General features: G+C 40.3%; 1 protein-coding gene across 1 annotated transcript; it reads left to right on the top strand.

The window, feature by feature from the left end:
* The first annotated feature begins 18745 nt into the window (after positions 1-18745).
* Positions 18746-101905, top strand: FNDC1 (fibronectin type III domain containing 1). The gene is made up of 20 exons (XM_081944512.1): positions 18746-19044; positions 46322-46525; positions 47980-48078; positions 48848-48965; positions 50946-51133; positions 52302-52409; positions 55102-55290; positions 56968-59397; positions 60142-60260; positions 60350-60461; positions 61202-61567; positions 66889-66954; positions 69648-69815; positions 73855-74085; positions 76484-76592; positions 88700-88779; positions 92159-92188; positions 97324-97485; positions 98857-98979; positions 101033-101905. The coding sequence occupies exons 1-20, from the start codon at positions 18957-18959 to the stop codon at positions 101146-101148; spliced, it is 5106 nt and encodes a 1701-aa protein (XP_081800638.1). The 5' UTR covers positions 18746-18956; the 3' UTR covers positions 101149-101905.
* Positions 101906-144179: the final 42274 nt, after the last annotated feature.

Below are 144179 nucleotides of genomic sequence, written 5' to 3' on the forward strand. Positions count from 1 at the left end.
GTTTTTCCACTAGCTGTTGGCTGGATATTCTGATAGCCTCAAAATTAGTTTTTTAAATAAGCTATCCAAGCTTCAGCTGAAATCTGTGCTTGTGTTATTACTTTGATTTCTCTTTGGACTTGGGAAACTAGTTCTCAGAATTTTATATCATTATTTTGTAAACATGACAGTCTTAATTCTTGCCACTGGCTGTCATCTTGTTTGCCCCTCTTTAACGGTATGTAATCTTCCCAGCATTTATCCCATGTTGCCTCAACCCTGTCAAATCATTTATCCCTCTTAATTTGTCTAACTATTGTAGCCAGTTCCTTTCTTTCATGCCTAGATTTGTGGTTGAACCACAAAATTCTGGTTCCAGTAATTTTCACTTGCCATGGTTTACATAGTAGGAGTTTGACATTGCCAACCACTTCCTCACACTTGTTATGTGGATTTTTTTGGATTTTGAATGAGTGTATCCCTCCACTGTGGCATTGTTGGACTGTAGAATGTTGACCTAACATCTTTGGCCAAAGGGGCTCCCCACTTCAGTAACTTTGTGACTTTTTTATAATGCTTTTTATGTTAGCTCATTTTATATTATGCTACTTTATTTCCACATATCCACATTAAGTCCAAGTAAGGTGCTAAGTAATCACTCTCTGGACTCCTTTAATGCTAAAACATTGTACTAATGGGATCAATGAGAGTGAGATGAATCAACAACAGCTCTCCCTCTATGGCTGACTTATGTATAAGAACTCCTAGATTGATTTCCCTGTGATTGACGTAAACCAGACCTAGACATTTGATAGCCCCTGAGCCACATCCAGATCTTTGGCTGTCTCTGTCATGTCTGCGTGAGGTCAATCGTAAATTAGATATCAAATGCATTCTTACCAATAGTAGCCAATCAAAACCATATAATTCACCACTTTTTATGAAGCGCTAAAATTCATATTGGGCACAATTAAGTTCAGCCTATTGGTTTGACTCTCACAACAACAGTCCCAGTTTCTCATGTGGTCTCTTTGGAAAATTAATTGACGTCATCTGATCATTTCTAATTTATACATTACTTTGGGTAGTTCTAGTCCATGCTTATTCTGGGTCTTATCATGAGATACATGTCTAAGAGGGCAGATGGCTCCCAGTACAAAAAAGTATTTATCCTTTAATTTCAATATTTCTAAATCGAGGCCAATCTATATTTATAGTTTGATGTAACATATTAACTAAATATTGCCCCAGGTTATACAATACAATACAATAGCAGAGTTGGAAGGGACCTTGGAGGTCTTCTAGTCCAACCCCCTGCCTAGGCAGAAAACCCTATACCGTTTCAGACAAATGGCTATCCAACATCTTCTTAAAGACTTCCAATGTTGGGGCATTCACAACTTCTGGAGGCAAGCTGTTCCACTGATTAATTGTTCTAACTGTCAGGAAGTTTCTCCTCAGTTCTAAATTGCTCCTCTCCTTGATCAGTTTCCACCCATTGCTTTCTTGTTCTGCACTCAGGTGCCTTGGAGAATAGCTTGACTCCCTCTTCTTTGTGGCAACCCCTGAGATATTGGAACACGGCTATCATGTCTCCCCTAGTCCTTCTTTCTCTTAAGCTAATCATACCCAGTTCCTGCAACCGTTCTTCATATGTTTTAGTCTCCAGTCCCCTAATCATCTTTGTTGCTCTTCTCTGCACTCTTTCTAGAGTCTCCACATCTTTTTTACATCGTGGCGACCAGAACTGACATCATGGCGACCAGAACTGACATCGTGGCGAGCAGAACTGACATCGTGGCGAGCAGAACTGGTCACTAACCTGAACCAGGTTAGCCCAGTTTACCTATTGTCTAGGAGGCACATAAATGTTTACATAGATTAAGATTCTCCCTTTAGATTTCAGCCTCAGTATTTAAATTCCATCTATATAATTTCCCAGATTAATCTCTTCTATTCTCACATCAAGATGTACTGTGATTAGGCAGTACATTCTATAATTACATTGTAAAAATATTCACCCAGGCAAAGATTTAAGGAAATAAAAATAACCAAGATGCTTAGAACTGGGTTTCAAAACTCAGTTTTAGGGCATGGCTAAATCTTTCATAATCTTTTCATCCAGAATTTTACTTATGTGACGCAGCAGGTGGTAACATCTACGTAACTAACTTTGGCTGATCTTAAAAAGCTGGAGTGTTAGGCCTGAGAGGAAGACCACCAGAACTCCCCAAAACTGTAGACTACAATAAAAAATGCTTTAAAAATCATAGAAGAAAGCAGGGAAAACAATATGAAGACCTCACTGTACTTCATCAGAATCTGAATTTGATTCAAGAGATACAGTCCATTTTTTAATTTTATAATTAGATGTTTCTGGATAGAGCCCGGGGGGGGGGGATCTGCCCCTGCTTTAGTTAGAATCTCGAAAGCATTTACTTTCTTATTACCTTATAATCCCTTTCTTCTAGAAATGTCAGAGCCATTCATCTACTGAGGCTATTACTGTGGCCAAGAGCCTCAGGAATGCTGGAACATTTATAATGTAAACATACAAGTCCTGGACTATTGCATCAACTTACAGATCTAAAGGTTTTGCTTTAATAAACTGTATGAATGATAGATAAACCTTATGTCATATACTTTTACAGTAATATATCTGCGTAAGCAATAGCATTTTCAGGCAGGCATATAAAACCCTCGGCTCATGGAATTATTCCTTAAGTGATCAGTGTTGGACAGTGGGATTCCAGTGATGGGGAGCAGGACCCTATTCAGGATCTTGTATAGTAAGTAATAACTTTTTGTATGAGACAGAGGCCAACCCTTTATTTCTGCCCAGACTGGCACAATTTCTTTCAAGTATTTATTTGGTTTAAGAGCTTATGTGGAAAGAAGCAAGCAAGCAACCAAACTAGCCAGCCTGGGCATTTATTTCCAAAAGGTATGTCTAAGATGTGCAGTTCCCAAATGCACCAATTATTACAGTTGTGGTATTTTATCTTATTATTCTGTGAGGTAGAACTTCTCCTGAATCAGCAAGGGGCTGATAACACAAGGAACCCACAATAACACTGACTCCTTGCAAAATGTGTGCAAGGTGCTATGGGTATGTCTTTTAGTCTATGGAATTTATAAGAAAACATGTGCACCAGGCCATTTTAATTATCAGAAACAAGGAAAGAAGAAATAGGTCACATGGCTTGCTTACACCCACAGTCAAATGCCAATGCAAAACAAACAGAATTTATTTTGCTTCCTGAAGAGAGACGGCATCTTTCCATATGTTAATTCTGGTGCCTGATAGCCTTTTGATTTCTCACCTATAATAAATCTCAACCATTTGCTCGGACACAAATGGAAACCTAATAGAATTAATCTGGGCCTCACTGACTTCTATATCCTCCCTCCCTCCCTTCCTTGTCATAGCCTTTGGGGGCCAGTAATATATTTGGGATGCTGTGGCTCTGTGGCTAAGACGCTGAACTTGTCGATCAGAAGGTTGGCAGTTCGAATCCCTAGCGCCATGTAATGGAGTGAGCTCCCGTTACTTGTCCCAGCTTCTGCCAACCTAGCAGTTCGAAAGCGCATAAAAAATGCAAGTAGAAAAATAGGAACCACTTTGGTGGGAAGGTATCAGCGCTCCATGCACCCTCGGCGTTTAGTCATGCCAGCCACATGACCATGGAGACATCTTCAAACAATGCTGGCTCTTCGGCTTAGAAATGGAGATGAGCACCGCCCCCTAGAGCCGGAAACCATTATCACTCATGTGCGGGGAAACCTTTACATATCTAAAGCAAAAACACTGTTGTTATCCAGGTTTGGCCTCATTAACTCAGCAACTGCTGGAATTAGAACACAAAGAAAGGCACAGAAAATATCAAGTTAGTATCACAATATCTTTTAAAAAGAAGTAAGCAGAAGTGTGATCTTCTCCCATCCTCCTGCTGAAGGCCTTCTGCTAAATATGATTGCAGCTTTGCTCTGTAGCAAACTGTAGCAAAAAAAAAAAAAAAAGAAGCCAAAGCAGTTGCCTCAACAGAGCAGAAAAGCTGGCAAATGTAGGTGTCAAAAAGAGAAAAAGAGGGAGAGATGTAGATGGAGATGGTGAGACATGTTTAAAGGGGAGAGGAGGCAAGGAATGGTATATATAGTTTCCTTTAAGCTCTCAGAGATCTGTACAGATGTTACATTATGTAATGTCCCCATGTACAAAGTTTTACATGACTTACAATCCTCCCCCTTGTAGGGGATTTTGTTGTATTACAATTCATACCCTTGTAAATTGCAAAATTACACTGATCACCAGGAGGCAGTATGTGGCTGGTTTCATCCTATTTGGGACTCTTCAGATGTACTCTACGTAACCAGATGCTATTCTACGGGGTTGAAACCCTCTACTAGGAATCAGGTTCATGGATTTACACAAAGGCAATCTTGTCTGAGCCTCTTTGGGGGAAGAGAAGCTGGATGAGAGGTTCTCACCTGAGGTTAGAGATGCTATTCAGGACTCAGTACAGATTTATTCTTTGGAAATTGCAGGTTGGGTACCTGATCCTAAAGATACTTCATAACCCCTAAACTTATAAGGAAAGTTGTGGAACAACATAAACAAAGGTGCAATACACACAAATAGGTTGGAGGCCAGTTGCTTCAGAAAATGATTTATCTTGGACTCAGGAATTTCTCCTGAGGCTCTTGGGGAGATAAAGAGAATCTGGGAGTTGTGTGTAGTCCCTGTATGAAAGCCTTGTGCAGAAGACAATAAAATGATGGAACTTCTCTTTATATAGTTGGTTAGTTTTACTTAAAACATGTATCTCTCTACATCTCTGGGTGGCTTTACAACCAATTTGGAGTTAGCTCAATTCAGAAGGAGAATATGACATCCGATTTCACATTTCAGATCTATTTTTGTTCTCATTTTTTAAAATTCTAATCACAATTATTTCATTTCAGTAAAGTAATATTTGTAGAATATGATTAACATTATTAACACTTTATTTTAAAAGCTTAAAATACTGAAAATAAGAAGAGGAAAGTATAATTCCCATCGGTGCCTAACTGCCCCTAACTAATCTTCTTAACACATGGACTAGGAAATTTACAGAGTGGATAGAAAAGCATCAGATGAGGGTTTTGAAAAGCATGTGTTTTTTTTTTAAAAAGCAATTGCCATAAAATAATTATACTTTTTTTTCTTTTCAGTTCATTATCTGAATAATCATTATTATTGAAGCCATCCAGGTGTCTTGGATGATTTGATATGAATTAATATTTCCCCTTTTGCTTCTTATTATGCATTCCAGAACATCCAAGCAGGGAGCCAGCAGTCGATCACAGCTAATCTGAAACAGGGAATTACAACGATCAATTTCATCACACACAAATTGTAATCATTTTATAATAGTTGGCATATTTGAAATTCTAACAGCATGTTAATGGGCATACTTATAAAATGGCTACCCTGGTGAGCAAAGCAAGTCACATACAAAGTATGGGTGCTGCTCCCATCTCTCCTTCCAAGATAGCCTCGGTTTCTTCAACTTGCTCCTGTCATTGTTGTGGAAGCTTTCCAGCGCAGCCCTAAGCTGTCCTATATCATTTTAATTTGTTGTCAGTTCTCCTGGGTGTTGATAGCCTCCAAAAGTTTCCACTTGATTTATCTCAAAAAGCTTAGAAAAGTCCAAACTGGTTAATATTTGGATGGAAGACCATCAGGAAACACTTGAGGTTAGAGAAAGAACTTGAAAATATTCTGGATGCAGATAGTGGCAAAATCACTCACATATTGTTGTCATAAAAACTACAGGACCACGTCCAAAAAGTCACACAGAGCTGAGCTCATCTTGGAGGAGACTTTACTGCTACTATTTGAGGCTAGAACATTGCTTTGCAACATGCTAACTTTCCAATTTTTTTAATTAAAAGAAGCCTTCGATATTTCATGGCTGTTTCAATATTTTGAGAAGGGATGTTTTGCCAGGCTCCTCTGGATTCTTTGCATAACCTTAACAACCATAGTTTTCCAGTTAAAGCAAAGCCCATGGATAATCAGAAATTTCCTGGTTGACAATACTTAGGCAATGAATCTACTTCCTTTTGCCAATTCCACAGTGTTCTCCTTTTATTTTTGCAATTTCCCTTTCTCACCTTATCGTAGATGATTGACGGATACATTTATTTGGAATATTTTCTTTATACAGCAAGAAAAACCGTTCATTTCAATAGTTTACAGTATATGCTGTCAAACTTAATGAAGACACAAAGTCTGGTCTCAACATCATTTGAGCCTTCCATTGTTTCCTTTCTATCTGGATTATTCTGCTGATTCAGCTCCAGAACTGAGATTTGGCTGTTAGGTTTTCCTTTCAATGTAACAGCATCAGCCAATAGAAAATATAATTGATGGAATTTTCCCTGAACAGTTCTATGACCTTGAACTAATCCAAGCTGTTCATCTTGGATACTTGACTAGTTTAGGAACTGTATATCAATTCAAGGGCTTAACAGGAATGAAAGCAACATTAAACTTACTGACCCATCGATTTGGATCAGGCAGTCCAAATAAATTAAAAGATATTGCCAATTGCATGATGCAAGTCAGAAACAAAGGAAAAGTTTGGTTTGCATTCATCAAAGTCATAAGCAATGCCAGAAAATGAAATCTGTACTTCAAGAAATAAAATTAGGCTCTAGCTCAGTGCTTTGAACTTTCTGTTTGGTTCCCCAGTTTGAAGGCTGCAGAATGTTGGAATTTCAGTCTCTATGTACGCTTTTCTTCTTTTCCATTTACCTGCTAGTTATTACTATTGGCAATTGGATGTTGCTATATTCTTATAGAAGAGTGAAAATATATTTCCCTGCAGTTGTTTTATTTTTATTTTTATTTAAATGTATTGCTGAACACAAAGCTTTCAAATTACCAGATAGATATTCATTTTAAAGTTAAAGAAATAGTTAATCTTTGTCAGGATGAGGTTGTGATAACAAAGAGGCTTAATCAGACTGATCATTGTGACTAAGACACTGAGCTTGTCGATCAGAAGTTCAGCAGTTCAGCGTTCGAATCCCTAGTGCTGCATAATGGGATGAGCTCCCGTTTGTCCCAGCTTCTGCCAACCTAGCAGTTCAAAAGCATGCAAAAAATGTAAGTAGAAAAATAGGGACCACTTTGGTGGGAAGGTAGCAGCGTTCTGTGCAGCTTTGGCATTGAGTCATGCTGGCCACATGACCATGGAGACATCTTTGAACAGCACTGGCTCTTTGGCTTTGAAATGGGGATGAGCATACATATGTGGGGGAACCTTTACCTTATTAGGGAAAAAGACTAATGCTGGAAAAGACAGAATGAAGGAAAGGACAAGGTGAACCAGCAGCAAAGTGGATGGACTCACTTACAAATGCATTGGGGACACCATTAGAAGAAGGACCCAACTGGAGACAGTTTGTCATGGAGAAAAATCTATCTGTATGATTACTAAGAACAGACTCTGAGTTGAAGGCACATCACCATCATCACTGATGTTTAAAGCTGTCGATATTCTATAAACTGCTGAGACTTGACTTGGATTGAAACACTGTATAATATAAATGCATTCACTCAATCAATTAACCACCTACTCAGTTAAATAAAGCTGCCACAGGAGAACCCAAGTTTCTCGATCTGGATCTTGTCCTGTCCTGTTCCAAAGTGAATACTTGGATGAAGGCGGTGGGTAGGATTCAAATAATTTAACAACCGGTTCTTTGCCCTAATGATTTCTTCCAATAACTAGTTTACCAAACTGCTCAGAAAATTAACAACTGGCTCTCCGGAAGTGGTGCAAACTGGCTGAATCCCACTACTGGATGAAGGTTGTCTGTGTCCACACTGAGTGATATTGAGGGCAACCCTCCTTGAAATTTGCTTGCCACCTTCCAGAAGTCACAACCACAATTTGAGAAGTCGCCTTAACTACCAGACTACACTGGCTCTCTGCCTTCCCGTCCCTCTCACTTTTTGTTATTGAAAGTCCTGAATGTAATGTAAATTTTTGTAATGGAATTACAAAAGCAATATACAAGAAAACAAAATAAAGGATGAAATGTTGCTAAATATAAGTTCACTATGATACTAATAAAGAAGTTAAATAGTTCTCTCCCTTTTTTATTGGCAGTGGATTTGGGGAGGGGGGATAAACTTTTTATTGCTGGCTTGTATTTTTGTGCAATAAGAGTTCTGGACTTAACTTGCTGCTCGTTTTTTGCAGCAATCAGCAGGAATTCAGGAAATCTTTAACATAGATTGGTTTTTCCTTCTTTTAATAAGTGTCATGCCAAACTTAATGCCAAAAAATAAGAATAAATAAAGTTTTAAAAATTTATTTGGCTTCAACTGTACTTTACATTAATTGATATAATTTCAGTTGAATTGTTTATTATATTTATATACTGTTATAAACAGAACTCACTTCCAGTTAGTTTAACTGGGTACCCACCAATCTTGTATCCATTTGAAGAAACATCTTGTGATACTTCAGGAGCCAAAGACTGTTTCCCCAAATCTTTATGGTCTGATAAATGGCATCCAGTGCCAGCACTGTTCCTCCTTCTGTACTTTTTCATTCATTGGCCTATTAATTTTTGTGGGTTGGAGTGTCCCCTAGTGACAAAGATGTATGGTTGTTCTTTCTTTCTTTCTTTTAGATCTAAATACATTCAAAGTCATATCGGGGTATAGGTTGGAAAGGAACTTTGGAACAGAAAAAAAAATGAAAAATATTGGGAAACGCTTATAGGGCACTAAGTACAAATCTTTAATATCTACTCTGCCTATCTCTTGAGGTGTGTGCTGATATTGGCCAACTCTATTTCTTTCCAGATGAAACAGGTGAGTTTTCAGCATTGTTTCCTGAACATCCTCATAGGCTGGATAAGAGCGGTTAAATTAAGTGTGAATTCTATTCAGATGTTACTTCATTAATTCATTCATTCAAGTTAATACTGCCTGACTTCAAATGATTCTGGCCAGCTCACAAAACATCAAGACAATAAAAAAATATATAGTGAATAACAACAAAACTGTTTCTAGATTCACCATTACAAGTTTTGTCTATGGAGATTCTCAGTCATCCAGGTCATAGTTATCCCAAAAGCACTTTTTCAAGAGGCAACTGGACTTTCTGGTTTTTCTTTGAAGATGTTTCATTTTTCATCCAAGAAGCTTCTTCAGCTCTGACAGGATGGCTTTGACATTCCTCACTGCCCAGCAGGCACCGGTACCCCCGTACCGGGGCGTACAAGCTGGAACCCACCATTGGTTATCCAACATCTTCTTTAAAACTTCCAGTATTGGAGCATTCACAACATCTGGAGGCAAGTTGTTCCACTGATTAATTGTTCTAACTATCTGGAAATTTCTCCTTAGTTCTAAATTGCTTCTCTCCTTGATTAGTTTCCACCCATTGCTTCTTGTTCTACCCTCAGGTGCTTTGGACAACAGCTTGACTCCATTTTCTTTGTGGCATCCCTGAGATATTGGAACACGGCTATGATGTCTCCCCTAGTCCTTCTCTTCATTAAACTAGACATACCCAGTTCCTGCAACTGTTCTTCATATGTTTTAGCTTCCAGTCCCCTAATCATCTTTGTTGCTCTTCTCTGCACTCTTTTTAGTGTCTCCACATCTTTTTTACATCGTGGCGACCAGAACTGAATGCAGTATTCCAAGTGTGGCCTTACCAAGGCATTATAAAGTGGTATTAACACGCCACGTGATCTTGATTCTATCCCTCTGTTTATGCAGCCTAGAACTGTGTTGGCTTTTTTGGCAGCTGCTGCACACTGCTGGCTCATATTTAAATGGTTGTCCACTAGGACTCCAAGATCCCTCTCACAGTTACTACTATTGAGCAACTACTATTTTTTTTCCTGGTGTCTCTTGGTTACAGACTTTTTTGCTCATTTCTCATTTTTGGAGGTTGATGGCACCAGCATTGTGTTTTGATGATGGTCTTAGCTGATCTCAAGCTCTTATTTCTTGCTTTGCTGGCACCAGTTTTTCAATCTCCATTGAAATATTACAATGAGTTTTATATGGGGCTGCACACCAAGCAGTTCCAAACTTGAAATTTTACATCTTTTTCTCCTGCCTAGTCATTCTAACAAATGGAGAGCTGGTCACATTTCTCTAGAGGAAATGGTTAATATTGGGAAATTGTTAGCGTTTTATCCCTAGTTTTCTGATCCTGCTAGTTCCAGCTATCACATCTGCCCATCATTATAGTATTTGTTCAAGGAAGATTGCAAGTGTTATGATTGATGCTAAGAATGGGCTAAGCATTCGTGTTGTTAATATTTTCATATGAATTGGCTGGATTTGGGAGCTGGAATGCAGTTTTCCTATGTTTTTCACTTTTCTCTGATTTTGGCATATTAAAAATTGCAGGAAAAAGTCCATATTATTAGGGAGATTACAAAATACTAAGGAAAACAGGGAGCAGAAAGGACATGGCTCACCACATAATTAAAATGCATACAATTTTTCATGTAAATTTTCATAAACGAATCCCAAGCTATTTTTTAAAAAATGGCAGAAATAGAACTTGAGCTAAAATTACACAGATGGGCAAACAGTTATGGAAATGAAACAGATTTATTTACTTATTAAATAAATGAAACAGATTTATCTATTTGAAGCATGTGCACACCAACCATATTATACAAAGGGCACATGAACCTGTATTTTGTGTGTTTCATCTGTTCTTTTCCTATCACTGTGGCATCTGCCAGCCATTTCCACAGGTATTTATGTATGTGTTCTTTCTATTTTCCCCATCAGTCTTATTGCAAGGTTCAATAATCTCCTTTTATTTTCTGCCAACATTGTTAAGAGTGAAACATGGATTTATGTGCTTTGTGAAAACAATCGGGGGGAAAAATGGGTATTTTAAAATTCAGGCCACAATAGTAGCAGATTTCTTGTTAACACTGAGGCATTGGCAAAAGACTGGTATTTTCCTGATTATTCTCTAATGGATATAATTCCTTGGTCAGCTCCTTCAAGAATAGTTTAGCATGCAGTCATTTATCAATTTGCTTTGTGGACATCAGTAGAATTGCATGAGCCACAAGACATTTAGTTATTCTGAACTTTAAAGCTGGGCATTGTAACTTGCTAGATGTATTGCTCTTTTGACAGATTTCTTTTAAAAAGTCTGCCAATCATTTTTTTTAAAAAAAAATCTGCTATCTCAGTAGGTAAGAATGTTTTGAAGACCTTTTGTGGCAATCCTACTTATTTTTTAAATGGCAATTTGTTGAATTACTCTTTTGGCACTGAAGGGCAGATTTGCACATAGTTGTTTTCCACAAAACTTTCAGGAAACAACTGGTTTTTTTTTTATCATTCACTCAGAAATGTAATTTATGGGAGACTTGGCATCAAACAGCATTGTGTTGCTGTTTTTTGTGTTTGGTTGGCAATTGCTGCAAATATGAACCATGCCTTTGGCCACTTGATCTTCCAAGAATATTCTGTGGTGGAATTCATATAATACCAGACAAACCACTACTTTCCAATGCTGGAGTATTTAAACTGTTTTGTCAATATATTGAACTACTGTCACTATATATGTGAGTCGCATCTGAACAGATTCTAGCTCGGCAAAAGTACCAACATACTTTACAAGGAAACAATCCCATTTCAATCTCTGACATGATATCCAGATAAGAAAACAGTTATGTTCACCACAATGTAGAAAAGATGTTGAGACTCTAGAAAGAGTGCAGAGAAGAGCAACAAAGGTGATTAGGGAACTGGAGGCTAAAACATATGAAGAACGGTTGCAGGAACTGGGTATGTCTAATTTAATGAAAAGAAGGACTAGGGGAGACATGATAGCAGTGCTCCAAGGACCTAGTTACTTGCGGGATCGCATCCTACCCCATACATCCCTGCGACCAATTCGCTCTCACAGAGAGGGACTCCTCCGGGTGCCGTCTAGTAAGCAATGCCAGCGGGCGGCGCCCAGGAGTAGGGCCTTCTCTGTGATGGGCCCAACCCTCTGGAATGACCTCCCCGCCGATATTAGAACCACCACTGATCTCTGCTCCTTCCGCAAGAAACTTAAGACCCACCTGTTCCAATTAGCTGGCCTGGCCCAATTATAGTTTTATTCTTGATCCTCCTGGCAGTTATTTTAAATTTCTGGGGTAGATTTTAATGTTGTTTTAATTACATTATTATTGTACAGATTTTATGTGATTCGTTTTTACGGGTTTTGATGCCTCCTCTATGTATATGTATATGTATATGTATATGGTGCTTTTACTTTTAACTTTGACTGTACACCGCCCCGAGTCCCTTCGGGGAGAGGGAGCGGTTTATAAATTTAATAAATCAAATCAAATCAAATCAATATCTCAGGGGTTGCCACAAAGAAGAGGGAGTCAAGCTATTCTCCAAGGCACCTGAGTGCAGAACAAGAAAGCAATGGGTGGAAACTGATCAAGGAGAGGAGCAATTTAGAACTGAGGAGAAATTTCCTGACAGTTAGAACAATTAATCAGTGGAACAACTTGCCTCCAGAAGTTGTGAATGCTCCAACACTGGAAGTTTTTAAGAAGATGTTGGATAACCATTTGTCTGAAGTGATGTAGGGTTTCCTGCCTAAGCAGGGGGTTGGACTAGAAGACATCCAAGATCCCTTCCTATTCTATTCTATTCTATTCTATTCTATTCTATTCTATTCTATTCTATTCCATTCCATTCCATTCCATTCCATTCCATTCCATTCCGTTCTATTCATTTTCCACTGACCCAGCAATGATATCATTGCATCCTTACATTGCCTTTGTTTTTTTTTTAAAAAAACTTCTAGTTTAACTGTGGCACAGGAGAAATCCCTGTGAAAATAATTCTGCAATCATAAAATGGGAGCTTGGGGGCCAGTGATTTCCCCATTGGTGGGACTTCATTAGGCACAAAGAGTAAGGGTTATTCATAAAGTTGCAGCATAGAAGATTTATTCAAGCTTCTACACAAGAATCTGGTTAACGGATGGTCAGCACTACTTTGATGCTAAATAAAAGTCAATGAAATTCAGGGGGGTGGTGGACTTTGATCTCTTGTTGCAGTACAAGGACTCTAAAATGATGACATGTTTAACTCAACCACCCAACTCTGCCTCTCTTCTCATCCAGAATTTTACCTTTGTCCAACCTCCTTAAATACACTTTTGCTTACCTTTGGAGTAAGCTTCTCCATGCATTGAGCAGCTATGATCCATTGTGGACTTTTAACTAAGCTTACAATTCCCTGTCCAGACAGCCTGTCCATGCTTTGACCAGAATCAAGGCAATTTGCTCAAGAGTAGGTAGTGATGCAGAACAAAATATTTTACAAGAAACAGTGCCTTCATGATTAGATATGAAAAGAGAGAAAAAACCAGTAAACAAAGACAGATCCTTGTTGGGACCATGGCCAGAATAACATCCAGAAGGAAGCAGATGTGATGCAAAGATCAGTGCACCAGCCAAGTGTTACTGCCTAAGAGCATACTTGAATTTCTGTTGGGGGGAAAAAGTGGAACACAAACTCTAAAAAGGTATATGAGCAGCCACCTTAGCAGAACTGTGATAGTGTGCTACTTATATTGTAAAGATAAGTATAGTCATGTACAGAACAAATAAAGAGGGAGCTAGTGGAGCCAAAAAAATATAGTGCCAAAATGAGAATCCTCCTTGGAGGTGATGTCAGTTTTAGGTGAAACATTTAAATTATGCATATGATTTAATATTGTAACCTCCATCACTCCCCCCCCCTTCTTTTGGCAAAAGTTAATGTAACAGAACAAAACAGGTGACACATGGCCATGGATACAAGTTTGGGCTTATTGAAACATTGCACCCCATTTAATGTACTGTTTCCATTCTGTGAGGAATTCCATTTTTCATTTTTATTTCCCACTTAAATGTTCTCTGAAGGTGCAAAGCTTGTAGAGATAAGCAGATATAAAGGAATCCTGCAGCTCTTTTGTTTCCCACTGCTACATTCTGCCATTTGTTCCCTCGATGCATTCGCAGTTTCCTTTGAGAAATATGGAAAATTCTTTTTTTTATTATTTTCCTTTCTGCTCTGTCTAGCACTTGTGGGAACAGCAGCACAAGAGGCTGACTGGGATGGAGAAAAAAATATTGCGGCTCATCAGCCTGAATAACTTAAGAAGCAGATCTTCTGTTGACTTCCCCTAGAGTTTGGTCTGTAGGGTAGCAAGAATAGCACATGCCTTAAGCAGAAGGTTACAGGAATGTGGTATCCCATAGTTAATTCTTAGCACTGTAATAATGAAGTTTTATTTCCCAGAAAAAGACAGATTCCATAAACCTACCCAATCAAAAAATAAAGCATGCATTCCTCCTCCTCCTCCCCTCTCCTCCTCCTCCTCCTCCTCCTCCTCCTCCTCCTCCTCCTCCTCCTCCTCCTCCTCCTCCTCCTCCTCCTCCTCCTCCTCCTCCATTGTGTTGAAGGAAGCCACAGAGTCACTTGAAACTGAGATGGGCAGCATATAAATTTAACAAACAAAGATAGAAGAAAAGAAAGAAATTTCAAAACACAAAAACCTTACTGCAAACCCTTGAGTGGTTTCTTTCCTCTGGCCAAGCTAAACACCAGAAAACAGAGTTGGGTGGGAAAAACTGTTTTATTTTTTAAAACCAACTTTGGACTGTCACTCCTTTTAAAATTGCATTTCTCATTGACTCCCAAGGAGTTTAGTGATGCAGTAGGAGCAAATAAACGGCTGGTGCTACTACTTCAGAGGTGGTATCCAGCAGTTCTGGAGAACTAATAGTGGAAATTTTCAGTAGTTGAGAGAACTGGTAAATATCACCTCTAACTGGCCCCGCCCCCATCTATTCTTTGCCTCCCGAGTCCCAGCTGATCGGAGGCAATGGAGATTTTACCATATTCTTCCCCTGCCATTCCCACCAAGCCATGCCCACAGAACCAGTAGTAATTTTTTTTGAATCCCACCGCTATAATACTCCTCTCTTTGGCTGAAGAACCTTCCTAGAGAAGCTCTTTTTTCCTCAACCAAATCTTGCAGTCTTCTTCAGTCACCTGCCACACAGCCCAGATTAACAGAATAAAAGAGTTGGAAGGGACCTTGGAGGTCCTCTAGCCCAGGGGTCCCCAACCCCTGGGCCGCAGTCTATTCGGAATTGGGCCGCCTGAGTGGCTGGATGACTTTACTAGTACTTTCTGCCTAGGTCTGATACAGGGTAACTGGCTCAAGATCACGAAGACAGCTCTATAGTCAAAGCAAGACTGGAACTCAGTCTCGTGACTTCTAATCCAATGCCTTAACTATTAAACCAAATCAACTCTTATAGGTAGCAGTAAGAGATGCCAATCTGGAGTTAGTTGAATGCTTCCATAGCTCCTGATACGCTAATCCCGTTTTCCTGAAAATAAGGCCTCCCGGGATAATAAGCCCAATTGGGCTTTTGAGCACATGCGCTAAAATAAGCCCTCCCCTGAAAATAAGCTCTCCCTGAAAATATTGCAGCACATGAAGTGACCACACTCGCTGCCTCCTGCACCTCCCAAAAAATAAGACCAAACACTTATTTTGGGGGTCAAAAGACCCTGTATTATTTTGGGGGGAACATGGACCTTGAATCTAGTAGTTACTCTAGCTGTGACTTGGCAACATGTTTTATTACAAACCTGGTAACTCCAAACTACTTCCCAGATTTTGCCCTTTCTACACTTAAATCCCTTTCATATAGAGACAAGTTCAAGGCTACCCTAAGGTTTCGGTAGCCCACTGAGAAAAATAACAAGATGAAGCCAGCATAATCTACACAAACCATAATGACACCATGCTGATGACATTTGCACAGTGATGTCTTCACATTACGTATTTACGTACTTTCACCCTAACGTCTGGCACAAACACAAAGGTTCTGACGTTTGCACTATGCACACTCTTCACTTACTTCCCTGACCTGCCACTCATTCAATGGATGGTGGCTTTTCCTAATTCTTCGTAGAGAGACAAAGGAATCAGGAGGTTGATTCTTACATCAATACTGACAATAGGAAGGTATCCAGTGCCACACATATGGGGCAGTAAGATAGTCTTGAGAAGTGTTTTTCAAACTTGACAACTTTAAGATGTGTGGACTTCAACTCCTAGAATGCCTTGTTATGATCATGCTGGCTGGGGAATTCTGGGAATTGAAGTCAACACCTCTTAAAGTTGCCAAATTGAAAAACACTGGGTTAGAGGGTGAAAGCCAAGCTGTCTAGCAAATGGCCTCTTTGCTCTTCTGACTATCTTGAAGGCATCATTGTAATCAGGGGTGGGCTGCTGGGGTTTGCAGGGATTCGGGAGAACCTCTAGCTAAGATTCTATGCAGTTCAGAGGAACCCCCCCCCCCAAATCCCACTCCTGGCTGGCTCAGCCCAGTCCACCCTCCCCTCCCAGGAGTCCCCATGCAGCCCATTTTGGTTGCAGATAAATGCAGGGTGAGTGTGGAGGCTTGAGGAGGGTGAAAAACAGGCCTACTGGAAGTTCGGGAAGGCTGGAAATGGGCCCATTTCCAGCCTCCAGAGGGCCTCCGAAGCCTAGGGAGGCCGTTTTTGCCCTCCCAGAGGCTCGAGGAAAGCTTCTGGAACCCGGGGAGGGCTAAAACACCCCCCTGTCATGGTGCAGGAGGCCAATTAGGCACACCCACCATGGCCACGCCCACCCAGCAACCCGTCAGAGAACCCCTTGCTAAATTTTTTGAAGCCCACTCCTGATTGTAATGTCCTTTATGTCAGTATGAGGAGGCAATTTCCTCAGTTATAGTACAACAACACTTGAAAAATTTCTTCTCATCTATAGGTCAGCCCATTAATAGGCTTATATATTTCCTGATATGTAAATAATACTTGAGGACTACCATTACAACTTTTACCCTTCTTACAAGGGAATGATTTTAGCATGAATGAATAGTTGGTTCTACTCTCAGTGTGCAAGACATAACCCTTCTGTTAAGATGTTGTTCTGCTGCCTAGCACAGGGAAACAGGAAGGGAAGTTTGAGGGAATAAGTTTTTTAGTTTTCAAATCCCCAATGTTTAGCTTGAAGGGCACTTTTACCTGCATATAGGAGGAGGGTTTTTTGAATATATCAACATCTAGGCTGGAAGTAATGATCTGCTCCATAATTTTTCTTCATTTACATCCACCATAATGTTGCTTCATAAGCCACTTCATAAGCATTTGTAACTTCTCATTCTTGTACAAGATGGATGAGAAGGAATCAATAGGAAAGTGCATGGATAAATAAAAGCCTTAAAACCTGCTTTCAAGTTTTAAAAGAAAAAATAAACTATAAAACTTGGGAACCACTTGAGTCTGTGAGTTTCTTGAGGAAGGATGCTAAAAACAGTAAGGGGAACATTATTTGGTCTTTTTAAAACAGAAGAGAAGTTAAGACATTCATTCAACCTTAATAATTCCCAGCCCTTCTGCCAATTCAATTCTGGCCACACCCCTTTTCGTAGTGTGCCATCAACATTAGGACTAGCAGTGGTCATCCAGATTTCGGGAGCCCAAAAGAAAACTCTAGTTAAACTTGATGTGGACCCTGAGCTAATCAAAAATTGCATATTTCTGGTTTAGCAGTATGTTTATATTACATATGGAAAATCTAGCCTTGTATAGGCATTCTTAAAAAGAAACTCAAACCTACCATGTTTCCCCGAAAATAAGACAGGGTCTTATTTTCTTTTGACCCCCGAAATAAACACTTGGCCTTATTTTGGGGGAGGTCTTATTATTTTTGAGGTGCAGGAGGTGGCAAGCGTGGTCACCTCAGGGCTGCTGCTGTGTTTCAATATTTTCAGGGAGGACTTATTTTCGGGGAAGGGCTTATTTTAGCACAGGCGCTCAAAAGCCCGATTGGGCTTATTATCCAGGGAGGTCTTATTTTTGGGGAAACAGGGTAGAAACCTTTGTTTACTATAACTTAAAAGGTGATAGTAAAAATTACTATAACCCTACATATTTGAATGTGCTAAACAACTAAAATCACAGAGGTACAGGACATTAAGAAGAAAACAAAACAAGTCAGCAACCATGGCAGAACTTAGTTTGGTCTAGAAATTTAGCAGGTTCTTCTTGTCCAGGGGTGTCCAAACTTGGCAACTTTAAGACTTGTGGACTTCAACTTCCAGAATTCCCCAGCCAGCATGGCTGGCTGGGGAATTCTGGGAGTTGAAGTCCACAAGTCTTAAAGTTGCCAAGTTTGGACACCCCTGTTCTTGTCCTACATACTACTTCGCAAGGTTGTTGTATGGATAAACGTTTGGGGCTTATATGTCGTCCTTTAAAAGAGGAGCGATAAAAATGCAATGAAATGAATTCCGAAAACAGAACAGGAAAAGGGAACATAATGTCCCTCGGTGTATTTTGTCTTTCACATTTTTAAAAACTTTGCCTTCAGACCTATTACTTTCCTCGCCTGCCGTCTCAAAGGCAAGCAAACCTCCCCCCGCCATTGCAGAGCCATTGTTTTGGACGGCTGGTTTCTGGTTGATTTTGTGATGGAGATTCCCAGTGATCACCTCATAGATCGATCTCCAGCCGATTCTGTCCCCAACGGAACCCGATCGGAAGCGTCTGTTTCTTTTACTTTACTTCGAATCGCGGTGACTGCAATGGCGCCACCGGCCAGCAGGAGGAGACAGGAGGCCGGCGAGGCAGCCCCGCGGAGAGAAGCGGGGACAGTGATGAAGAGAAGGGGCGAGCAAAGACGGCAACGGAGGCGAGGCTGATCTCTGCTAGTGGGAACCAGAGGGGAAGCGCGGAGGAAGAGCGCGGTCTCTGCACCGGCCCGTCGGCATCAACTCCCAGCCACCTTCTGCGGACACCGCTTTCTACCTTCCCTTTGGCAGTTTTCAAGGCGCCCCTTTGGTCCCTTGCGCCCACCAGCTCCATGGCTGCTTCGGTTTCGCGGACCTGCTTGCTCACCGTCGGGACGCTTCTGGTGCTCCTCGTCGCCTTGCTCCACTCTGCCTCCCCAGGTACAGTCCCCGGTTCGTTTCTCTCGACGGCGTGCCCGCGGGCGCCCTTATGGAGAGGGAGGGAACTTGGGAGCCCCCTGGGGTAGTTTGCAGAAGGGGTTGGGACGTTTCTCCCCACCCACCCCGGTTACATTCCTCAGCATGGCACCCCAGGATGCGTGGGACTACACTTCCAATGCTCCCCAGTTGGCTTTGTTGGCCAAGGAGGACAGGAGTGTATCTGAAGGGTCGGCGCTTCAGAGAGTCGCAACGCCAGCCACTTCCACCCTAGGAATACCTTGCGCGAGAAATGTCGCGCTTCCCAATTCTTATCGCCCTTTCTTGTCCCGCATAGCTCTTATCTCCACCTGCTTTGGGGTCTGTCATCCAATTGGGTTTCCTGGCGGGGCAAAATTCTGCTAGCATGGACTTTTTTCGTTTTCTTTTTGCATCCCATAGAATGAACAGGCAAAAGTGATTGGACAGGATTGTCTTCTTTTTTCTTTTAAAAGTGGATTGATAGAGCATGGCTCTCCACAAAAGTTTTTTTTTCCCTTTAAGAAAACCTCCTAGGAATGCAATGGAGCAAATGTTTATTTGTGTACATGGGGTCACAACTTCTCACACACACATACACCACACCACACCACACATACACATTCTCACTTCTCCAAAGCTCAGATCTCTACCTCTGTAATCCTTCCACGTCTGTTTTGGCTGTGCAGCCCCACAAAGATGTGAAACCTGACCCAGTTGTTCTTAAGTGTAAAAGCAAACACAAAATACAAACTGTTCCAAAGGACCGAAGGAAGCTTCTGAGCTGTTTACAGTGCAAAGATTGCCATTCGGGGATAGCATTCCTCACCGAATGCTGCAGGGTAGATTTGCGGTAACTATGCCTAGGATAACTCCAGAAGAGAAATGGTTAGTGATCGGAAATAAGATTTGGAGGGGAAAAATAATAATAATGAAACAGTGAGGAATGACTGAGGGAGAACTTGCCACGCATGCTGTTGGAGAGAATTTCCAGGGTCTGGACTGTTTTCCCCTGCTCAGAACGTTCCCCACATCCATTTTTTTTAAAAAAATAAAGTCATGTAATCATTGATATATGTCATTGAAAAAAAATGTTTAGAATCTGTAAAGATACTTCAAAGTTGTATTGGAAGTGTAACCAGCAAGAAAGGTCTTTTATCATGCTTGGTGGATGTGCAAAAGAGCTAGAAAGTTTTGGATTCAATTACAGACATTAATTCAGAAGATTTTTTTAAAAGAGGTATATACAACTGAAACTAGAGGCTTTTCTTTTGGGATTGATTGATCAACCAATTGGAGAAAAGTCACAGAACTTTGTTTTTATATATGACTCCTGCAACAAGACTATTGTAAGCATAAAGGAGATAAGATTTAATCCTACCCACGATAGAGGAATGGATAGTAAAGATGGTGGAACTTGCTGAGATGGCCAGATTGACAACTCTGATCAGATCTAAGTTTAATGCTTACTGGAAACCCCTACAGACTGTGTGTGAAACAGGGAGGAGGGAATTAAATTGTGACATATGGTTTTAATGACTAAAAAAATAGATTGTAGAAAAAGTCATATTGTAATCATGAGTAAGAAGTTAATTTATAACTGTTGTAAAGAAAATCAAAAGTCTTTTTCCTTCCTTCCTTCCTTCCTCCCTCCCTCCCTCCCTCCCTCCCTCCCTCCCTCCCTCCCTCCCTTCCCCTTTTGACTTTGTCTTTTCCTTTCTTTTCCTTTCTTTTCCTCTCTTTTTTCTGTATTTTAAATATTAGTTCTTGCTAGTTTTTTTAAAATAAAGTTATATGTATAAGAAAAGAATGTTCCCCACCTTCCACTTGTTTTTTGCTTTTATTTTTGATCCTTTTGATCTGTGTAGTTAAAAAAGGCATGTACTTTTCTCTTGCAGGGAGGGAAGAAAGGTAAGTAGCTGTATATGCCCATACAAGTTGAGCTGGGAGTAAAGTATAGGAATTCCTACTGCATATTTGCCCACAGGGCCAGTTCGTTGCCACAATATGATAGGATTGTTAAGGTAAGGGCTAAATCCTAAGCAAGACAGAATGCTTGGAAGCAAATCCCTTTAGAATCAAGGAAACATAAACTTGAGAAAATACAGTAAGTTCATGATGTCAGGTTGGAAAGTTGAAACAAAAACAAATGGGCCTTACTCAAAGGTTTCTCCTCTCCCAGGTTTTGAATATCAGCTATTTCATGGCAGTTAAAAAAATGCACCGCAAAGTATCTTTCATCAGGCATAAATTGTGTCAATACAACTGTGGTTGTTTCCAGCAAAATGCCTTAGATCATAAAGGTAGGTGTGGCAACTCCTGAAGAGTTCCCACTGCATTTTTTTTCAGCTTTTCTGTTTCTTTTGGGAAAAAAACATTGCAGGACAGTGGCTTTCAGAGAGTGGCTGCTGGAATACCCTAACATAATATGGAATGTCCTGTCCAGAGACTCTCCAGTTAAAACACCTGCAACTCACTCAAAGAGCATTTATTGGTTCTCCGAGCATATATATATTTCTTCACATTATTCTTCGATCTGTATATGTTTGGTCTTTGTCCAAAGTCTCGTGCTGAACCTCAGCTTTGCTCCGTTAACCCAGTTACAACAATTGGATGCACAGATCAGAGAATAAGGTGGACAAAGCCAATTGGATGACCAGGGCATTTTTTCTTTTTTGGTCTTTGCTGTTATATGGAAACAGTCACAAGATATTGAAGGATAAAATAATTGCTGGCTCTATTCTGTTCAGTTCCAAATCAGTTCCAAATGAACTTGTTATAGGTCAGCGGTGTCAAACTAAAGGCCCATGGGCTCCGGCCTGTGAGGTGGTTAGATCTGGCCCATGGGGCTGCCTGCAAACAGCAAAGGACTGGCCCACGGTGCCTCTGCCAGTGAAAATGGAGCTGGGGAGGACCACGTGCGGCCCTCCTGACATCTGTTTTCACCGGCAGAGGGTTGCAGGAGGCCGTCACAGCCGAAAACCCAGGCCACTTCAGGCACCCCCAACACGAGTGATGTCGAGCTGGCCACACCCACCCTAGTCATGCCTATCCTGGCCACACAACCTCGCCCACCCGAGGTCAAACACAACTCTGATGGGGCCCTCAATGAAATCGACTTTTGACACCCCTGTTATAGGTAATCCTCAACTTACAACTGGTTGCTTAGCATCCATTTGAAGTTATGACCTACCTAAAGACCTGGATCTGAAGTTATGACCTGGATCTGAAGTTTCAATGGACGCCCCCTCTCCCGCAATCACATGACTGCACTTTGGGCTCTCAGCAACATGGCTACATTTATGGAACAGGAGACAGTGCGCAAGATATGAAAGAGGGAGGGGCCATGGCTCTGCCAACAGACAGGGGAGAGGAGGCAACAATGAGGCTCAGGTCACAGAAATGAATTAAAAGTACATTGCAATTGTTAATACAATGAAATGGTTAGAAGTGATGTGAAGTAAATGATTGAAGATGTTAAAGAATTTGAAATCTAAACTGCTAATATGTATGCAATAATGATATTTTGATATGTATAAAATAAGAGAGAGATGTAAGATCCCGGAGAAGCACCACCTTCCGTATGATGTAGCTGTCAAAATTTTTCTCCATACTTATGTACCCTTTTCCTCAAAATATTTGTAAAAACCAATAAATTTTTTTTATATATAAAAAAAACATGGCTACATTTATGGCTGTGTGTTGCATTCTGTAGTAATGCGACCAAATTTTATAACACAACAGCCTTACCCAAAACTGGTAATAACTTATGGTTTTCGGCAACGACTGTGCCCATTATGGTCTATTGGTTTGCTTAATGCCAGTTGCATTTGCTTAACGACTGCTGCAAAAAATGCTGTAAAATCATGACTGACCCTATTTTTTTTACTGTTAACAATTTACAATGGGATTGGGAAGGCTCTATTACAGTCATAATCCAAAGATTACCTGTACAAGTAGTCCTCAACGTACGACCACAATTGAGCCCAAAATTTATGTTGTTCAGTGTAAAATTTGTTAAATGAATTTGTCCCCTTTTGCAAGTTTTCTTGCCACATTGGATAAGTGAATCATTGCCGTCGTTAAATTAGTAACACAGTTGTTAAGTGAATCTGGCTTCCCCATTGACTTTGTTGGTCAGGAGGTCGCAAAGTGACTCCTGAACATTGCAACTGTCATAAATAGGAGTCAGCTGTCAAGCAACTGAATATAAATCATCTTACTGTTGGGATGCTGCAATGGTCACAAGTGTGAAAAATGATCCTAAGTCACTATTTTCAGTGTTGTTGTAACTTTGAACAGTAACTACCATACGTTTGGCAACTGGTTCGTATTTAGGACGGCCGCAGTGCCCTGGGGTCGCGTGTTCAGCTTTTGCCGCCTCCTGACCAGCAAAGTTGATGGGGCATCTGGATTCACTTAACAACCGTGTTACTACCTTAACCAATGCAATGATTCGCTTAACAAGGGTGGCAAGAAAAGTGGTCAAATGAGGCAAAATTCACTTAACGAATGTTTTGTTCAGCTACATAAATGCTGGGCTCAATTGCGGTTGTAACCTGAAGACTACCTCTACTTGTCCACTCAGAATTAAACTCTATTAAGGCAAACCCACACAGTCCCTACTGTGCCTACTAGCTGTTTCCAAAGGACTATGCCCACATCCCACCCTCTCTAACTCATCGACCACCTGCAAATTAGATGGTGCAAGCACAGCTTTAGATACTCCACTCCAGAAGTATCTAAAGCTATGGCAAATCTAGACAGCATCCTAAAAATCAGAGACATCACCCTGCCAACAAAAGTGCGTATAGTCAAGGCTATGGTGTTCCCAGTTGCAATAGATGGCTGTGAAAGTTGGACCATAAGAAAGGCTGAGCGCCAAAGAATTGAGACTTTTGAACTATGGTTCTGGAGGAGACTCCTGCAAGTCCCTTGGACTGCAAGGCGATCAAACCGGTCAGTCCTAGAGGAGATCAACCCTGGCTGCTCTTTAGAAGGCCAGATCTTGAAGATGAAACTCAAATACTTTGGCCACCTAATGAGAAGGAAGGACTCACTGGAGAAGAGCCTAATGCTGGGAAAGATTGAGGGCAAAAGAAGAATGGGACGGCAGAGAATGAAGTGTCTGGATGGAGTCACTGAAGCAGTAGGCGTGAGCTTAAATGGACTCCAGAGGATGATAGAGGACAGGAAGGCCTAGAGGAATGTTGTCCATGAGGTCATGATGGGTCAGACACAACTAACAACTCTGGAAGTAACTTTTCCCCCTTCTCCCACCTCCAGATGTCGCACATAGGCAACGGAGGGCACACCGATATGCCTGGGAGAGGTGACCAAAAATATGCTCTTTGCTGAGCTCTGTTTCAGTAAATTTGTAGATTCAGTTGGTTCTGCCAGTTTCCTGTGGAGCTGCTCCCTTTCATTTTTCACAGATCTTACAGATCTCATCGTTCCCAGTTAGCCTGGCTAAGCATCATTCCCAATATGATATTAAGAAATGCATCTCTGGAAGGCAGCTGGCGAGGAAAGCTGCAGTAGACCATCATTTGTCAACCTCGGCAATTTTAAGATGGTGAGGAAAGTTGCAACCGACCAGTGTGGATTTCAGCTCCCCAAATTCCCCAGGCGGTGTGGGAATTCTGAGAGCTGAAGTCCACAGATACTAAAGTTACCTAGGTTGACCCAAGGTGCTTTTTCAAGAGGCAACTGGACTTTCTTGGTTTCTCTTTGAAGATGTTTCACTTCTCATCCAAAAAGCTTCTTCAGCTCTGACCGGCTAGTGGAGAACAGAAGGATTTATATTCCTTGCAGGCAGCTGGTAATCTGAACACCCTTTGCATGGTGTGAGAGTAGGAATGGATATCCAGAGGAAAAATTGCACACTACAGGAAACCAGGAGCACCATTCAGGTAACCCTGAGGAGACAGATAAACCTCCAAGCACTTCAATGACCCTCTAAAAGGATGTAAATGGCCAACTGTCTGCAAAGTGTATAAATCCTTCCACCCCCACTATCCTGTCAGAGCTGAAGAAGCTTCTTGGATGAGAAGTGAGACATCTTCAAAGATTAAAAAAACAAAGTCCAGTTGCCTCCTGAAAAAGCACCTTTGGGACAACCATGACCTGAATGACTGAGAATCTCTACAGACTTTTACCTAGGTCGAGAAACATCCCTTATTGAATATCTGTCCTTGATTTGCTTGAAGGAAATGTTAATGAATGAAATACAGGTAGTCCTCAACTTACGACTCAGAGACTGTTCAAAGTTATGACAGTCACCCCCTGCCCCCAAATAAAGGTATTTATAAGCCCAGATTCAAAGTTCTGGTCACATGTCCACATTTTATGTGCTTGGCAACTGGCCTGCATGTATGGCTACTAATGGCATCCTATGACCATGATTTACAATGTATTTGCCAAAAATCAGTGTTCACAATGGGCTCACTTAACCACCACTGCAAAAGGGTCACAAAATTAGTCTTGGCCATGTAATGACCCATTGAGTGATGGTCACAACTTATGACCATAATTGCAGTCTCAATTGTGGTTGTAATTCGAGAACTACCTGTCGTTTTGAGAAAGGGATTAAATCCCTGGCCATTTTTTTTCTTTTAAAAATTGTCCATTTTCTTTCTTTCCGAAAAATGTGAAAGTTTGGCCAACTGTTGTAATGAAACATTCCTTTAATGAATAATTGCCCTATTAAAATTTATGAATGAAATAATTTTCAGGAAAAACAAATACAGCATACTTTATTTTTGGATGGTGCAAAAGTTCCAAATACTGGCATGCATTGACATGTAAGGAAAAGAGAATTCTCTAATAACATTCCTTCCATAGCCGTTTCCATAACTATTGCAATTATTATTTTCGTTGCAATTACTGTTTCTTAAAAAAAGGAAAAATAAAACATCTTGACTATTGGAATGTCCTTTTATTAGTGGCAGCCCCAATCCAGTGTTTCTCAAACTTGGGCCACTTTAAGACACGTGGACTTTATGCTGGCTGGGAAATGTTGTGAGTTGAAAAATATACTCATCTTAAATGTTTATGGGGATTCCCAGTCATCCAAGTCATGGCTGTCCCAAAGGTATTTTTTCAAGAGGCAACTAGACTTTCTGGTTTTGCTTTAAAAATGTTTTGCTTCTCATCCAGAGCTAAAGAAGCTTCTTGGATGGGAAGTGAAACGTCTTCAAAGAAACACCAGGAAGTCCAGTTGCCTCTTGAAAAAACACCTTTGGGATACTCATCTTAAAGTTCCAAGTGTGAAAAACACTACCCTGCAGTGGTGGGATTCAATTTTTTTTTTACTATTGGTTCTTGGTGGGTGTGGCATGGCATGGCATGGCTTGGTGGGCATGGCTTGGTGGGCATGGCAGGGGAAGGATACTGTAAAATCTCCATTCCCTCCCCAATCCAGGGGAAGGTTACTGCAAAATCCCCATTCCCTCCCGATCATCTGGGATTCGGAAGGCAGAGAATAGATGGAGGCAGGGCCAGTCAGAGGTGGTATTTACCAGTTCTCCAAACTACTCAAAATTTCCGCTACCGGTTCTCCAGAACTGGTCAGAACCTGCTGAATACCACCTCTGCTACCCTGGCCTATCTTGTTTGATCTTGGAAAGCTAAGGAGGATCAGGAAATCCAAGAACTGTAAGCCATACTGAGAAAATCAGGGAAAAGCAACATAAAATTAGATTATGACTCTGAATCATGCCCACTCTGTTAGAGGCCTAATTCCAGTGGCACAAGACTGTTCAGCACTTCATGACCTAGTGACCACAAGGGAGCAGTAGGGGATAGGTAGAGAGCTATGGATTCGCTCTGTGTCACCTCTGTATCTTTCACTCTGCTTGTTTTAAGAGATGGCTAAACTCAGAAAAAGAGGAAGAAAGGAGAAGAAACTCCTGCAAGCGAGTGACACTGATATTAGCTCTTGGCAACTGGCTAGATTAGTGCTTGCAATTTTCTTGGCAAGATTTTGGAAATAGTTTGCTCCTGCGTCCTTTCTAAGGCTGAGAGAGAATGACTAAGTCCAGGTCATCCAGCTGGTTTTGTGCTTAAGGTGGGACTAGAACTCACAGTCTTCTGATTTCTAGCCTGGTGTCTTAACTGCTGCTTAACTTGGCTTTCCAGACAATATTACATAATTAGGTAAAGGTAAAGGTTCCCCGCACACATATGTTGGATGCGGTGGCTCAGTGGCTAAGATGCTGAGCTTGTCTATCAGATGGTCGGCAGTTCAGCAGTTTGAATCCCTAGCACCATTTAACAGAGTGAGCTCCCGTTACTTGTCCCAGCTTCTGCCATCCTAGCAGTTTGAAAGCATGTAAATATGCAAGTAGAAAAATAGGGACCACCTTTGGATCAGCGTTCATGCTCCTTTGGCGTTTAGTCATGCCAGCCACATGACCATGGAGACATCTTCGGACAGCGCTGGCTCTTCGGCTTTGAAATGGAGATGAGCACCGCCCCCTAGAATCAGGAACGACTAGCACATATGTGCGAGGGGGAACCTTTACCTTTATTACATAATTACATGATCTTTAATCCTTGTGCTCTTTGCAAGACTTTAAGAAGGCAAATCCTAGCGAAATCTGTTAAGTTTAACAAACTGCCCTATGAAAAATTATACAGTAAAGATCAGAAAAGGTCATCTTCTGGAGTAACCTCATTCAGGGACCTTCCAAATCTGTCCAAAATGGAGTAGCATTTCTGCCAACCAGCTCGAATCCTACTTCTGAACCTTCACTAGAATTTGGAAGGATGTACGGTTGGGCAATCTTTGAATAAGAACCATTCAAGAGCTTGAAGAGGGGAACAAGAGAAGAGATTTTTGATTGAAACATTCAACTACTAATCTTAGTGAATGGGTTTACTAAGACTTTGTGAAAAGGAAACGAAAACAACAGTAGTTTGGATAAGTCTGCCAAACAATGTTGTTACTGAAGCCAGGAGCAAAATATTGAAAGGGTCTTAAAGTTACATTGGATTCTTATTATGGAAAATGGAAATTTTCTGCTGCTTCTGCTACTATTTACTTTATTTCTATACTCCATTCATGTCCTTTATTGCAATTTCCATGACTTTTGAGTTTATTGACTATACTATAGAGCAAACAAAGACTCCTTTAACCAGCTTTAGATTAATCTTTTTCCAGCTTTAAATATTGTTCCAAAATTGCAATTATTCTTCTCTATAATGTACATTCTTTATTTTATTTTCATGCTTTAAAAAAAAGATAGGAGAGAAAGAAGTAACGCCACTGTCCTTTGTTCAACCACATCATGGTTTTTTCATTAGCTGTACAGCACATAAAAGCCTTGGCATCAAAGCTGGGCACATGAGAAGCTATTTGAAATTTGGAAATAATGAAGGTTTTTTTAAATAGATAAATATTTTCAAAATTTGTTTTGATGGGTTCTTAAAATCCTAACCTACATCTTTGTTTCAAACTTATGACTTTGCTGATGGCAATGACTTTAGAGTGATCCCAGACTGCGTAAAGCCAGCCTGGTCTAATCAAAAAGCTAAGCAGAACAGAGACTGGACCTTATGGAGGGTGGGGTGGCGGAGATGAGGGAGGGGGTGGAGGCGGTGCAGAAGGGAAACAAAGAACTTGATACCCAACAAATGAAAACAGAATTTGAGAGAATGTCCTTTTATCTTAGATTTCAAAATGTGATGGAAGCAGATGATGAAAACATAAGGGACATCATGATAAACATTTTGGCTGAATATACCCACAAAGAAAAACAACAGATGGAATGGGAGATAGATAGAGTGAATTCAGCCTATGCCAGAACACACAATGTACCCAGGGAAGTACATATTAAATTCCTTAGAAAAAGCACAAGAGACGAAATTCTGGGTGTACAAAGGGGGCAAGCCCTGACATACCATGATAGGGAAATAACTATCTTGAAGCAGATCCCCAAGAAAGTTAGGGAAAAAAGGAAAAATTATTCGCAATTAGCGAATAAATTATACCAGAAGGGGGTGTGGTTCAGATGGTTGATGCCTGAAGGTATGTTAATATTCTGGGAGGAGACAAGAATTAGAATTAATACACCCATAGAGGCACAAGCCTTTATGGAAAAAAACAAAATACACCTAGAAAAAACAGAAGATCCTACAACGGATATGCAGGACACGGGTGGGGCCGGAGCTCTGCCAGCGGGGGGAGATGGGGCAATACCAAGAAAGCTCAGATCACAAAAATGAATAAGAAAATCTCTTTGACATAAAGTGACCGAAAGTATTAATGGAATTAACAAGTGGACTATATACTACTATGTATTAAATTGATTGAAAGTACCAATATAATTAATATGCTGATTATATATGACTATGTATTAATGACTTTTACCCAGATGTATACTATGAGTTTGGAGGGAGGGGGCGCCTACCACACTTTGCAACTGCCAAAATTTGTATTCCCATACCTTTTCCCTTTGAAAAATACTAAAAAGCTAAGCAGAATCAGACTAGGGCAGGGGTCAGCAAACTGCGGCTCTGGAGCCACATGTGGCTCTTTCCTCCCTCTGCTGCGGCTCCGTCACCAGTCGGCACCACAATTTTGAGAGGAGCTTCCGGTGGTGGGGGGAGAGAAGCACAGTGCACCAGGAGAAGACTCTATGGCAAGGGGAGGGTTTTCCAGTTGTCTCCACAATTCATAGGGCTTTCAGTTATGACAGTTAGAGGAAAAAGTATGCCGCGCTAGGAGGAGACTCTATGGTGGGGGAACTGAACTTCCGGTCAGTTCCAGAATTGAACGGGGGGCTTCCGGTTAGGAACTTTGTAGCTCCCAGTGTTTTCTTTTCTGTGGGAAATGGGTTCAAATTGCTCTTTGAGTGTTTAAGTTTGTCGACCCCTGGACTAGGGTAATATTTGGTTGGAAATATTGGGAATATAAGTTTGATTGAGGCAATGATATAAAGTCAAGCATGATTCAAAGGAAGGGTAACTTGCAAAGCGATGGGCTCTCCTTCAGTGAACATAGTTAATGTAGGCGGTCTGGTTTCCGCTGGACAAGAAAATCTCCAAGAGATTGAACTAGAAAATTAAATTACATTGTGCAATTCTATGATTCTGTCTTTAACAATGGGTAACCTGAGGCCTCTGTCTGAGGCAGGCCTTGGACCTCTTTAAAAGTCCCAACTATGCAAATGTCTTACTAAGACTCACCAGAGTTTTCACTTCACAAATGACCAGACTCAAATTATCCAGGTTGGCCACATTATATGAAGACCTACTTCTCAGGAAGAAAATATATCTGTGTGGCTGTGAGGAGCCTAAAACAATGGCACATAATCAATCAATCAAAATCACAGTATATTTATTTCTCCTCTCCTTCAAAAAAACAAAAAAACAACCCAGTCTTCTTTCTTGTTATGAAAAACCATGGAATATAACCTTAAATTCAGTGGACAATATCTGTTGTTTTCTTAAAACATTTTATCTAAGAAATTTATTTTTGTCTTGAAAATGTATAACACAAAATATTAGTTATCTTTTGAAGACACCAAAGAAGTCTTGCTATGTGAAAAACAGTTTTCAGAAGTCTCAATTTTATAAATAAATAAACAATTAAATGTAAATAAATACATAAAATATTGAATGAAGTACTTAATAGGGTGCATTTTTAAATTTTCTAAAAATGGTGACATATAAATGCATTGGGTAAAACATGCACCCAAATGCATTAACATTCATTGTGAAAATAACTTCAGGTTTTTTTTTATTTTAAAACTAAAACTTGGCTTTAAGGAAACAACCTTCAAAATTATCTCTGTAAAACGGATGGCTGCTGTAAATGGCAATAGGAAAAGAACAAAATGCACCTCAACTTACATTTTACAAAGATAAAAATTTGTTTTTTTAAAAATAATTTGCCTGTTTTGATATTATATAGTTTGGACTTTGGCAAAGGAGGATGTTTCCTAATCCCTAGAAATCTACTGCATCTATTGATTTATTGGTTGTGTTTATTATTAAAAACACAATTAAGAAAAATGTTAGATTTCTTCATCAAGTGCATGTTAAAGCTTGAGTACCTTGACATTTTTTCAGATTTCTGAGAGAATGTTGGCAAGAACCAGTGGAAAATTCAACTTGCACAGTAGAGATGGAGTGGAAAACCTTTCTATAAACATGAATTTTTCTTAGGTGGGCAAAAAATGCCCTCTTGCAACACAAAGTGGAAGAATATTTGGCAGTCAGGTCTTATCATCATAGCCCAACATGGTAATGAGGCTTCTGCAAAATCTGCAATGGAACACCCTTGATGGATGAAATGCTTTGATGTTAGTTTGCCCTTGTTTTGAGTTCTAAAGTTAGACTTTTGTCCATTAATTGTTTTGGGTAAAGTCTTAGGGGACAATGTTAATTTTCTTCTAAAAGGACTTGAAGGAGAACGTTTAGTAATTAATTTCGCTCAACACACTGGAATGTGCGTTACTTAACACACAATATTATGCCCAGAGATGGTATTCAGCAGGTTCAGACTAGTTCTGGAGAACAGGTAGCGGAAATTTTAAGTAGTTTGGAGAACCGGTAAATACCATCTCTGACTGGCCCCGCCCCCATCTTCTCTCTGCCTCCTGAGTCCCAGCTGATCGGGAGGAAATGGGGATTTTGCAGTGTCCTTTTCCTGCCATGCCCACCAAGCCACACCCACAGAACCGGTAGTAAAAAAAAAATGAATCCAACCACTGATTATGCCTCTTCTTTCCCCCCACAACAGCAACCCTGTATCGTGAGTTGTACTAACTAGAAAACTTGTGGATATATATCCTTCATTCAGAATGAAAAGCTACCAGACACAGACATGTAGAAATTCTGTTTTTGCTAGATGAATAAAAGTGTGTTGGATGCGTTCTTTGATCACCATTATTTCATTGTATCCAGCTTTTTCTCTTTTTCCCTATTTCACTGAAGAAATCTAAGTTCATATTTTAGTAGTTTATCTTACAGTGGTGATCCCATTCCAAAACGTTGCAAGGAATGAGTCATAATATAGGTTTGGATGGGGAGGATTAAAGTTAATCTCCCCTTAAAATAATCTCAGAAGTTTAGCCAGGCAGTTGCCAGAACTGAAGATTGACTTGAAGAAGGAAAAAAGATAGATAGCATAAATGTAATTAATTCATGGACTGAAAGATCTATTATACTACCAACTTTGGGCCTAGTAACTAATAACAGGGAAGAAATTAATTTCACCCATTTTTTAACCTAATTTGAATTACCGTGACAAATGGAATATAATTATTCTTTGAATCATAAACTGATCCAAATATGTATGGCTTTCCTTACTGTTTTGTTGACTTTGGAGTTGACAGCTGGCTCAAAAATACCATGCAAAACCATGTATAGTAAGAAACATTGAATGCAAAAAATACAGAATAAATGTTGCCAACAAAGCATGTGTTGTTAGAGGTGAAATTTTGTGCTGTTTAAAATTGCAGACAGGTGGAAATGGATGTCACTGATTTATGAATTAATTCATACTTGATTGATACGAGTTAGTGATTACCTACTAAGAATGCCACAGGCCCTGTCACTTCCATTATTATTACGGTTGATCACACAATCAGCAAGATTTTTGGACTGGATTTTTCATTTTTGTCCATCTATTGAGTCTTTCTCAAGGATCTGGGATAGGCAGATGTTGCTTAATAATATTAAATGTATTGTCACAGGTTGTAAGCTCTTCCAAAAAAAGCTGCCTGTTGTAATTGATGGATGGTGGTTTTGTCAATGCCTATAGTGTTCAAGTGGTGCTCCAGAAGTTTTGGAGTTGCATCTCAAGTGCCAGTTATTAGTACTACCTTTGCTTATTTTGCCACAGTAGTTCTATTTCTATTTGCAGCTGTTTATGTTTTATGATCCTCCCCCCCCCCCCGCCGTTCTTTCGATTCTCTTCTACTGTCTCCAGGTATTGCAATGTTCAGTCTCTTGACTTTTTTTTGTCTTTCTTATCAATAATTGTTAAGTGTGGGGTGTTGTGTAGCAGAAGCTTGTCTGTTTCAATTCTAAAGTCCCAAAGCATTTAGCTTCTTCATTTTTTCTTACTTCATCAATTTTATCGTCCCCCAGTTCTTTCTTGCAGGCAAATGGTATTTCTTGCAGATATTCTAATGCACCATTGTTGCAACTTTGTCATTCTGTTGTTTGTAGTCGGTTTGTATGATCTTTGTGCCGCAGCTAACTACTGTAGATTCTTTACCGTTATTATTTTCAGCTTCTTTGCAGAGGCAACATTAACTGTGTGTTACTGTCTTCTCAATCCTGGCTTTCTATGCATTTGTTCTTAAGATTTAGTTTTGGGCAGCGAGAATTAGCCCCTCTGTCTCTTTCTTCAACTGTCCTGCTCTTAGCTATTGCCAGGTCTTGTTCTTATCTGCTCTTCCTGCTAGTTTTTATATGTGTAACTGGCTATGTAATATTTCATTTTGCCATATGTTTTTTATTCATCATTTGGTCTTTCTTATAGATCAGCTTGGTTTCTTTGGTATTCAGTAAACCTTCATTTTCTGAATCATCTTCATGCTTTATATCACAAGAGGGCAAAAGTCAATTTTGCCCTGCGATGAAGGGTAGGAAAAATCAGAAAACCAGAAAGGACGTAGAGTGGTCCTTCTATGGTCTAAGACCGTGATGGCAAACCTATGGCACACATGCCACAGGTGGCACGTGGATCCCTCTCTGCGGATCCCTCTCTGCGGATCCCTCTCTGCGGACACGCGAGCCGTCGCCCTAGCTCAGCTCCACTGCACATGTGTGCGCACTTCCTGCTGGCCAACTGATTTTTGGGTCTCTGCCGTGCATGCAGGAGACCATTTTTGGTCCCAGGAGGCTGCAGGGAGGCCTGCTAGACCCAAACACGGTGCACGTGGGGGCATGCGCAGGGGGCAGGTCACACAGGTATTTGTGTGTCATGCATTATGGGTGTATGCACCTGCACACACACTGTTGCACACACGCATGCGCTTTCAACACTCAACAACAAAAAGGTTAGTCATCACTGGTCTAAGATCACCTTCACTGCTACACCTAATTGGCTCTGTGTTTCTCTATGCAAATTCATCTTTTCCTCATATAGCCCTCAGTGCTAGAACCTCTGAGATGCATCTAGACCTTGCCTCTGAGCTTGAAACACACCTAGGAGGAGAAGATACCGTTCCAGAAAGAAGATCCACAAGCATAGGAGAGCATGCTCCTTCTTGGCTGTAGGGCTAAAATCATAAAAAGATCATATTCTCAGGGAATGCCTGACACTATATATATATATATATATATATATATATATATATTTGTATGATATGTCATTGGTGATTTGCAGCAGGAATCATGTGAATGGTGGTGTTGGACTTCTAGCAGCTGTCATGAGCTGTTCTCCACATGTGATACCTTTATGAAGGTTTTCATAAGCATTCCTCACCCCACCACCCCTAGTGTTTCTATTTTAGCTACCAGTTTCCAAAATGAAAGTTTCCAAGGTTCTTCAAGGGAAGATTTGAGAGTTATAAAATTGTGCTTTTTTTTAATAGACAAGATCAGCCTGCTTCTTAAAACAGATTACCTCATCTATTCTTGCGGAATTATTCCGCGTAGGCCTATTCTACTGTATTCACTGCATTTAGTATTCACTGTATTTAAGAAGTCGCATCAGAGGTGGGCTGCTCCTGTTTCGGCCAAACTGGTAGTGGAATTTAGGCCTGGGTTGCAGAACCGGCAGCGACCCAGGCTGGCCACATCCCCGAACCGGTTCCTTGGTCGCCGCTGCCATTGCTGGCATGTTGTTTAGTAGCACGTGCGCATGCGCAGCTCACTGTAAACTGTTCTGTGCATGCGTGAATTTGCATTGAATTGTGCATGCGCACGCAGCGGGCACAAAGCAAACCGGTAGTAAAAGCAGGAGCAATCCACCTCTGAGTTGCATTAATACTGAGACTCTACATCATTTCTCATCTTCCTATCTTTCGCCACAGGTCTTCATTCTGTTTTGTTTACTTGTCACATCAAATATTTCTGCTTTCGAAAATGTGGTGGTCTCTGTCAGTCAAAAACGATTGGACGGTGGTTAGGTTGGCTTTCTAATTTGCTAGCTCTACAGTTTTTCTGAGTACTGGGTGATCTAAGAATCCATTGGATGAAATCCTTGAGCTGGCAGACCTTTGAATATAATGACTAAATAGCTGTGGTATGGCTGTTGAGTGATTTAGTTTTTTAAGGAAGAAGGTATAATTGCTCTTTAAAAAAAAAAAACCTTTGGGAGAAACAGATGTACAAGTGTGGTGTATAAATAAAAGCTGGAATCAATTCCCTTGCTGTATAAATTAAGCCATATTTTTTGACCCAGAATACCCTCAATGTAAACTGTGTTTGCTTTAGGCATGTACTGTATCTGCACAGTAGTGGATAGATGGTGCTAGAGATCTATAATGTGAATAGTCTTAGGTTCCTAAGTGATCCAGTGGAGATGTCTGCCAAGCAGTGGTGGGTTTCAAAATTTTTAGAACCTCTTCTTTAGGTGTGGCCTGCTTTGTGGGAGTGGCTTGCCGGCCATGTGACTGGGTGGGAGTGGCTTGCCAGCCATGTGACCGGGTGGGAGTGGCTTGCCAGCCAGGTGACCGGATGGGAGTGACTTGGCAGTCATGTGACTGGGTGGTGTGGCCAACTTGTAAAATGTGGTGAAACTCACTTAACAATGCTCTTGCTTAACAACCAAAATGTTGGCTCAGAAACTCTGGCATTTGAAGCACACAAGTCTTAAAGCTGTCAAGTTACAAGACCCTTGCTCCCCTAACCCTTTAGAAAAAAAACCAGAGGTATTCAAACTTGACAGCTTTAAGACTGTGGACTTCAACTTCCAGAATTCCTCCTCCAGTCATGTTGGCTCAGGAACTCTGGCATTGAAGTGTACAAGTCTTAGAGCTGTTAAGTTACAAGACCCTTGCACCCCTAACCCTTTAGAAGAAAAACCCCAGGGGTGTTCAAACTTGACAGCTTTTAGACTTGTGGACTTCAACTCCTAGAATTCCTCCTCTCGCTCTTCATCTTGATGATGTGTGGACGGGCGGGAGGAGGCTGCTGGAACCAGTTCTAAACGGCACTGTAGATTTGTGGAACCTCTTCTATAGAAGAGGTTAGAACTGGCAGGAACCCGCCCCTGCTGCCAAGTGACCTTAAATTACTCTGGGTTGATCCATTTCTTCTTTCCTATGATTTTTCTTGTATCGGCACATGTTTACTTAAGGGTACATGCCACTGCATACAATGGGGTTTGTGCTATGTAAAAATTCATAGCATTTCAGTTCTACGTCATTCTCCTCTTCTCTCTTCCAACCTATCCTTTTATTAATATTGTGGTAACTTGCTCTGAAGCCAGTACACGACACAGGAAACATTGAATATTGAGTAAAGAAATTCAGGTTCAAATCCCTGTTCAGTCATTTTAGAGTTATATGGACCTCCAAACCAGGGGTGAAATCAACTTACCATTTGCTACCAGTTTGCAAATGTGAGCACGCTCCTGAGGTGACATTAGCCCTGATCTTGATCCAGAGTCACATTCATAACATTGACGGCTATAAAAATTTGATGAATAGAGTAAATTCAGCATATGCTAGAACACATAATGTTCCAAGGGAGGTACATATCAAATTTCTCAGAAAGACTACAAGAGATGAGATTCTGAGTGCGCAAAGGGGGCAAGCCTTAAAATACCAGGATAGAGAAATAACCATCTTGAAGCAGATCCCTAAAAAAGTGAGAGAGAAAAGAAAAAACTATTCGCAACTAGCGAAGAAGTTATACCAGAAAGGGGTGTGGTTCAGATGGTTGATGCCTGAGGGCATGCTAATATTCTGGGAGGATACAAGAGTTAGAATCAACACAACCACAGAGGCCCAGGCCTTTATGGAAAAAAATAAAGAACTCCTAGATAAATTTGATGATCCTATACTAGATTCACAGGACACGGGAGGGGCCGGAGCTCTGCTGGCGGGGGGAGAAGGGGCAATACCAAGAAAACTCAGATCACAAAAATGAGCAAGAAAATCTGCTTGACACAAATTGATTGAAAATATTTGAAGATAAAAGTTTATATGCTGACAAAATATTATTATGTAGTAATAAACTATATGTATAAATGAAAATTATGAGTATGGGGGGAGGGAACACTTCCTACATATTGTAACTGCCAAAATTTGTAACTTATTCCACCATCCCTTTTCCTTGTTATTTTTTTAAAAAACCAATAAAACTTTGTTTAAAAAAAATTTGATGAATAAACAAACTGGTGTCCTCTATAGTCTGGTCAATATGGCAAAAAACAACAACAACAACCAAACACAACCCAAATATACTGTATATACAAAAACCCCATCATATTGGAATTGAATAGTATCCCAATTCTACTATAGAGACAACACTTAGGGTACAGTGCAGAACAGGTGACATTGTACCCTACTTCTCAGCTTAATATCTGTCTCTTGAGACAGCTGTTTTACTAATGATAGGGTTGTCTTTGTGTTGTACAAACATTGATGAGATAGATATAATCTGTGAATGTCTAGACCTAATTCTTAGTAAGAAAGGATAATTCTGTTCATGTTGGTTTCCCTAATTTCTTAACTTACTGACCTCCAGTCTAGTTTGCAAAATTGGCAGAAAAAGCTTGCATCAGTATTGATATTGATGCTCTGATGTACATACCAATTTTATTGTTGGAAATTCACATTTTTGTCTATACTTGTCCTAATGTGGGTATTTTGTTAACCAGTTTTTTCTATATGAAAATACATTGCTTTTCCAATTTTTGGACTTTGAAGATAGGATAGAAAGAGGGCTGGCATTTTTGAAATTTGGTATTGAAGAAGATTCCTGAGAATATCTTGGATAGCCAAGAAAAACAAAGAAATCGATCATTGAAAAAGTCAACTCAGAGTTTGCACTCAAGGCACAAATAACCAGGCTGAAATTATCCTACTTTGGACATATTATGCCTTGTTCTCTACAGAAGTTTGCAATGCTGGAAAAGGTGGAAGAAAAGAAGATGGATTGGTTACAGTGGTGATTGGAAGACCTAAAGGACCAAGTTAGGAATATATATATACATGATGAAAATCTGTGTTGCTAAGAATCAACACCAAGTTATTGGCAGAGTGCTGTGTTTTCATGTATACTTTCCCTGAATGCATGTTTTAAATTTTCAAATATTTTGGAAACTTCTGAGTGTAGATTTCAGCTTATATGTGCTTTCCAAGATCCACATATTTAGTGGAATATTTTCCTAAAGATTCTGTTCAGCAAAATTTCTCTTCCATCTTTATTTCTGGAAGCTCCTTCTAATTTCATTTCCTATGATTTGCTGCTCTTTCCTCTTTCTTATGTAGTGACTAAGACAAAGGCTTAAGCCCAGGAGAAGATGCAGGTCTGAGAGAGAGACAGAAACAAGTGGTTCTTCTCCCATCAATCAAGCAGCTTGTTCCATGGTTCATTGGGCTGGGTAGGAATGCCATGTCTTAGATACCAGATTAGCAAGCAAATGCAATGGGCAGCAAATCTATAGGGAGGAATGTTGAATTTATATTTACCAACAAAGAAATAAAGGGAGACTAGTATAGATCTATTTCAAGCTATTTAGCTCTCATCAGCTAGCTATACCCTTCAGGGATTCAAACCCGGGCTACTTACATATTAGGTAGATATATTAACCGCCAAGCCATGGGCTCTCCTTGCTTTGTTGGCTATACCAGGGAGAGATTAAAGTTTTTAATCTTTCAACACAAAAATAGTAGTTTGTTGCGAAAACAACTGCCTGCAAAGGCTGCTGGATTGGGGCTGAAAGGCAAAAGCGGAAGCATTATGCTCCACCCCATAATTGGGTAGACCAGGTTGCCCTGGTCTCACTGGAAAAAAACACTTACAGGGAGGAATGCATATTAAAACCCACTACTATACAGTAGTACATTTCATCCTTTCCCTTTTAAAAAGCCTCCAGAGAGAACTGGGATAGAGAAGCAAATCCTTTTCTACAGCCACATTTGTTTTACATGGATTACTTTCCATATGGCTTTTTGGCTGCTGTAGTTTTTTTCATGCCCTCTGTCCCACGAAGAGTCTTTATACTAGTTCCAGTTGGAAAAGGGTGTCTACAACTGGTGCAGAAGAAGCTGATCGATTGCAGACTTCCTTCCTGCCAAACCAGACCAGCAGAAGTTGAATTAAATTATGTGGCCAGTAGCAATGTATTCAGTCTTTGTCAAGGATCAGTAATAAGTCTCATTTATTGCAAAGTGAAAACCAGGGAGTTATAGCAGGATATGAAAGTGCCAAGCCCATAGAACCTTCAGATTTAATACCATAATGGAAGGTTGACCTAATAGAGTTGCCAGCAAAATTACTCTTTAAGAGGATTCACAGCTACTGTTATATCCAGGTGAGATATATATTATGAGCCCCAGCATCTTTAAATTCATTTTCACTGGCAGATGGGCAGGTTTATTACAACAGCTCTGTGGGTTTTTGAAGGAGTATCAAATGGGCTGATATTTAACAATCTGCCTGTGGAACTCTAGTTTTTCAAACTATGCATCAGATAAAAATCTTACTGACATTTTTTCTTGTGCGCAGAAAAGTCAGTAATCACTTTTATGACTGATCTGGTTGCCAGCGACATGAATACAACGGTGGTTGAGCCGTTTGCCAAGAATGTAAAAAAAAAATTAAGCTGCTTAATGTACACACGAATGGTTAACTGGATCCACGTGAAGTGTACCCCCATGGGAGTTTCAGAATATTTGCTAGTGTGCTAAGGAGGGAGGGGACGTACACATTCTTTTAGGCTTAAGAAGCATTTAGTTTTTTGCTATATTTTCCAGGAAAAATAGAGCTTTTCCACATGGAGCATTTATACCAATCTAGTATCACCTCTCTGCTGTTCTTTCCCATGATATTCTCCTTGGCAGCTGAGTTCAGCCCCATCCCCCCCCCGCTTTGTTCCAGGTACACAATATATGCACTGCTGTTTCATCAAAGGAATCCTACAGTAGTGGGGGCCCCAATACCAGGGACCGGTTCCGTGGAGAGAGGTTTCTTCATGGACTGGAGGGAGCGTGATTTTTTGTGCTACCTGCATCCCGTGGATGAGAGTTTGCTTATTTGCATGGCCTGGTTTCTGGCATACTGCCGCTTGGTGCTGGTCCATGGACTTGTGATTGGAGTTGGGGGCCCCTTGCTTTAGAGATTTGGTACTCCAGATCCTGTGAAAACAGTTTAAGGGATCGGGACAACCGGCATTCCTCCTTCTGCATACAGGTTAAAGCAGAGAAGAATAAAGATCATACTGATAATCTTAATAATTGCTTCATGCCATCCAGAGGTTGAGGTCTGAAAATAGGGATTTAAAGTTGGCTTGATGGATTCCGATTAAAAGCAACTCCCTGGTTACTGTAAACAAAGATAAAGCAGGGAAGCTGTGCAAAGTGTGTGGATTTTTGGTGGGAGAAGGAAGAATACGAATAGCAGAAGGCAAACAAGATCTTGTATTGATGCCTAATTGGACAAATATGCCAAAGGAAGTGGACACATGGCATAGGTTCTAAGTCAGAGTTTCCCTGCTTGGCAACTTGCTGGCTGGGGAATCCTGGGAGTTGAAGTCCACACATCTTAAAGTTGTCATGGTTGGGGGACCCTCTTTTAAAAGAAAAGTAGCTTTACTGACTTTGGCACCTTTTAGGGCAAATGCAAATATGCCATTGCATACATGTAACTGCTTTCCCACACCCCACACTGTAGGACTGACTGACAGCATAATCATGATCCAAGCATCCTTGTACCATTTTGATTTTCCTAGAGGGCCCTGTATGATTGGCATTATGTAGTTGCAGATCATTGTAGAAAAATGAGATTAGTTTCTCTTGTGTAGCTTACCAAAGAGTAGTTCAAAGGATAATTGACATGTGTCTTCTTATATAGGTAAGTGATCCTTCTTTGGCCTTCTTTAATGACTAACAATTTCTGAGACATTATTTGATCTGCTTGAAGAGAACTTGAGACCAATCCTATGTCAGATGAGTGCATACCCTTCTCACAAGTCATGAAATTCACTTTCATTCAGTATTCTTGTCTTATTATGGGTCCCTTGAACTGTTCAGTACATCTAAAGAGCACATTTCTTTATGTGGGGCATTCAATGGTTTGTTCATTAAATTGGAGTGTAGATTGCTAGTCATGGTAAGTGCTATTCATTTTATCTAGTCCTGGTTTTGTTTTGTTTTGTTTTTAGTATATGGTTTCATGGTGAATTGGATGTATTTCTTTTAAATCAAGGGTGAACAATTATGGCCCCTTTACAACCTGTAGATTTCAACTCCCAGAATTCCTGAGCTAGCATGGTTGGCTCAGGAATTCTGGGAGTTGAAGTCCACAGGTCAAAAAGGGGCCATAGTTTCCCATCTTGTTTTACATCAATATGTGTATTTTTTTTTGTTTTTATCTGAATTTAAGCCACCCATCTTCAATGTTTAGGATTGCCTAGAAGTAGCCTTTAGTTGAATAGCCTTTTCAGTTTAAAACAATATGTTTGTGTTATTTTCTTTTCTCTGACTACACTACATATAACTTGCAATTTTCCTACCACCTCATTTACCATCACTGGTTTCCACATCCACATGATTGAGCCCTTTCAACTTTGCTCCCCTATTGCAATATCTTAATGCTTGGATCTTGAATTCATTATATTGCCTCTTATTTCATCTCCATTGTGTGTGCTAGTGTTTGTGTCTATCTACTTGCGGTTAAAAGATTACATGTCAAATCTTCTCATTAAGAACCTGGGCTGGTGATGTTTTTTCTTCTTCAACTCATGTGGTTTATTTCTGTAGCTCAGCCAATTTAAATGTATGCCTTGACTCTCAATTGCTCTTTTTTTGGCCTTTTCTCATTGTGGTTTTTCATCATCTGTACAATATTTCAACTAACAGTTTTATTATGGGAAGTAATGGTATGTGGATTTATACTTGGCAAATACTGAAAATGCAGCTAATGTATCTTGGGAGCTGTTGTAGATTACAGGCTCACCATATAAACGGTGTCTACTTAGATTGCCTTTAGTTACGTTGTACAATGTTCCTCAATGAACAAGTATGCGTTTTGTTGCTGTATAAGCACGTCGGCTCACTCTTACTTATTTTGTAGCATATCAGAAATGTAGATGGTTCTTTGATTGTTACATTGTGCCAAAAACATATTGGTGCAACTGGGTACCATTGCTTCCATCTGAGCATGCATGCTTACTTCATAGAGTAAGACATGTTGGAATGTTCTACATCAAATTATATGTATAAAATAACAACTTATTCTTCTTGGAGGAAAAATTACTCCTTTTCTACTGTTAATTCTTTGATATCTAAGAAGTCTTTAATTTCCTGTTCTGAAAATCTGATTTTGTACCAGCTGATTTTTATCATCTTAACAGATCTTTAGCTTGGCTTATTTCCATCAGTTTCTTTTCAATGATTTGGTCATTTGGAAGTAACTGCTATTCTAGACTTATTCTAATGTTCTTTTCTACTTAAGATAGCCAAATGTAACTGAACAGCTACAAAAACAAGCCTTTTGTCATGTGACAAATTAAAGCCAATTCATACTGCATTTTTCAGGACTCCCTTGAACAGATCTTGTCTTCTAGGAAAGAAGGGACATGTTCATAAAGCTTTCTTGGCACAATGCAAAAGTGGTTTGCCATTGTCTTCCTCTGTGATCACTATTCCAGTTGTCCTCAGCAAATCCAATATCGACTCACAACTTTCTAATTTAGCTTGCATCTTGGGATTTCATAATGGTGGCGCACTAGTTAGAATGCAGTATTGCAGGCTACTTGTGCTGACTGATGGCTGCCTGCAATTTGACAGTTCAAATCTCACAGGCTCAAGGTTGAGTCAGTCTTCCATCCTTACGAGGTTGGTAAAATGAAGACTCAGATTGTTGGGGGCAATATGCTGACTCTGTAAACCACATAGAGAGAGCTGTAAAACACTGTGAAGTAATATCTAAGTCTAAGTGCTATTGCTATTGCTATTGCTATTGCTATTCAGGAAACTAAGTACAAATTTAGCAGCAGAACAACCTCCTCCTCCTCTGAGATTTAAGATGGTTGACTAAACAGTGCCACCTCTATGACTACATATTTGAAATGCATCAAATGTACACTTTAGAATGCTACCCTAGGCATAATAATGGTTGGAAAACCTTGCAATAGGTCCCATACTCACGGAGAAAACATGTTGATTGAATAGAATAGAATAGAATAGAATAGAATAGAATTCTTTATTGGCCAAGTGTGATTCGACACATAAGGAATTTGTCTTTGGTGTATATGCTCCCCGTATACATAAGGAGAATAAAATACATTCATCAAAAATAAAAAGATACAACACTTAGTGATAGTCAAGGTTACTAATAAGCCATCAAATTGTATTAGGAAACAATTAAAAACAATATAAATTAAAAGATACAATCAACATAGTTAGAGTAATAGGTTGGAAGAGAAAGATACTAGTAAGGGAGAGAAGAATAATAGTAATACAGTCTTAGTAAATTATTTGACAATGTTGTGGGAATTAGTTGTTAAGCAGAGTGATGGCATTCTGCGAAAAACTGTCCTTGTGTCTAGTTGTTCTGGTGTGCAGTGTCCTATAGCATCGTTTGGGGATAGAATGAAATTGAATTTGGGGCAGCTGCTGTGAAATGCACACAAAATAAACAAAACACCTACCATATCAGTTATCCAGGTAGCTCTTCTTAGTTATCCAGGTAGCTCTTTTCTTCTTCAATATATTCCACCAGAATACATGTGTTGGTAAAGAACAGAGCAAGTGAATAAACAAGCTAAAACACAGTCTAAAAATTTACAATGTTTTTGTAGTGTCTCTATCGCCTAATTATCTGAATTTGGGATTGGGTGGGTGTGATTCAGTGAGACAAAGTGATGTCTCATATGAACCTTCAAAAAAGATCTGTATGATATGTTGCATAGAAGATGCACAAAACTTTTTGTGTTGTATTTAGGGGAGGCATCCCTAAGGTAGCTCTGATATGGACAGTTTGAAATCCTGGGACTAAAATTATCTAGAACTATGTCAAATAGTTAAAATTTGCAGATTTCTAAGATTTTTAATAAGAAATAAGGCAAAGTAATTACAATTGGAACTGGTTGTGTCTAATATTTTATTTTATTGTATATCTTATTTTCATTACAGCAATGTAAAAATTGGCAATCATGCAGTTAATAGCAGGTCTTGTGTCTTCTAAGAGAAAATTCATGTGGAGATATGGGACCTTCCTGGGAATCTGTTTATTAGGGCCAATATAAATGGATCTGCTATCCCTGTACAATGTACAGTGTAATAATTCATGTGAAATGTTTTTTTCTTTGTGCCAACATAGGCAGGTGCATTTGATTTAATGGGATTGTAGAGTATTTGCCTTGCAATGTGAATTGTAAACTAATTGTGCCTGGCTTTAAAGAATGCAGTTATGGAGAAAATAATGTTCTGTAAATATTTTGTTTGTTGGCAAACACCCTGATTTATCCAATTTCTGCCATGGAGAGGCATCTTGTTAATTTGTTAACCCCGTATCTTGTACTCCTTGGTGAGCAGTTCCTTAGCTTCCTAAAGAGATTAGGAATGGTGGAAAAAACTCATATAATGCTAACACCTGGATGCACAGCCTGTTGCTTGGTGAAGGAAAATTATCTGTGAAAATTAAGGGGATCAGTCCAGCTGAAAAAAACCTGGATTTGCAACCAGGAGTTTATCCCTATCTTCCAGGCCCTTACCTAGATTTGGACATTCCTCTCTCAACTTTTAATTGGACATTTGAAGTCCATTTGGTGTAGTGAGAACTCAAAAAATGTGTTTGCATTGATTCCAATACTTTTTTTTTTTTTTGCATAAATTCTTACTTCTGCGCTGCAGAGGATTTGGTTTCAGAGTTTGGTGCCACAGGGATTTCTACACCTTCATCTGTGTAACAAAAAAAAAGTTTAATAGCATTTGAGGATCTTAAGACTAACTGCACTACGCGATCTGCATTCCAGATGTCTTTGACACCCTGAAGTATTTAAAAGCAGCAACCGACTCTATATCCTTTCCAGAGCAAACTTCTTGGCAAAAACCGCCAGAATTATTAGTTTGGTTTGGTCAGCAATTTGGAAAATAGATAGATAGATAGATGATAGATAGATAGATAGATAGATAGATAGATAGATAGATAGATAGATAGATAGATGATAGATAGATAGATAGATATGATATAGATGATATAGAGATAGATGATAGATAGATGATAGATAGATAGATGATTGATAGATAGATAAATAGATGATGGATGGATAGATAGATGATAGATAGATAGATAGATAGATAGATAGATAGATAGATAGATCGATATGATATAGATATAGAGATAGATAGATGATAGATAGATAGATATGACATAGATGATATAGAGATAGACATAGATAGATGATAGATAGATAGCTAGCTAGCTAGATGATAGATAGATAGATAGATAGATAGATAGATAGATAGATAGATAGATAGATAGATGATAGATCGATATGATATAGATATAGAGATAGATAGATGATAGATAGATAGATATGACATAGATGATATAGAGATAGACATAGATAGATGATAGATAGCTAGCTAGCTAGCTAGATGATAGATAGATAGATAGATAGATAGATAGATAGATAGATAGATAGATAGATAGATAAATGATGGATGGATGGATGGATGGATGGATAGATATGATATGATATAGATGATATAGATATAGATATAGAGATAGATGATAGATAGATAGATCGATAGATAGATAGATAGAGAGATATATGATATAGATGATATAGATATAGAGATAGATGATAGATGATAGATAGATAGATAGTTAGATAGATAGATAGATAGATAGATAGATAGATAGATAGATAGATATGATATAGATGATATAGATAGAGAGATAAATGGTAGCTAGATAGATAGACAGACAGACAGACAGACAGACAGACAGATAGATAGATAGATTTCTCTATTTTCATTCAAGATCACCATGTTAGCAGTTTCTTTGTCAACAAATGAATAGTACAATTTTGTAAAGTTGGTCTTTCAGTGGACGCAGAAAGAATGCATCAGAGTAACTGTTTACTTGCGTGTTTGTGTGTTTTTTACATTTTTTAAAGAAAAGAAAGTGCCAAACAGACCTTTGAGAACACACTTCCGTTCATCATCTGGCAGGTCGTCCATTCCATGGAGGCCATCCCGTTCGGCAAACTCAAGCCCGCGGAGATACCCAGGTTATCGTCATGGATATTGGGAGAGCAACAGGAAACTGAGCTTTAAATCTATGCCAAAAGAAGAAAGAGCCCATTATGCTAAAAAAATAGGTTTGTGTCTCTATGAAAGTTTTTGACCATCTGCTTGTTGTTCTCACTGTTACGTTGTTTTATTTGTTATGAAAAAAACCATTTAATCTCTTCTCCTTGATAATGTGTTTGATATTTCATTCACCAGAACAAATGATTATATCTACTACAATCAATTTTATAATTGATAACAAATGATTATATCATTGATTGTAGTAGTTCTAAACTACAAAGAACAAAGTTGAGCCAGGGGTGGTATATATTTACCTTCCCTACCGGTTCGTAAATGTGACCGTGCACAAAAAAAGGACCTAAATGGGATGCCATAGAGCCGGTGGGCGTGGGTCGGTGGAGCCACCCGTGATTTCTGCTACCAGTTTGGGTGATCTGGTCCAAACCAGTAGAATATGATCTCTGAGTTAAGCCAAATTTCTTCCATGGCCACCAAGCAATAAAATAACAATTGTATCTCATAAAAAAGAGGAAATATGATGGGGTACTCAGAAAGGAAGGCATTGCTAATAAAAGACTTGATTAAAATTGCAGTGACTTCAAAGAAGAGGTATTTTTGCAGTGTTACAACTAAGTGGAACATTTGTAATCCAGGTTTATTCCACTTCTAATTTACATCCATCAGAAATAAACGTTGGCATATATTGCTAGCCATTTATTAAATTCATTAATTAGTTGGGAGGGGTAGATGGCATTCATGTCATAACAATTTAAATAAATGAAGCTTCGGGTTGGGACTTTTTTCTTTTTTAAGGAACTGGAACTTTATCTGGAACTTCACTTCAGGGGAAGTGAATGCTGCCCCTAAAAATGATATGTGAGGATTTGACATTGTTTTACTCTTGCTGTGGAAACCCCTGCCCACAATAACTGACAAAATTGGTATTAGTGCTTGGTCTGACTGCAGTTTTTGTCAAGGGCAATCAATCTCAATTCTTTGAAACAGAGGCTTTCATCTTCAGATGATTAGGGGACTGGAGACTAAAAAAAAACGGTTGCAGGAACTGGGTATGTGTAGTTTAATGAAAAAAAGGATTAGGGGAGACATGATAGCAGTGTTCCAATATCTCAGGGGTTGCCACAAACAAGAGGGAGTGAAGCTATTCTCCAAAGCACCTGAGGGCAGAACAAGAAGCAATGGGTGGAAACTAATCAAGGAGAGAAGCAACTTAGAACTGAGGAGAAATTTCCTGACATTTAGAACAATTAATCAACTTGCCTCCAGAAGTTGTGAATGCTCCAACACTGGAAATTTTTAAGAAGATGTTGGATAACCATTTGTCTGAAGTGGTGTAGGGTTTCCTGCCTAGGCAGGGGGTTGGACTAGAAGACCTCCAAAGTCCCTTCCAACTCTGTTGCTCTATTCTATTCTATTTTATCCTTAACAGGCCAAGCACTGTTGACATTTAATCTTTGCCATAATAAAAATATTAAATTGTGTATATGTTTTTTGTTGTGTGCAGCATCTGAATCAGTATATCTGGTTTCACCACATTTGAGGAACTTCCAAGGGCGGACTCAACCGGTACATCAGGTTGTATTAACCAAGAGGAAAGTCCCAGGTAAGTTTGGAAATCGGTGTGCAAACTGACAAGTCATATTATTGTATAATGACTTTTTTTTTTTTTTTGCTAGAAAGTGAAACTCAAGTTAACACAAGGGAAGACAATCTAGTGACCTTGGGATATATTGGAATAATGACTCCCAAGAAATTATCTAGCCTCAGTTTCTCCGGCAAGCATCAATTAGAACAGCTGCCGCACAGTAGTTGGAAGTAGAAGATACTACAGGCAAAGGATAGTTCTGTTCACTTTGAGTGAAAAAAAATCTTTTGTCTTCAGAAATTTTGTAGCTTGTTTAAGCCTTCAAAGTCTCTTATAAACAGCCTTGATAGTTAAGCCAGGTGCTGTCTGGCTGTACTGACAATTGTTTACTTTTGTTTTGCTTTTATCTCATATTGTTATATGGTAAATCATCCGGAGGCTTTTATAGACTACTTGGCTGAATAAACAAATAAATGTGTAAATAAATAAACTTTTTTCTTAGAATCAGTCAAGTGCTGCCACAGCAATTTTTGGTAGCTTTAGAAAAAAAAAGGGAGGGAATTTGGTATTTTTCTACTTTTGAAAGTTAAGGAGGAGGAGAAAAGCCAATTCAAACTCTATTTTTTTCTCATGTTGGATTCTTAGCCAATAGTCAGAATGCTGACTCTTTGTCTAGAAGAATTTGGAACTAAGCCCTATTCCAGTGACTATGTAAGATTCTCCCTTTTAAAAATCAATGTCCATATTCATCTCCCAAACACTCATAAATCCCATTGTCTCATTTCAGAGGAAGATGAACTGGAAGAAACGAAAGACATTGCTGTTCGAGTCATGTCCTCTCACTCAGTACTGGTCACATGGACAGATCCATCCAGTGAAAAGCAGAAAAGACCCATCTCCTCTAGGTACTAAGCATTATTTGGGCTCCTTACATAGGCTTGCTATAGATATGCCAATTCTAACTTGTTGCTTGCAGCTTTGGAAATCTAGCATGGCTGGACGATACTTTAAGGAAAAAGAAATCTGACTGATTTGTTGCCCCTTAACCACAAAGCCAATATGACTTTACAGTCCTAATGTCATATTCACTATACCTACAGTAATTGGGTGTCTAAACTCCATTGTGAAGTTTTTGGCAGTTGTCTCAAACTGGAAGTATTTCTTCCATGCAAAGACACTTGTGAAGCATTCTTTAACAAGATTTGTTGAGTTGAAAGGGGTAGACTTGCAAGAATTTCCGCAAGTCAACAGTAATTTGAAATTATCTTTTAAAAAAATGTTTTTATTTATACATTTTTCTTTAACATATATAAGTTTAAAATTTAAATACTTAAATAATAAATATAAAATAAGTATCTAAATAAAAAATAAAAAATAAATAAGGGCTACCTCGCTATTTGGAAATTCTATATTTATCGGACTTGAACATTCTGATTCTACAAAAAACCACCCTACTTGGAATAGCTTATATCTTCCGTTGTTACCTTAACAGTTCCTACGTCCTTGGTTAGGACTCGAGCTGTTGAGCTACCAACTAGGCTGTGAATCTCACCAAAGATTATCATCATCATCATCATCATCATCATCATCATCATCATCATTGTAATCTTTACTTGTATATAATAGTATTCTTTCAATGTCTATTTTCTACTTTTACTATCTAGCCAGTGGTAGAACAAATCCCAAGTTTAAAAATATTTTGTATCTTCTTTATCCTTTATCTTTAATGTTAACCTATCAATTTCCACACAATCTAATATTTGTTTTGATTATATTTTGTCTGAAGGAATTTCCTCATTTTTCTAATGTGGTGCAAATACAATTCTCACTGCCATCAAAACATGCAGTATTAAATATTTAATATTTTATTATATTTTTTTCTCATAAAATATCTAACAAAAATAGTTCTGGTTTTAAATGTATATGTTGCTTTATCATTTTCTCTCACCATGTATATATCTTCATCCAATTTTTTTTTGTCTTTGGGCAAGTCCACTACATATAATAATACAAATCCAGTATCTAGAGGTTTAAAGAGGTTTAAAAACATGTTTGCCAAATGTTGGTGTCAGGGTTCCAAATAGAACACCCAGTGCTCTCGAGTTGACACTTGGAAATGAAATCATCATCTTCTAGTGTATTAAGTTGCAAGTCATGTAGACTCTCTTAATTTCTCTTTAACTACTTACTATGAACCTGTGAACAGACAGTTTTTTCACTAATGGAAAAATCTGCAGCTGACTGTTTACAAAGCCATCCCTTGTTGGATGGCTTTAATGTGAGGTTCAATAGGTATTAAACTGAGTTTCATTCTGAGATTATTCACATCCTGAATATTCAAGAGTTGCTATCCCTGAAGAATTTGCCAAGTTCTTCAAAGGTTGGGTGTCAGGCCTGGAAGCCATCTTTTGCACTGGGCCTTCAGGCCTGCCACATTTAGTCTGTGGGAAACTGGGAGGAGGGATTATATGGAATATGGGGGATATATATAGTCATAATAACATTCCTTTCTCAGAGAGTCAAGGACATTTGCCCTGCACCTGGAGTGGTGTGACTGGGAGACATCTCCAGTTGGGATGGGGCCTCATTGGACCATGTGCTGGACATGGGGGTTCTGGGCAGGGACTTGAACTTTCAGTTGGGTGGGGGAAATCTGGAAGCTTTCAGATTCGGCTTTTCCTAGATGTGCCAATATGACAAACTCTAATAAAATGGAACTTTGAAGGAACTCAAGCCTCGGAATCTTCTTTCGTTAGAGGTGTTACTTGGAACCCTGACATTGGGTGCATTGTGTATGTAAGGTTGTGATATTTGAACCCTTGCTATTGTGCTTTGTTTTTCATGATTCTGGTTAATCCTGCATCCTTCTTTCACATTATTTCTAGGCAGTACACTGTCCGTTACAGAGAGAAAGGGGAATCGGCAAGGTGGGATTACAAACAAGTATCCAACAAGAGGGTCTTGGTGGACAAACTAATTCCAGACACTATGTATGAATTTGCAGTTAAAATCTCACAAGGAGAAAGGGAGAGCAAGTGGAGTGTTTCAGTTTACCAAAGAACCCCAGAAGCTGGTATGTACTAAGTATTAATCAAAATGGTTGCCTGTAAATCTTTTCTGGAATAGTTAAGGCTCTAGTCCAAAAAACAAATAAAACCATCATGTTAAGGTAGTTTTCTTAGCAACAATATGAACATGATTTGCCATTACTTCTCCCAGGATGGAGTTCTACTTTCTCAGTCTGTCATACAAGCTCAGCCTCTGCTTAGCCTCTGTTTTAAGATCAACCAAAGTTGGCTAAGAGTTGCTACTTAGTTGGGCAAAGTAGGCATACTGACATATGATGTCAGCTTGCTTTTAATTTTCTTCATCTTTAACCAATAGAGCTGCTCCAGTCATTTCTCCATGAAAATAGCATTCTTGGGCCTTTCGTTAGCTATCCGTCTGTCCTATCCACAAATCAGCACTATACTGACATGCATGGATGGCTTTAGAACGTCTCAGAATTATTTATACTATACTGTAAAAGTGTGGCATGGAAAGCAAGCAGTGAAATAAATGGGAGTCCACCATCCATATTGCTTATTTCAGAGTCCCCAGCATTTTGCAAATGGTGGGCATGTTTGGAAATTGAAGGACATCTTGTGGAATGTGGATGTTGTAAATAACCACCAGAGGGATGCTTACTGTCTCACTGAATACCTGCTGCATCATGTTTATAGTCTTGTTGCAGAGCCTCATTTGATTAGAATGCTGTTTGCCACCCATCAGCCCCAGTCCATCAGAAAGTCCCCTAGTCTTTAGCTAGTGTCCTATTCCTGGCACGAGGACACATTTCCAAATGAAGGCAGTAGGTTGCAGCCCTCCATCGTTTTTGTTTTCTAAGAAAAGTGGTGTGCTCTCTTCAGAGTCCAGAGGAATTTCTGGAAATAAAAAATTTGGTAGGCAAATATTGAGGAATGAAGCATCTCTGTGAAGAAAAATGTGAAACAGGAAGCCTATTGGACATTAAAGGAAGTGTTTATTTATGCGTCTCCTTTCTTTCTTTCTTTCTTTCTTTCTTTCTTTCTTTCTTTCTTTCTTTCTTTCTTTCTTCTTTCTTTCTTTCTTTCTTTCTTTTTCTCTCTCTCTCTCTTTCCTCCCTCCCTCCCCCTCTGTCTGTTTCTCTCTCTCTTTTCTCTCTCTCACTCTCACCCTCTTTCTTCTCCCTCTCCTTCTCATGACTGCTGTTTATTTTGCAGCTCCTGCTAGTGCCCCAAAAAACCTCAATGTGTGGTCAATTAAAGGCAAAACTCCTACTGTTGTGGTTACCTGGGATGCCCTGGCAGAAAGTGAAGGAAAAGTCAAAGGTAAATGGGGGAAATAAATCAGAATAAATTAGAGAACTTCATGGGCCGATTTTATTGAGCAAAACAAAGGAGTAGAGATGACACTAAAAATAATAATAATTACACAATCAACTGATATTACCAATTATATCCAGCTCAAGAAGCTGGATGTAGCAGAATTGTTTCATTCTGTAATCAGAAACTCTTTCCAACTTTTAACATCATTCACATTTTTAATTACAAAAATGAGAAGCCAATTATAGAATGTTCTATGTCCTGTTCAATTTTCACGTGAAATCTGTTCTTTGCTTGTTGGTAATTTAGGTGTTGGATTTGTACAAGCCATAAAAGGATGCACAAAATTATTTATAAGTTATAAATTACATTTATAATTTAATATTTTACCTAATACCTAATCCAATAAAATGTGCTGTTGTTAATAGGTATCAATATTATATTTTGTTAGCTGCAAGATCAGCTCTTTTCATATAGTGAGATCAACATGAGAAATAAGCAGAAGGCAATCTTTAATATGAAAAGGGAAAACTGTCATTTTAAGAAAGTTACAACACAAAAATAAATAATACATAAATATAAGATGCATATTCATTAGTCTTATTATGATATTGATGGATTGAGAATAATAATTACATCACCTGAAGTTTTATTTGAGTAGTTAATTAATGTTGCTCTCTTGCTGTTCAAATTTCCTAACATTTTCTTCATACAAATTCTAAAAGATAAAACTACAGGCGATGGGGAAATATTACATGTATGAATATGTTTTTCCCATACAGAGGGAAAAGATTCTGCCTGATGAATAAAGAACTGTGAATGAAAACCAATCTCCTTTATAGTTTCTTCTTTCTAAGTATTCCAATGCACATTTTTCTTAATAAACGTAACAAACTTGAAAAGTCATTCAGTCGTACTGTATTATAAATCTATGAAAACAAGTTCACTTAACATTGTTTATTTCACAAAACCATGAGCAATGCTAATGCCAGGCTCTTGTGCAATCAGGAATGCAAAGGGAAGAACAATTTTCTAATGAGGTAACACAAATCAAGCCTTAGAAGTCACCACTGGTGGCACTATCCTTTTACTTCTTGAGTCAACACGAAGGTGTCATCTTTGTTTTGGTTTTAGATAGTTTCATCCATTTTGTATATGCAATAATCTTTTCATGCTTAAGATAGCAGCGGTAGTATCAATTCTAAAGCACTGGGCAAGTGAATATATTCATTTTAGTGCATGTTCATCTTATATTAGTATATACAGCACATACAGATACGGTAGCTCTCGATCACAGTTGAGCTGAAAATTTATGCTGCTAAGTGAGAAATGTGTTAAGTGAGTTTTGTCCCATTGTATGACTTTTCTTACCACATATGTTAAGTCAATTGTTGCAGCTGTTAAGTTAGTAAGCTGGTTGTTAAGTGAATCTGGCTTGGCTTGTCAGAAGGTTGCAAAAAGGGATCACATGACCCCTGGCTCTGTGGTTTCTTCCCCAACCCCCCATAACTTTAACCTTAGACTGTCTACTGTCGACCTCACCCCATTCCTAAGAGGTCTGTAAGGGGCGTGCATAAGCGCACCAAAGTGCCTACCATCCCTGTCCTAATGTTTCTTTTTATTTGTATCCATTATTTGTAGCCCCGAGTCCCTTTGGGGAGAGGGAGCGGTTTATAAATCAAAATAAAGTTAAAGTTAAAGTATTCAAAATCATGTTTATACTTATATATGTTATCTAATACATGCTTGACAAAATAATAAATAAGTAAAAAAAACGCAACCATCATAAATATGAATCAATCACCAAGCATTTGAATGTAAATCACATGACCACAGTGATGCTGCAAAAACAGTCATTAATGTGAAAAATGGTCATAAATCACTTTTTTCAATGCCACTGTAACTTTGAAATGTCACTAAATGAACTGTTCTAAGTCGAGCACTACCTGTATGTGATAGCATCAATTATAAGGCACTAAGTGAGTGAATCTGATCATCTTCTTTATCTGACGATGATGTTCCTTCTTTCTAAAGCTGGGCATCAGAATTTTATGTTAATGTGTGCCATTATGTGTGTATGTATATATGCAAGTGTATATATGTACACACACACAGACACACACACACACCGGTGGTAGTATTCAGCAGGTTATGACCAATTTTGGAGAACCGGTAGCGGAAATTTTGAGTAGTTCGGAGAACCGGTAAATACCACCTCTTATTGGCTCCGCCCCCATCTATTCTCTGCCTCCTGAGTCCTAGCGGATTGAAAGGAAACAGGGATTTTGCAGTAACCTTCCCCTGGAGTGGGGAAGGAATGGAGATTTTACAGTATCCTTCCCCTGCCACGCCCAACAAGCCACGCTCACAGAACCGGTAGTAAATTTTTTTGAATCCCACCACAGATTCACACACTTAATACATTTTTAGTATACACACAAACACACACACAGAGCGTGTTCATTTTATACTAATATATTCAGAACAGATTCACTTGCCCAGGGCATTAGAACTGGCCTCCACTGCTTCCTATATATAATGCAGTATCTTTTATACCCCAGCTTTTTACTTGACGTGCATTGCCAGTGTATTAATTTTAGTAATGCACGTTCTAATTCATCCTACCCATACAGTCTTTCCGCTGGAAACAGGATAGTTTTCAGTTTCCTCCTTCCAACCGTCTGCCAAATTGTTTCAGAATACATTCTCTCATACGCCCCGGCACTCAGAATTTTCGGCGCAAAGTCCATTTCCTACTCAGGAGACACCACATCTGCTTCAGTGGAGGGTCTGCAGCCTGGCGAGCGCTATATTTTCAAAATCCGTGCTGCAAACAGGAGAGGCCAAGGCCCTCAGTCGAAAGCCTTCAGTCTCGCCCTGCCAGCAAGTAAGTACAGTGCCTCCATTGTTCACACCCTTCTTGTTTCCTTTTTAAATTTATCACATCTCGTTAATTTTGGAACAATCCCTGCTCCTTTCCAGATGATTGAATAGTTTGAAGAGTAGGCGTAAGAAATCTTCTAAGGGAGATATGGCTCTTAAATCCCTGTAGCCCCCTCTCCCACTAATTTCAGACCCCTTTGGTGGCCTTGGAGGTTTTTAAAAGGAAGACAGGTAAATGAGGTGAGAAAAAGAGAAAGAGTGAAAACCGTGAAGTGGACTTTGTCTATATAATCAGAGGGGTGCTGCTAATATTTAAGAGATGATTGCTGGCTGCAGCTACCACGCTGCTCCATAGAACATCTGACTGATATATTAGGCATTAGGCTCATCTCTGCTGCCAACTGGCTCAAAAGATTTTTTTAAATTAAGAATTGGCTCTCACAAGTCAGCTCCTGCATACCTTGCTAACACCTTGGCTTCAACCATATGTTTGGCTTCAACTGTACCTCTTTTTGCCATGGGGGCCTCCAGCACATAATCTCTGAAGAAATGACAGAGCAAAACTTCTCATGCAAGCTCATGCAGCCATTAGTTGGATGGATCCTAAAACCTATCCTTTTAGGCATAATGTTCTGCAGGGATTTACAATTAGATTTCAGAGCCTAGATCAAGGATGGCTAGATTTTTCTGGACCGAGTGCCCAAAGCGCACACGTACCTGCCCAACCCCCCAAAAACAATGTGCGTGTATCTCCATGCATATGTGCCCCTTCATGTGCCCCCCCCACATGAGCATGGAGCCCCCCCAAATATTCCCCTCATGCTTGCAAGCGTTGTCCCCGGCAAGCCCCACACACATGCATAGCAGAGACCCGAAGACCAGCTGGCCGGTGGGAGGCATGCGCACATGTGTGACAGAGCTGAATTGGGGCACTCGCATACCCACAGAGAGGATGCTGCGTGACACCTCTGGCACGCATGCCATAGGTTCATCATCAAGGGCCTAAACGGTGGCAAAGGTTAGGCATATTCCATTGGTTAATCCAATGAAGCTATCTGTGTACCATTTCCATCTTGCACTTGGTAATTAAAATATAGCATGACTGTCACAATTAGAATTTTCAGAAACAATTTTTTATCATCAAAATGTTTTTATTCATTTCCTGATTCCAATGTTTGACTATATTCACTAAATTAATATCTGAGAGTTATATTTGAAATGGAATGATATTTTACTTTGATAGTGATCATATTGTGTGGCATTTAACATCAGATATAATTTCTAAAAGCACAGCAGATGGTATTTAGTTTGTCCCAAAGCTGAGTAACTGACATTTTTCCCCTCACTTACTCTTCTCAAAGTAAGTGGAAAAAAAAGCAATAAAGTCTAGAAGTCTTTAAAAATTGATGTGTTAAGCTACATTTTCATGTTCAAAACACATATTTTAAAATATTTAATTAATATTCATATCAGCTTTTAATTCCTGTCAGTAAACAATTCTTAATTAATATATTACCATAATTACAATTTTAAAAACTATCTTGTGATAATTACAATTCAATACATTTTGTTTTATTTTATTCCTTTTTTCTTTCTTTCTCTCTCTCTCTCTCTCTCTCTCTCTCTCTCTCTCTTCTTTTCTTTCTTTTACAATTTTTTATTTTTGTGTTCACTTGTTTAGCCAATACAGATGAACTGAAGACAAATGAACAAACAAATATTGAAGAAGAACCCGGTTCTGATCCCAAGAATAAAGTTTTAGACAGTACAAAGAAAGAAGTAGAGCTGAAATTGGCCTCTCATTCTACAGAAGACATGGTTGATTCTGTCAAGGCGACATCAACAGTGCAACCTAAAATTCAGAATGTTAAAGGGAGTGCTAAGTCCCATTCCGTCATTAAACCTGCACACACTTTCACATCCTCAGATAAAGCACTTCACAGGACACGCACATTAGTAAGGGTACGGCAAACAAATACTGACAAGCCTAGGTCACTACCATCTTCTTCCATTCCCAAACATACAGAGGATGAAACAAAGAATCTTGGACAGGACAGACCTAACCTTTCCCCTGTCCCTAAAGCTACTTTAGTTAATTTGCCTGTAGATAATGAAAATAACAACCAACTAGACAATCTGGAGGATAAGCCAACAATGTTTCCTAGAATTCCAGAAGAGAGTCATTCAGTTTTACTTTCAAATAAGCAACTGCCTGCATCTCAGAAGACAACTCATAATAGACCCACTAAATTGCATGTTCCTTCTATATCAATTAAATCTCCTTCACCAACTGCAGCTCCAAAGTCTCAAAATCATTCACATCACTTCCCTTACAAACGGATTAAGCCTGATACCAGTGATAGTCCTGATAGTGATGAGAGCAGAGGAACAGAAAAAAGAGAGCAGAAATTAAATTCCAGGGCGTCTTCTCCTCAGGGAGGTTCATCTCCATCTGTGCAAACAAAGCCTCTCACATATTCTAATCGCCATGCATTGAGAGATCCAAGAATAACTACCTCTGCTGTTTCTGCTGCTGCTACCCATACTTTACCTCATTCACGTGTTTTATCTTCTGATAAACATAAGCCCAAGGGAAGAGATAATTCTGATGATAGTGAAAATGAAAAGAGTGAAAGAGAAGGCGATGAAGAGAAACAAGGATCATCATATTCTAGACCAAATTTTAGGCCCTCTTCAGGTCTGGCTACGTCGGAACGCTTTGATTTATCAAAATATAGATCTGTTATTACTTCTAACAGATTTGCAAATAGAGCTACCAATAATCATGATGCAAGAATGCAAGTACCCAAAGATCCTTCTACTATACAGTCTTCCAAAGTTCATCCTCAATTTAGTTCTCGTTTAGCATCTGGCAGTACTAGTCTTAGGTCTAATTTCAATATCAATAGAAGACAGGGGAGTAAAAATGAAAATCCTCTACCATCCACTCCTCTCCGTACTTACTCACCACCAGTTTCTAAGCAGTCTTCTTCAATAGATGATTTCAAAAGGAGATCTGTGGCTGAAACTAAGAGTCCCCACATAGTTATGCCTACTAATAAACCTAATCTTGTAAACACCCAAGAAAATAACCATAATAAAGAAAAGGGAACCACAGATACAGATTCCTCAATAATATCTGCAGAAAAATCATTTCCTCTACATTCTCCTACTTCCTGGTCTCAACTTGATGACCTCAAGATCAAGACTACATCCCCTAGGATAAAACAAACACCATCTTTGTCAAAGAAACCAAACACTGCTTTATCCCGTAAAATGGCAGAATCCATTCGTTCCTCAAAAGTATTAACTGATTGGGCACAAGTCCGATCCTCCTTAAACTCAAGAAGTGACCTGATACCACTTTCAAAGAATAACAAAGAAGTTCCCATATCTAGAAGAATACCTACATCTTTGTCTCAGGGAAGAACCCGCTTTCCTTCAAAGTCTTTTAACTCTCGGTTTGATAGAACTGATGAAAGATCTCCAACTCAGTTGTTACCAGAAAAGCAAGCTGGGTCAAGGGTTATAACTTCTACTGAAGTTACCTCTGATACGTATAAATTGCCTTCCCAAAGATCTAAATATGTACAGCCAATATCTACCTCTTCCAAAGACACAATCAGAGATTATCAACACAGTAGAGAAACTTCTTTGAAACAAACTCGACTTTCAGAGCCCCATTATCCATCTGGGTCCAGAATTTCAAGTAGGATAGCATCCCAAATAAACAAAAAGCATGGACTTTTCCAACCAAGCCCTACAAAGGTTGAAGTATCTCCAAAACTACCCTCCTCAAAAATACATCAGTCAATTTCAAATAATGATGATGATTATGAAGACTATGACCAATCAGATGTAGACAAAGATCCTATTTTGTCTTTATCAGCCAAGACTTCACAGATTTCTAATAAACTGAAATCTTTCCCTAAATTAAACTTGACTTTGCCACACATAACTGAATCTGTGTCTTCTCATAGTCACTTGACTTCTAGTGTTTCTCCAACACATTCCTCAACTTCTCCCTCAGTGCCTCCTGTTCAACGAATACAGAACTCAAGATTATTACATCCTTCTCAACGACATCAGTTTCGATTTCCTCATAGACAAGGTGAGGTAAAATTCATAACTTTCTATTTAAATTGAAAGGGAAAAGTTTTATGTTTGGGCTGTAAGAATCTCATTAGAGGAAACTAGTTTGTTTTGGAGCCATTCTCTTAGTTTTGTTTCATAAAGACTTGCAGTCCCGTTGAACTTTTGCACAGTTCTGCCCACAGAGATTATTGAACTGGTCTTTCAGAGAAAATTATTGTCACTCTCTCTTACTAAAAAAGCCATATTTTTGTCTGGCAATCAATAATTATATTAGATAGTTGTACTTATCACCCGTGACTCTCCACAACACCTCTGCGATGCTCTAGCTGCTCGCCGGAGCGTCGCACAGGCACCATACACTCCATGCGCGGAAGCCCCTAAAACCTCAAATACCGGTAAGGAGAGTGGGCGGGTGGGTGGGCCCTCCAGAGCACCATACCGGAACGGTACCTGGTGCTCCCAGCAGGCACTGGTACACCCGTACTGGGGCGCACTGGTCATAACCCACCACTGAAACACACACTAAAATAGTAGTGGTCATATGAAACATGCAAACACACTTTGTACAGATACATTTATTAACCAAATATGATTAGATAACCTCATTTAAGCATTATATGTATGCCTGAAAGACTCATATATGCATGCCCGCTTACGAAAGGTATTCTGTCATGTTGAAAAGATTTGAGTTTAATGCCATGAATTGTAATTTTCTCCCCAAATGTTTGAATGCTATGTGTTTTCACCATGTGTGTTTCAGGTAACGGTGGGAGACCCAACCTGAAGACAAAAACAGATCCAAATAATAAAATAGTTCCAAATAATAATGGAAAACGAAATGGACAAAAAATAATAAGTGGTCCACAAGGAGTAAAGTGGGTAGGGAGATCTTCTTTTAAAATATCTGAAAGATTTAATTTTATGTTCCTTTGAGTTGGAGGACATTTCAATCAACATACTGCTTTTAGATTGTAGATCTTGACCGAGGGTTGGTGCTGAATGCCGAAGGGAGATATCTCCAAGACTCCCAAGGAAAACCTCTCAGAGTAAAATTAGGCGGAGATGGCCACACTATTGTTGGTATGTTGTATTCTGATGTTCTATGGTAAGATTAAGGCTTATTTTGTCTAATAAACTTTCCGAAGAAGTCTACATTGGGATAAAACCTGAAAGCAAATAAATTATAGGCTTTCTAACTTGATTTATATACCTGCCCATCTCACTTTTATGTGGCTCCAGGCAGCTTACAATAAAACAACTGAAAACATGAAATCCTCGGTTTACAACAATTCATATAGTGACTGTTCAAAGTTACGACAATGCTGAAAAAGTGACTTGTGACTATTTTTCACATGACTATTGGAACATCCCTACAGTCATGTGATCACAATTCAGCTGCTTGGCAACTGAGTCCTATTTATGATATTATGGGATCCCCCTTTGCAACCTCCCAACAAGCAAAGTCAATGGAGAAACCAGGTTCACTTAACAACTGGGTTACTAACATATCAACTGCAGTGTTAACAACTGTGGCCAGAAAGACCATAAAATGGGGCAAAACTCACTTAACAAAGATCTCACTTAACGACAGAAATTTTGGGCTCAATTGTGGTGATAAGTTGAGGACTATCTGTAGTATGTTTTACATAATGGAACTACAGCCCTGAGAATGATTATTTAAATGTTCAATAGTTCCCCCATCTTAAATGACATGTGTCTGGTTTTCTAGACAATGATCTCACTTAAATCCAGTACTTCCCAATTCCTAATATCATAAGGCAGTGATTGAAGTACAATTACCTCTTCTTCTCTTCTGATAGATTCTAAAGGTGCTCCAGTAATAAGTCCAGATGGCTTACCTTTGTTTGGACATGGAAGATTTAGCAAACCTGTAGCAAATGCACAGGATAAGCCAATAGTAAGTCTTGGAGGCAAGCCATTGATAGGCCTTGAAATGGTTAAAAAAACCACCACTCCTTACACCACAACAACTACGACAACTCCTGAACCTACGACAACTCCTGAACTTACAACTATAACTACTACAACTACTCCTGAACCTACAACCACTGAGCCACCAACAGAGAAACCACGTCCTAACTGTCCTCCAGGCACCCACACAGAAAATGATGAACAGGGGAATCTTGTATTAGACTCGGATGGTCTGCCTGAATGCTACTCAGAAGGTACCCTCTCTTATGTTGACTAAACATCAGCAATATCTTTGAGTATATCTACAACAAAAGTTGTTACATGGGGGAAAGGTGCTTGTTTTCCAGCAAGGCTTTCCAGCTACTGGGCTAACAAAGCAGGTAAGATTCAAGCTATCAAAAACTTGAATTAGTAGCTGAGGAAGAATAAATCTTTCCCTGTTCTCTCATATTGGTTGCAGAGACAAATTCTTGAGCTATGTAAACCAGCAAAATGGGGAAATAAGCCCAATTTTTTTTAAAGCATGCTTTAGGTAGGTAGAGACCTTTGTGCAGATAAAGAGTTTTTAAACTCCAGGAGAAAGAAATAAACAAAACGGTTTATTTTCAAGTTGGGCTCCAGTTCTGTGATTAAGCTCTAATCAGCACTGAGGGTATGTGTACGTTGCATGTAATAATCTCTCTCAAACCTGACTGCTCTTCTGATAATAGAGTCAGTGTCTTAGCTCTCATATACCTTGATCATACAGAAGTCACTTAAAATTCTTCTGTCAGTCCCTCTAATGCATAGTATCACTTCTCACACTGACATGGCATTCGTATAATCGATCATTTATCAGGGTACATTCTATGCTAGTGATGGCTAGCCTTTTTGTCCTCACGTGTTGAAATAATGTGTGGCAGCACGCACGCGTGTGCCCACATCCATAATGCAATGCGCCCCATCCCCTGCGCATGTGTGCATGACACCTGCACATTCATGTGACCTTCCTGCAACCCCGTTTTGGGCCTAGCAAGCCTCCTTGAAGCCTCCTGAAACCAAAAATGGGATGCGGGGGTGCGCTGCGCCACCACATTCCCCACCATCTCCCGCACATCCATGAGCATCTCCCCCACCCCACCCCTCACGCATGCACGCACCACCCCTCCCCCGCATATGCATGCTCATCTCCCGCTTGCACGGCAGAGACCCGAAAATCAGCTGGATGGTGGAAGGTGCGCGCAGATGTGCGGTGGCGCTGAGCTAGGCGATGGCTCGTGTGCCCGCAGAAAGGGCTCCATGTGCCACCTGTGGCATGCGTGCCACAGGTTTACCATCACGGTTCTATGCTGTGTATCCTTAATTAAACGTTAAGGAAAATGCTTCAGATTTTAGAAGAAGGGAAAGATTTTCCTCATCATTTTCAGAAACAGAATATTTTTTTCCTCTTCAGTTTTGAATACCCACTTAGTTTGCTTTTTATGACTCCCTGCAAGCTCCTTTTTGGGTAGTATTTCATTCCTCCTGAAGGAGCAGGACAGCAGTCTGGTAGTTCTGGACCTGCCTGGAACAGCTAGTGAAACCCAGGACAGACTTTGCCCAATTTCAGCTAGTTTGCCAATTGAAAACATTCTTGGAGCAACTTTCATTTAATGGCTTTAGATTTATATCCACCTTTATTGTTTTTATAAATAACAAACATACCTAATAGTGTTTCCCCCTCTTAGTTTCCTCTGTTGAGTGGGTTGGGTTGAGAGAGAATGCCCTCAAAGTCATGCAACTCGCTTTCATGCCTAATGCTTAGAGCAGGGGTGTCCAAAGTTGGGAACTTTAAGACTTGTGGACTTCAACTCCCAGAATCCTGGGAGTTGAAGTCCACAAGTCTTAAAGTTCCCAAGTTTGGACACCCCTGGCTTAGAGAGACTGACATTCATGTCTTTACGATGCTGTGCTTGTACTGTGCACAATACTCTTACCTTTGACTCCTCAGAAACTCCTGTTGGAGCCGAATGTAACATAAGAGCCATTTCACCAAGATAACATTGATACTGAGTAGGTTGCCATATGTTTCCAGTATGATAATTCTGATGTATAAAGCTCTTATGCCTTGCATCCTTATGACCTCAGGATCATCTTCCCCAAATGGACACTACCCCAAGTGTGTGTGTAAGCTAAGAAGCTGTGTTGCAGATTTCTACCCTCATCCCACAGGCCCTTCTCTTGCCTTAGGGAGAGATTATACTCTGGGCCCAGGATAGCCCCCTTTCTGTTGATTTCTGAGAAAGCAGAATGGACCTTTGTGGTGTAGAATGCAAAGTATTGGACCAGCTGCATTTATTTATGGGTGGTTTAATTGACTGGTATTACTGAATGTGTTAAGATTTGATATGTAAAATGCCCAGAGTCTTTCATTGGAGTGGCATATACTGTAAGTGCTGTAGAGAGGAGGAAAAATGATAAATAAGTAAATGCTGTAATTAAATAAATATAACATCATGAAATGGTTACTTACATTTAGCAGGGTGATAAACTATTTCCAGACCTTACCTACAAAAATTGCCTTTAAGTGTGAAATCTGGAATCCTTTAAAAGCAACACAGAAGAAACTAGAGTCAGAGGACTAAGCAATTGACCATGATTTTGAAGGATAAACCAAAATTGCAAAGTGAAAGCAAGAGATGGCCAAAGTTTTCTTATCTCCAAAAAGGTATTAGGTAAGTTAGCTACATTTACATGTTTTATTTTACTTTTTCTGAATGGCATTACCGTTCAATGGTTTTTGGAACCACTGACCAGACCCTGTGGAGTTAGTTGCAAATTCTAACAACCCACCAGATGTGGGTTGCTAATTTTTTTTACTACAGGTTCGGGCGTATGCCCGTGACATTTCTGTGCATGTGCAGAAACATCCGGGCGGGTGGGTGGAGCCTCCCACCGCTGCTACAACCAGTTTGCCCGATCCGGGCCAAACTGGCAGCAACCCACCTCTGAAATCTACCTAGTATGATCTATGACAGGGTTTACTAGAAACTGGAGATTAGCAATATCTGCTATGGACTTCGCTGTTTATAGAAACTGCCCCTCTGTGCTACATTGCAAATTGTTTTGAAGGTTGCCTTCCAATTCTACATGCAATATAATGCAGTCCTCTTCCAGGCAACACCATTTAAGTTATGAGTATGTCATTTGATCTGCTAAGATATGCAACAGAAACAAAGATATTGTCAACAACAGCAGTACATTAATAATAAGGAATGGTGCACAAAGAAAAAAGTAGTCTTACACTGAATAAGTCAATGTACTGCACTTGAACGTTTCATGACATAGGTTAAAACTTCTAGGATTGGGCAGTACATATGTATTCTAAATTAAGAAAAAGAAAAAGAATAAGAAAAAGGGTGGGTATGTAGATGTAGATATAGACAGAGTAAATGAGAACACAGATGTGAGTGGAATTCTCTCTGTAATATAAATTATTTGTGTATCTATGCAGAGATGTTTGTGTTGGTGATGCATATGCAGAGATCTGCTAAATCATATTTTGAAATGCAATCTCTCTATCTCTCATCTTTCCAGCTACCACTTCTCCAATGGCCTCTCTTTACACGCTGTCATTTGTGATTGAAAGCACAGCTGTTCAAGAACCAGTCTGGAATATACAAAACCTGACTCAGTTCAAAAGACCATGATTTCAAGAGCTTTGGGTTTGCCAGACATTCAGATGGACATGCTGACAGGCCAGATATTGAGTGAATTATTTTTGCTACTTACCGACTGAGCACCTGAGGTGTCCCTGGGCAGCTCTCGTTGAATGTGATGGGCATCTTCTGAATGCTGGCTGGTTGGCAGAAGCAGTGGCCAATGTGTTACAAGAATGTTACTTCTCCTTGTGTGCTGCTGGAAGATAGATAACAGCTTTACCACAGTCCTGCCAAATACAATCAATATAATCTTCCAGTGGCCCTTCCAGAAAGTTCTCCGGGGATGGAAAAATGCAGCAGCAATTTGGGACAAACGCTTTGTCATTTCTCAGGAATCCAATCAATTGACGGCTTCCAACGGCTCAGGAAAATGCGGTGTGAAAAGAATGCTGCTGTGGGTTTTATTCAAATCCTTTGGTCCAATTTTCTCCTTGGGGTTTACAAAAATGAGTTTAGCAGAGACGGTTGTGTTTCACAGACAAGGAACATTTGGGAAGCCCAAATGATGCAGCAGTGAAATCCCAGACGGTTCAAATCTTTGAAGAACTATAGACAACATTAAATCCACTTTTATCACACTATCATGTTACTGGAAAATCATGTTATTGGAAAATAGAGGCCCGTAAACACAAACAGTAATGAGGGTATTAAAGAAACAGTAGCTTCTGGACCGCATTCTTTTTTTAAAAAAAGAAGCTTAGCAAAGCAAGCATTCTCTTGAACTAGTTGTACTCAGAATTCCTGAGACTGTGAACGACCCTTTAGGTTACTGTTTATGATTAGATGATCCTTTTTGATCCTTTATACATGTTGAGTTCAGCCTATGAAGAAAGATCTGGGGAGAAAGATGAAGTGGGCAATACCTGCCAAAGAAGAATGATTGGCAACTCAGCTCTAGAAGAATGAATGGTCGATTTCGTTTTGCCCCTCCCAGGATTTGCTTTGGCATGGCTCCTAAAATTGTATTTTTCTTCTTAAGTCTGAAAGTGACCCAAGATGAAGAGCGTAGGCATAGATATGAGGCCATTGTTCAGGCTGTGTTGCAACTAATGTTGAATAATCGAAGTGGACTAGTTTGGATTTACCAGCTTCCACATTGTAATATCTTCCAGAAAACCTTTCCCATCATCCTTTGCCAATTTGGTCATTGATCTTAGCCAACACTTTGGAGAATATCAAACTGAAGACTGCCTTAACAATGATTCTGATTCATGTGAATTTTTTCTAGCGGTGGACTGTTGTTTGGGTGGCAACGAGTGTCTTATATAGAGTTTTAAAAATGTAATATAGTAGTTACTCCAGAGAGATACAATATATGCTTCTAGGTCTGTATATGCCATCTTTTGTCTCATTGTGCTGCTTGCCGATCAACATCTATAGCTTAATGTTTTGAAATAGATTGCTGATAAATGTGTTTAATATGCAAAAATATTCTAAACTTTCTTTCTGTAAACTGAGAAAATGTGGGAAAGGGTTTTTTTGTTGTTAAGACACACTGGGGTTGTTTCTTAACAATAATTAATCATGGAACATCTTTCCATCCCTCTATTTATTAATTTCCTATAAGTGAGTAGCTAATGCTGATTCATATGGGAAAACAGATACGTTGCAGTGAGCGCAAAATTCAACAAAATGTAAACAAAATATGTCCTCCCCACCCAACTTTTCACTAGCATATTGACAGCTAGTTAAATGGAAGGTGATATTTTGGATATATTTCTCTCCACAAATTCCACCTTGTTCTTTATTCTTCTGAAGCAGTTCAGCATAGAGATCAATTTGTTGTTTGATTGGAACTTTACAATAAAAGCCATTGGCTTTAGATAGGGATAATCAATAGCCATTGAATGAAAGAGAATCTGTTTCACTGTTTGAATGTATTCTTTTTTCCATAGATGTATTCTCAGGGTTTGATGCAGATATAAGGGGAACTACAGAATCGTATGTGGTTTATGATGAAGGTACTTGAACAATCCTTTTCCAAAATGGGTTTTACCTTTCTTGTTTGCTTCTAAAAATGCATTTCCAGAAAGATGTAATGGGTTTCTAAGAATGCACTGATAGCCTAGACAGAACTCCAATCTAAATATGTCTAAACAGGAAAACTGATTTCCAAATTCCGATTTTAGTGTCTCCAGGCCAAACAAAAATTAGCAGGTCTGCAGGCAACATGACTTTCTACATAAACATAAACTTGACAGACAGATTTGTGTGTTTAAACAAAGTTTTAAATGACATTTGTTCCAACCATGTAGAAAGAGGATGGTGAAAGCAGATTCAATAGTACTGATTGAGAGTTAGCCTATTCATTGCTTTCTTATACCTAATTTTTATTCATGCTCATTTTTTTATATTAAACTTGGATAATGTCATTAACGTAATGGAGAAAATAAGTAAACAAAAATTACAGACTAGAAGAAGTTTCTTAATCTTGACTTAAATGGACTTTTTGTCATTAAAATTTGGCATGGAGCCTTTTTGTTTTTTACACAACAGAAGGCAAAGCAGGTTAAAAAAAATCAAGAGCAAATATCCCAGGGATCTGTTTTGCTCCTTGAGTTAATAATATTGATCACATTTTTGTGTCTTGTTCTTCCAGAGGTCGTGCCCTCTGGAAAAATATTACAATGCTGCTTTCCTTCACCAGTGGCTATCAGATTGGCCAAGGACACTTTTTGTTGTGTTTATTTTATTCCTTGGACCATTCAAGCGAGAAATTTAAAGCTCTCTAAGTAAACATTCCAAGCAGGAGACAAAAACCATCTTATATGAATAAAGTTGTCCATAAAACAGATCACTGTAAATTAAGCAACAGCGGGACACCCAGGAGGAATCCCAGCTAACCGCACACAACCATTGTGAAATGCCAAGAACCCTGTCATTGTAAACCTCTCCCCAATTATTAACTATCTGTCCACTTGTAATAATATTTAGTGGAGATCTGGACATGCATAGTATACTTTGGACTTCATTGTCATATTTCCCAGATCAAAGGAGTTTATAGTGAAACAATTAAAATGCAATAATATGAGGTAAGGGTAAAGGTTCCCTCGCACATGCAGTATGTGCTAGTCATTCCTCAATCTAGGGGGCGGTGCTCATCTCCGTTTCAAAGCTGAAGAGCCAGCGCTGTCCGAAGATGACTCCATGGTCATGTGGCCAGCATGACTAAATGCCGAAGGCGCATGGAGTGCTGATACCTTCCCACCAAAGTGGTCCCTATTTTTCTACTTGCATTTTTACGTGCTTTCGAACTGCTAGGTTGGCAGAAGCCGGGAGAAGTAACGGGAGTTCACTCCTTTACGTGGGGCTAGGGATTTGAACCGTGGAACTGCCAATCTTTCTCATCGACAAGCTCAGCATCTTATCCACTGAACCACCGCATCCCTATTGCAATAATATAAATGTGTTTTGAAGTGCTATAAAAACTACGTATTTATTTAAAAGGTGGCAGGAAAACAAAACAAAAACCATTTATGCAACATTCATTCAGGAGGATTTGGGTAAAGAAGGAGTTTTTAGCAGTACAATATGTATAGTAGGTTCCTAATACTGCAGAACATTCCAGAATGGAAGTTGTGGGTGCTCCATTAGTGGAGATTTTAAAGAACAGATTGGAATAGGGTCTTCTGCTCAAGCAGGGGCCTGGACTAGAATGGACTAGAGACCTCCAATATCTCTTCCAACTCTGTTACTCTATATTTGTATGTTAACTTAGAGAAGTGAACCCAAGATGCAAGAGGAGTTCTCTGACCATATTAGTAATTATCTGGGGCTCTAGCAGTTAACACAATCTATTAGGAAAGGTCTGAATGTATTGGTAACACCATCTTAGTTTTACCAGCTCTATTGCTATATATAAGGCCAGAGCCAATATAATAACACTGATGACTTAATGTATAAGGTGAATCTCTTGTAGCTTTTATAACCAGACCCATCTGTTTAACAAGATGAATGACCTAGTTGGCCATAGCATTTACCTGTATATTGGTCTTGGGTCTTTTCTAGTCACTGATCAACATTCCTTGTCACTTCATGAGAAACTATGCTGAAATAGGGTGATCTGTTCAAGAAAGCATCTGGTGAACTTCTTCACTAAACAAGAAATTCTTTCCAGTGCTACACTGTAAATTTTAAAAGAATGTCCATTTGTTACAACATCTTATGCAACCCCACAGTTAAAAAAGATCAGTAACAATTGGAACAAATTTAAAATAGGATTACGAGGATGGTAAGAGTTCCAAAGAGTTCTGGGATCCAAGCACTATGAAAAAAACAGTTAAAGGATCCTGGCACATTGAGCCTACAGAAAAGTGGCCGAAGGGGAAATACGATAGCAGAAAAGCAAGTAGATTGTTCTCAGTTACCCCACAGGGCAGAATTGGAACTAATGGGTTAAAAATAAAAATAAAAAGAGATTTAGGGGGAACTTCCTGACAGTGTAAGTTGACAATGGAACAGACTGCACATAAAATCATGAATTCTCCTTTACTAAAGGTCTTCAAGCAGAGGCTGAATGGTCAGAGATGCTGTGTAGGCTTCTGCAATAGAAGTATGGACCAAATAACTTTTCTCCTTCTTCAGTGACCTGTGACAAAGCTTGAGCACTCTTTAAACAAATGCATCACATTTTCTTTCTTTCCATTTTGTCTAGATTATGAGCTTTTTGAAACTACTTTGCCTCCATCCACCACCACCACCACTACTACTACTGCTATTACTACCACTGAAGCATTGCCTGAAAACAGCTTTCCAGAGTTTAGTGTGGCAGGCACAGATCCTTTATCAGAATATGATTCTGCTGGAAAGAAACGATTTACTGGTAAGTCTGTAACTTCGTTTAAAAAGCAAAGATTGCCAATCTTCTAGTAAGGGCTTCTGAAGCTAAATATTTGACTGTCCGTCTTCTCAGCAATATTATTTTGTTACTGGCAAATACGTCCTGTGCACATCAGCTGGGAACCATTTTCTTTTTGAGATCATAATAAGAATCATACTCAAATAAAGGAAATAAAAATACATTTCTCTACACTATTGATAAAGTTACAAATTCATATCTTAAGCATTTTTCAGAAGGACTGGCATAGTGTATCTGTGAGCATCAGAACTTTTATCTAACCCTCCTCCCTATAGAAATTCTCCCTCCCTGTGCATAAGATAAAGTCAAACTTTAAAATTCTGAATTCTTGTAACATTGGAAAATCATGTGAGATTTTCATAATTTTGTACAAGGATTACAAAATCTAAAGTCTTGCATTAGAATGCTGATTTTCCAAGACTGACAAAATCTCATGAGATTTTTCTGGTTTTGTGTACTTTCTTTTGAAATGTATGTATATGTGCTTGCATGAAAGGACATGAAAAGGTCTTGCCGTCTTCTCCCACATGAGTTTGGAAATCGAAAAGGCCTGTCAAAGGTTGTTAGCTTTTAATCAGCTTTGTCCCTTTTTACACACATTTTCCCTAAACTAAGTAATTCAAACATTGTTGCCTTTTGTTGTGAGGAAATTATTCTGATCTTCATTCTGAACTTGACATCATAGTGCTCCCAATTCTGACACTCTTCGAAAGAACTTGGAGGAGAAAAATTGAGTCATTATCTGTTCCTTCTAAAAATAAAGCATATTCTGTGATAAATGTTAAAGGTATTTTCTCCCTGGAATTGGCAAAGAGGAGGATATTTTTCTCAAAATCTGTACAGTATTCGTCAGCTTCTTGAAAATGTGGAAATTATACAGTAACTGCAGTGTCTTGTTCCAATGTAGAAGTTGGCCTATATGGGAAAAATGTATAAATAATTCTTTCTGTCCAGTAAGCATCTTTCACCTGGCAATTCATTTCCCTTCTTTTAACGTGGATTCAGCTTCATACAGACTTGTGATTTTAACATTATGTCTTATGTTGCTGCTCCACAGTCTTAACTCTAAACCTAATTTGAGAAAAGAGTGGTTGGAGTGAATAAAGATTCTTCGGGGTTTGTTCATTTGTTTCATAGATGCAAATTTTTGTGCATAAAAAAGAGACAGTGGAAGGACATACCCATAGTTATTAAGTAATGGACATCACATTCTGATCCTCAGTGTAATTGCAAGTCTTTGATTTTCTGTTTTATTCTGTGGTGCATAATTGTTTTTTAAAGTGTTTTATAACGCAGTAAATGGCACACCCCTTGAATGTCTTACATCTATGAACAAAACAAATCTAAACTTGTATTTTTGAAAAATAATAGAAAAATGCTGTACTTCTGGATTAAGAACTGCATCATGTGAAAAAGGAAAAGAGGAACTGTATCCAAAGTTTATTATTATGATATCAGAAGGTGATGCTTTGAGGTTCAATGCCAAGTAGGGAGATTTCTCTCAAAGCAAATGTTCTCTTTTAAAAAAGAGCTTTTTTAAAAAAGTTTTGCAACACAAGAGGAAATAGCTGAATTGTCTTTCTTATGACAATCTCAGTAACAATCTCTCTTTCCCCTCTCCCTCTCCCTCCCTCTCTCTCATGATATAATTATTTTCATTTTTAAAATGCAGTCTATATAACAATATGAAACTGCACGTAACGTTTGTCCCCGGACAAATGATTTTTAGGTGGTAAATTTGAATCACTTTGTTCCTTTGAAGAAATGTCTTATCAGGCTATCAAAAAGTCCTCCTTTACTCTCCTCAATAGAGATTAGGTCATTTGGGGAAGAAAAGCAATCTCAGTGCTTAAAAAATAAATGCACACTTGAAAATAATTCCTCAAGAGTGACAAAATCTAATAAGATTAAATGACATTTTTGTTATAAACATTTTATGGCATTCATGAGGAGAAAGGGAAAAATTATTGCTCTAACAAGAACTGTAAACTGTGACAGCATAAATATTTCCACTGACTAGCACAAAGAGGTTTTTCAACTTCAAGCTGACCTTTTGAGGTAATATGTGTGCCCATTAATTCACAAGTTCTGTTTGCGTGAACCCTTCGTATTGCTATAAAATATAAAAGTGATAAATTGAGCTAGAGTAACAATATTCTTCATAAAACCTGGAAGGTGAACTTTGTGTCTCAGGAAAAAAAAAGCAAACTGGCATTCTTGCCTGCTTGCTAAGCCTGCTATTTATTTATCTTCATTATTTGTGTAGGTTGCTGCTTATGGCTGTGCACAAGGTACAGTGGTAAGCAGACTAAGCACGTGCTTAGGGCACCAGGCCCAAAGGGGGCACCACAAAGTTGAGAAAGGAAAAAAAAACAACGAAGCTTGGCTTCGTTTGTACAGTATATACAAAGGAGGGGGTACCAAGATTTGTCAGTGCTTAGGGCACCAGTGAGCCTTAATCCGCCATTGACAAGGTATGGATAAAAACACACCTCACGATGGCATCCATGAAAGTACAATTGAAGCCTCATGTGTTTCCTATGTGTGATGCAGTCAATCAGGGATCATTTAATCATTTCTCATTTCAGTTGTAGAGAGAAAAAAATAGCCATAAAATTGGTTTAGGTGCATAATGTACCTTCTCTGCAGTATTCTGAGCATTATGATTAACCCATAAGTACTCAGATTCTAAGCACATATTTGAAAATATAGAGACCTCTAGTTGAGACCATCATAATCATAACCCTTGTACCGCCTGTTCTCTTGGCTTTTAACTACTTTAACAGAGGGTTCCTTTGAGATGCAGTCGGTATAAAGAGAGAAGTGGAGAGAGCACACAACCCTGGGAGGCCCTGTACTAATTGTACAAGTATCTGATGTGATTTTTCCCTAGCTCCACTTGCTGCTTCCTGTCTGTTCGAAAGGTTATGTACCACTTACAAATGGGATCAGGTACAGCTAGCTGAATCAGTTTAGTTAGAAGAACACCTGGAATGATGGTATTGAATGGATGAAAAGAACCTTTGCCATAGATCCCTGGAGATTCAAGATGTTGTAGGATGTAATGTAGAGCTATATTAACAGCATCACCTGCCAATGGTTTTCAGGTGGGCCAGGACTAACCTTTCTAAAGTTTTCATAACTACAGAAGTCAGAGCAACCAATCTGTAATCATTCAACTCCTTGATGGAGGATTTCTTTGACACTGGAATGATAGTAGAGCACCTAATTGGTATATAAATTGTATATGCTGATGCTTTTTTAAAAAAAATAGATGATAGATAGATAGATAGATAGATAGATAGATAGATAGATAGATAGATAGATAGATAGATAGATTGATGAATGAATGAATGAATGAATGAATGAATGAATGAATGAATGAATGAATGAATGAATGAATATTCTGGTGCCCTTTTTAAAAATCCAACATTGCACTTGCTTGCAACTTTGTCTAATATACAGAGCTTTGTACATCCCTTTATTTGCTATACAGGTGTTTTAATGGGTATGAGTTTGGTTGTTTTCTTGCAGACATTTCATTATTCAAACTAGGTGACATCATCAGATAAATTAACAGGCAATTTATCCTAATTTGTAGTTTTAAAAATAAACACACATACTATTCTTTTATATATGTGACATGTTTCCAGGGCTCATTATTCTAATCTTACAGAAACTTGCCCGCTCCATTCATTGCTAGAAATATGTGCAGTGGCTAAGCTCATTTTTGTGCATCTTTTAAATAAATCCCCTTAAATTGTTGTGCCCTTCTTTTGCAGAATTAAAATAAGTCTTTTTTTCAATTTGCAAAGTTAGCAAATGATAGGAAAATAGATAATTTCTAAGTTTAGGAACTGTCTTTGGTATATTTTTTAACCCGTTTTGGACTTTCAATTATCTTGGAAACTTGCCTGAATGTCAAATCTGAGTTTTCCTTTTACTAATCCATCCTCACCACAAACTTTTTAGACTGAATGGTCTCCCTTGTGATTTCTTCCAGCTCCTTATGTGACTTATCTAAACAAAGACCCAGCTGCTCCATGTTCTTTGACAGAGGCACTAGATCACTTCCAAGTAGAGAGCCTGGATGAACTTGTTCCCAATAACTTAAGGAATACAGGGATGCAACCTCAGAAAACTCCTCACAACATCACCATAGTAGCTGTGGAAGGCTGCCACTCTTTTGTGATTGTTGACTGGGCTGCACCTACCCATGGAGATCTGATCACAGGTACAACAATACTTGCTGTCGTGGTTAGACTGGTAATGGAGCCTGAATTGAACAGAACATTTTCTTGTCCGCATTTTATTTTTCAATAAATTCCCTGATGTCTTTCATTCAATGGTATTCCAGGTTTCTTTCCAATAAGAAATAAATTTTGGTCTAAACTACAGAACTAATACTCCTCCGGGTACCTTCCGCTAAGCAGTGCGGGCGGGCGGTGCCTAGGAATAGGGCCTTCTCTGTGATGGGCCCAACCCTCTGGAATGACCTCCCTCCCGATATTAGAACCACCTTGGACCTCCGCTCCTTCCGCAAGAAACTCAAGACCCACCTGTTTCGATTAGCCGGCCTGGCCTAATTGTAACTGTAATTGTACTTACAGGGAACACCCACTACTGACCTTCCTGGATGGCTTTTTAAATTTTAAATTTTGGGGTTTTAAATTGGTTTTAGAATTGTTTTTAATTATTTAATTAGTTTGGGTTGTATATACAGACGGTATGTTTGCGTTGTTTTGTCTGATGTTTTATGTTATGTTTTGTTGTTTTATACACGAACGGTCTGTACACCGCCCCGAGTCCCTACGGGGAGAGGGGGCGGTCTATAAATTTAATAAAACCTAAACCTAAACCTTTTTAAGATGACCAAAGTAAAAACAAAATCTTGACATATTTACTGAAATAATCATAATGTGAGGACGAGTCTCTCTATGTTTCTTGAGATGCTTTATTGATTGGTTTATTAATTAAGAGGCTTTTTCAAAGTTAGGGTGCCACTATGAAAAGTCCCTGCTTCTTATAAATGTATATCAGACATCAATATCTGATAGTACTTGGAGAAGGGCCACATTTGAGGATACATAATCTTGTATGTATTCTATATTTTGCTTTTATAAATACTGCTAATTTATTTCCTAGATTCAGAACCAAAATGCATAGTTTTATTTGATTGGAAAGTCTAAAAGCTGCTGAAGAGGTAGAAAATTACAATGTTGAAGGATCCAATACCCTTAGAAGCCTAATATCACTTATCTATGGCCTCCACTAATACAAATTTATTTATTTGTGCCACCAAGACAATCTTGACTACTTGCAACTGACAGCATCGTGGTTAGAATGCAGTAACGTAGGTCTAACTCTGTTTGGACCTAGACTTCCCCAAAAAGCACGAGGCAGAGTCCTGGTCCTGACAAAACCCCTTTTATTAAATGAATGTTAATTCTGTCATTCACATTCAGCAAGGCCTGGCAAACAGTCTTTCAAAAGAATATTTATGACTACAGACCTTATCTATCTTGGAAATCTGCAACGTAAATATTTTCCAAATGAGATGCTGTGCAAAGAAAGACTGGGCACAGAGTCTCTGAGATTCACGGACAGATCTTCACACTCTTGATATGAATCTAATGACCGAATGAACAAATTATTTCCTGAAAAAGCCCACTCCTCTTTTGCTCCTCTTTTATTTCCTATGTGAGGGGCCAATCACCTGTTATTTTACTCCCAGGTCTACCCTGATTTCTGAGTTGTTCTTTTCTTCTGGCAGGTCTGCGCATGCCCACACTGGGAACAGGCTCTAGCTGTTTCTCTGCCTCACTGCTTTCAAGCTCCATAGGCACCTGATCCCTGCCAGAAGGCTTTGGCCCCAACTCTGCCTTCTATGCAGAGCCCTCCTCCAAGCCTTCCCCAGCTTCTAGGACTGGCCCGTGATCCTCCCCAATCTCCACACAGTCCAGCTCTGCTCCACTGGCCACTGGCGGGCTACAACAAACTCACTGCTCACTCCCGGAGTTTGATTCAAACTTCCATCCTTCCGAGATCGGTCAAATGAGGACCCAGATTGTTGTGGGCAATATACTGACTTTGTAAACTGCTTAGAGAGGGCTGTAAAGCACTGTGCAGTGGTATATAAGTCTAAGTGCTATTGCTATTGCCTGGACTGGTCCCTGTGTTTTGGCAAGACCTTTGGAAGTGCTTTGCCATTGCCTTCTTCTGGGGCTGAGATAGAGTGACATTAGTAATGTGGACATTGAGTTTTTTAAAAGGTTTATAGGAGCCATATAATCTTCAGAAAAGGTACAGATGCTTTAATGAGTCAGAGAGCAGTGCTATGTGTGCACCCCTGCACATTTCGAAGCATTTTTTGGGGGGTAGAATCCAAAGTGTTTCACATCTTTATTGGACATGGGAAGCACTTAGCCAGATAGCTAATGCATAATTGCATAATGTTGATTGAGCCCTCTTCCCCACCTAGCTTTGCTGCTCTCTCTTCTTAGCAGAAATGGGAATTCCTTCCAGCTTTGAACATACTAATGAAATACTTTTGCCACATGATGCTGCGTGATGTATTAGGCTGCTGAAGTACTCTGGGGTCTAATACATCCATGACATCTCTCTCTTGGCAGGTTATTTAGTTTACAGTGCATCCTATGAAGATGTCATCAGGAACAAATGGTCAACCAAGACTGCAGCAAGCACTAATTTGCCCATTGAAAACTTGAAGCCAAATACAAGGTATTATTCCAAAATAACATGCGATAACAAGCCTGATTTGGAGTGGTGGGGAGGGAAATGGATATAGAAACATTAATATTTACAGTTGAAAGTCATCTTGGAAATCATCCTATCTAACACACACACACACACACACACACACACACACGCCAAACCCATCCAGCAATGCATTCATGGCTTAAACATTTGAAGTCAGGGACAGAATACGTTTTCATAAGTCCCCACTTTCATAAGTGTGGAGTTATGAATCCAACTCAGTCACCAAATCTATCTTGGATTTGTACCAACTCTTTTCTTTGCCACTTAGCTTCCTCCAGTATCCTTTCACAAGTTACTAAAGATGCAGGCACATGTGGCAGGGAGAGGTGAAAAAGCGGGTATTATTCAAACTGAATTTCATGAACTGAAAAATACGCTGTGTTTGTTTTGTATTCCTCCTAACTAATTTACAGTGGGGCAAAAAAGTATTTAGTCAACTACTAATTGTGCAAGTTCTCCCACTTAAAAAGATGAGAGAGGCCTGTAATTGGCATCATAGGTAGACCTCAACTATGAGAGACAAAATGTAAAAAAAAAAACCCAAACAATCATATTGGCTGATTTGGAAAGAATTTATTTGTAAATTATGGTGGAAAATAAGTATTTGGTCACCTACAAACAAGCAAGATTTCTGGCTCTCACAGACCTGTACCTTCTTCTTTAAGAGGCTCCTCTGTCCTGCACTCATTACCTGTATCAATGGCAACTGTTTGAACTTGTTATCAGTATAAAAGACACCTGTCCACAACCTCAAACAGTCACACTCCAAACTCCACTATGGTGAAGACCAAAGAGCTGTCAAAGGACACCAGAAACAAAATTGTAGACCTGCACCAGGCTGGGAAGACTGAATCTGCAATAGGCAAGCAGCTTGGTGTGAACAAATCAACTGTGGGAGCAATAATTAGAAAATGGAAGACATACAAGACCACTGATAATCTCCCTCGATCTGGGGCTCCACGCAAGATCTCACCCCGTGGGGTCAAAATGATCCCAAGAACGGTGAGCAAAAATCCCAGGATCACACGGGGGGACCTAGTGAATGACCTGCAGAGAGCTGGGACCAATGTAACAAAGGCTACCATCAGTAACACACTACGCCGCCAGGGACTCAGATCCTGCAGTGCCAGACGTGTCCCTCTGCTTAAGCCAGTCTATGTCCAGGCCCATCTGATGTTTGCTAGAGAGCATTTGGATGATCCAGAAGAGGATTGGGAGAATGTCATATGATCAGATGAAACTAAAATAGAACTGTTTGGTAGAAACACAACTCGTCGTGTTTGGAGGAGAGAGAATGCTGAGTTGCATCCAAAGAACACCATACCTACTGTGAAACATGGGAGTGGCAACATCATGCTTTGGGGCTGTTTCTCTGCAAAGGGACCAGGACGACTGATCCGTGTACAGGACAGAATGAATGGGGCCATGTATCATGAGATTTTGAGTGCAAACCTCCTTCCATTAGCAAGAGCATTGAAGATGAAACGTGGCTGGGTCTTTCAACATGACAATGATTCCAAACATACCGCCCGGGCAACGAAGGAGTGGCTTCGTAAGAAGCATTTCAAGGTCCTGGAGTGGCCTAGCTAGTCTCCAGATCTCAACCCCATAGAAAACCTTTGGAGGGAGTTGAAAGTCCGTGTTGCCCAGCGACAGCCCCAAAACATCACTGCTCTAGAGGAGATCTGCATGGAGGAATGGGCCAACATATCAGCAACAGTGTGTGCCAACCTTGTGAAGACTTACAGAAAACGTTTGACCTCTGTCATTGCCAACAAAGGATATATAATGAAATATTGAGATGAACTTTTGATATTGACCAAATACTTATTTTCCACCATAATTTACAAATAAATTATTTCCAAATCAGCCAATGTGATAGTTTGGGGGTTTTTTTACATTTTGTCTCTCATGGTTGAGGTCTACCTATGATGCCAATTACAGGCCTCTTTCATCTTTTTAAGTGGGAGAACTTGCACAATTGGTCGCTGACTAAATACTTTTTTGCCCCACTGTACCCATATGAATCCCAGATGAATAGGAGCAACAGTATCAAGAATCTCTGATGATCACAAAGATTTACGCAGACTCAAAAACTTTCAGCATGGAAAGTTAATTTAAACTTGATTTTTGCCTCCCTTTCAGATGTACGCTTCAACACAGTAGCAATTTCTCCTTTGACCTGCTGTGTTTCCTACTTGACTTGCTGTGTAATATGTGTCAGAGTTCCAAATAATACACCCATACCAAACATAACTATGAGGCAGGTAGATTCCTCAAAGAATAGTTTTATTTGAATATATCATATTGGCACAGGCTTGGTGAAAGCTGACTCTAGATGTTCCCATGGTTTTCACCTAATTAAAAGTAAAAGTTTTCTCCCTCCCACAAACAATCAGTCACATGGTCCAATCAAGGTATCATCTGGTTGCCTGGTAACTTCACTCCGCCTGTCTCTGACCCCCTGTGGGACTGTCCTTGGTTCCCAGGAGAAAGTATTTTGTTTTGGCTACAAACCCCAACTATCTCTATTCCCCTCTCCCTATGCCCCAACTCCAGTGTGGTAAGCCTCAAAATGGCCTCGGTCAAGTCAGCTTCAGAGTTGACAGTATGTTTTGCATAGCCCCTCTGTTTTTGTGAGGACTGGGTGATGCTGCAGGGTTTATTCCAATGGACTCAATTATTCTGATAAATTTGCAGTTTGCTTCCTGTTTTCTTTAGCCTTATCCTATTGTGGGGAAACAAATAGGGTCATATGACACCAAGGGCATCACAAAAAATATGCAGTTTATGTACTTGCATCAAGGACTATGATGTCATAATGTAAGTGATATCATTTTGTGCATTGTCATCTTGATATCATTGTGTCTTGTTATGAACACCACTTTTTGTGTCCTCCTTCCCACTAAAGCTTCAGTGCTATCAGCCAATATTGCCCACTTGGAGCTTTTCATTAGAGAAAGAATCTTTTCAAAAGGCAACTGGAAAGAAAGTCCAGTTTGAAAAGCACATGACCTGGATGATTGAGGATCTCCATAAATTTCATTGGAGCATTTTGTAGCTGATAGGCATTTTCCCTCTGATCCTTGTTGGGGCACAGTTGTTTTTGCACCCACAGTGCTGAGAATAAGGCTGAGCATCTAAGTGTAACAATACTCAATTGTGGGGAGGGGACGTTGTAGGCAAAGATGCTCATCTTTTAGAATCTGGGGAACAATCAGGAATCACAACAACAACAAATTAAAAAATGTAGCAGTGACAGTAGCATATGCGGAGCTCATTAATAATAATAAAGGAGATCATTTGTAGCTCAGGGTTGAAATGAGGAGCCCCTGGTGCTCTCTGAGTTTGGTTCAAACAAGCTCAGAAAGCACCAAGAACCTATTTGTACTCAAGTCCTTTTGCTCAGTTCAGTGGTGGGTTGCAGGTAGTACATCCCGGTATGGATGTACCGGAGCCTGCCCGGAGCACCAGATACCGTTCCGGTATGGTGCTCCAGAGGCCCCACCCACCTGCCCGAGCTCCTTACCGGTCTTTTAAGTCTTTGGCGCTTCCGCGCATGTGCATGGCGCATACAGCGCCTGCGCTCCACTCCTCTGAGCAGCTGGAGCATTGCGGAGGCTCGCAGAGGCACTAAGACACGTGTGCGTGCAGCATGCATATGCATGTGTGCTGCTCGCGTCCATGTGGATGCCGCCGGTTGGAACGGGATCCGGAACCCACCACTGGCTCAGTTGTTTATATTTGCTAAACAAGCAGCTCCCACTCTAGATTATATAATAAGAGTTAGATATTAACATATATCATGGCAAGTCTCCTCTCTGGTCCGCTGCTACAGCGGGAAACAGGTATCGTTCTGATTGGTCGAGGGGCGTACCCGATCCCTATAAAAGGGGAACCCTCCGACCACAGAGCAAGCTGGATCACTACTACTACTAATAAAGAGCTGTTAAGTCACTTCGTGTCCGCAGTCTGTTCTCTCGTTGCCCAGATCTAACATTGGCGACAAAGGTGGGATCGAGAGACAGATAGGACGAAGAACGCTACCTCCAGAATCTCCGGATTTAATCCAGCCTAGGAATTCGGCAGAAATTCCGGCAGCCATCTCAGGCCACCACAGCGCGGCAAATTCAAACGAGAGAAGATGGCGATGCACACTCCCCCCGCTCCATTCGACCCAGCGAATGACGAATGGGAAGCCTTCATGATTCGTTTCGAGTGTTTTCTCGAAGCGAACGAATACACGGGAATCACAGACGCCCGGAAGAAAAACATCTTCCTCGGCTACTGCGGAAAAGAAGTCTTCAACACGGCCAGAGACCTCACCGCGCCTACTCCAATACAGGCAGTATCATGGACGGCGTTGCAACAGGCTCTACAGACTCATTACGCGCCAAAACCTTCCCACCATGTTTGCCGCCAAGCATTCAACACGAGGAACCAGAAGGCGAGAGAATCTATCAACCAGTACGTTGCAGCTCTACGAAAAGCAGCCACACATTGTGGATTCAGAGACCTGGATGAGCAGATTATGGATCGACTCGTTAGCGGGCTGAGAGACATTTCCCTACAAAAACGGCTGTTAGCCAAAACCAATTTAAGCCTACAGATTGTACTCGACGAGGCAAGAGCTTCAGAAGCAGCAGACAGATCAGCGGAGACAATTCAACGCGGGTTCAACACAGGCCAGCCAGCGCCAAGACACACCAGAGTTCACTACGAGGACACAAGCCCCGACTACGAGGATCCCGAGTTCGAGGACAGTCACCTGATGCGGAGCAGTCACTTGAGGCCTGGGGGGAGACCCGGATTCCGTTTGTCGCCCTGCGCAAGCTGCGGAGGGAATCACCCCAGGTCTACCTGTAGGTTCAGGAACGTTGTTTGTTCGCACTGCAACAAACTTGGGCACATCGCACGAGTGTGCCGGAGCGAAGTCCCTGCCTCACGGCAGCCACCCATGTACCGCCAACAGAAGCCCAACCCAGGGGCTTGGCGAAATCAAAAAGGGCGCCCAGAGAGAAATCCACAAGTGTTTACCCAGAGAGAAAATTCCCAAAGAGCTGAGCGAGTGTATCCCCAGAGAGATTACACACAAAGAGCTGAGAGAGCGTTCTATCAAGACGTTCAACGAGAGTATTTTCAGGATACAGATGCTGAAATAGAGTTGACCCAGAGAGAGGAATTGCGAACGTATCTCACAACAATAAGCCAGGTCCGCACCAAGCGGCCTAAAAAGCTGAGAGTCACAGTCCTCTTGGAGGGCTCACCTTGCGAGCTGGAAGTTGACACAGGATCGTCCCTGACGATCATTTCATGGGCATCCATGAAACAGGCTATCCCTAGCCTCAAAAAGAGCCAACTATGCGCTCCAGACATCCTGCTACGAGACTACCAGGGGAACCGAGTCCCCATCGTAGGCCAAGGCACGTTCCAGATCCGTTTCAAGGACATCGTAGCCCAGCTGCCCGTGACCATCGCCAGCGCACCATTACAAAACCTCCTAGGACTGGATTGGTTTGAATCCTTGGGGCTAGAAGTCACTGGAATCAACGCCGTGGAAAACAGCAGCGCTGAGCAGATTTTTAAGGAGTTCGAGGATGTGTTCAGCCCCGGTCTTGGTAAGTATGTGGGTAAACCGATATCATTCAATTTAGACCCCAAAGTGGCGCCAATCCGACTCAAACCGAGACGAGTGCCTTTTGCACTCCGCCCAAAAATAGATAAGGAAATAGATAAGTTAGTGGAGCAAGGAGTCCTTGAGCCGGTGGATCACGCGCGCTGGGAAACGCCCATTGTGACCCCAGTCAAACCAGACGGGTCAGTCCGCATCTGCGCAGACTATAAATGCACAATTAATGTCGCGCTATAACAAAGCGCATATCCTGTGCCTGTAGTACAGCACTTATTGCACTCGTTGGGGCCAGGAAAGGTATTTGCTAAATTAGACATGGCACAAGCTTACCAGCAGTTGCCCGTAGATAGCGCCACAGCGGAGGCCCAAACTATAGTGACGCATAGAGGAGCATTCAAATGCAACCGGCTACAATTCGGTGTGAGTATTGCTCCAGGATTGTTCCAGAGCGTCATGGAGCGACTTTTGCAAGGGATACCGGGAGTCGTCCCCTATTTTGACGACATCTTGGTGTCCGCTGCAAACGAGGAGCAATTAAATAAAAGAGTCAGAACTGTTTTGGCCAGAATCAGAGAAAAGGGTCTCCGCCTCAAAAAGGAAAAATGCCAAATTAACGTGCCTAGCGTAGAATTCCTGGGTTATAGAATCGATGGTCAGGGAATACACCCCACTTCAAAGAAAATTAAGGCGATCCAGGACGCCCCCACACCACGAAATCAGACCGAGTTGCAGGCCTTCCTCGGACTACTTAACTTCTACAGCGTTTTTCTGAGACAGAAGGCGACCGTTGCTGAGCCACTACACCGTCTACTCCAGAGGAACACACCATGGAAATGGGGACGATCCGAAGCAGCAGCTTTTGCCGGAGTAAAGCGCCTGCTCACCACTGACTCGCTGTTAGTCCAATACAGCCAGACACTACCGCTGGTATTGACCTGCGACACATCACCTTTTGGAGTCGGCGCAGTCCTCAGCCACCGGATGCCCGACGGAAAAGAAGCACCCATCGCTTTCTACTCCAGGACTCTTTCATCGGCCGAGAGGAATTACAGCCAGATGGACAGGGAAGCGCTAGCTGCTGTAGCTGGGGTAAAACGTTTCCACGAATACCTCTACGGCCGCGATTTTGAACTGATTACAGATCACAAACCGCTGTTGGGACTTTTGGCGGGAAACTGCCCCACTCCAGTCTCCCTTTCTCCACGCATGACCAGGTGGACTGTTTTCCTGGCTGCGTACTCATACAAGTTAATTCATCGACCGGGCTCCACTCTAGGACACGCAGACGCACTCAGCCGTTGCCCACTACTGGACCTTTTGCCAGACCCCACTCCCGAAGTACCGGTGCTGCTCATTGATTGTTTGGACTCAGGACCGGTTTCCTCTTACGATGTTGCAAGGTTTTCTTCTAAAGACAATTTAATAAAGGAAGTTCAAACTTGGGTTTGGAGGGGGTGGCCGAAGGGAAACGTGGGCCCGGAATTCAAAGTGTTTTGGTCAAAACGGGACGAACTCTCAGTGTTACAAGGTTGTTTATTGTGGGGGGATCGAGTTGTTATTCCGTATACTTTACGTAGGAATGTATTAGATGCTTTACATGTTGGTCATCCGGGGATTGTTAGGATGAAGGCGTTAGCAAGAAGTTACGTTTGGTGGCCAAACATGGACAAAGAAATAGAGGAATGGGTGGCCACTTGCGACCCATGCCAGGAATCGAGACCAGCACCCCCGGAAGCGCCCGCCACAGAATGGGAGAAGCCTAAAGCACCCTGGTCGCGAATACACATCGACTTCGCAGGGCCGTTCCAAGGTCAGACTTTCCTTATAGTTGTGGATGCATACTCGAAATGGCTAGAAGTAGTCCTAATGACTTCAACCACGGCAGAGGCAGTCATTAAGGTTCTACGGCGACTTTTCGCCACTCATGGCCTGCCCGACCTCCTGGTCTCCCATAACGGGCCCCAGTTCACGGCCATGCAATTTGAGACATATCTAGCAGGTCAGGGAATTCGGCACGCCCTCGTCGCGCCATTCCATCCGGCATCAAATGGACAGGCGGAGAGAATGGTGCGATTCGCAAAAGAGGCCCTCGCTAGGATGGGTCCAGGTGATTGGCAAACACGCATTGACCATTACCTATTGATCCAACACATTACCCCCAGCGCAACGACGGGTAGGAGCCCCGCTGAACTACTCATGGGCCGCCGTCTACGGTCTCACCTGGACCGTCTTCACCCAAATTACTCTGCCACCGCTCCCCCAGACTCTACCAGCAAAATTCGGAGTTTTAGCATAGGGGATTCAGTATACGCTACAACTATGCAGGGGGGACATTGTGGATGCCGGCAAAGGTCATTGGCATCACGGGTCCACGATCGTATCTGTTGGAACTAGAAGATGGGCGGAACTGGAAAAGGCACATCGATCAACTACAGGGTCTCCTGGCGCACTCAGATCTACGAACAGAGAACGAGAGCTACCTGCCATTGCAAAGCCAGCCACTCGAGAGCCCCAACACAGAGAACTACGACACATGCGAGCCAAGGACAGAACAAGAGGTCGGGCGCGAAACGGAACAACCCCCAAGCAACGAAAGCGAGCAGATCCCCGAACGCCAAAGCAATGAGAGCCTGCAAACGCCCGGAAACGAAACACGGAAAGAAACCGATCCTACAACTACTTCTGACCAACCCGAACTGCGACGCTCCACCCGAGTAAGACAAACACCAACGTATCTCAAGGACTATATTACTAACCGCAACGTTCCGTCTAGGAGGGGAGGGGTGTTAGATATTAACATATATCGTGGCAAGTCTCCTCTCTGGTCCGCTGCTACAGCGGGAAACAGGTATCGTTCTGATTGGTCGAGGGGCGTACCCGATCCCTATAAAAGGGGAACCCTCCGACCACAGAGCAAGCTGGATCACTACTACTACTAATAAAGAGCTGTTAAGTCACTTCGTGTCCGCAGTCTGTTCTCTCGTTGCCCAGATCTAACAATAAGGAAACAGAATTTCAGGATAGGATTGAAGCCTTTGCCTTTTCTTTGACGGCTAAAACTCCCGGGCAAAACTAGCTCCTTATCTTGTGACTTTAAAATTGCTCCTAAACCACTGTAAAATTTCTGCAATTTAGCAACCTGAAACTGGGAGATTAAGCTAGCTTCAATCCATGTGTTCATGATTATATGCAGATTGTGAGGAAACTCTGATTCGCAGAAACTGAGCTGCCTGAAGTGCGTTCCTCAGACTTTGTTGTGGTTCAAGCAGGAACCACTGCTTGAAGGATCTTACGCTTATTTGTTCAATTGAGCTTTAGGCTGTTGCTTGGCTAAACAAAGTAAAGTATTACTTTACTAAATAGAATAAAGTATTTTACTCTGTACATTTAGTATATATTTTAATATAGTCAGAAATAGATTAAAATATATAAATAACCGACACACCACAATACAAGAGTTAAGATTCTAGTCTTCTTTTATTATCCCTTGTCTATTACTACCCTCTGTACTTTCTAAGCTCGGCAACTGTTTGATATCTGCCTTCTAACACCTCAGATCTTGCCTACTTAAAATTTACACTTAGCAAAATGTATAAAATAATCTGTAGACACTAAGGTAGAAGCATAAACACCCTCGACTTGAGCTTAATTCCTGATTACTCTTTTCCGCCGACGTTCATGGCAGTGTTACAGAAGTAATTTGCGGTGGGTTTTTTTCAACTTTCCAGTCTAGGCAGAAGCCCTGGAATTCCCAGGCATTCCTCCATCCAATTTCTAATCAGGACCAATCCTGTTTAGCCAAGGATCAGCCAAGATTGGCTGAAGACTTTGGACCTCAGAATTATGATGGATTGTGATTAAAGAGATTGCTAAATCTTGAGCTATGTTGCAAATTGCTTAATCTATCAAGTTTAAAATACTTTGCCATAGTGTCTATGCTGTATTTATTTCTCTGAAAGGAAGAGTATGGTTTTATTTTTAATATAATTTACTTTTAAAATGGATAGGGTTGTCTTGGCTATATAGAGCATCTATAAAATTTTATTATTTTAAAAAGCTGCCCTTATTAAACAAAATCAGTAGCCTTCTTGTGAATAGATGCCCCCCCCCCTTTGCAATTTTGTAATAGCAACTGAATCCTGCTTTATTTATTCACCTATAGGGTAAAATTCCACTTGAAATACTCCTTAGAGTTTTCTTATTCTGCTACGATTCTTTCTTAATTCATTTTTATTTTTACAGTATTGGAAGGCAAGGAATATTGTGTCTAAGCTGATCTGTATTTTTTTTCCTTTTGGAAAACAGACCACCTGATACATTTTAAATAATCAAATCAGAACTGTAGTAGATCAGATAATATATTTTAACATTTTTGTCAATTAAAATGAAAGAATTGTGTTTTTGCTTTCCATCATACTGGATCTCTGGTGATATAAAGTCACTGTTACTGAATTTCAGAAGTAGTAGTCAAGTCCAAAAGCAAATAGGAATTATAATACTGTGCACAATTCAATTAATTATATGATTTATCTTCTAATGTTCTGACAGATATTTTTCTAACAACTCAATGTAGTTTTTGTCCAAAAATGAATCATTGATGTTGTCAGCTCTTTTTCAACATTAGTTTTTGTTTTGTTTTGTTTTGTTTTAATTTCTCTTCGGGCCAAATTTTAGTCTGAAGTCCTAGGACCTGGCCCTGAAATCATATCAGATTTTTCTGTACAACATTTAATTAGAAATTGAAGGGGATATTGCCAATGGGATTCGTCTAAATTTGAGTGGTATTTCCTCTGTCAAAGACTGTTTTTTAAAAAGATCAAATGGGAAATTATGGAAATCTTTCTCCAAAATTTCTATATTGATGAGGCTACTTAAAACACAAACAGGTACTTGAAACACCTGTAAACCAAAGATCAAGCTTTAAAAAACCCAACAATACCACATATGTTCTTCTATTAAAATGTCCTTATATTGCAGTGTGATTTTTGTGTATGTGCCTTCAAGTCAGTGTTGACTCCTAGTGACCACCTGAACTAATTCCTGAAGTTTTTTGGAAAGATTTTCAGAGGTAGTTTGACATTGCCATCTTCCAGGAGCTGAGAAAGAGTGACAACTCAAAAGTTTATCTTTAATAGTTTCTCTTTTCTTTCAATATGAGAATTTATGACCCTTTCAAGTCGGTGGTTCTGAGAGTTTTGAAAGGACACCTACCTTTCATTTGGACATTTTAGAATATGACAAGTGTCAGTGTCAAAATATAATTCATTGTTCAAAGGATGTACTTCTCTTTCTTCCAAACAATCTGAAGTGGCTGAACATAAACACACGTGCAGGAGCAGCTGTAACAGCATTCAAAGTATGCAGAAGAAGCAAATGTTTTCATTGTTTCAAGATTGTGGCTTCATTTATGTCTTTGCACTTCATGAAAAGCAACTTTTAAAGGCTTTGGTTTCCAAATTCTGCCATAACTTTTTTTTTCTGCAGCTTTTTAATATTATGTCAAGTGCTGGACATTTAACAAAACAATATATTTTCCTACAGTTAATCGCCAAGTTTCATTGCATGCCATGCCATGAAATCAATATCCTTGGGAAATAAGACTTTTAGTAGCATATCATTGTTGTTTTTCCCTCAGAAATTGATTGTTTTACATTTTGATTGTTTCACATTCATATTTTAAGTCTTTAGTAATTTTCCCATGTCCTGAATAAATGAGTAAATGAATGGATGGATGAATACTTTTAGAATTTCATTCACATAAAGATATCCTGGCTGTTTGTGCCCTGGTTAGTTAACAGTGCATGTAGAAAAACTGAGGGCTCAGTTTAAACCAGACACCAGACAGTCTATGTTTCCAGCTCAGAATTGCTATTAAAATAAGACCTGCAATTGGAGCTGCTCAAATTGACAAAGTGGCTTTTATATACATTACCAGGGTTATGCAGAAGGCTATTTTTATTCACCAGATTTTTCTTTTGCCCCCAACTCTTTGGGCAGATATTGATACATCTCCTTCCAAGGAAAGTATGGGCTAATTCATGGATGTGCCCATGCCACAGAATTTAATATGGCTGTTTAACACTTGATGACTTCCATCTGTCTTCGTCAACCAATTTCACAGAAAGCAAACATAGTGCTTGAGATAATGCTGGATATGTAAACACTTCACCTATTGTGTTTCACCACTGAGGGCTCTTTGCTCATTTTCAAATTCTGTTGGTTCTTCCGTGGTTTCATGACTGAATAAAACGTTTTGACGAAGCTATCATTAGAGGTGCCTCAAAAAACAAGATGTATTTAATAGCTTTTGTAGAGCTTTTCTGGATTCCTTCTTTAAAAAGCCTGTTTGGCATTTATCTAATTTTATTACCACAAGTTGTTATTATTTGGCCATTTTAATGGATGCTGTTTTTTCTCCCCTCTTTCCTTGATTTAGGTATTACTTTAAGGTCCAAGCAACGAATCCTTATGGTTATGGTCCTATAAGTTCATCCATCACCTATGTCACTGAATCTGGTATGGTGGTTTAATATAGTATTAAAATACAAAACATTTTTAACTGCAAATTCCTAAGAGGTCTGTAAGGGTGTGCATAAGCGCACCAGCATGCCTACCGTCCGTTGCCTACTGCCTCCATTTATTTGTACCCATTTATGTGCTCATGTTTATGTTTATACTTATTCCTGTTATCTTTTACATGTTTGACAAACTAAATAAATAAATAAATAAAAATAAATAAATAAATAAATAATAAAATAATAAAATAAAATAAAATAATAAAATAAAATAAAATAAAATAAAATAAAATAATAAAATAAAATAAAATAAAATAAAATAAAATAAAATAATAAAATAAAATAAAATAAAATAAAATAATAAAATAAAATAATAAAATAAAATAAAATAAAATAAAATAATAAAATAAAATAAAATAATAAAATAATAAAATAATAAAATAATAAAATAATAAAATAAAATAAAATAATAAAATAAAATAAAATAAAATAAAATAAAATAAAATAAAATAATAAAATAAAATAAAATAAAATAAAATAATAAAATAAAATAAAATAAAATAATAATAAAATAATAAAATAATAAAATAAAATAATAAAATAAAATAAAATAAAATAAAATAATAAAATTAAATTAAATTAAAATAAAATAAAATAAAATAAAATAAAATAATAAAATAAAATAAAATAAAATAATAAAATAAAATAAAATAAAATAAAATAAAATAAAATAAATAAAATAAAATAAAATAAAATAAAATAAAATAATAAAATAAAATAAAATAAAATAATAAAATAAAATAAAATAAATAAAATAAAATAAAATAAAATAAAATAAAATAAAATAAAAAATAAATTAGAGCACTGTCAACAAAAATCCAGTGGGTGCCAAGATTTCAGAATAAAAACAACAAATGACAACAGGAATTATCAGGGAACTACGGAGGAGGAGCAGGAGAAAGTTAAGTTAGGATGTTAGGAAATAAAGACAGATTAGCCCAACTTGAGCTTTCTTCAGATTATGTGGATTTATTTCCAAACTTCTCCAGACAGAATGGCTATTGTTGAGAATTCTGGGATTTGAATTTGCACATTTGGACAGTACCAGTCAGGGAGGACTGGTTAAGAATTGAACTAACAAAAACAAAATGATGAAGCGCTGATCATCTCTGGCCAAACAGGAATGAATTTGTGCTTCAGCTCTTGCTGTTTCAATGCAGAAAGCCAACATCAATGTTTTCTAACAGCTTCTCGGGTTGCCCAATGTGGATTTTGTCTTTAGTTTTTCTATCCTGATAATAAAGAAAAGGAATGGCAGATCATTTTTATTTTCTTCTCAGGAAAACTACATGACTGTTTCCATTAGGTTGTCAGGGGTCAAGCTCAGCACAAAAAAAAGTTTGTCTTTACCTTTATCCTGATAGTGGGTTGGGGGGGGGGGGCGGAGGTTAAATTAAAAAATGAAAAGAGGAAATTCCATTTCTGTTCCTTGCTTGGCAAGACACTTAACAGTAGTTTTTCTTTCTTTGTTTTAATTCTGAGCAGCTGAATAATTGGAAGCAATTGTGTCTGTCAAAAAGATTGGGAAACAAATTTTCTTTTAGATTTTTCCCCTTCACAGCTGAAGCTTGTTTTCATTTCATAAAGCTGATTCTGTTCTTTGAAATTAAAGGCTTTAAATTTTTTTTAAAAAATATGTCCAGCTACAAAAACATATTTTTCCATGTTATTTTTTTACTTGGAAGGTTTATCATAGGTAGGTCAGTTGGCACAATGTAAGAACCAAATACAATGGGGTTGACACCTTAAAGTAACTCTGGATAACTCCAAGGTTATTTTTCCGCCACCTTAGATTCTTGAGTTCCTGACTTGGCATTCTTGTACATAAGCATATTTCAATTAATCTGGCTCCAAATCAACTCAACAGTTCTTGTTATGGATTTGGAGTAGGAATCTTTGCATGGGTAGGATGTAAAAATAATGTCCAATCAAATACCCTCACATAGATCCTGGAAAAAGTGATTGAAGCCTTAGTTACTTAGCAGCTATATATGCAAGGAAATCAACATGTCTACTGGGCAAAAAGAGCAATTACATCGTTTTATAGCAAGTCCTTCCTCTTTTGGACATCACAGTGATGTCACATGCACATGAAAAGGGGGACATTTTGCAGCATGGTTATCTTGTTTCTTTAATCATCATGAAAGCACCAGGTGCCTGCAGGCACCTATGTTGATTAGACTGAATTAAACAATGTTTTTAAATCTACACTTACTAAATAATCATTCCATTAAACTAGTTGCAAATGTACATTAAGATATAATTTTAATACCAGCACTTTAAAAAAGAGTTTAGGTGAAGGGTGCCAAACTCATGTCGTCATAGCATCGTCACTTAACAAATTGGGACTTTTTTCACTTTCATTAAACTGGGCATAAGTGTGGCCAGCGTGTGACACATCCAGCCCGTGGGCCGGGAGTTTGACAGCCCTGGTTTAGGTAATACCATCTGTGGCAGTGAAATGTGCAGATGTGGAGATTTCATTGTCAAAAATAGAATTAATAATAATCTCAAAACAACTGAAGCACCACTTGAACACCATCAGCATTGATAAAATTGCCATCAATCACTTGCAAAAGGTAGCTTTACTTAGAACAGTTTACATCCTGTGACAATACCTTGAATACCATCAAACTACAGTAGGCGGATAAAAATGCCAAATACAGTCTCAACATCTGGCTGACTATGCAACACAATATCCGAATTTATTATAATTCTATCCTGCTTGACTTCCAATGACTGGGCAGCTTACGACAATAAAAGAAATTACAATACAATCAATAAAAATAAAGATAAAAGATGGCAAGCACAATGAAGAAAGGGTATAGGTATAAGCACTAGTATAATGTAAAGACTTTACTTATCTTATAGGTATAAGCACTAGTATAATGTAAAGACTTTAAAAGTAAAAGTAAAGTAAAAGTAAAGAAAAGTAAAGGAAGGAGGAGTCAGAGGAAATATATATCCTAAAATATATGGACAAATTACAAAGGGGCAGCAGTCCTCTTCATCAGAGATGTTAAGAGGAGCGAAGCATAAAATAATTTATCCTTGAAGTCCAAATGACCCTCCAGTGTAGAAAGGCAGTAAAAACACTGATGTTTTGTCAAGCTTTTGAAATATGTCAAACTGTTTTAATTATACTTGTTGCTTCAATTGATTTCTGTATGATGCTGTATGTGAGCCATTCAGAGTTTATGAAACAGGATATAAATTATACAAACCAACAAGACGATTCAGAAATTGCTTGTCTTATTTTGGCTGTGGATTCTGATTTTTTGAGCAAATCATTGAAACATTTCCTTGTCATTTTCTTACAGATAATCCTCTTCTTATTGTAAGACCACCAGGTAAGATTCAGTTTTGCTTTCTGGTGCTTTGTCATTATCTCCTGAGAGTGACCTAGATTAAAGTTGTGATTTAATATCTATCATGGAAGGGAGGGGAGGCCAGGGGAAGGAAGGAAATAATCAGTGGAAAGCAGAATTTGGAAGAGAAACCTCACCTTAAGAGCCTTTACAGCAGGGGTGTCCAAACTTGGGAACTTTAAGACTTGTGGACTTCATCTGGGAGTTGAAGTCCACAAGTCTTAAAGTTCCCAAGTTTGGACACCCCTACTTTACAGCATAAATATATAACTTTGTTCAGTCCAAGAGCCACACTTGCCCTTGGAATAGCATTAGATGGGGCTGGTGTTAAGTTGGGACAGCTTCTTGACAGCTCTCTAACCATTGCATGAATGTACTACAGTTACTGCTTTTTTCTGCTGTGTCTCCTAATGTTGTCTTTCTCTCATGCACCTTCAGTATCTGAAGGAGGCTCTTCCAAAGTAATATTTTCTCTTTTCTCCCAATATATGTCAGCTTGATCTGGCATGCTTCATTGATACATGGCATTTTAACTATATTTATGATTATTTGTATGGTTTTTAATTTGGTACCTGTACACCGCCCCGAGTCCCTTCGGGGAGAGGGGGCGGTCTAGAAATCAAATCAAATAAATAAATAATAAATTCAGGAATTAGGATTTGTTCCAGTCCTATTGGCCATTTAGGCTTCTAAGAGCCACATCTCCCTCTGGTTGTATACAATAATGGGCAGGCATAGGAATAACCTTGAGGAACCAGTCAGTGGCGGGATTAAACCGGTGTAACAATTGGTTCCTTAAGTACACACTTTGCTCGCGCCAAACACATGCTCTCCTCACACACAATGCATTTGAAAACAGGTGAATAACTTATCTTTGACTGCAGCCCTGCTAAGTAAAACAGCTGAAGCCTGACAATCCGCTCTGCTGCGCCAATCACCTGGGCTTCAAACAAAGGAAATATAGGTCACTATAGCGCAGGGGCAGGCGAACAGGCCCACCTGATCGTCGGAGCAAACCGGTTCGCTCTCTGCTGATCATTGGAGCTACCGGTTCACCTGAACCAGTCCAAACCAGCTGAATCCCTGGAACCAGTCCAAACCAGCTTGTTCCACTCCTAGAACCAGTGAAAACACCACAAGACAATGTTTAGATAAAAGAAAGTTGAAGCCAGGGCAGAAATATAATTTGAGTGAGCATCTCAGACTTCCCCCCCCCCCACCTGTTTCTTATAAGGATAGAGGGGAAACCCATTCAGAGTTGCAAGATTCTGTTACTGTAACCTTATAATAAAAGTATTACCATTCATAACTCTAGCTTTCTTCTCTAGTCTATTTTTAAAGTGATTTAAAGGACTAGTGGATAGCACTTGATCGGGGCCATCTGCAAGAAACCTACATTTTGTTTAATCCAGTTTATTATAATTAAATTAGATTAATTAAAATTTATGTATTGTCAGTATCAGTGACGTGCGGTGCGGTTTATGACTGGTGAGGCACTGACACAGTGCTGGGTTTCAAATATTTTTAGACTTGTGGACTTCAACTCCCAGAATTCCACAGCCAGGCATGCTCAGTTCCAATTTAAAGCGACAGCATTTGTTTTTCTCCTTTGCTCCTTCTTTCTTTTTCTTCTCATTCCCCTCCTTCCTCCCTCTCTCCCTTCCTCCCCCTCTCTCAAACACACACACACACACACACACACACACACACAGAAGTTGGATTGGACTATCTCTCCTACCCCTTCCCTCTCTCACTCACTCTCAAACAAACCCCCCCCCACACACACACAAAAGTTGGATTGGATATCTTTTCCAGTGGCTTGAAAGCAGCTCCTCTGCCATCCCCCCCCCCATTCCCCTGCTGCCTTTCCCAAACACCTCCACCATTGCCTGCTGTCTGGGTGGGAAATGCCTGGAACACAATAAAGCCCACCCACCACCTCCTGCTGGCAGGCTGGGGTGAGAGGAGAAGCAGAGAAGCCGGAGGGGAGCCAGCCGAGCCTTCCAAAAGAAAGAGGCTGGGGGGAAGTGTGTGTACTACAGCATGGCTCTTTGCCTGGCTTCCTGCCTCCTCCTGTGGTCTCCTCAGTGCTCGCTTGTGCTCTCCCTCCCCAAGTGTAGTTTGATTGCAGGTGGAGCCACGTTGCCTTTTCAAACTTGTAATCAGTGAAGCTGGGCTAGATTTTTATATAGTTTTATCCAGCTGTGTGTGTGAGAGAGAGAAATGATTGGGGGGCTGGGGAGGAAGTCACTACACTTGGGGAGGGAGAGCACCAGTGAGGTTAAGCAGAGTCATCCACGGTGAAGCAGCAACTAGCTCAGCTTTGTCCTTTTACTTTTTTTTTTCATGATGAGAGTGGTGAGGCTGTGCCTCACCTGCCTCACCTGACTGCACGTCACTGGTCAGTATGGGGTTGTGACAACTAAAATGACTTTGTTATAGAAATTGCTTGAAACTTTTAGAACTATAAAGCAAAATATTGGGATTGTATAATTACTCTCTGTGTAATTAGTGATTTTGCTGTCTGTCATGTTAAAAGTTCCAACAGGACATCAAAATTTGAAGGAGTGGTTACACGCCAAAGACACTCCAAAGAGTTTATCAGCTCTTGGAGTAGAGGAAGAACAGAATTCTATGTCTGTTTGTCAAAGTTAGTAAACAATATTTCACTGTGACTGTGGTGTGTTTGCTATAGTTCTAGAAGTGATTTAGATTAGAATATTGCAGTGCATCTTTTCTTATACAATTCAAGATAATGCCAGCTTAGATTATCCACTTGACATTTAATACATTTTTAGCAGAGTGTTATTGTACACCGGATTAGAATGTCGTCTTGGAATCATAATTTGTTCCTGAGTTTTCATGTTTAATATTTAAAATGCAGAAAGTGCCAAATAACTCTTGCAAGTTGCTTTTAAGTGCATAAGAGAAACCATATGGTTGGCTTCACAGCAGCAACTGTAGTGGTATATGGTTGATTTCACTGGCACCTCTTTATGGGAAACCACGCTACTGATGAACAGTGCAGGAATGTGGAGTGTTTGTGATCCAGATTCATTGTATAGGTCTCTTTCTTCTTGTCTTTTTCTCCTACTCCTCCTTTTTCCAATAACATTGTGGCTGAAATGCTAGGAAAAGTGAGAAGCTTGATGTAGAAATTTCAGTCAGAGCTCAATGGGCTTATCTTTGCATGTTATTCCTCATTTGATGGGTGCTTATAGGATTATGCCTTTTTTTCAAGTTGAAAAGAATCAAAGAAAAGGCCAAACTGTGCTTTGGTAGGTGTTTTCCCTCCTTTTAAAATAACATGGTTCTGGTGCTAAGGGACAAATGACACCAGTGTAAGCGATCAAAGAATATAAGGAAATCTCATATTTTAGAAACAAAGGCCATTGTAAGGAAGAAGGCACTTTTATCTGCTAGTATATCAGCTGCTAGGGAGCTAGTAGTAAATTAGATGCTTAAACTGGAAGTATTTTGTGCAAATTAAGCTAAGGAATTCCTGCATTGATGCAGGTAGTGGTCTCTCCCACACACATCGACTACCCTGGTTTTTTAAGGCTGAGAAGGCAATTCTTTGGTGTTTTCTTTTGTACTTCAGAACTGTAATTATTTAAAAAAAATTAGGAGAGTTGTTTGGTGCTTAAGTTTATATGTCAGAGCACACAGGTTATAATCGCAGGTTGACTTCAAAAAGGTAGATAATTCCTATAATCTTTTGGAGCATATTGCAGAGTACCTGATTCTGTTGTGAATGTTTACACACTGAAGAGTTTTCTGATTCGTGGTGCCCAGGTTGTGGTTTGGTATGTAACCATTCAGACTTTGAATGAAGGCAAATACATGTGTCCCAGGATAATGTTGTGGGATCCAATCTGGTTTGGTCACCAGAATCAGAATTTTAGCCCTCTGAGCTTTTGGACTCATGCTGGGGCCTAGGACATCGTAACGTATTTTCGTAATATGTGTGCGGATCCAAGCAATGCGGCCTTTTGCATTTGACTGATGGTGATTTTGTCAATTTTTAACTGTTTTAAATGTAATTCCAGTGCTTTTGGAATAGCACCCAGTGTGCTGATTACCACTGGAATTACCACTGCTTTGTGTTTGTGCCATAATCGTTGGATTTCGATTTTTAAGTCCTGGTATTTCGCGATTTTTTCATATTCCTTCTCGGCGACCCTGCTATCACCTGGTATTGCGATGTCTATGATTGTAACCTTATTTTTCTGAACCAGTGTGATGTCTGGTGTATTATGCGCCAGTATTTTATCTGTTTGTATGCGAAAATCCCACAAGATCTTGACCATCTGACCCTCAACGACTTTTTCAGGCTTATGTTCCCACCAGTTTGTTGCTGTTTTAATGTTATAATTTTTGCACAAATTCCAGTGGATCATTTGTGCCACTGAATTGTGCCGCATTTTATATAGTCAGTCTGCGCGATTTTTTTACAGCAGCTGAGTATGTGGTCAACAGTTTCATCAGCCTCTTTGCAAAGTCTACATTTGGCATCATCAGAGGATTTTTCGATTTTGGCCTTAATGGCATTTGTGCGGATAGCTTGTTCTTGCGCAGCCAGGATTAGTGACTCTGTTTCTTTCTTTAATGTACCTGCTGTTAACCATAACCAAGTTTTTTCATTGTCCACTTTATCTTTTATGTTTTCCAGAAATTGGCCATGCAATGCTTTGTTCTGCCAACTCTCCATTCTTAATTTTATCACATCTTTTCTGTATTCTTGTTTCGTCTGTTGGGATTATTATTATTATTATTATTATTATTATTATTATTATTATTATTATTATTATTATTATTATTATTATTATTATTATTATTATTATTATTATTATTATTATTATTATTCAGACTTCTTCCAGTCATTTTGTAGTGGTCCAGAGAGCTATTATGAAGGAAACAAAAGGCTTCCTCAGCATTTAGTAATCTAGTTCCACTTATAACATCATGTTTGCATGATCACATCCAAATCAAAGTAAATCTGTTTTAGTAAATCATGTACTGGTCTGGTCAAGTAGTAACATTTAGTAAGTTATTGTTAAGTTACTGTTGTTTAATATTATCACATTTCATAGTCAAGCTTTTAACCTGTTTTGTAGGTGGTGAACCTATCTGGATCCCATTCAATTTTAAATATGATCCCACATACTCAGAATGCAGTGGGAAGCAATATGTGAAACGGACGTGGTACAGGAAATTTGTAGGTGTCGTCCTTTGTAATTCATTGAGATACAAGATTTACCTCAGTGATGATCTAAGAGGTATGTATTTGGGTCACCTGGCAGTGCTGAAGTAAGATACAGTAAAGTCTCAAAAATGAACTGATTACCTTGCATGATTAAAATGCATCTAGCTGGCATACAGTAAATAGCTCTGTCTTTTTTCCCCATTTCCCCCTTTTAATCCTATCCAAGATATATATTGAAAACACTTTGGATTGTCCCCTGGTCTGGAGTAATCTGAAATTCCATTATTTGAATTCTCTATCCACTTTCAAGTGAATGAGATGCAGCAGGGAGAAAAAAAAAAGAGTTTGCAGTAGAGTACCTTCCTAGCATGAGCACGGGATGCCTGCAGATTTTCCTCTTTCTTGTTAAAATTGTGATTTGGGTCTCCCTGCAAGAGAAATAAGCCTGTGTCTTAGTAGGCTATCGTGTCATTCCATAATGCTTTGCTTTGAACAGTGCTACGTAGGATCATTCAAGACAATGGATTTGCACTTTTCTGCATAATACAAAATAGCAGTTCAACTCAATCGGTTCAGTTAAATTCACCACAGTTTTGGAAATTTGAATATTTCTCATTTCCTCACATCTTTAAAAATCAGAGAAATACTACTTCATTTTCAGCTAGTACATAAAAAGATGCTATAATATTTTAACTCGGATCTAAACGGAGTCAGTGCCACATTTTTTTAAAAAAGAAAAGTATCAGAACCAGACCAAGAATCAATAATCATGTTTTAATTTTTAAATCACTATAGAAAATATTTTAAATGGGTTATTTTTAGGGGAAATGCTTAAAATAGTATGCGTGTACAGTAACTTAGAAGTGGTTTTTTAAAAATGTGTAAGCCCTAAGGGTTTACACATGGGAAACAAAACACAGTCTGGGAATAAACTCATGTACTCATCTCAAATTGTAATTCCCAGATTCGGTTCAGTTCAGGGAGGGAGAGAAGAGTATTTCTCCATGCATTCATGTATGGCTATTTGTACCATCTTCTGTTTTATGTGGAATAAAAATTCTACTACCTCGTTTTAGTGCAAGTTCTTAATTATATACATATAAATTGTTCCTAACACATTGAAAAAAGGTAACCACAATACAAAAAGACTGCTGCCAGCCCAATGGCAAATGTGCCACTTGAAGGCAAAGGAACTTTAAGTGTGATTCTCAGCCAACTATTTTTGACCGAATGCAAGAATATTGGCAAGAACCACTGGTTCACTTTCATACTGTGCCAGTGAATTATTTCACTATAATGCTACTATTATTGCAGAAATTCATAAATGTAATAAATAAGTTACTACCAAGGAAGGGACAGAAAATTCTTTCCCCTGGATTTATACTAGTCTTGGCTGCAGCAAAATCATTCTAACTGCTTTACACCCTCCTCATATTTTTTCCAGATACATTTTACAGCATTGGGGATAGTTGGGGAAGAGGTGAAGATCACTGTCAGTTTGTAGATTCACACCTGGATGGACGGACAGGACCACAGTCCTATGTGAATGCTCTTCCTCCTATTCAAGGTAAAAAAAAATGCAATATTAATTTGATGGGGCCCTGGAGATTTACATTGCATACAAGTTGTAAAATAAAGGCAGCTTGTGCCCAGTTCTCCAAAAACTATTATTTTGTAATGCCTAAGTTGGACTTTCTCGTCCCAGGTCACTCAATGCATCAGCAAATATGTTCAGGTAGTTCAGTATTAAAAGCCAGTCTTCCCACAATGTGCTATTTAAATCTATTGGGATATTAACTCCCAACTAGCAACAGAATTAGAGATGGAACACATTAGCAAAGCGCCACGCTGGGGAAGCTTATGGCAAATAATTTCATTTTCAGTCTAGGCAGCGACTGGCAGAATTTTTAGAACCCTTGGCATTTTAGCACAGAAAAGGAAATAATTTAATTAATGAAATCCTGGCTTCATGCTGTGCTTTGCTTTCTATGCAAGAGTGAGTAGTCCAGATAGGGTTGACTATGGAGAAGAACCACAAAATACCCTGAAATAATGGACCTTAGCACAGAAGGCAGCATTTCAGGTAGCCCTCCATCTGTGTGAAAAGGAGTGCTGAGAATTTATTAGCATTTTAAAGCATTCTACTTCTTTCTATAGGCTTATCTATCATTTGAAAATGGTTGTCTTTAATTTAATTCCTTTTGATTTCTTCATTTTACTCTTTTGTAAAGGAGTAAATGCTAGCACTGATATGTCAGCCTTCTTGGTTCTCTTCTTTCCATTGGCTGCCTCTGAGGTGCATACCGGCTCTGCAACTTTTTTCAGATTGCAAGAAAAACGCTATGATCTGCTAAATCACTAGTGTAATTTGTGCTTACTTGGCAAGAGCCATTCCTACTTTAATAGAAAAGATATGAAAGCATTATTGGCATTAATGGTACATCAGAACAGGATAGGTGTCTCTGCCTATTAGATTAGAATGAGTCCCACTAACATGGAAAATGGCAAGCTGTGTTAGTATGTGATACATAATGTTTCTGTCTGTTCAAATTGGCATATATTACTGTGGGTTGTTCTAATTCTCACAATAAGCCAGACAGTCCTTGGAATATAGCCCACTTGATGTACTCAAGCAGTTTTGAAAATGGAAATGTGGTTATGCAACATAATTCTCTGGCCCTAATCTTGTCAGGCATAAGCAACCAGAGCTACATGTGAAGGGTAAATGTTAGCTGCTTTATTCTATTCTACTTATAATACAAGAATCTTCTCAGGCTGTTTACTTTCTCTTGGGAACAAACAGATAAGGTGCCATGGAATTTAGGAAAAGTTAGTCTTAGAACTTTTGTGGATGTGCAATGACTCAAGGCTAATTCCCTGCTTGATCCCTTCCCTTTGCCTGGCTGGTAGTTTTCCAACAGGTCTACAATTATAGAAGGATATCTGTCTGGTAGATTGATAAGGTATAAATATAAAGATTCATCTGGCTTCATAGCTTTCCTTCAGATTTGAGGTATAAGACACCACTTCTTGCAGCAGACAAGAAAGAAAGCCCAAACAATGGAATAATGAGTGAAATAAGTTCTACAAGTTAGAAAGAAATTAGGCTGGCCCCACGCCAATCCTATTTGTTCAGAAAGGGGCCTTCAGTCAACAGTAAAACTGAAAATCTGCAGTGTGGAAAGAGAAGTAATCAAAGAGCAAGTGAAGCACAGGATTATTGTTGACAGAGGCCATGCAGCAAAAAAGAGGAAGAGGAAGAAGAGCTTAATGCCAATAAGAAAGTTCACAAGGAGAATTACAAGCCAAGAAATTGTATTTCCCATCTACTTCAAATCTTCTGTATACAAGCAGAACAGAAAGTATTGGATTTAAGCTTTTTCTAGAACAGGATAAATTACATGCCACAAGGAATAACACAAGGAGACAACGAGGTGTTTTTGAAGAATGCTCAGCTAGCAAGGTTTATCTCACTTCTTTTCCTCCATCTTCATTTTCTTTAGAGTAATTAAATTTAGTAATTATTGAGCTAAAATTAAAAGTATTAATTAAAATTAATAAAGCGATTACATCCCTCTGCTACTGTTAAGATACTAACGTCAATATTTTGGTTCCTTCAGGTTATTATCGCCAGTATCGGCAAGAGCCTGTATCATTTGGACGCATTGGATATATGACACCCTATTACTACGTGGGCTGGTATGAGTGTGGTGTAACAATTCCAGGGAAATGGTAGCTGTGCTGCGATCCTCTGCAGAGCTTACTCACAACTTTTGAATAACTACCGTTGAAGGACCTGGAGCAACTGCATCTGGGAATGAAAGAAAACAAAACTCAAAGAAGAAACACAAGAAGCTCACTGGAACTCAATGATGCCCTTATCCTAACTCAATGGTGCTGCTTGGTTATTTTGCTTCAGGACATATATAGGATGAATTTGGGGATGTCCTGCCTTTTTCTCCTTGGTTGTAATAGGCCTGGAAATGTAACTGAAATTGAGCAGTTATCTATGCTCAGTGAAGCCTAATATATTTGATTAACCACACAGAAAAAAAATGGAATTGTGATATATCTTGCAAGATGATGACTTAAGCATGCTGTGCTTGCATTAGAGAATGTTAACCACTTTCCACTGCTTTTAATAGAATTCTTTGTTGTTATCCACTTTGGGTTGTGAGCTTCAGAATGTTGGCTTACAGCTGCACTATGTTACAAAACACCCCTGAAAATCAAATGGAAGGGTTGCTCACAGCTTCTTCTGGGGGTTTGCACAAGGCTGAAAAAACTACCAGGTCAGACTGTAAATTCAACTAGCACAAACAATCAACAACCAGTACAGCCTGGTGGCAGAAATAATTTTCAAAGCAGAGATTTTGTAAAGAAAAGAATTTAGATAAATAATGTTTATGGGTTAATGTTTATGTAAAAGGTGCTATTCATAACAAATCTTCTGAAAATATTCTGTGAAAAATATACTATGCACAATACATTAATCACATATGACTCAGGCTTTTATTCTTGGGGATAATGTTGAACTCTAATGAAATAGAAAATGTAGAGAAAGAAAACAATGGAAAATTTCAGCATCAAATTCTGAACGTGGCATGTTTCAGCAACAGTGAATCCATATTCCTGGTCCATATTCTAATGTGGCTGAGATTCCAACATCAGTATAAATTTAAGTAAGTGTACATTAAAGGTTCTTTAAAGTAGATGTTTTTTGCAGCCGAAATCACAAATTTGTTTAAGTGAAAGAGAAAAAGAGTTTGATTTCAGTGAAACCACAGGCTGCTTAATCTGCCATATTAAGTACATTTGCATAAAAGAAGGCTACACAAAATTGTAATGTCACCTCTTTCTCCCCTTGCCCACATAGCCTTGGTTATACCTTCCCTCCCATGGTGGTTATTTTTAAATACATATATTAAATGCAATATAACATATAATATCACAACTAGTGCACCCTGTCCCCCGGCTGCACAACATGTGCTTAAATTTGAAAATTTAGATAAATCGAACATCAAGTCTTCAGTTGCTGAAACCTTTTCAGACTTTTTCGGACACATATTTGTTTAGCCTAAAAATCAAACTCTGAGAATGAATTCCATGAACCTGGTAGATTTGAGGCTTATTTTTCATGAAGAACAGTATCAAGTTACTTTTGAAGAGATGAAAGTTTCAAAACAGTTCATAATATGGCTTGGAGGCCACATGCTTCAAAAGAAGAAGAAAAATATGAGACCTCCAAACATAGCTTGAGTCACTCATATTTTGAATATCTCAGGGTTTTTTTTTTCAGAAGCAAAGACCCTCACCAACAATATTACACAGAACCTGGGCATTTTACTGCCTGCTGGCCATATCTGGCTGTCCCTGTCTGACTTGTAGAATCAGTGGGGCATCGGCAGGGGGGTTGGCATCAGCAGTGTGAGCTGTGGCACCGTCATTGGCTGGAGATGGGGCATCAGTGGCCCTCCACAAACCCAGTTGCTCATGTGATCTCTTGGGAAAATTAATTGCCCACTCCTGACTTAACATATAGCCAGATATAATGCAGGACTTATTTTCACATTTTAATTTATGTTGCTAACATCCTAATCCCATCGGTATGGCAACACGTTACTTGCTCTTTAAGAAGAGATATTTGAGATACTTTGCAGTTCTCCAGTGCACATGTGGAACCAAGCTGTTTATGTCACATCCTTCCTGTATAACCAAATTGTTAAAAATAATGATGTAGCCTATGCTCAGAAGAACCATGTGAAGACACAGAATTCTCTTATGTTTAAAAAGTACAGGATGCAGATACAGCTGTATAGATACCAAATTGGTATTTTTTGCTCTCCAATTTGCTATGCAGCTTTTTTTAGTAGGCTGGTGATGCCTTGCATATTTAGACAGAGCGCCTTCAACATAGCAGAATGAGTCTTTCTTCCCTGTACTTCCTTTCCATTCAATATGGAAAATCTAAATAGAAAGTATAATTTTCTTGCATTGCACAATTGTGGCAGTGTTGATTGATTACAGTCATTCAACATCATGCCAAAATGACAGACTTTACATCTCTGTAGCATTGATTGGGTGAGAGTACATGATGTTACAAGTAATCAATAGGAAAGGGTGTACCTTTTTGTACTAAATAATACTTTCTGATACCACTTTATTGAGTAGTGTCTCTGCATTAAGGACCAAAAGTTTTGGGAAATAAAGCAACTGGGGGAAAAAACTTGAAGAACACCATTGATTTTAAGCCAAACTTGCAGGTTCTCCCAGCAATAAACAATAAGGAATTGGAAGCAGCCACAGAGCTGGATGTAAATAACCAATTTCCAAAGTGTGACAAAAGTTTGTGGTTTCCAGGCTTCCGTGTCTATGAGCTTCATTTGATATTGCCAATGGACAAATATGGCTACTGTATGAAAACACTGGAAGGCATGATTGTTTATTATTATTATTGGTTTATGTCCATAATTTACATATTGGATTTTACATTCCACTTATCTCCATTAAAACCAGAATTGCATATTCCAGATGGTGTTTCCTGTGCCAATGCAGTATTTTTCTAGAAAAAGATAGTTGAGTGTTTGTAAATGCAAACATTAGGCCTGGCACCAGTATGCAAAACTCTGATAAAGCAACTCAGAGCCTTGACATCACTGATAAGGCCTTATTACTGACCCATAGGATTAACCCTAACCGTAGCTCTCGGGGACATTGTGCAAATGTAATGACAGACAAATCCCCCCAAATAAGGCACCAATACGTTTTTGCAGTATTCCTTCTTGATGTGGTTGCCAGGTATGTTTTCATGGGTGGTCCTGAGGAAAGCAGAGAAGAGCACATAATGATATCTTGAATCATGCCATGGTGACTTGTAGCTGGAGCCTCTGTACAAGATTTGCTAATGTAGGAAAATGTCTCCTTCAAAGAAGACTTTATTGATTGTCTGTATAAACTGGAATTCTCTTTTTGGAACATAAATGGTGCATAACAAGTCACTACTGTAATACAAAAGTTCATGAACTGTCCCAAATAGGAACATCTGAGCTTTTTTCTTGAAAATCACTAGAAAGTTTAAGTCATGAGGGAACTGGGGAATTCTGGGAGTTGAAGTCCACATATCTTAAAGTTGCCAAGTTTGAAAAAACATTATGTTCTCTAGCATGTGAAACACTCATAGTTAAGTGCTTTCTGGCAGCCTCCATTGGAGAACTATAATTGTAAAACATCCCTGAGTTGCTAAGACCCTACAGTCTTACCAAATAATCAACCAAGTTGGCTATACTTCCAAGAGAGACTGGCTCAAGGGATCCCCCCATTTAAGAAATCAGCAAACACTTTCCATTCAATAATGTTTTTCCAACGTAGACAGAACCTGATTCTTTGCATCTGCTGCTTTTGGAGTCCAGTGCAAAACAAAAGAGTAAGAATCCTGGGTTGAAAGTACAATAAAAGTGGCCACTATGTAAATTGTGGGAGTTAATAAGCAGCACCAATATCCCTGCACAAGTGAATAGCCTCATTCCTGTCAAACAGGCAACAAGTAGTCAAAATAGAGAGAGCACCCAATCAAACCTGGCACCAGTTAACAGTGGTGTCCCCCAAGGCAGCATTTTAGGACCCACACACTTTCTACTTTACATAAATGACCTTTGAGATCATATTATAAGCAACTGTGTCCTCTTTGCTGATGACGTAAAATTATTTAACAACACCAACAATGCTGCCGCCCTACAAAGTGACCTAGACTATGTGTCAGAATGGTTGCACAATTGGCAACTCCAAATCTCAACTAACAAATGCTTTGTCCTACACATTGGCAACAAAAATCAGAACACCAAATGCAAGTTGGATGGAAATGACCTCATAGACGACCGTCACTCTGTCAAGGACCTAGGAGTACTCATCTCAAATGATCTAAGTCCCAGAGCTCACTGAAACAGCATTGCCAAAAAGGCATTAAGAGTTGTTAACCTAATTTTGTGAAGCTTCTTCTCCAGTAACATTGTACTGCTAACTAGGGCATACAAAACCTTTGCCAGACCAATTCTCGAATACAGCTTGTCTGTCTGGAATCCACACAGTATATTGGACATTAATACAATTGACAGGGTCCAGAGGTATTTCACGAGAAGAGTACTCCACTCCTCTGCTCACAACAGAATCCCTTATGCCACCAGGGTTGAAATCTTGGGCTTGGACAATCTGGAACTATGCCGTCTGCAGTTTGACCTAAGCATAGTACACAAAATTGTCTCCTACAACGTCCTATCTATTAGCTACTACTTCAGCTTCAACCACAATAATACACAGGCAAACAATAGATACAAACTCAAGATAAACTGCTCCAAACTCGATTGCAGAAAATACAACTTCAGCAACAGAGTGATTATCACCTGGAATACTCTACCCGACTCCATTGTTACATCCACAAGCCCTCACAGCTTCAATCTTAAACGGTCTACCGTAGACCTTACCCCATTCCTAAGATTTCCTGTAAAGGGGTTGTGCATAAGCGCACCAGCGTGCTTACAGTCCCTATCCTATTGTCCCCTTTTATTTGTATTCATTTCCTTTGTTCATGTCCATTTTTATACTTATACCATCTATCCTGTACATGTATCCTATCACAACTGATTTTTATTTCTTCCACCTTTTCTAGCAGCATCTGGGGGAGGGGGGGATCCACCTGGAATATTCATCATTTTTCCAGCCAAGCTATTTCCTGCTATCTTCCTGAATTTTATATTGTGAATTTCAATGCATTCAATATATGAAGACAGCAGGCCATTTATCTCAACTACCAAACATCCCCAGTGCACTCTGTAATGAAATGACTATACTACAAAAAAATTCTATTTCCTTTTGTTTGACAGTAGCCTTTCTGGAAGATATTGCCACAATTTATATATTACTAATGGAAACAGCAATTTCTCTTTAGTTCAACTGTCATTCTGATTGTTTTCAGGCCTCTTTGCAACCATACTCAGCAATATTTATCACTTTCCCTCTCATCACATCTTTCTCTAAAGAGACCATGGGAAGCCTGCCATTTAAGCTGATCTCTCTATTTTCATAGATATTGGATCTATGGATATTGGATTGGAAACAGACTCAGCACTTACACATTTTCCTTAGCTTCTTTGAAGCTTCAGTATGGTGTCCATAAGCATCTAAAATAAACTAATTTGAAAATATTTGGTCCTTCAGTAATCTATACTCTACATCTGATATTATGAAGGATAAATGTTCTCTGTTTGAGAGACATTGGAATCTTCCAGTTGGAGATGCAGTCAATTAATTGGGTTGGATGACTAGCCACCCAGAATCACCTTGTAGGGAAGATGAGCAGCATAGAAATTTAATAAATAAAATAAATACATTCTGATATTCCCCAGGGCCACTGGGTGCTAAATCTATGTAAAAATGCTGCTTCAGAAGTAGCCATTTCTGATCTTGTTTTGGAGAATATTCTTGGTTTGGCACACTTCTGAGATTACATTCAAAGGTGAGTTGCTGCTGGTTCAGCCCAGATTGGCCGAACCAGTAGTAGCGATGGCAGGAGGCTCTGCCCACCTGCCCAGACACTTCTGTGCATGTGCAGAAGCATCATGCGCAAGCGGAGGGTGCACGGGAATACACCTGAACTGGTAGTAAAAAAAAATGGCAACCCACCTCTGATCACATTAGAGCAGGAGTGTCCAACCTTGACAACTTTAAGACCTGGGGACTTCAACTCCCAGAATTCCCCAGCCAGCCATGGGAATTCTGGGAGTTGAACTTGACAAGTCCCAAAGTTGCCAAGGTTGGACTCCCCTGCATTAGAGCAGCATTCTGGCCTCACTAAAGGAACACAGGTATGGAATTGCTAACCCAATGTGACAGCATGAGAAACCAGAAGGTTTTGTCATTGGAGAATACAGGTTCACATAGAGTTATATTTTTGAACAGGCAAAAGAGGAGATTGGCAATTGGAAAGAAGAACAAATGGGGGAAAGGAGAACAAGCTACCTGTTTAATATTTATATTCACAGGAGAGGAAGGGATTTACAAGTGAGTGGGCAGGCACAAAATGTGGTGACATGGACTATGCAATTAGCATTCACATTGGAAGCCGAGTTAGGAAAATTCCTTTAAAGTTGATTTGGGTTTGGTTAAAGAAGTTATTTCTCTCTCAATTTCTATTTGTCCTTATATTTTTCCTGGTTAGCTTATATGTTTTCTTTCTCTCAAGTGGGGAGCTCAGCTTGAGAGGAATGTGCTAAGGCCAGTTGAGAGACAAAAGCCTTCAGCAACTAACTGGTTAAATTTCAGGCAACAGCGCAAGACAGCAGTGGGTTACTTAATCAACCAATTAAGGTCACAGAGCAGAGCTTGTTAACTTATGGTTAGCACTTATTCTGGAAGTGCTACACCTCAGAGAAATGCAGCTCAGGAAGAGATAAGCTTGTTAAATACTCAAAAATTTAGACAAGTTTTTTTTTAACGCCATGTCTGTCAGAGAACATGAGGATATGCCCTTCTTTTGCCAGATGTTTGATAACCCTGGATGCACAGGAACATTTACTATTTTGTTTTAAAAACAAAGCTTGATGAGATGTATGCTGAGTTATGGACCCGAGTAAGATTAAATAGTCCGAAGAGAAATGGCAAAAACTTTGGGACAAAAATTGACTATAGCTTTGGTTTGCAAAGAAAATATTTATAAAATGTTTTAAAAGTGGCATCTGACACCTGCAGGACTGGCGAAAATGTTTAGTAACCTGTCCGCTAAGTATTGGAAATGCAGTCAGACCCCAGGTATCTTTTACCACATGTGGTGCATGTGTAGTAAAGCAAGAGAATATTGGGAGAAAATACAAACTGGCTGGAAATGATAATCAAACATAATATTGAGTTGAAACCAGAAACATGTCTCCTAGGTATACTACCAGAGGGCTATGATAAAGGGACCACATACTTTGTTTTATACATACTGACAGTAACAAGGATCATATATGCTAAATATTGGAAAAATGTAAATACCCCATCATATGAGGCTGTAATTTGAAAAAAAAATTGACTGTGCCGAAATGGTTAGATTAACCTTTAAAATTAAAGATCAAGAAGATACAGAATATTATATGATATGGAATAAATTCTATGAATGGATAGAAGCAAGAGGTAGGAATTAGAGAAAAGTAAGATCATAAATGTTAGTACTGAAAATAAGAAGGTAAATAATTACAATACTTTAATGTAAGAAGAAACCTAGCTAAAAGCTTTTTGGTTATATTATTATTATTATTATTATTATTATTATTATTATTATTATTATTATTATACCATTATTATGGTTATTAGCTTGAATGTCAATATTTAACATTACTCTTCTTTTTTGGACTTTTTTTATTTGTAAATGGGATACCCTGACAATGCACTGTTTTTCAAAAACGTGTCTATGAATAAAATTTATTTTTTAAAAAAGATTAAAAAGAAATGGTCTAGCAACTGATGAGCTGGTTTTGCTCTGTACTTAGCAAGAATAGAAAATTGTCTCAAATGGTAAACATTGATTGGGACGACCTCCAGTCCACGAAGGCGAAAGGACGTGCACGTCTGCTGCTCGCTCTTTCGGTGGGCTCCCCTTAAGTTTGGGGGGAGCACAGGGTGCCTTGCTGGGATCCCCTGGAATGGCGGCGGCTGCGGGGGGTCTCCAGCTTTGCCCCAGGAGCCGGGAAGCGTGGGGGGTATGCAGCGGCGCTGCATGCTGCCACGCGTTTTCGCCGAGCGGAGCCTGGAAGGAAATGATTAATTAGAAGGATACAGCTGAAGTGCGGTGAGGTGGGAAGTCTCCCCAAGTCTTTTACTGTTTTATTCAATTAATAAACTGCAGTTTTCTTTGAACTTTGTTTCAACCTCTGGAAGAGTTAAAATTGGAGGGGGGGAATTTCCACCCCCTTCGGAAAAGCGGCACTTGCAAAATCCCTCCCTCTCATAGGAGAGAGAGAGAGTTAAAAAACTTACTTTCACTTCCTCTAAACAATGGACAGGACGAAATGAAAAAACGACTGAAAGACTTAAATGATCAGCTCAGAGAAATGCAACAACAAGCCACACGAAATGAACAGAGAATAGGTGTACTGGAGGATGGTGCAGTTGGGATGAGGGACGAGGTTAAGACAATCCAAAGGGGGAATGTAGAATTTGAAAAGCACATGATAAAAATGGAATTTGAAAGGATGTCTTTTCCTTAGGTTCCAAAACTTGCTGTCAGCGTTCCAAATATCATGCAGAATTAAATCATTGTCCAAGGCAAAGTAGTCCTTAAAACTCCAATTTAATAAGACAGGCATGTTGGCATTATGCTGTTGAAATTTCAACTCTAAGGTACATCCGGTGAATTCCCCAAGTTAAAAGTTCATCATCTATCCCCACACCCCATAATTCATCACATGGTCCAATCTTCATCTTCCACGCTGGCATGTACACCCCTCTTCTTCCGGCCAGGTGTCGAGGTGTGGAGACAAAAGACGACCTTGAGCTTCTAAGAAATCCATAGCAATACATTCCACAATCCTACTCCTTTCTATTCCCCCCTCCCAACTACTATACCAATGAAACAGCATAATATATATGTTTTAATTATGTGGCAGGCCAAAGATCCTAAAAGGAACAGAATTACAGGCCTGACAGGCGGCCTCTCCTCAAGAGAAAAACGTTTCCTGAAAAGAGAATAACATAAATGTTAACTATCAAAATTTAACCACCTCTTCCTCCCCCAAGGGGACCCTTTGGCTTATCAGGGAATTTCTCATGGAATTGCTTCACTAATTTATCTGCTTTCAGATCCCAACTTTTCACCCACGTAGCTTCTGACAAAGGGTATCCCTTCCAATGCACTAAATATTGTAAACGACCTCTATACAGCCTGGAATCTAATATTTTTTTTCACTTCATAATGTGTTTCCCCTTCTACCACTACGGGAGGAGGTGGAGTTTGGGTGGATGGTCTCGTGCTAGACTCCCTTACCGGCTTCAATAAGCTACAATGGAATACCGGGTAAATTTTCCCTAAGAGTCTGGGTAGGCCGAGTCGAACTGTCACTGGGTTAATTATCTTTTCTATTGGGAAAGGACCTAGAAATTTTGGATCTAATTTCTTACTAGGCATCTTTAATCTTATGTATTTAGTAGACAAAAAAACTTTGTCCCCCACTCGAAAGGGGGGTTGTAGGGAACGATGTTTATCAGCTTGCTTCTTGTAGGCTTCTGCCGCATCTGTTAGCACCTTTTTGGTATTCTCCCATCCCTTCTTTAGTGTCTCCAGCCATTCATTCAGGGACATGGATGAGGGAGGTTCCTTAGGTAGTTCAGGCATGGGAACGAATTCCATGCCACTGGTAATCTGGAAAGGAGTTAATCCGGTACTGCTGTGAACCGTATTATTATATGCTACTTCAGCGAAAGGCAGCAAGTCCGACCAATTGTCTTGCTGATAGTCCACATAACACCGGATATACTGTTCCACCATCGCATTGGCCCTCTCTGCTGCCCCATTTGTGCTGGGATGAAATGCTGAGCTGAGTCCCTGCGTGGACCCGATCGATTTTAGGAATTCTCTCCAGAACTTGGCGGTGAATTGAACTCCGCGATCTGAAATGATCCTTTTTGGAACTCCATGTAGGCGATAAATGTGTTTCACAAACATTTTCGCTAATTTCTTTGCGGATGGTAGGCTTGAACAAGCGATAAAGTGTGCTTGCTTGGAAAACAAATCAATAACTGTCCAGATTACTTTATTACCACTGCTATCTGGAAGTTCGACAATGAAGTCCATTGCTATCTCTTCCCATGGTCGGCTAGGGTTGGCCACTTGTTGTAGTAGTCCAGGGGGCTTTCCCGGACGGGTTTTCATTGTTGCACAAGTAGCACAGCTTTTTACATAATCTTCCACCTCCGACCTCATCTTTGGCCACCAAAATTGACGTCTAGCGAGGTGGAGAGTTTTCAGGAATCCGAAATGACCTCCTAGTTTCGCATCATGACTCCGCTGTAGCACTTGCAATCTCATTTCTGCAGGGACGTACAGTTTGGATCCCTTCCAGGCTACACCATCATTAATCGTTAGGATGTCTTTGTTGTTGTTGAACCATGGGTCTGTCTGGAGGGCTGCTTTCAGTTCGGTTCTCAGTTTATCTTGGCTTCGACTGGTGACTTGAGATGCCTTTTGGTGAGAAGGAGATATGATGGGGTGGAAAATTTCTTCCTTCTTACTGTCAAACTGGGGTTTTCTCGACAGTGCATCTGCTAACAAGTTCTTCCCTGCGGGGATGTGTTTAATTTCAAATTTGAACCTTTGGAAATATTGGGCCCAACGGACCTGTTTGGGGGATAACTTTCCATGGGCAAGGAGAGTTTCGAGGTTTTTATGATCAGTCCATACCTAGAACGGTATATCCCCCCCTTCCAGGAGATGCCTCCAGGTGAGCATGCTCCACCTGATCGCGAATGCCTCCTTCTCCCAAATAGGCCACCTTCTTTCCGTAGTGGTGAGTTTCTTGGAGATGTAAGCGCATGGTAAGAGGTGGCCTTCTTTATTCTTTTGTAGTAGCACCGCGGCTATCGCGACATCACTGGCATCCGTTTGGATTATGAAAGGTCGCTCTGGATCGGGGTGTTGCAATATGGGTTCTTGGGCAAAGAGCCGTTTTAATTTCTCAAAAGCCTTTTGACAGTCGATTGTCCATTTTAATGGTTGGTTTGCTTTTGGTTTAGTAGGGGAAGGCCCCGTTCTTAATAGGTCAGTCAATGGTAGGGCAATTTCAGCAAAGGTTGGAATAAACTGCCTATAAAAGTTTGCAAATCCAAGGAAGCTTTGTAATTGTTTGCGAGTGCTTGGAGGTTTCCAATCTAACACCGCTTTCACTTTTCCTGGGTCCATTTCTACTCCTTCATTGGAGATACGATATCCCAGATAATCTAGCGAGGTCTTGTGGAATTCACACTTTGACAATTTTGCATAAAGTTTGGCAGCTAGAAGTTTTTTCAGGACTTGCCGTACCAGTTTCACATGTTCTTCCATCGTCTCAGAGAAGATCAAGATGTCATCTAAATAAACGAGTATTCCGCGGTACAGGTGGTCGTGTAGCACTTCATTTATGTACTGCATGAATACTGCGGGTGCTCCTTGTAGTCCGAAAGGCATGACTTTATATTGGAAGCTGCCTAAGGGAGTATTAAAAGCGGTCTTCCACTCATCCCCTTTCCGGATTCGTATACGGTAATACGCCTCTCTCAAATCCAGCTTGGTGAAGATCTTGCCCTTAGCCAAGTGGTTCAACATATCTTTCATGAGAGGGAGGGGATAGGTATTCTTTTCGCATACCGCATTCAAAGCTCGTAAGTCCACACAGAGGCGAACCCCCCCCCCCATCTTTCTTTTCCCTGAAGAGCACTGGGGCCGCTACTTTTGATTTTGCTGGTTCAATAAACCCTCTTTTCAAATTGGTGTCGATGTACTTCCTCAATTCTATCATCTCTTTAGGCGTCATAGAGTACATTTTGGGCTTTGGTAAGGTTACCCCAGGTTTGAACTCTATGGCACAATCTGTGGCGCGGTGAGGTGGAAGGTAGTTTCCGTCTTCCTCACTGAACACCTCCGCCAGATCCCAATAGATCTTTGGGACTCGTTGGATTCCCGGAAGTTTAGTGTCTGCTGCGGTTGCTGCAGGTTCTGGATGGGTTGGGCTGTTAGGTTCCAATGTTCCTGGGTGGCCTTTTGGTTCCACTGGTGGTAACGGCCCAAGTCCAATAGTCACCTTTCTAACGCCATCCTCCCACTTTATGGTAGGTTCCCACTTGTCCAACCATGCAAGCCCTAGGATAACTGACTCCTGCATTCCAGGGGCCACAATGAATCTGAGGAACTCATAGTGGCGGCCTATCACCAGTTTTACTAACTCAGTGATCTTTGTAGCCGGAGCTCCCCCAATTAGGGTTCCATCCACTTGCTCAAACGGAATGGGTTGTTTCAGGGGTCTGGTGCGTATACCTAGTTGCTCCACTATTGACATGCTGATTAAGCATCGGGTGTCTATAATCACCCCAACTTCCCCTTCTACCCCCGTTTTCGGTATTTGGAGTTTGGCTTTTATTTGGAAGGGGCGGATAGGTGCACTCACCATTGGGTCGTCTTCTGGGTTTCCTTCCTCTTCCTCCTCTGAAGTGTCCAGGGCGTTTTCAGTGGCTCCGCTCTCTGCCCCTGCTGGCTGTTGTGCCAGACGACTTTTTCTGGTGGTTTTCTGGGGGTTTTCTTGACTGTGCTGGCAGATGGTTGGCGTGGTTGTGGAACTGGGGCTGGAGCCCAGCATGTAGATGCCCGGTGGCCAAGCTGACCACAATGGTAGCACTTTATTTTGGGGCCCCAGGAACGAGGGGTTGGCGGGAGCTTTTCAGTTTGCTGCCTCTGCGTTCGGTGGGCTAACGGTTTTTTTTCAGGGGTTCTGGTACCAGGCTTTGGATAGGTATTAATCTCGTGGTCCAGTATGATTGCAGTGGTGTACCATTCTTGGATACGATCTGGGGTCCCCCTTACGGCACAAGCTTGTTTCAGTTTGGGATCTAAGGCCTTTTTGAACATATAGACCAATAGTCTCTCTGGCCAGTAACGTAGTCTTCCAGCTATTCTCCGGAATTCCCAAACTAATTCTTTGACCGGCCGACCCCCCTGTCGTAATTCTTGGATCTGGTCTTCAGCATCTACCTGTTGGGCCACATCGTAAAATCGGGCCCGCATCAGTTGGATGAACCCCGTTATGTCATCTAACTCAGGAGCTGCTTCTTCATGGAGTTCCGCTATCCATTGTGCTGCCTCTCCTTCATTCATCCCCTCTGCTATTTCTTGGATCAGTTCTCGATCTGTCAGGTATTGTGGGCCTACTTGGTCAACGTATGCCAACACTCGATTCATAAAGTAAGCTAGTTTGTCTCGGCTGCCATCATAGGTTGCACGGAACCTTGGGGTTGTGGGAGGAGGAGGGGGTGCTGGTGGTTGAACTGGAGCAACCTGTTGGCCTGCTGCTTGGGGTGGTAAACTTCTTTGTGGGGCCACACCCATCGGTTGGGCAAAAGCCTGCTGAGGCATTGGTGGGGGGGCTGGGCCCTGTGGTGGTCCCATTCCCTGGCTCTGCCTCTGAGCAGCTATTTGGGGTGGTGCCATTGGTTGGGAAGGGGCAGGCGTCCACTGGCATTGAGCCCATCCATGACCCGGGAAGAAAGCCCAACCTGAATTGGCTTGATTGATGGGTCCAGAGCCATCGCTTTGCAGAGGGGGGGAGGTGAAAGTGTTCCAGGCCCCTTTCGGCTGGTTAGGTTTTACTTCCCAACTTTTTTCCACTCCAGGAGGGGGGGGTACTGATTCGCTGATGGCTGTGTGGAAAGAACCAAGGTCTCCGCTCCACTGCGCAGCCGTTTCTCTGCTGGGAAAGGATAATGTGGGCTTTGCTAGGCTCCACCCGGGTGGTTCTGGGGGCCCCAGGGGTTTTTGTTCACTCACATTTAGGCGTCGGAATTGGTCCGGAAGGCCCATCAAAGACTGGCTGCGTGATAGCGACTGAGATCTCCATTCATTTGCTCTTTTCCCCATGCTCCAGCCGTCTGTCAGAGTTCCCTGGGGGGGGGGGGGCTCTTTCCAGCAGGCATTCCTGAGAAGCAATAAATCCCGAAACTTCCTCCCGCAGATCAAACTCCGTCCGTGAGGGATATCTTGGTTTCGGTTCCTTTCGCCGGGCGCCCTGCTGAAGCTCCCTTTGCTTCGCCTCTGCCTGTTGAACTATTTCTTTAGAAGGTGCATAGATGGTTTCGACAAACATAAGTGATCCATCATCCTTAGCTTTCTCTGCTGCATTCTTTCCTTCCTCCATCTTCACTGAAATTTCGTCCTGCCCAGGGTTGGGTCAGAGCTGGGATTCAGTACCCCGATGAAAGAAAATTTTTTTAAGGGAGAGTTGAAATAATGTCAGCGTTCCAAATATCATGCAGAATTAAATCATTGTCCAAGGCAAAGTAGTCCTTAAAACTCCAATTTAATAAGACAGGCATGTTGGCATTATGCTGTTGAAATTTCAACTCTAAGGTACATCCGGTGAATTCCCCAAGTTAAAAGTTCATCATCTATCCCCACACCCCATAATTCATCACATGGTCCAATCTTCATCTTCCACGCTGGCATGTACACCCCTCTTCTTCCGGCCAGGTGTCGAGGTGCGGAGACAAAAGACGACCTTGAGCTTCTAAGAAATCCATAACAATACATTCCACAATCCTACTCCTTTCTATTCCCCCCTCCCAACTACTATACCAATGAAACAGCATAATATATATGTTTTAATTATGTGGCAGGCCAAAGATCCTAAAAGGAACAGAATTACAGGCCTGACACTTGCCAGAAGTTGAGAATGAAGATCTTAAGGAGATTATGACCACAATACTAGCAGAATATATTAATAGAGAAAAACAACAGCTCTGGTGGGATATTGATTTGATTTATAGGATTAATTCAGCATATGCAAGAACACACAATGTTCCAAGGGAAGTTCATGTTAAATTTCTTAGAAAGACTAAAAGAGATGAGGTTCTAGGAGCTCAAAGGGGAGGACCACTAAAATATAAAGATAAAGAAAGAACCATTCTTAAACAGATTCCAAAGAAAGTAAGAGATAAGAGGAAGAAATATTCCTCTTTAGCAAAAAAATTATATAATAAAGAGGTCTGGTTCAGGTGGTTATTACCAGAAGGCATATTGATTTTCTGGGAGGGCAGCAGAATTAGAATTAACACAGTTGTGGAGGTGGAGGTTTTCACTAAAAAACATAATGCTCTCCTAGATGAAATGGCGGATGGTACACAAGAGATGAGGGAGGGAGGTGCTGAGACTCTGCCAGTAGACGGGGGGTGGGGAAGATGCAACAACTAGAAGACTCAGGTCACAAAAGTGATTTGAAACATTATTGCAAGTGTTGTTATAATGTACCTTTACGGAAGTGATACAAAAAAAAATGATTGAAATATTTTGATGACTTAGTGTTAAACTTAAAACTGCTAATATCTATTTAAATGTTGATGTTTTTCTATTCTTGTCTGTAAAAGTTGCGAGACTTGGGGAGACTGCTCTCCCCCGCACGATGTAGCTGTCAAAAAATTTTATATCCTTTTTAACCCTTTTTCCCTGAAAAAAATTGTAAAAACCAATAAAACTTGTTTTAAAAAAAACAGTAAACATTGATTGGGAGTTTCCCACAAGCTCTACTTGCACACAAATATTAACATGCCCATGTGCATGTAAGGTCCAGTTTTCCAAGCAAATCTGAAAATAGTCAAAACAATTCAACATAGCCCCAGGTGTGTTTTATTTTTGATTCAGCAGAGCTGGAAGATGGAAAGAGTTGGTCATCTGGAAGAGTTTATAGTTCAGAAATATATTCAGGTGTATATGATCAAACTCAACATGTGTAACCTTTAATATTCAAATCAATTTCCTCAGCAATTTTTTGCAGTCTTGCTTCTTCTTGCATTTAATTAAGACTATCTGCTTTATGTTGACTTTTTGTTGTTTTTTGCTCTTCCAATCTTTGATTGTTGCTTCCCTTGGATAATATTCGGGACAATTAATATTTTGCTTCTATGTACCAATTGAAAATGGTGCCTTCTGGAGCTGATTGGAGCCACATTGAAATTTTTGCAGTTTTGCCGACCCTATTTATAAGTCTGTTAACGCTAATCCTCATCCCTCATAAATATGTTCCAGTCGCTTACATGGTAGCATCAAAAACCTTTCCATTATGGGTCTTCTCAAACCTTTGGTGGATCTTTAGCTTTTAGGTTTCACTCAAAATTTTCAAAATATGTTACCATTATAAGAAGGGCAATAAAGTATAAAATAATCCTATTCTTCACTTTTTGGACACACTTTACGAGGGAACTGTAGGAAAAGTCATCTAAAGCCTAGTTAAAATCTTACAGAATGGCTGACTTTTTAAAAAAAAACTATTGAAATGTGGAAAAAAAAATGGAAAAAGTCTTATAATCTTTAGAAGAAAGGTAGAGTACAACAAATCTGTTCATCTTTTAGCTGGCTTGTTCTTATTCTAAGCATTGGCAATATGGTTTTGAAATTAGAAATGCTTTAATTTATTCTGAATTGACATCAACAGTCTGTTCTTGATTATGTTTAGGCTCATATTGGCCATGCAGTTTAGTAGTCTTTTTCTTGTTTTTCCATCTCTTCTACTTTGTGTTTGTATACCTTCATTGAACTGCATTTCTTTTCTATTGAACGGTACTTTAAATCATGAAGTTATTCAGCTGGCAAAAAAAATTGGCAAAAAATTGACAGTTGTTACACTTCAGCTGTTCTTTCAGCTTCAAAATGCTCTAATATGTAATCGGTGATTACAAGCAACTGAAGAAATATATTCAAAATATATATTCTTCCTGTGTCCAAGAAACTTTCCAAGCTGGCTACTCTATTTTTTTTATTAGAATGTTTACTTCGGTGTTTCCCCGAAGATAAGACAGATTCTTATTTTCTTTTGACCCCCCTGAAATAAGCGCTTGGCCTTATTTTTGGGGAAGTCTTATTATTTTTGAGGTGCAGGAGGTGGCAAGCATGGTCACCTCATGGCTGCTGCTGTGTTGCAATATTTTCAGGGAGGGCTTATTTTGGGGGGAAGACTTATTTTAGCATATGTGCTCAAAAGCCCAATTGGGCTTATTATCTGGGGAGGTCTTATTTTGGGGAAAACAGGGTATAATTCCCTTGGAGGTCCATTCTTATTACCTGCAAAACCAGGAATATTTAACATTTGAAAATGATGTCCTAGTATTTCTAGTCATGACCAAATCAGAGCATAATTAGACTACAGGAGGAAAAATTCCTAGAATTCCTAATACCTAATGTAATAATTAAATTAATTATGAATTGGGGCTGGTAAGTGGGATTGCTTGGGACTGTTTTAATTTCCACAGAATGCAATGTCTCCAGCCTAGTAGAATGAAAATGGTAGCACCAATAATTCCAGGCATTTAGGTCAGATAGTCTTGCCAATGCTACCACTAAACCATCAGCTACTGCCTGTGGTAACCAGTCTTGCAACAGTAGAAAAAGAAAAACAAGAAATGGAAGTTAAACTCAGGAAAACACAACTTGTCTAATGGAACTTTTAGTCACTTCCAAGCATCCCTGAAAGAGCCAAATTTCACTTGGAACATGAAGGTATATTGTTTGTGGCAAGTTGGGCTTCCTTTGGCAAGAGATTGTAGTAGCTGGTAGAGCCAAATAGGCCCAATTGATAGTAAACTAAGGAGAAAAACCTGGCTAGAACACACAAGAAGTTAGTCCTTCAAATATGTGGTTCCAAGCCATTCGGAATCTAGAGTTCAGCCTAAAAACAGCCAATACATTTCAAATAACATGTATCAAGAATCCACTCACAACCAGCAAATTGGCAGCAATATCTTTACCAGTTAAATATTCTAGAAATTATTTACATTTAGCCTCACGTAGAACATGTTAGAGCAGTTATAACCTCTCTGTTTACATACAGATTTTGCCTTTTCAATATCGTCTTGTTTGGTTATACTTTGAATTGCATTTAAAGCATTGTTTTGAATATACAGTATTTCTCTGCTGGTTTTTATTGCATTCTTAATCACTTGCTTAGATGGAAAAGCAGAATATGCATCCATGGATATTTTACAGAACATTCTTTTAAGAATCTATGTGTCTGAAGGATATCAATTGTAAGAAGTAACTGAGAAGCTTTGAAGAGTGGGGAAATGTAGACATTGAATCTAGTAGAAACAGCTGAAGGTGGGATTTTCCACTGTGTAAGCATATTCATTATTCAAGGGAAGGTCACCTGCATTTCCATAATTATGTGAATTTCACAATCCAACTCCCTTTATTCCCTTCTGTGGGCACACATTAGCCTAAAAGGTCATTTGAAAGGTTACATCGATTTGCTTTAAGTAAACCCTTTTAACATCCTAATTGGGTGCCTAATTTAAACTGTACTTGTCTATGATGCTGCCTATAATAAATCCAAAAGTAACTTGATCCATTCTAAGTCTGCTTCTTTCTTAAAAGTTTTGTAATAGAGTACAATGTGTCTTTACAGTCTTATTTTAGGTGGGTCAGTGGCTAAGACGCTGAGCTTGTCAATCAGAAAGGTCAGCAGCTTGGCGGTTCGAGTCCCTAGTGCCACATAATGGAGTGAGCTCCTGTTACTTGTCCCAGCTTCTGCCAACTTAGCAGTTTGAAAGCATGTAAAAATGCAAGTAGAAAAAAAAGGAGCCACCTTTGATGGGAAAGTAACAGCGTTCCATGTGCCTTCAGCGTTTAGTCATGCTGGCCACATGACCACGGAGATGTCTTCAGACAGCCCTGGCTCTTCGGCTTTGAAATGGAGATGGGTACCACCCCCTAGAATCAGGAACGACTAGCACATATGTGCAAGGGGAACTTTTACCTTAACATGAGGCAAATAAATGCAGGGATGACAAATGTTGCAGTCCCCTCTTCAAAAATAATGTGGTCATTGTTGTATTTTGGTATGTGCAAATTTTCACATGAAACATCCACTGGGCAAAAAATTTTCTAAAGAGAATTTGTGAACAATATCTACTATTTCCATACTGACCTTTGGCAAACTTTCTTAACTTTTGAGCCTTTAATACTAGAACCATAATTCAATGTCCCTGTCTTTGGACAATGATGTGCTTCCTTGGGAGTGAAAGCATTCTATGTCCTCCAACAGCATATGAAGCCCCAAAGGTTTACTTAAGCAACAACTTACTCCCTACGATCCCATCCAAAGTACCTTGGAGTAACATTGGACTGGATAGTCTCCTATAAGATACACCTAGAGAATCTCGCAGCCAAAATCAATATTAGCAACAACATACTCCAGAAATTATGTGGAAGTAAATGCAGAGCTTCAGCTGCTACTCTCAGGTCATTAGCACTAGGGTTGGTCTTCTCTGCAGCTGTGCCCTTGTATATGCCCCTGTATGGCTTAACAACAGCTATACTAGTACGTTAGATGCCAGATTCAATGATGCCATGAAGATTATATATAAGCAGAAGTATTAAAACCAATCCAATCTGTTGGCTTCCAGTTCTGAGCCATATAGCACCGCAAGCTTTATGAAGGCAAGATGCACTAGTGAGAGAATACAGAAAAGCCATACACTAAATAAATAAATCCTCCAACTAAAGCATGCAGCTTTATACCAAATAAATGTATTAGGACCTAACTTTGTAAAATTAATTTGGGATTTTATGGAGTAAAATGTGGGCCCTAACCTGGCAGCATATGAACAGTTCTGATAATGTTTCTAAACGAACAAAAGGTGGCAAAATGAAGAAATTCCCTGATAAGCTCACAATTTTTGGATATTCTTTTCATTTGTTTTGTAACCTCATGGTTGGGGTGAGTTTCTGCCGCCATTGCTGCTGGTTCGGTCGGGGCGCAATTTGTGTGCATGCCTGGCGTACGCAGGGGGCACATGCACTGTTGCCTGTAAATAGGTCTGTGCATGCGCAGAACATTAAAAATGTCAAAAAAACATGCTGCCGCAACCAGGGAACCGGTTCGGGGGCGTGGCGAGCCTGCCGTTCCTACCGGTTCAGCAACCCAATCACAATTTCCACTACCAGTAACCTGTGCGAACCGGTAGCAACCCACCTCTGCCTCATGGCAAAACATAGAAGCAGTGTGATAAATGTATGTTATCTCAATACAGGAACTGCTGGTGCTTACAAGTTTGCCACAATTTAATATCCTGGTGCAGTGTCTTAACTTTGTAGCAGTAAATGTCTTCTAGTTTATCTGCAAGTTTTATAGCTATCTCTAACTGAACAGAAGAAGATGCAGTCATAAGGATTTCATTCTTGCTCATTTGTTCAGTTGCTTACATGTTCCGATGGGCGTCATTTTGCCAGGAATGTTTGTCAGTCACTGCTTCCGAGTTTTTGCAAGCTCATGTTACAGAACATCTGGTGATTCTCTGAAGTGAAGTGACCCATTGCAGTCCATTTAAGTTCACTGATTCCCAGAATGTCAATATTGAGTCTTGACATTTCTTGCTTTGCCAATATTAAGTTCGCCGTCATTTATTGTTCTGACATTCCACATACCAGTGTGGTATATATATATTTATAACATCAGATTTTCTTTTTGCCTGTGGCAACATCAACAGCTGGATGTCCTTTCTGCCATATTACAAGCACCAGTTCTATTTGCACATATCATCTGCTCTTCCCAATAGTTCATTAGAAACATTTCTGATCTATGGGATCAATTTTCTGTATCAGTTTGACTTTGTCCTGACTCATGGCAATAGATTGCCCTCTCTTCCTCCAGCAGATAGAACTTAGACTGACCACTTACCTAAGATCAGCCCCTCTACAATAACTCTTCTCCCCTTTCTGCAGAAGCCCTTTCGACACTACAAGGCAATAGTCCATCAAGAGGGACTAGATACATTTAAGTAACTAAGATACTGGAGGAAGCTTAAGTTTATTGGGAAATACCTACTTAAGTCCTTGCTTCTTTCCTTGCAGATGTTTCATTACCCAAACTAGGTAACATCATCAGTGCACTATAGGAAGAGAAGCTGGTCCTTTTTTTTCAACTTCTTTTTTGTTGCTGAAATGCTGAAAATATTTCCAAATTATTCTAACCTAGTAAGTAAGCATTAATAAAGGAGTATATTTGTAGCTCAGCGTACTAGTGATGTTACCTAGTTTAAATAATGAAACATCTGAAAGAAAACAAGCAAGCTCAGAGAACACCAAGGACCCCTCATTTCAACCCTGAACTACAAATGTACTCCTTTATTAATGCTTATTTACTAGGCTAGAGTAATTTAGAAATGTTTACAGCATTTCAGCAATAACAAGAACTAAAAATGGTCCATCTTCTCTTAGTAAACAGTAGAGTCCATTCCCATAAATAAAATTATGATTAGCATTTTTATTGTTCTCTTGAACAATCGTTGCCTATTTTGAAGCAGGATGCAAATGAGTTGTGCACAACAACCATGATTTTATTAAGTCACTCTTTTTAGGATAACCTTGTTCAAGGTAAGTGGGCTTATTTTTTTCCTCTTTTCCTGTGGGAGTTGGAAGAATAATAGCATGATTAGGAGGTTTAAAAAAACAAAAGCAAAAACTTCCTGTTGAATCGATGGGATTATGGTTGCCATTGCACATGACATATTATGATATTCAAATCAATGCTTGGAGAAAAAGATGAGTATTAGGGGAAAGTAGAGATTGTTCAAGTCTATTGTAAAGTTTTGCCCTCGCTTGTTAGGATGAAACAATTGCTTTTAATTTACTTTATCTCGTGTAGTTAAGACAGAGGAAAATTAGACACTTTTAGATCGTAAAATTGTTATCTTTTTTTATTTTTAGTTTTTCTCTTAGGTTCTCTCTCCACTAGCATTAGGAAGTGTTTGGTTTCACTTCATTTGGTATTTGGACTCTTTGGTAACATATTGACTTTTTTTTTTTTAAAAAAAAAACTTTTACTTCTAGGCTTATTTGGATAACTCTGTTAATAGCATTTTACCTATCTTCTACCGACCTACCTACTTTTTTCCCCCTAGAATAAATTGTATCCATACAATTAGAGAGCCAGTTTGGTGTAGTGGTTAAGGTATCAGGCTACAATCCAGGAGATCATGAGTTCTAGTTCCACTTTAGACCCAAAGCCAGCTGAGGGACCTTGGAGAAGTTACTTTTTCGGAGCCCTAAGTAGAAGGAAATAGAGAGGGTGGGGAAAGGAAGAGGAAGAGAAACCCCCCCCCCCGATATTAGAACCACTACTGACCTCCGCTCCTTCCGACAGAAACTGAAAATACACCTGTTCCGACTGGCTGGTTTGGCATAATTTTAACGTTTACCTCCTGGCATACACATTCTTACTGGTTTTTAGAGGGATATTGTTTTAAATTTAACTTGATATTTTAAACTTTTGTATTGATTTATTTATTAGCTGTACGGTTTGGCATATTTTACCCTCCTCTTATACATGTATTTATATAGTTATTTCTACGTTTTAATCTGTTGTATTTTGGTACGGACTGTACACCGCCCCGAGTCCCTTTCGGGAGAGGGGGCGGTATATAAACGCTAATAATAAAATAAATAAATAAATAAAAATTTATATATTAATGCTCAAGAAAAGGCTGGAGAGAATATTACTCTGATTTGATTCCGTAAATAATTCATGTAGTTAAAGAGACTATCTGATATCAATTAGGCTACACAGCTTAAGGGATTTAGTTTATTGAAATATTAAACCCAGCTTCCTCTTCCAGATTCTGTCCTGTATGCAGCAAAAACATACTGATTCCTTTGATTGATAATGCTATAGACCAGTGTTTCTCAAACTTTTTTTAACCATCGCCCCCTTAAGACACAATTTGATTTGCCACCGCCCCTAAAGATTATTTAATTGTATAATATACAAAATGTATTAAATTGCAAAATGTATTACATGTAAATAAATTTTTCACCGGTAGATCTATGAACATGATGTCATAGAAGTATTAGGAAATTCCATTGATAACTCTATGGCTTTTTCTTCATTCTCATTGATGAATCATAGAAAGGTGACTTTGCAAGCGCCTCCAGCTGCATGCAAATTTGCGAACGGCTTTGCAAGCGGATTGGAGGTTTATGTTACATTGCCAAAAGCAAGTGGTTGCATTTTTTACGTTTGCGTTTGGCTATGCAAGCAGTTGCAAGAAAAGACGTTTTATGTTACAGGAATGTTTGCAAGTGCTTGCTATATCCTAGTTTGCAAGCAGCTTAGCTTTTATGTTACGAGCCCCAGAAACAATAGGCCAGCTTTATGACTGAACTCTATTAATTTGTAACAAGATATTGAAGCACGGATGTTGTAATCTTGTACATCGACTTATACGAAATATTTATTTAAATTCTATATCAATAACAATAGTTCTAACGGTTAGAACGACCATAGAGGTGGTCAAACACTCACCTTATCTTAGGATGGCTGATAGTACAATTAATTTGAAAATCCGTCGATTAACAACATCATCATCCCGGTGGAAAAAGCCATAGAGTTATCAATAGAATTTTACAATATTTCTATGGAAATCTATTCATAACTCTATGACTTTTTTCCACCGGGTATATGACTCAAATTTCTGAAAAATCCCAGTAAAAAAATATTCATAGAAATATCAATAGAATACCACAGAAATTTGATGAAATTCTATTCATAACTCTATGGTAGTAATTACTGGGCATCTCCGACGTCTGACACACAAATGACGATCTGTAACGTGATTGGCTGTTCAGACAGAAGGGAAGGACTTATCTGAAACTGGCATTTTCGCTCGTCAGATGTGCCAAGGACGCCTAAACTCTAAGGAAGAAGACCCAGCAACCCCAACAGCACAGCCATAGAAATTTAAATAGAATACCGTAGAAATTTGATCACCTTTCTATGAGATTCTATTGAAATTTCTATTCCTTGTGCTACTGGGGAAGCCTCCATTCCTGGCGCAGTGAAAGGAGGCTGACTCACACTGCGCGCGGCAAACACTAGACCCCCAGTAGCACAGCCATAGAAATTTGAATAGGATATCATAGAAATTTGATCAGCATTCTATGGGATTTTATTGAATTTTCTATTCCTTGCACTACTGGGGACGCAATGTTAGACCCAAGACTGACTAAGGAAGTGCACATTCGCTCGTATGAAAGCCACGTTTCCAACAGCAACGATCGGTGTTGCAGGTTTGCCCACGTGCCGCGCGCAATGACTGCTGTGTGAGTCCGGCAGAACAAGTAATAAATAGAATTTGTTCAACGCCCCCTTCTGTACGTTCAACGCCCCCATGTAAGGCGGAACTTCCTACCGCCCCCTTGCACTTCTTTAACGCCCCCCAAGGGGGCGGTACGGACCACTTTGAGAAACACTGCTATAGACTAAGCTTGTTCATGCTTCAAAAATGATTTAAAGGAAGTGCTGAACTGAATTAATGAAATAGTGTTTCTTTTATTTTATACAGAAAGAGGGAGTAGTGACCTTCCTCCCATATTCAGGCATACCAGGGGTTGTAACACAAATACATACCTATTTCCCTGGCTCAACTGATAAGGAGGAGAGCCTGTGGCTTAGTGGCTAAGACTCCTGCCTAAGATATAATACAGCCCAGGTTCAAATCCCAGTAAGGGTATGGCTAGCTGATGAGAGCTAATTAGCTCGAAATAGATCTATACTAGTCTCCCTTTATTTATTTATCAGTACAAATACAACACAAAAACTTATATATATATATATATATATATATATATATATATATATATATATATATATATATATATATATTTGTTTTCGTAGATTTTCACGGGTGTAGGTATGCTGGTTTTGTTGTATTCGGGTCTTTTCCCGTGTAAAGTTGAGATTGTCTTTGCAACGTTCCGGCAGGATCGCACCTGCCATCTTCAAGCGTGGGCTCAAAATGTGGGCTTAAAATGTGGGCAGCTCCGTTCCCATTTTAAGCCCACATTTTGAGCCCACGCATATATATATATATATATATATATATATATATATATATATATATATATATATATATATATATATATATATATATATATATATATATATATATATATATATATATATATATATATATATATATATATATATATATATATATATATATATATATATATATATATATATATATATATATATATATATATATGTTATATTTGTACTGATAAATAAATAAAGGGAGACTTATGTGCCATTTGAGTGATTTCACTTTTTTCAGGCTTACACTTTTTTTAAAAAGTTGTGATGCTTGAATGATTAGCAGTGACTTGCGTCCATGTACATGTGAGGTCTAAAACACTTCATCTGAATCATTTTTGAAGTCTGTATCGCTCCGCTATAAATGTGCAAATATTCATAAATAAAATTGGGAGTGTTATTGCTGGCATACACTTTTGTTCTCATACTAGGGATCGGTTTGTCTTCCAGTCTCTGTCTTGGTAGTATCCACAGTTTATTGCTCCTTTCTAAAGAACTACCAGCCCAATAATCAAAAGAAATTATTTCTGTGAACTCCAGCAGAAATCCCCAAAGAACAATACCGAATAGAATTAACCAAGCAGAAGTTAAACCATTTTTGGCCTGGTTCCCATCATGGCAGCAAGCATAAAAAGGTTTTCATATTCAGGGGAACAATATATTTTTAGGGAAGTAAGTATAAACATCTAGTGCAGCAGCTGTAAGCACACTTCTGATAGATCATGCTGGATCTTTCAGCATCCAGTGTTGGGCACCCTGAGAGGTTGTGGCTCCCAAGATGTGGAAATGTTTTGTTAGTAATTCCAACTGTGATCTAAATTTTTTGGGTAGAACAATTTACAGCATCATTCCCTCCATACTAGGAACTGCCTGTGTTAGATATTAGCTTATACCGCTGTAAGTCTCCACTCAGGTCCGCCACTAGGGCGGGAACAAGGGGTTGTTCTGATTGGACGGGAGGTGTACCCGATCCCTATAAAAGGGGAGCTATTAGACCCCAAGCCAAGCTGGATCACTACTACTACTAAATAAAGAGCTGTTGTTGTCACTATCATCTGGAGTCTGTCTCTCGTTGCCCGAATCTAACAGCCTGCTCTGAATATTGCAAAGCCAATTTATATAACAACCCACATCTGTTACTAAATCATCATTACTACTGTATTCAAAGTAATCTGCTCCAATTCCGGTAGACGATCAAAATCTCCTTAAATTTGATTTAAAGACTGGCGGGGGAGGGAGGGCTTAAAAGAGTCTGTTTTCTTTCTTTAAAAAAACAAACTCAATAGACATACAGGGAGATGTCAACATGCAGCAATTGATTCTGACTCAAAGCAGTTGCCTAAACACACTAAAAAAAAAACCATTTGAGATTTAACCAGCTCCATTGTCTTTATGTCTGTGAAGGCCAATCTTTCTTCAGGAGAGATTCTTCTCTGATCTGTGAAAGCTGAGATAGGATCAGATAGCCTAAATCTCAAGACCCATTAAGGCTTGTGTTTATCTGTATTTGTATCACTCTTTTTCAGTTGATTGTGGTGTTCAGTGCTTTATTTCATTATGTCATCACTTTTTAATTCCTGCTTATTTATATTCACGTTATTTATAAAACCGGAAATGGCTCAGGTCTCTCTGGATCATTGAATAGACCTGTTCTCTTATCATCTAGCAAGTATATAAAATACACATTTGTTTTCTTTGGTCTTTTTATATCATAAAATATAAGAGAATTGTTTTTTCTTCTTCCTCTTCTGAACTGTTTTAATAAAACTGCCAGGAATTTAAATTTATAAAACAGGCCACAATCACATTGCAATTCTCCACTTATACAATACAATAGCAGAGTTGGAAGGGACCTTGGAGGTCTTCGAGTCCAACTCCCTGCCTAGGCAGGAAACCCTATACCGTTTCAGACAAATGGCTATCCAACATCTTCTTAAAGACTTCCAGTGTTGGGGCATTCACAACTTCTGGAGGGAAGTTGTTCCACTGATTAATTGTTCTAACTGTCCGGAAATTTCTCCTCAGTTCTAAGTTGCTTCTGTCCTTGATTAGTTTCCACCCATTGCTTCTTGTTCTACCCTCAGGTGCCTTGGAGAATAGTTTGACTCCCTCTTCTTTGTGGCAATCCCTGAGATATTGGAACAATGCTATCATGTCTCCCCTAGTCCTTCTTTCTCTTAAGCTAAACATACCCAGTTCCTGCAACCGTTCTTCATATGTTTTAGTCTCCAGTCTCCTAATCATCTTTGTTGCTCTTCTCTGCACTCTTTCTAGAGTCTCCACATCTTTTCTACATCATGGTGACCAAAACTGAATCCAAGTGTGGCCTTACCAAGGCATTATAAAGTGGTATTAATACTTCACATGATTATGTCCTATAGTTATTCACTGAAGTGTTCTGAAAGTTCTAGAGATGTTCTGGTTCAGTTCTTGCATTACTTACCTAGAGAAGAAGACTTTGGGGAAGTCTTTTTGGGAAGCCCAGAAGTAAATGCCCTCTGCAATGGAAAAATCCTTAAATCCTTGAGCTTATTTTTTTTTAATGCAAGGCACCTATAAACTACAGGTAGACCTCCCTTAATAACTGCCCTTTTAACGATTGAAATTACAACTGTGATAAAATAGTAACTCTTTCCACTTACACACTTTGCAACATCCTTGTAGTCATGTGATCTAGATTCATGCATTTTGCAACTGGTTGGTGTTTACAATCATTGGAGAAACCCATGGTCACATGGCCACCATTTGCGGGCTTCAAGGCGGGATTCTGACAAGTAGAGTCAATCTAGAAGCTGGAGGTAAAATTGCAAGTCACGTCATATGATTTCTTGCTTATTGAACATGTTGCTTAGAAAGAGAGTTGCTGGTCCGAGTGTGGTTATTAAGCAAGAACTATCTGAGAAGCCCAGTTTGTTTCCAAATCTTTTTAGTTTGATCTTAATAGTTTTATATGAAATGAAAGAGAAGAAAACACTGAATTATAGGGGGCAAAAAAATGAATAAAAGTTGATCAGCCAGTTCCCTGTTATAGTTGGTTTTTTTTAGCACCAGTAAGGTTTATAAACAAGCACCAATCACTGCCTATTTTAGTTTACATTTCCATTCAGAAATTGATTTTGATTTTATTAGATTTATTAGAAATGTGGACATATTCATTAGCTATTGTTACTAAGAGGTTTTATGAATGTACTGAAATATACACCCTAATTTTAAGAAGATATATTTGTTCAGCCAGCAAAATATGCATTGTTTCAGCACCCAATTGTGTTTGTCACTGCTTCTTATTTTCATTGTTAAAAACATACCAAGACTTCCAGTAAATGCATCAATTGATTTTCCCATTTTTATTTGATAAAGATAGGTAACATACCATTGTGTTGCAGAGCTTTTCATAAATCTAGTTCAGTATAAGCAACAATCAAAATATTTGCAGTTAATGACTAAGAATACTTCATTCTTACAGTTCTTAAGATTAAAACCTTGAGGATGTCTATCTGATGAAACCTTATACTTCTCAAGAAAGAATGGGCAATTATGGCTCCTTTATAACCTGTGGACTTCAATGCCCAAACTTACTGGGAGCTCATGACAGCAGGACATAAGGGGGCCATAATTGCCCACCCCTATTCTGGAAAGGAAAGGAAAGGAAAGGAAAATTCTTCCCTTTGTATTATGAAAACTAACCAAAGCAGACATAGCAGAGTCCATTTGGATTGGAGGCATGAAGGTATAAATATTGTAAAATAAATAAATCCTCATTGTGTTTTAGAACTCTGTCTCCCTTCTTTCCTTAATAATAATAATAATAATAATAATAATAATAATAATAATAATAATAATAATAATAATAATAATAATAATAATAATAATAATAATAATAATAATAATAATATATTTCTTAGCCGCACCCTCTCCCGAAGGACTCGGGGCGGCGTACAATGAAACATACGAAATAAATATGTAAACAAAACAAACATATAACAAAGACATACACTGAAACATACACAAGGAGGAGGTCGATTGATAAAACAATTAAAATACAGTATTTAAAACCCCTAGAAATTAAATATAATTAAAATACCCAGTTAAAAACCCGTCAGGAGCGATATGGTTAGATCAGAGTTGAGCCAGGCCAGCTGCTTGAAATAGGTGGGTCTTCAGCTTAATACGGAAGGAGCGGAGGTCAGAGGTATTCCTAATATCCGGAGGGAGGTCATTCCACAGGGCTGGGCCCGCCACAGAGAAGGCTCTACTCCTAGGCGCCGCCCCACGACATTGTCTAGCGGACGGCACCTGGAGGAGCCCCTCTCTGTGCGAGCGAATTGGTCGCAGGGATGTATGGGGCAGAATACGATCCCGCAAGTAACTAGGTCCTAAGCCATGGAGCGCTTTAAAGACATTCCATTTTTCCTCAGGGAGGAGGAGGAGGAGCTTCCGGTGATGGCGGTCGCCTCCTGAGCTCCGGAGAACGCCGCGGAGCTCCCCGATGGGTTAGGACTGCTACCGGGCCTCATGCCATCGGAGGCCCGAGGGTCTGATAGCCTGTCCACCCTGGCTTGTTTCGAGCCCGTTTTGGGCTGCCAGGGTGGTCGGAGTAGTCCGGAGTCTGGCGGAGAGTGCGGAGAGCGCGGAAGGAAGGCTGTTTAGAGCGAGGAGAAGGCGGGGCTGCAATGGCGGCAACAGCGATGACAGCAGCACGGAGCGGAACAGCAGCTCAGAGCGGAACGCAGCGTGGTGGACTGCGGGTTGCCCCGGGGCGAATGATGCAAGGTGAAAGATACTGGCATGAATAGCGCTGGGGAAAATAACAACAAAATAACAACAACTAAAAAAGGACGGATGGGTGTGAGGCTTGAGGCGCAAGAGATTTGCATTGCTGCTGGCAACTGGCCTAAGACCGGGGAGGAGAATAAAGAGACCAAGATATGGCTAGGAGTTGGTGAGTTAGCCGGGAGAGACCAATTGGAGGCGGCTATGGCGACGGGTGAGGGAAAGGAAGGTCGCCATTGCCTGGACTTCTGCTGCTTTTTCTATCATACCCTGGCTGCTCCCAACGTTCCTATGCCCCCCCCAGGCCCTGCCAACGCCAGCAGGGGACACCAAACTCTAACTATAAATCTCTGTGGACCTCTAGGAAGGAACCATCCTGAACCAGTTCGAATAGTTTCCCACTTTTGGGTCATCCTGCCATGGAACATCTTGAACACCTTGAACAATCTCTCACCTTGTGGTCATTTTCGTCGTTTTATACAATTTTATGAAATTAAGGGTATTCGATCATTCCCACCCCCTTCTTCTCTATCTAGATATTTTAACATCTCCTTCCTCCCTCTAAGACCCCGACTCATTAGCCATCAACTTTTATTAACTTTTATCAACTTTCTATCAACCTTTATTAGCATCCTGATTCCATTGGACTTTTAACGAACTATTTATTCGAGGTTGGACCTGCTCCGCCTGCGGGAGGCCCCTCTCTCGCAGGTATGGCCCTTGGCTCTCTCAAGGGCCTGCCTTAGGCTGAGGGGCTTTTTAATTAAATGTTTTTTAAAAGTTGTAAGGGGTTATAAGGATGGGGGGGGAGGGGTTGTAGGGATGGGGGGGGGATCTGGTTAGGAGGGATGGAAGAGCCAGGCACCTAGGTGTGGTCGAAAGAGGAGGGAGCGGAGTGGGGGAGGAGAGGGAAGAAAGCATTCCTGTGCAGGGCACCTTAATACCAACGGTCGTGGGGAGGGGCAGGTGCGAGGACAGTTTAAGAGCACGTAGTCGGTTGGGAGACCGGGGTTTTTGGTCATTCCCGGTCGTTTGTACCAACCCCTGCATACTAGGTGGTCAGGATCGACAGACCCAAGGCCTGAGACTGCTGTTATGCAATGCGAGGTCCGTGGTCAATAAGGCCCCCCTCATCCACGATCTAATTTTGGAGGGGGACCCGGACCTCGCCGGAATAACCGAGACCTGGTTGGGCCACGAGGGAGGTCTACCCCTTGTGGAAATGTGCCCTCCAGGTTATCGAGCATTTCACCAGCCTCGGGCCCAGGGAAGGGGCGGTGGGGTAGCAGTGATTATCCGGGAAGACTTAGAGCCGAGAGAGTTCACTGTGCCGCAGACATCCGGGTGTGAGTCCCTCGTCGTGAGATGGGGCCCAGGGAGGCAGTTGGGCCTGCTGATAGTATACCTGGCTCCTCGCTATACTTCAGCGGCCCTGCCCGAACTCCTTGAGCTGATCTCATCGGTGGCGGTTGAGACCCCCAAACTTTTAGTGATGGGGGATTTTAATCTGCCGTCGATGGGAGAAGCGTCTGAGGGGGTTCGGGAGTTCATGGCTTCCATGACAGCCATGGACCTGACCCAGTTAATTCAGGGCCCTACTCACGAGGGAGGCCACACCCTGGACCTTGTTTTTGTCTCTGGCCAGTGGACGAGTGATCTGGGAATAGGGGATCTAGACACTATTCCCCTGTCATGGTCGGATCACTCACTTCTCCGGCTGGACTTCCCTGGTGCTACCCCCCGCCGCGAGGAGGCGGAACTGGAAGGTATTAGATGGTTCCGCCCCAAGCGCCTGATGGAACCGGATAGGTTCCAGACGGAACTTGGGCCACCTCCTGTGGACCTGACCCGCCCCCGAGTGGAGGACCTGGTAGTCGCATGGAATAGTGCGACTGCCGGGGCCCTAGACCGGGTGGCGCCTTTGCGGCCTCTCCTGCGGCGACGAACCACCCTGGCACCTTGGTTTACCGAGGAGCTAAGGGTGATGAAACGCCACAAGAGACGCCTAGAGAGTCGTTGGAGATCCTCCCGCTCCGAATTTGACCGAGCACAGGCACGAGCCTATTTGAAGACGTACCTTGTGGCATTAAGAGCGGCCAAACGTCAACATTGCGCCGCTCTTATTGCGTCTGCAGATAACCGCCCTGCCGCCCTGTTTCGGGTGACCCGTTCCCTCTTGTTTGAGAGACCATGGGAAGCCCCACTACAGGGCAGAGCAGAGGAGTTTGGGAATTATCTACAGGACAAAGTCGCTCAAATCCGGATGGGATGGACCCCTTTCAGTGGTTCAGTAGAGACGCCCGTTGCGAGTCTTGAGGGACCGCTTTGGGAGGAGTTTGACTCGGTTGCCATCGAGGATTTGGACAGGTTGCGTGGACGTCTGCGACCCACCACATGTTTATTGGACCCGTGTCCCTCCTGGCTTGTACTGGCATCCTGGGAGGTTACGCGCGACTGGCTCCTGGGCCTGGTGAACGCCTCGTTGGGTGAGGGGTCTCTACCGGCCGCCTTGAAAGAGGCGGTGGTGAGGCCCCTGCTCAAGAAGCCTTCCCTGGACCCAACGGACCTAGTCAATTATCGTCCAGTCTCCAACCTTCCTTTTTTAGCGAAGGTTGTAGAGAGTGTGGTAGCACAGCAGTTCCCACGTCACCTGGAGGAAAATGATTATCTAGACCCGCGCCAGTCCGGCTTCCGACCCGGGCACAGCACGGAGACGGCCTTGGTCGCATTGGTTGATGATCTCTGGAGGGCCAGAGATAGGGGTTGTTCCTCTATCCTGGTCCTATTAGATCTCTCGGCGGCGTTCGATACCATCGACCATGGTATCCTGTTGCACCGGCTAGAGGGGCTGGGAGTCAGGGGCACCGTTTTACGGTGGTTTGGCTCCTACCTCTCTGGGCGGACGCAACGTGTGTTGACAGGGGAGCAGAGTTCGACCCGGGGGCCACTCACATGTGGAGTGCCACAGGGATCGGTGCTCTCGCCTCTCCTGTTCAACACATATATGAAACCGCTGGGCGAGATCATCCGTGGTTTTGGAGTGGGATATCATCTGTATGCTGATGATACTCAGCTATACATTTCCACTCCGAACCACCCCAATGAGGCCGTCGAAATGATGTCCCGGTGTCTGGAGGCCGTACGGGTCTGGATGGATGGCAACCGACTAAAACTCAACCCTTCCAAGACGGAGTGGCTGTGGCTTCCGGCCTCCCGGTTCAACCAGGTGCTTCCATCTCTGGCCATCGGGGGCGTCCAACTAGCCCCCATGGAACAGGTGCGCAATTTGGGCGTCCTCCTGGATGCCCGGCTGTCCATGGACAACCATGTAACAGCCGTGGCAAGGGGGGCGTTCCATCAGGTCCGCCTGATGCACCAATTGCGCCCCTTATTGGACCGGGATGCCCTACGCACAGTCACCCATGCGCTAGTGACGTCTCGCCTGGATTACTGCAATGCTCTCTACATGGGGCTTCCCTTGAGATGCACTCGGAGACTACAGTTGGTCCAGAACGCGGCCGCGCGGGTGATTATGGGGAGGACTAGATACTCCCCTGTAACACCTCTCCTGCGCGAGCTGCACTGGCTGCCTGTGGTCTACCGAGTGCGTTTCAAGGTTTTGATTATGATCTTTAAAGCGCTCCATGGCACAGGGCCTAGTTATATGCAGGATCGCATCCTGCCCCACACATCCCTACGACCAATTCGCGCACACAGAGAGGGACTTCTCCGGGTGCCGTCCGCCAAACAGTGTCGGGGGGCGACACCCAGGAGCAGAGCCTTCTCTGTGATGGGCCCAGCCCTGTGGAATGACCTCCCCCGTGACATCAGGATTACTTCCGATCTCCGCTCCTTCTGTGTACAGCTGAAGACCCACCTCTTTCAATTATCCGGCCTGGCTCAATCGCAATCGTAATTTTCCCATTCCTCCAAACTGTTTTTTAAATTGTCCTTAAATATTAATTTTTTGGGTTTTTCAATTGGGGTATTTTAAAGCTGATTTTTAACTGTCTATTGATGTAATTTGTTTCCTCCTCCGTGTATGTATGTGTGTTGTGTATGTATGTACGTTTGGTGTTGTTATATATTTTTTATGTTTTATGCTCCATTGTACGCCGCCCCGAGTCCTACTTGGAAAGGGAGCGGCTAATAAATCCAAATTATATATATATATATATATTTCAATGTGTTTCTGAGTGGGGTCAATCAAGAGGGCATACAAGTTTGGATTTACATGATCATCCATAAATTTTACAAACTGAATGGGTTTGGTAGTAAAATTTGGTGATTCCCTTTGTTTTTTTCAAAGTTACAGATCTTTGAGAACTAATCTGGTTTCCTGACAGCCCAAATACAGCAAAGGTCAATTAGCAATATCATGAGTCTCCAATCTGACTTAAGAGTTTGTCAGGATTTGTTCCAGCGTCCGTATCTGTCTGTCTTTCTGTCTTTCTCTCTGTGTGTATCTGCATGCATGTGCCTTCAAGTCATTATTGAGTTGTGACAACTTCATTGACTAGTTTTTGTGGTTTTTTAAAGCAAGATTTGTGCAATCTTGTGCAAGAAGGGAGACAGAGCTCTGAAACACTATGAGGATTTATTTATTTTACAATATTTATACCTTCATGCCACCAATCCAATTAAACTCAAGTGGTTTACCCTTCCTTCCTTTCTAGGCTTGAGAGCAAGGGACTCACTGGCCAAAGGTGACTAAGCTGGCTTCATGCCTAAGGTGGGACTAGAAAATATAGTTTTCTTGTTCTAGCTTGGTGCCTTAATCACTATACCAAATGGACACTCTCCAGATTCCCATTAGTATTGCTTTTTATTATTCACAAGAGATTTAAGCATTTTTACATGCATTTGTGTGAAATACGTAGTTTGCTTGTCCCTTGTCATCATCTGTTTCAAACTCCAAGGACACAGAGAAGTTTAATTGGTTATTGTCCTGAAATTATGACTTCGTCTGCAGTTTAATTCTTTAATTAAAACCATTGTCTTTTCAGTGCATAAGGAAGCCCATCTAAATATGCATTCACTTAAGACAACTTAGAGAAGACATACTTTCAAAATGCTTAAAACAATTAAAAATGTACATAAATAGCCAAATAACTACCGAAACAATGTTTTTAATATTTTGCTAGGTCAGGAGACAGACACCACAAGGAACTCTATTGTTTGTAGGGTAAGTTACCAGACTGGTAGAGTTTGACCCCTCTAATACCAAAAGGCAAGATCATCTTGAGTTTCTTTCTCACCCCCTCTTCTGACCCAGGTTGACCTTTAGCAATAGCACTTAACAATAGCACTTACACTTATATACTGCTTTACAGTGCTTTACAGCTTTCTCTAAGCGGTTTACAAAGTCAGCATATTACCCCCAACAATCAGTCTTCATTTTATCCACCTCAGAAGGATGGAATGCTGAGTCAACCTTGAGCCTGGTGAAATTTGAACTGCCGAACTGCAGGCAGCTGTCAGTCAGCAGAAGTAGCCTGCAGTACTGCACTCTAACCACTGCCCCACCATGGCTCATAACTTAATGGTTTAAGTTACTTAATGGTTCTTGTTTCCTTTCTTCAAAGTTATGCTCCTCTACAGAGAGAATATGACTGGCTGAAAGTCACAGAGTCAGCTTCCATGACAAGGAGGGACTAGTACCTGTTTTTTTCCAGCTTTTAGTCCAACACTATAACCACCATACATAGGTTTGTATTCTGTACTCTGATTCTGTAATCTATCTCCAGCAGGGAGTTTCCATTAAGGATACTTCTTCCATTCAAGCCAATGCATTCCCATGGTGTCTTATGCCAGCAGGATACAATTGAGGAATAAATGTCTCCTTCTTCTCTATTCCCTTATACTCTCTTTCTTGTAAAGGCAATTTTGGGGTGTCCTGGAGAGAGCAGAAAGAAGGAAATAAAATCCTATTGTTTCTGAAGACAATATTGTATAGTCACTTATCTTCTTCCCTGACCCTAGGTCACAAAATCTAATCAAGTTTATTCATCCCATGTTCATTGTTTGTCTTGTGATGGACATATTTGAAGTACAGAACTATGAGTACATTAAGAGCAAAGAACAAAAAGATATTTATAGTTCTCAAAGTGAATTTCTTTATATTACAACCCAGATGTCAGTGAGTTTTCTTTCCAACTTGGGAATATGATTTCTTAACAGTGAAAGGAGGGAAAAGAAGAAATGTAGATAATCTATATCATCTGCTTGGCATAAGAACAGTGTTTTTGGTTTCAAGTTTTATTTTTATAGTTCATTATGATGTTAGGATGAAGTTCATTACGAAAGGTCCCTTGAATATGCTGAAGAATTTAAATTGGCCTTTTAACTTCTAATTTAATTTCCAAATTTTAGGAATTAGAATGTAGCATTCAAAGTAAAAGACCATGAACTCTGCCTGGATTTTGAGTTTCTTATTTGACTTATTTGATAAAATACAGTTTATTTTATCAGTGTACATTTAAATGATTGGCACTAATGAATTAGGGCAAAATGTAAGGATAAGAATCTAAGGAAAGAGAATTAACACTGTTAGAAAGAATGGCAGTTCCTTCTCTAAGTCATTCTCCCTGTAATCAACAATCTCTCTGTACTCAGAGCTCCATTGAAAGCTATTTTCACTAGCTGCTTTCCAATGTTTTTAGAATCTTTTAAAACTCATTTTTGTTAGATCTGGGCAACGAGAGACAGACTGCGGACACGAAGTGACTTAACAGCTCTTTATTAATAGTAGTAATGATCCAGCTTGCTCTGTGGTCGGAGGGTTCCCCATTTATAGGGATCGGGTACGCCCCTCGACCAATCAGAACGATACCTGTTTCCCACTGTAGCAGCGGACCAGAGGGGAGACTTACTACGATATATGCTAATATCTAACACCCCTCCCCTCCTAGATGGAACGTTGCGGTAGGTAACATAGTCTTTTAGGTATGTGGGTGTTTGTCTTGCTCGGGAGGAGCGTCGTAGTTCGGGTTGGTTAGAAGTGGTTGCAGGATCGGGTGCTTTTCCTGATTCACGTTCGGGAGGTTTTGTGCCTTCGTTGCTAAGGCGTTCTGGAGTCTGCTTGGTTGCGTTATCTGGGGTTTGCTCTGCTTCGTGCGTGTTTTCCTGTTCCAAGCTTGGTTCGCAGGTGTCGTAGTTTTCTATGATGGGGCTCTCACGTGGCTGACTTTCTGTAGGCAGGGAAATCTCGTTTTCGTTTCGAAGGTCTGAGTGTGCTAGGCGACCCCGAAGTTGATCGATGTGCCTTTTCCAGTTCCGCCCATCTTCTAGTTCCAGCAGATACGATCGTGGACCCGTGATGCCAATGACCTTTGCCGGCATCCACAATGTTCCCCCTGCATAGTTGTGGGCGTATACTGAATCCCCTATGCTGAAAGACCGAATTTTGCTTGTGGAGTCTGGGGGAGCTGTGGCAGAGTAATTTGGGTGAAGACGGTCCAGGTGAGATCGTAGACGGCAGCCCATGAGTAGTTCAGCGGGACTCCTACCCGTCGTTGCGCTTGGGGTAATATGCTGAATTAGGAGGTAATGGTCAATGCGTGTTTGCCAATCACCTGGACCCATCCTAGCGAGGGCCTCTTTTGCGAATCGCACCATTCTCTCCGCCTGTCCGTTTGATGCCGGATGGAATGGCGCGACGAGGGCATCCCGAATTCCCTGACCTGCTAAAAACGTTTCGAATTGCATGGCCGTGAATTGGGGCCCATTATCGGAGACTAGGAGGTCGGGCAGGCCATGAGTGGCGAAAAGTCGCCATAGAACCTTAATGACTGCCTCTGCCGTGGTTGAAGTCATTAGGACTACATCTAGCCATTTTGAGTATGCATCCACAACTATAAGGAAAGTCTGACATTGGAATGGCCCTGCGAAGTCGATGTGTATTCGCGACCAGGGTGCTTTAGGTTTCTCCCATTCTGTGGCGGGCGCTTCCGGGGGTGCTGGTCTCGATTCCTGGCATGGGTCGCAAGTGGCCACCCACTCCTCTATTTCTTTGTCCATGTTTGGCCACCAAACGTAACTTCTTGCTAACGCCTTCATTCTAACAATCCCCGGATGACCCACATGTAAAGCATCTAATACATTCCTACGTAAAACATACGGAATAACAACTCGATCCCCCCACAATAAACAACCTTGTAACACTGAGAGTTCGTCCCGTTTTGACCAAAACATTTTGAATTCCGGGCCCACGTTTCCTTTCAGCCACCCCCTCCAAACCCAAGTTTGAACTTGCTTTATTACATTGTCTTTAGAGGAGAACCTTGCAACGTCATATGAAGAAACCGGTCCAGAGTCCAAACAGTCAATGAGCAATACCGGTACTTCTGGAGTGGGGTCTGGCAGAATGTCAGGTAATGGGCAACGGCTGAGTGCGTCTGCGTGTCCGAGAGTGGAGCCCGGTCGATGAATCAATTTGTATGAATACGCAGCCAGGAAAACAGTCCACCTGGTCATGCGTGGAGAAAGGGAGACCGGGGTGGGGCGGTTTCCCGCCAAAAGTCCCAACAACGGTTTGTGATCTGTAATTAGTTCAAAATCGCGGCCGTAGAGGTATTCGTGGAAACGCTTTACTCCAGCTACAGCAGCCAGCGCTTCCCTGTCCATTTGGCTGTAATTCCTTTCGGCCGATGAAAGAGTTCTGGAGTAGAAGGCGATGGGTGCTTCTTTTCCGTCGGGCATCCTGTGGCTGAGGACTGCTCCAACTCCGAAGGGTGATGCGTCGCAGGTCAATACCAGCGGTAGGGTCTGGCTGTATTGAACAAGCAGTGAGTCAGTGGTGAGCAGGCGCTTTACCCCGGCGAAAGCTGCAGCTTCGGATCGTCCCCATTTCCATGGTGCGTTCCTCTGGAGTAGACGGTGTAGTGGCTCAGCAACGGTCGCCTTCTGCCTCAGAAAAACGCTGTAGAAGTTAAGTAATCCGAGGAAGGCCTGCAACTCGGTCTGATTTCGTGGTGTGGGGGCGTCCTGGATCGCCTTAATTTTCTTTGAAGTGGGGTGTATTCCCTGACCATCGATTCTATAACCCAGGAATTCTACGCTAGGCACGTTAATTTGGCATTTCTCCTTTTTTAGGCGGAGGCCCTTTTCTCTGATTCTGGCCAAAACAGTTCTGACTCTTTTATTTAATTGCTCCTCGTTTGCAGCGGACACCAAGATGTCGTCAAAATAGGGGACGACTCCCGGTATCCCTTGCAAAAGTCGTTCCATGACGCTCTGGAACAATCCTGGGGCAATGCTCACACCGAATTGTAGCCGGTTGCATTTGAATGCTCCTCTATGCGTCACTATAGTTTGGGCCTCCGCTGTGGCGCTATCAACTGGCAGTTGCTGGTAAGCTTGTGCCATGTCTAATTTAGCAAATACCTTTCCTGGCCCCAATGAGTGCAATAAGTGCTGTACTACAGGCACAGGATATGCGCTTTGTTGTAGCGCGACATTAATTGTGCATTTATTGTCCGCGCAGATGCGGACTGATCCGTCTGGTTTGACTGGGGTCACGATGGGTGTTTCCCAGCGTGCGTGATCTACCGGCTCAAGGATTCCTTGCTCCACTAACTTATCTATTTCCTTATCTATTTTTGGGCGGAGTGCAAAAGGCACTCGTCTCGGTTTAATTCGGATTGGCGCCACTTTAGGGTCTAAATTGAATGATATTGGTTTACCCACATACTTACCAAGACCGGGGCTGAACACATCCTCGAACTCCTTAAAAATCTGTTCAGCGCTGCTGTTTCTCACGGCGTTAATTCCGGTGACTTCTAACCCCAGGGCTTCAAACCAATCAAGCCCCAGAAGGTTCTGTAATGGTGCGCTGGCGATGGTCACGGGCAGCTGGGCTTCGATGTCCTTGAAACGGATGTGGAATGTGCCTTGGCCCACGATGGGGACTTGGTTCCCCTGGTAGTCTCGCAGCAGGATGTCTGGAGCGCGTAGTTGGCTCTTTCTGAGGCTAGGGATAGCCTGTTTCATGGATGCCCATGAAATAATCATCAGGGTCGATCCTGTGTCAACTTCTAGCTCGCAGGGTGAGCCCTCCAAGAGGACTGTGACTCTCAGCCTTTTTGGCCGCTTAGGGCGGACCTGATGTATTGTGGTGAGATACGTTCGCAACTCCTCTCTCTGGGTCAACTCTATCTCATCGTCTACATCCTGAAAATACTCTCGTTGAGCATCTTGATAGAACGCTCTTTCAGCTCTTTGTGTGTATTCTCTCTGGGGATACGCTCGCTCAGCTCCTTGTGAGTAATCTCTCTGGGGATACGCTCGCTCAGCTCTTTGGGAATTTTCTCTCTGGGTATACACTTGTGGATTTCTCTCTGGGCGCCCTTTCTGATTCCGCCAAGCCCCTGGGTTGGGCTTCTGTTGGCGGTACATGGGTGGCTGCCATGAGGCAGGGACTCCGCTCCGGCACACTCGTACGATGTGCCCAAGTTTGTTGCAGTGCGAACAAACAACGTTCCTGAACCTACAAGTAGACCTGGGGTGATTCCCTCCGCAACTTGCGCAGGGCGGCAAGCGGGATCCGGGTCTCCCCCCAGGCCTCATGTGACTGCTCCGCATCAGGTGACTGTCCTCGAACTCGGGATCCTTGTAGGCGGGGCTTGTGTCCTCGTAGTGAACTTTGGTGTGTCTTGGCGCTGGCTGGTCAGTGTTGAACCCGCGTTGAATTGTCTCCGCTGATCTGTCTGCTGCTTCTGAAGCTCTTGCCTCCTCGAGTACAATCTGTAGGCTTAAATTGGTTTTTGCTAACAGCCGCTTTTGTAGGGAAATGTCTCTCAGCCCGCTAACGAGTCGATCCATAATCTGCTCATCCAGGTCTCTGAATCCACAATGTGTGGCTGCTTTACGTAGGGCTGCAACATATTGGTTGATAGATTCTCCCGCCTTCTGGTTCCTCGTGTTGAACGCTTGGCGGCAAACATGGCGGGAAGGTTTTGGCGCGTAATGAGTCTGTAGGGCCTGTTGCAACGTCGCCCATGATACTGCCTGTATTGGAGTAGGCGCGGTGAGGTCTCTGGCCGTATTGAAGACTTCCTTTCCGCAGTAGCCGAGGAAAATGTTTTTCTTCCTTGCGTCGGTGATCCCCGTGTATTCGTTCGCTTCGAGGAAACACTCGAAACGAATCATGAAGGCTTCCCATTCGTCGTTTTCTGGGTCGAAAGGAGCGGGGGGAGCATGCATCGCCATCTTCTCTGTTTGAATTTGCCGCGCTGCGGTGATCTGATATGGCGGCCGGAATTTCTGCCGAATTCCTGGGCTGGATCAAATCCGGAGATTCTGCAGGTAGCGTTCTTCGTCCTATCTGCCTCTCGATCCCATCCTCGTCGCCAATGTTAGATCTGGGCAACGAGAGACAGACTGCGGACACGAAGTGACTTAACAGCTCTTTATTAATAGTAGTAATGATCCAGCTTGCTCTGTGGTCGGAGGGTTCCCCTTTTATAGGGATCGGGTACGCCCCTCGACCAATCAGAACGATACCTGTTTCCCGCTGCAGCAGCGGACCAGAGGGGAGACTTACTACAATATATGCTAATATCTAACAATTTTCCTTTAAGTTCAGAGGATCAATGGCAGCATCGCCCTTTCCCTTAAAGTCAGAAAGATCACAGAAGGTGCAAAAATGTGTTTCTAGGTTCATAAATGAAGATTCATAAATGAAGAGACAAAAATGTAGTCCCGGAAGACAGTGGAATGCTTACAATTAAAAATCAAAGAGAAGATATAGAATAATTGTGATGGAAATGGGAAAATGTTCTGAAAATGGATTTGGAGGTTAAACAAAGAAGTCTTGGGCAATAAAATTTAAAAAAATGAGATGTTTTTGGGTGAAACTGAAGTGAAGGAAAGCTAGGCAGACTTTAATGGGACATTGAAAATATGTGTTTGAGAAAGAAGATTTACTAAATATTGATTAGAGTAAACATGTGGTAAACTAAATAGGCTTTGGTTATGGAATGTTTTGCATGAATCTGGAACTGAAACAGGGAAGTGCTTGTGGTGACATGAGATATATGCTTTTGGAAACTTGAATGTATGTGTATTTTGTATGCAAATGATGCTGTGTTCCTAGCTAAGAACCTGAATGATCTTCACTCAAGGCATTGTAATAAGGAGAATGGATCTGAAAATTATTGTATGAAAGAAAATATAGTTGTATTTGACATGGAAAATGGAATGAATGATTATAAGAGCTACATAAATTGAGAAACACTAAAGTGAATAGATGAGTTTGTGTACTTTTGGTAGAAAGTTGGGGACGCGAATGGCGAAATTTTAAAATGGGGAAATGCTGGATAAGAAGTAATGAATAGCATGTGGTCTTTTCTGAGGAATGAATGTGAAATAAGTAAAAATGAGTTATATATAAGAGCATCCTTCAAAGAACATTGTGATATGGTAGTGAGCATTTGATTTGTCAGGAGAAGCATACAGCTAAACTGAAGGCAACAAGAATGGTTTGTTTAAAAAGTTTATGTGTAAAATAAGAAAAAAAGAAAGTCAAGAATGGGCAGGAAAGCAATGTGAATTGAATTCAAAACAGTGACCAGTATTTAAAAAAGTATTTGAGGAGGTTTGGTCATATAAAAGGAATACAAATGGAATTGCAACTAATTTAATTAGTCAACATGATTAAAATAAAGTGAGTGATGGAATGCGAATAATGGGCTGAAACCTGTGGACTGACATGTGCATTTACCTTAATCCAATTAATTTTAGTAAGGTAATGTAAATGAAGATCTGTTCCCAGCATGACTCTTTACTTTTTGTGACTATGGTCAAGGCTTTTCGGATCATGAATGAAATAATGACATGAAGTTGTATCAAAATGATTTTTTAAAAAATCCATTACTCCAAGAGCAGTTTAACTTTGGCAGATCTACCCACCTATAAAGCCCAAGAAAGGACAGTAAAATGGAGTAAGTTGTTGTTCTATTAGCTAGAACTCTGGACCACATAAGGTGCTGTGTGATCTATTGCATGACAGGGATTATGTCTCAGCAAGACAAAGCAAATGAGCTGATTTATCTATTGTCAGAAGATAGAGTGGACGTCATGCATGGACAATAATTCTGCAAAGAAGTGGGTTTTTCTCCAGCATGACTTGCATGGGGTTTGGGGAAATAGCACTGTTGACCTGCTCCATGAGAGTTGGCAGAGATTAAGGGGAAGAGAGGAAGGAAAACAAGTTAAGAACAGCAGGAATGGTGAATTTGAACAATGATATATGAAAATCTTTTTAAACTACTGCACCAAAGATCTTCTGTTTTTAGACAAATATTTTGCTGTTTATTGGTTTGGGGTTTTATGTTTTGTATTCAACCAAAAACACCAGAGGAGGTGAGTTAGGGGC

Source organism: Natrix helvetica (assembly GCF_964273705.1).
Source record: "Natrix helvetica genome assembly, chromosome: 2".
Lineage (NCBI taxonomy): Eukaryota > Metazoa > Chordata > Lepidosauria > Squamata > Natricidae > Natrix > Natrix helvetica.

Excerpts from the sequence above, each read along its gene's own strand:
- FNDC1 (XM_081944512.1), top strand. The coding sequence starts at position 18,957 with ATGGCTGCTTCGGTTTCGCGGACCTGCTTGCTCACCGTCGGGACGCTT. Across the intron at positions 48,079-48,847 it reads AACCAAGAGGAAAGTCCCAG|AGGAAGATGAACTGGAAGAA; the intron begins GTAAGTTTGGAA and ends GTCTCATTTCAG. Across the intron at positions 74,086-76,483 it reads CCATGGAGATCTGATCACAG|GTTATTTAGTTTACAGTGCA; the intron begins GTACAACAATAC and ends CTCTCTTGGCAG.